Source organism: Schistocerca nitens, chromosome 3 (genome assembly GCF_023898315.1).
Source record: "Schistocerca nitens isolate TAMUIC-IGC-003100 chromosome 3, iqSchNite1.1, whole genome shotgun sequence".
Taxonomy (NCBI): Eukaryota; Metazoa; Arthropoda; class Insecta; order Orthoptera; family Acrididae; genus Schistocerca; species Schistocerca nitens.
Genome location: NC_064616.1, coordinates 98,635,530 through 98,779,708, shown reverse-complemented (window position 1 = coordinate 98,779,708; position 144,179 = coordinate 98,635,530).

The following is a 144,179-nucleotide window of genomic DNA, read 5'->3' as shown; positions in this document are numbered from 1 at the left end:
CCAATGCCTCGTCACCAACATAATCCCATCACCAACTTCAAGAAACCGCTTGCAAAAGTAACGAAGCTTCTCATAAGATACACAGCTAGTGGGGTGTCACTTGAGGCAGACTGGCCAAAGTATCAAAAAAATGTGTATTTGTATGAGCAACTAGCAGGAATCACTATGACACTCATAGGGTAGCCAATGCCTCGTCACCAGCATAATAACATCAGCAACTTCAAGAAACCCCTGGCAAAAGTTACAATGACTCTTAAGATACACAACTAGTGGCGTAGCTATCAGGCAGACTGGAAAGAGTATCCAAAATATGTGTATTTGGGTGAAGAACTGGCAGGAATCTCTATGACACTCTTGAGGTAGCCAATGCCTTGTCACCAGCAGAATCAAATCAGCAACTTCTAGAAACCCCTGGCAAAAGTAACGATGTTTCTCTTAAGATACACAACTAGTGGCGTATCGCTTGAGGCACACTGGAAACAGTATCTAAAAAATGTGTATTTGGGTGAGCAACTGGCACGAAACACTGTGACTCTCTTAGGGTAACCAATATCTCGTCACCAGTATAATCGCATCTTCAAAGGCAAGAAACCGCTGGCAAGAGTAACGATGTTTCTCTTAAGATACACAACTAGTGGCGTATCGCTTCAGGCACACTGGGCACAGTATCTCAAAATGTGTATTTGGGTGAGCAACTTGCAGAAAGCACTATGACTCTCTTAAGGTAGCCAATGCCTCGTCACCAACATAATCACATCACCAACTTCAAGAAACCGCTTGCAAAGGTAACGAAGCTTCTCATAAGATACACAGCTAGTGGGGTGTCACTTGAGGCAGACTGGCCAAAGTATCAAAAAAATGTGTATTTGGGTGAGCAACTAGCAGGAATCACTATGACACTCATAGGGTAGCCAATGCCTCGTCACCAGCATAATCACATCAGCAACTTCAAGAAACCCCTGGCAAAAGTTACAATGACTCTTAAGATACACAACTAGTGGCGTAGCTATCAGGCAGACTGGAAAGAGTATCAAAAAAATGTGTATATGGGTGAAGAACTGGCAGGAATCTCTATGACTCTCTTGAGGTAGCCAATGCCTCGTCACCAGCAGAATCAAATCAGCAACTTCTAGAAACCCCTGGCAAAAGTAACGATGTTTCTCTTAAGATACACAACTAGTGGCGTATCGCTTCAGGCACACTGGAAACAGTATCTAAAAAATGTGTATTTGGGTGAGCAACTGGCACGAAACACTGTGACTCTCTTAGGGTAACCAATATCTCGTCACCAGTATAATCACATCTTCAAATTCAAGAAACCGCTGGCAAGAGTAACGATGTTTCTCTTAAGATATACAACTAGTGGCGTATCGCTTCAGGCACACTGGCCACAGTATCTCAAAATGTGTATTTGGGTGAGCAACTTGCAGAAAGCACTATGACTCTCTTAAGGTAGCCAATGCCTCGTCACCAACATAATCACATCACCAACTTCAAGAAACCGCTTGCAAAGGTAACGAAGCTTATCATAAGATACACAGCTAGTGGGGTGTCACTTGAGGCAGACTGGCCAAAGTATCAAAAAAATGTGTATTTGGGTGAGCAACTAGCAGGAATCACTATGACACTCATAGGGTAGCCAATGCCTCGTCACCAGCATAATCACATCAGCAACTTCAAGAAACCCCTGGCAAAAGTTACAATGACTCTTAAGATACACAACTAGTGGCGTAGCTATCAGGCAGACTGGAAAGAGTATCAAAAAAATGTGTATTTGGGTGAAGAACTGGCAGGAATCTCTATGACTCTCTTGAGGTAGCCAATGCCTCGTCACCAGCAGAATCAAATCAGCAACTTCTAGAAACCCCTGGCAAAAGTAACGATGTTTCTCTTAAGATACACAACTAGTGGCGTATCGCATCAGGCACACTGGAAACAGTATCTAAAAAATGTGTATTTGGGTGAGCAACTGGCACGAAACACTGTGACTCTCTTAGGGTAACCAATATCTCGTCACCAGTATAATCACATCTTCAAATTCAAGAAACCGCTGGCAAGAGTAACGATGTTTCTCTTAAGATATACAACTAGTGGCGTATAGCTTCAGGCACACTGGCCACAGTATCTCAAAATCTGTATTTGGGTGAGCAACTTGCAGAAGGCACAATGACTCTCTAAAGGTAGCCAATGCCTCGTCACCAACATAATCACATCACCAACTTCAAGAAACCGCTTGCAAAGGTAACGAAGCTTCTCATAAGATACACAGCTAGTGGGGTGTCACTTGAGGCAGACTGGCCAAAGTATCAAAAAAATGTGTATTTGGGTGAGCAACTAGCAGGAATCACTATGACACTCATAGGGTAGCCAATGCCTCGTCACCAGCATAATCACATCAGCAACTTCAAGAAACCCCTGGCAAAAGTTACAATGACTCTTAAGATACACAACTAGTGGCGTAGCTATCAGGCAGACTGGAAAGAGTATCTAAAAAATGTGTATTTGGGTGAAGAACTGGCAGGAATCTCTATGACTCTCTTGAGGTAGCCAATGCCTCGTCACCAGCAGAATCAAATCAGCAACTTCTAGAAACCCCTGGCAAAAGTAACGATGTTTCTCTTAACATACACAACTAGTGGCGTATCGCTTCAGGCACACTGGAAACAGTATCTAAAAAATGTGTATTTGGGTGAGCAACTGGCACGAAACACTGTGACTCTCTTAGGGTAACCAATATCTCGTCACCAGTATAGTCACATCTTCAAAGTCAAGAAACCGCTGGCAAGAGTAACGATGTTTCTCTTAAGTTACACAACTAGTGGCGTATCGCTTCAGGCACACTGGCCACAGAATCTCAAAATGTGTATTTGGGTGAGCAACTGGCAGAAAGCACTATGACTCTCTTAAGGTAGCCAATGCCTCGTCACCAACATAATCACATCACCAACTTCAAGAAACCGCTTGCAAAGGTAACGAAGCTTCTCATAAGATACACAGCTAGTGGGGTGTCACATGAGGCAGACTGGCCAAAGTATCAAAAACATGTGTATTTGGGTGAGCAACTAGCAGGAATCACTATGACACTCATAGAGTAGCCAATGCCTCGTCACCAGCATAATCACATCAGCAACTTCAAGAAACCCCTGGCAAAAGTTACAATGACTCTTAAGATACACAACTAGTGGCGTAGCTATCAGGCAGACTGGAAAGAGTATCTAAAAAATGTGTATTAGGATGAGCAACTGGCAGGAAACACTGTGACTCTCTTAGGGTAGCCAATATCTCGTCACCAGTATAATCACATCTTCAAAGTCAAGAAACCGCTGGCAAGAGTAACGATGTTTCTCTTAAGATACACAACTAGTGGCGTATCGCTACAGGCACACTGGAAACATTATCTAAAAAATGTGTATTTGGGTGAGCAACTGGCACGAAACACTGTGACTCTCTTAGGGTAACCAATATCTCGTCACCAGTATAATCACATCTTCAAAGGCAAGAAACCGCTGGCAAGAGTAACGATGTTTCTCTTAAGATACACAACTAGTGGCGTATCGCTTCAGGCAGACTGGCCACAGTATCTCAAAATGTGTATTTGGGTGAGCAACTGGCAGGAAGCACTATGACTCTCTTAAGGTAGCCAATGCCTCGTCACCAACATAATCACATCACCAACTTCAAGAAACCGCTTGCAAAGGTAACGAAGCTTCTCATAAGATACACAGCTAGTGGGGTGTCACTTGAGGCAGACTGGCCAAAGTATCAAAAAAATGTGTCTTTGGGTGAGCAACTAGCAGGAATCACTATGACACTCATAGGGTAGCCAATGCCTCGTCACCAGCATAATCACATCAGCAACTTCAAGAAACCCCTGGCAAAAGTTACAATGACTCTTAAGATACACAACTAGTGGCGTAGCTATCAGGCAGACTGGAAAGAGTATCTAAAAAATGTGTATTTGGGTGAAGAACTGGCAGGAATCTCTATGACTCTCTTGATGTAGCCAATGCCTTGTCACCAGGAGAATCAAATCAGCAACTTCTAGAAACCCCTGGCAAAAGTAACGATGTTTCTCTTAAGATACACAACTAGTGGCGTATCGCTTCAGGCACACTGGAAACAGTATCTAAAAAATGTGTATTTGGGTGAGCAACTGGCACGAAACACTGTGACTCTCTTAGGGTAGCCAATATCTCGTCACCAGTATAATCACAGCTTCAAAGTCAAGAAACCGCTGGCAAGAGTAACGATGTTTCTCTTAAGATACACAACTAGTGGCGTATCGCTTCAGGCAGACTGGCCACAGTATCTCAAAATGTTTATTTGGGTGAGCAACTGGCAGGAAGCACTATGACTCTCTTAAGGTAGCCAATGCCTCGTCACCAACGTAATCCCATCACCAACTTCAAGAAACCGCTTGCAAAGGTAACGAAGCTTCTCATAAGATACACAGCTAGTGGGGTGTCACTTGAGGAAGACTGGCCAAAGTATCAAAAAAATGTGTATTTGGGTGAGCAACTAGCAGGAATCTCTTTGACACTCATAGGGTAGCCAATGCCTCGTCACCAGCATAATCACATCAGCAACTTCAAGAAACCCCTAGCAAAAGTTACAATGACTCTTAAGATACACAACTAGTGGCGTAGCTATCAGGCAGACTGGAAAGAGTTTCTAAAAAATGTGTATTTGGGTGGAGAACTGGCAGGAATCTCTATGACACTCTTGAGGTAGCGAATGCCTCGTCACCAGCAGAATCAAATCAGCAACTTCTAGAAACCCCTGGCAAAAGTAACGATGTTTCTCTTAACATACACAACTAGTGGCGTATCGCTACAGGCACACTGGAAACATTATCTAAAAAATGTGTATTTGGGTGAGCAACTGGCACGAAACACTGTGACTCTCTTAGGGTAGCCAATATCTCGTCACCAGTATAATCACAGCTTCAAAGTCAAGAAACCGCTGGCAAGAGTAACGATGTTTCTCTTAAGATACACAACTAGTGGCGTATCGCTTCAGGCAGACTGGCCACAGTATCTCAAAATGTGTATTTGGGTGAGCTACTTGCAGAAGGCACTATGACTCTCTTAAGGTAGCCAATGCCTCGTCACCAACATAATCACATCACCAACTTCAAGAAACCGCTTGCAAAGGTAACGAAGCTTCTCATAAGATACACAGCTAGTGGGGTGTCACTTGAGGCAGACTGGCCAAAGTATCAAAAAAATGTGTATTTGGGTGAGCAACTAGCAGGAATCACTATGACACTCATAGGGTAGCCAATGCCTCGTCACCAGCATAATCACATCAGCAACTTCAAGAAACCCCTGGCAAAAGTTACAATGACTCTTAAGATACACAACTAGTGGCGTAGCTATCAGGCAGACTGGAAAGAGTATCTAAAAAATGTGTATTTGGGTGAAGAACTGGCAGGAATCTCTATGACTCTCTTGAGGTAGCCAATGCCTCGTCACCAGCAGAATCAAATCAGCAACTTCTAGAAACCCCTGGCAAAAGTAACGATGTTTCTCTTAAGATACACAACTAGTGGCGTATCGCTTCAGGCACACTGGAAACAGTATCTAAAAAATGTGTATTTGGGTGAGCAACTGGCACGAAACACTGTGACTCTCTTAGGGTAACCAATGTCTCGTCACCAGTATAATCACATCTTCAAAGTCAAGAAACCGCTGGCAAGAGTAACGATGTTTCTCTTAAGATACACAACTAGTGGCGTATCGCTTCAGGCACACTGGCCACAGAATCTCAAAATGTGTATTTGGGTGAGCAACTGGCAGAAAGCACTATGACTCTCTTAAGGTAGCCAATGCCTCGTCACCAACATAATCACATCACCAACTTCAAGAAACCGCTTGCAAAGGTAACGAAGCTTCTCATAAGATACACAGCTAGTGGGGTGTCACTTGAGGCAGACTGGCCAAAGTATCAAAAAAATGTGTATTTGGGTGAGCAACTAGCAGGAATCACTATGACGCTCATAGGGTAGCCAATGCCTCGTCACCAGCATAATGACATCAGCAACTTCAAGAAACCCCTGGCAAAAGTTACAATGACTCTTAAGATACACAATTAGTGGCGTCGCTATCAGGCAGACTGGAAAGAGTATCTAAAAAATGTGTATTTGGATGAGCATCTGGCAGGAAACACTGTGACTCTCTTAGGGTAGCCAATATCCCGTCATCAGTATAATCACATCTTCAAAGTCAAGAAACCGCTGGCAAGAGTAACGATGTTTCTCTTAAGATACACAACTAGTGGCGTATCGCTACAGGCACACTGGAAACATTATCTAAAAAATGTGTATTTGGGTGAGCAACTGGCACGAAACACTGTGACTCTCTTAGGGTAGCCAATATCTCGTCACCAGTATAATCACAGCTTCAAAGTCAAGAAACCGCTGGCAAGAGTAACGATGTTTCTCTTAAGATACACAACTAGTGGCGTATCGCTTCAGGCAGACTGGCCACAGTATCTCAAAATGTGTATTTGGGTGAGCAACTTGCAGAAGGCACTATGACTCTCTTAAGGTAGCCAATGCCTCGTCACCAACATAATCACATCACCAACTTCAAGAAACCGCTTGCAAAGGTAACGAAGCTTCTCATAAGATACACAGCTAGTGGGGTGTCACTTGAGGCAGACTGGCCAAAGTATCAAAAAAATGTGTATTTGGGTGAGCAACTAGCAGGAATCACTATGACACTCATAGGGTAGCCAATGCCTCGTCACCAGCATAATCACATCAGCAACTTCAAGAAACCCCTGGCAAAAGTTACAATGACTCTTAAGATACACAACTAGTGGGGTAGCTATCAGGCAGACTGGAAAGAGTATCTAAAAAATGTGTATTTGGGTGAAGAACTGGCAGGAATCTCTATGACTCTCTTGAGGTAGCCAATGCCTCGTCACCAGCAGAATCAAATCAGCAACTTCTAGAAACCCCTGGCAAAAGTAACGATGTTTCTCTTAAGATACACAACTAGTGGCGTATCGCTTCAGGCACACTCGAAACAGTATCTAAAAAATGTGTATTTGGGTGAGCAACTGGCACGAAACACTGTGACTCTCTTAGGGTAACCAATATCTCGTCACCAGTATAGTCACATCTTCAAAGTCAAGAAACCGCTGGCAAGAGTAACGATGTTTCTCTTAAGATACACAACTAGTGGCGTATCGCTTCAGGCACACTGGCCACAGAATCTCAAAATGTGTATTTGGGTGAGCAACTGGCAGAAAGCACTATGACTCTCTTAAGGGAGCCAATGCCTCGTCACCAACATAATCACATCACCAACTTCAAGAAACCGCTTGCAAAGGTAACGAAGCTTCTCATAAGATACACAGCTAGTGGGGTGTCACTTGAGGCAGACTGGCCAAAGTATCAAAAACATGTGTATTTGGGTGAGCAACTAGCAGGAATCACTATGACACTCATAGAGTAGCCAATGCCTCGTCACCAGCATAATCACATCAGCAACTTCAAGAAACCCCTGGCAAAAGTTACAATGACTCTTAAGATACACAACTAGTGGCGTAGCTATCAGGCAGACTGGAAAGAGTATCTAAAAATGTGTATTAGGATGAGCAACTGGCAGGAAACACTGTGACTCTCTTAGGGTAGCCAATATCTCGTCACCAGTATAATCACATCTTCAAAGTCAAGAAACCGCTGGCAAGAGTAACGATGTTTCTCTTAAGATACACAACTAGTGGCGTATCGCTACAGGCACACTGGAAACATTATCTAAAAAATGTGTATTTGGGTGAGCAACTGGCACGAAACACTGTGACTCTCTTAGGGTAACCAATATCTCGTCACCAGTATAATCACATCTTCAAAGGCAAGAAACCGCTGGCAAGAGTAACGATGTTTCTCTTAAGATACACAACTAGTGGCGTATCGCTTCAGGCAGACTGGCCACAGTATCTCAAAATGTGTATTTGGGTGAGCAACTTGCAGAAGGCACTATGACTCTCTTAAGGTAGCCAATGCCTCGTCACCAACATAATCACATCACCAACTTCAAGAAACCGCTTGCAAAGGTAACGAAGCTTCTCATAAGATACACAGCTAGTGGGGTGTCACTTGAGGCAGACTGGCCAAAGTATCAAAAAAATGTGTATTTGGGTGAGCAACTAGCAGGAATCACTATGACACTCATAGGGTAGCCAATGCCTCGTCACCAGCATAATCACATCAGCAACTTCAAGAAACCCCTGGCAAAAGTTACAATGACTCTTAAGATACACAACTAGTGGCGTAGCTATCAGGCAGACTGGAAAGAGTATCTAAAAAATGTGTATTTGGGTGGAGAACTGGCAGGAATCTCTATGACACTCTTGAGGTTGCGAATGCCTCGTCACCAGCAGAATCAAATCAGCAACTTCTAGAAACCCCTGGCAAAAGTAACGATGTTTCTCTTAACATACACAACTAGTGGCGTATCGCTTCAGGCACACTGGAAACAGTATCTAAAAAATGTGTATTTGGGTGAGCAACTGGCACGAAACACTGTGACTCTCTTAGGGTAACCAATATCTCGTCACCAGTATAATCACATCTTCAAAGTCAAGAAACCGCTGGCAAGAGTAACGATGTTTCTCTTAAGATACACAACTAGTGGCGTATCGCTTCAGGCACACTGGCCACAGTATCTCAAAATGTGTATTTGGGTGAGCAACTGGCAGAAAGCACTATGACTCTCTTAAGGTAGCCAATGCCTCGTCACCAACATAATCACATCACCAACTTCAAGAAACCGCTTGCAAAGGTAACGAAGCTTCTCATAAGATACACAGCTAGTGGGGTGTCACTTGAGGCAGACTGGCCAAAGTATCAAAAAAATGTGTATTTGGGTGAGCAACTAGCAGGAATCTCTATGACACTCATAGGGTAGCCAATGCCTCGTCACCAGCATAATCACATCAGCAACTTCAAGAAACCCCTAGCAAAAGTTACAATGACTCTTAAGATACACAACTAGTGGCGTAGCTATCAGGCAGACTGGAAAGAGTATCTAAAAAATGTGTATTTGGGTGGAGAACTGGCAGGAATCTCTGTGACACTCTTGAGGTTTCGAATGCCTCGTCACCAGCAGAATCAAATCAGCAACTTCTAGAAACCCCTGGCAAAAGTAACGATGTTTCTCTTAACATACACAACTAGTGGCGTATCGCTTCAGGCACACTGGAAACAGTATCTAAAAAATGTGTATTTGGGTGAGCAACTGGCACGAAACACTGTGACTCTCTTAGGGTAACCAATATCTCGTCACCAGTATAATCACATCTTCAAAGTCAAGAAACCGCTGGCAAGAGTAACGATGTTTCTCTTAAGATACACAACTAGTGGCGTATCGCTTCAGGCACACTGGCCACAGTATCTCAAAATGTGTATTTGGGTGAGCAACTGGCAGAAAGCACTATGACTCTCTTAAGGTAGCCAATGCCTCGTCACCAACATAATCACATCACCAACTTCAAGAAACCGCTTGCAAAGGTAACGAAGCTTCTCATAAGATACACAGCTAGTGGGGTGTCACTTGAGGCAGACTGGCCAAAGTATCAAAAAAATGTGTATTTGGGCGAGCAACTAGCAGGAATCACTATGACGCTCATAGGGTAGCCAATGCCTCGTCACCAGCATAATGACATCAGCAACTTCAAGAAACCCCTGGCAAAAGTTACAATGACTCTTAAGATACACAATTAGTGGCGTCGCTATCAGGCAGACTGGAAAGAGTATCTAAAAAATGTGTTAGGATGAGCAACTGGCAGGAAACACTGTGACTCTCTTAGGGTAGCCAATATCTCGTCACCAGTATAATCACATCTTCAAAGTCAAGAAACCGCTGGCAAGAGTAACGATGTTTCTCTTAAGATACACAACTAGTGGCGTATCGCTACAGGCACACTGGAAACATTATCTAAAAAATGTGTATTTGGGTGAGCAACTGGCACGAAACACTGTGACTCTCTTAGGGTAACCAATATCTCGTCACCAGTATAATCACATCTTCAAAGGCAAGAAACCGCTGGCAAGAGTAACGATGTTTCTCTTAAGATACACAACTAGTGGCGTATCGCTTCAGGCAGACTGGCCACAGTATCTCAAAATGTGTATTTGGGTGAGCAACTGGCAGGAAGCACTATGACTCTCTTAAGGTAGCCAATGCCTCGTCACCAACATAATCCCATCACCAACTTCAAGAAACCGCTTGCAAAAGTAACGAAGCTTCTCATAAGATACACAGCTAGTGGGGTGTCACTTGAGGCAGACTGGCCAAAGTATCAAAAAAATGTGTATTTGGGTGAGCAACTAGCAGGAATCACTATGACACTCATAGGGTAGCCAATGCCTCGTCACCAGCATAATCACATCAGCAACTTCAAGAAACCCCTGGCAAAAGTTACAATGACTCTTAAGATACACAACTAGTGGCGTAGCTATCAGGCAGACTGGAAAGAGTATCAAAAAAATGTGTATTTGGGTGAAGAACTGGCAGGAATCTCTATGACTCTCTTGAGGTAGCCAATGCCTCGTCACCAGCAGAATCAAATCAGCAACTTCTAGAAACCCCTGGCAAAAGTAACGATGTTTCTCTTAAGATACACAACTAGTGGCGTATCGCTTCAGGCACACTGGAAACAGTATCTAAAAAATGTGTATTTGGGTGAGCAACTGGCACGAAACACTGTGACTCTCTTAGGGTAACCAATATCTCGTCACCAGTATAATCACATCTTCAAAGGCAAGAAACCGCTGGCAAGAGTAACGATGTTTCTCTTAAGATACACAACTAGTGGCGTATCGCTTCAGGCACACTGGGCACAGTATCTCAAAATGTGTATTTGGGTGAGCAACTTGCAGAAAGCACTATGACTCTCTTAAGGTAGCCAATGCCTCGTCACCAACATAATCACATCACCAACTTCAAGAAACCGCTTGCAAAGGTAACGAAGCTTCTCATAAGATACACAGCTAGTGGGGTGTCACTTGAGGCAGACTGGCCAAAGTATCAAAAAAATGTGTATTTGGGCGAGCAACTAGCAGGAATCACTATGACGCTCATAGGGTAGCCAATGCCTCGTCACCAGCATAATGACATCAGCAACTTCAAGAAACCCCTGGCAAAAGTTACAATGACTCTTAAGATACACAATTAGTGGCGTCGCTATCAGGCAGACTGGAAAGAGTATCTAAAAAATGTGTTAGGATGAGCAACTGGCAGGAAACACTGTGACTCTCTTAGGGTAGCCAATATCTCGTCACCAGTATAATCACATCTTCAAAGTCAAGAAACCGCTGGCAAGAGTAACGATGTTTCTCTTAAGATACACAACTAGTGGCGTATCGCTACAGGCACACTGGAAACATTATCTAAAAAATGTGTATTTGGGTGAGCAACTGGCACGAAACACTGTGACTCTCTTAGGGTAACCAATATCTCGTCACCAGTATAATCACATCTTCAAAGGCAAGAAACCGCTGGCAAGAGTAACGATGTTTCTCTTAAGATACACAACTAGTGGCGTATCGCTTCAGGCAGACTGGCCACAGTATCTCAAAATGTGTATTTGGGTGAGCAACTGGCAGGAAGCACTATGACTCTCTTAAGGTAGCCAATGCCTCGTCACCAACATAATCCCATCACCAACTTCAAGAAACCGCTTGCAAAAGTAACGAAGCTTCTCATAAGATACACAGCTAGTGGGGTGTCACTTGAGGCAGACTGGCCAAAGTATCAAAAAAATGTGTCTTTGGGTGAGCAACTAGCAGGAATCACTATGACACTCATAGGGTAGCCAATGCCTCGTCACCAGCATAATCACATCAGCAACTTCAAGAAACCCCTGGCAAAAGTTACAATGACTCTTAAGATACACAACTAGTCGCGTAGCTATCAGGCAGACTGGAAAGAGTATCTAAAAAATGTGTATTTGGGTGAAGAACTGGCAGGAATCTCTATGACTCTCTTGAGGTAGCCAATGCCTTGTCACCAGGAGAATCAAATCAGCAACTTCTAGAAACCCCTGGCAAAAGTAACGATGTTTCTCTTAAGATACACAACTAGTGGCGTATCGCTTCAGGCACACTGGAAACAGTATCTAAAAAATGTGTATTTGGGTGAGCAACTGGCACGAAACACTGTGACTCTCTTAGGGTAGCCAATATCTCGTCACCAGTATAATCACAGCTTCAAAGTCAAGAAACCGCTGGCAAGAGTAACGATGTTTCTCTTAAGATACACAACTAGTGGCGTATCGCTTCAGGCAGACTGGCCACAGTATCTCAAAATGTGTATTTGGGTGAGCAACTGGCAGGAAGCACTATGACTCTCTTAAGGTAGCCAATGCCTCGTCACCAACATAATCCCATCACCAACTTCAAGAAACCGCTTGCAAAGGTAACGAAGCTTCTCATAAGATACACAGCTAGTGGGGTGTCACTTGAGGCAGACTGGCCAAAGTATCAAAAAAATGTGTATTTGGGTGAGCAACTAGCAGGAATCTCTATGACACTCATAGGGTAGCCAATGCCTCGTCACCAGCATAATCACATCAGCAACTTCAAGAAACCCCTAGCAAAAGTTACAATGACTCTTAAGATACACAACTAGTGGCGTAGCTATCAGGCAGACTGGAAAGAGTATCTAAAAAATGTGTATTTGGGTGGAGAACTGGCAGGAATCTCTATGACACTCTTGAGGTTGCGAATGCCTCGTCACCAGCAGAATCAAATCAGCAACTTCTAGAAACCCCTGGCAAAAGTAACGATGTTTCTCTTAACATACACAACTAGTGGCGTATCGCTTCAGGCACACTGGAAACAGTATCTAAAAAATGTGTATTTGGGTGAGCCACTGGCACGAAACACTGTGACTCTCTTAGGGTAACCAATATCTCGTCACCAGTATAATCACATCTTCAAAGTCAAGAAACCGCTGGCAAGAGTAACGATGTTTCTCTTAAGATACACAACTAGTGGCGTATCGCTTCAGGCACACTGGCCACAGTATCTCAAAATGTGTATTTGGGTGAGCAACTGGCAGAAAGCACTATGACTCTCTTAAGGTAGCCAATGCCTCGTAACCAACATAATCACATCACCAACTTCAAGAAACCGCTTGCAAAGGTAACGAAGCTTCTCATAAGATACACAGCTAGTGGGGTGTCACTTGAGGCAGACTGGCCAAAGTATCAAAAAAATGTGTATTTGGGCGAGCAACTAGCAGGAATCACTATGACGCTCATAGGGTAGCCAATGCCTCGTCACCAGCATAATGACATCAGCAACTTCAAGAAACCCCTGGCAAAAGTTACAATGACTCTTAAGATACACAATTAGTGGCGTCGCTATCAGGCAGACTGGAAAGAGTATCTAAAAAATGTGTATTTGGATGAGCATCTGGCAGGAAACACTGTGACTCTCTTAGGGTAGCCAATATCCCGTCATCAGTATAATCACATCTTCAAAGTCAAGAAACCGCTGGCAAGAGTAACGATGTTTCTCTTAAGATACACAACTAGTGGCGTATCGCTACAGGCACACTGGAAACATTATCTAAAAAATGTGTATTTGGGTGAGCAACTGGCACGAAACACTGTGACTCTCTTAGGGTAACCAATATCTCGTCACCAGTATAATCACATCTTCAAAGGCAAGAAACCGCTGGCAATAGTAACGATGTTTCTCTTAAGATACACAACTAGTGGCGTATCGCTTCAGGCAGACTGGCCACAGTATCTCAAAATGTGTATTTGGTTGAGCAACTGGCAGGAAGCACTATGACTCTCTTAAGGTAGCCAATGCCTCGTCACCAACATAATCCCATCACCAACTTCAAGAAACCGCTTGCAAAGGTAACGAAGCTTCTCATAAGATACACAGCTAGTGGGGTGTCACTTGAGGCAGACTGGCCAAAGTATCAAAAAAATGTGTCTTTGGGTGAGCAACTAGCAGGAATCACTATGACACTCATAGAGTAGCTAATGCCTCGTCACCAGCATAATCACATCAGCAACTTCAAGAAACCCCTGGCAAAAGTTACAATGACTCTTAAGATACACAACTAGTGGCGTCGCTATCAGGCAGACTGGAAAGAGTATCTAAAAAATGTGTATTTGGGTGAAGAACTGGCAGGAATCTCTATGACTCTCTTGAGGTAGCCAATGCCTTGTCACCAGGAGAATCAAATCAGCAACTTCTAGAAACCCCTGGCAAAAGTAACGATGTTTCTCTTAAGATACACAACTAGTGGCGTATCGCTTCAGGCAGACTGGCCACAGTATCTCAAAATGTGTATTTGGGTGAGCAACTGGCAGGAAGCACTATGACTCTCTTAAGGTAGCCAATGCCTCGTCACCAACATAATCCCATCACCAACTTCAAGAAACCGCTTGCAAAGGTAACGAAGCTTCTCATAAGATACACAGCTAGTGGGGTGTCACTTGAGGCAGACTGGCCAAAGTATCAAAAAAATGTGTACTTGGGTGAGCAACTAGCAGGAATCTCTATGACACTCATAGGGTAGCCAATGCCTCGTCACCAGCATAATCACATCAGCAACTTCAAGAAACCCCTAGCAAAAGTTACAATGACTCTTAAGATACACAACTAGTGGCGTAGCTATCAGGCAGACTGGAAAGAGTATCTAAAAAATGTGTATTTGGGTGGAGAACTGGCAGGAATCTCTATGACACTCTTGAGGTAGCGAATGCCTCGTCACCAGCAGAATCAAATCAGCAACTTCTAGAAACCCCTGGCAAAAGTAACGATGTTTCTCTTAAGATACACAACTAGTGGCGTATCGCTTCAGGCACACTGGAAACAGTATCTAAAAAATGTGTATTTGGGTGAGCAACTGGCACGAAACACTGTGACTCTCTTAGGGTAACCAATATCTCGTCACCAGTATAATCACATCTTCAAAGTCAAGAAACCGCTGGCAAGAGTAACGATGTTTCTCTTAAGATACACAACTAGTGGCGTATCGCTTCAGGCACACTGGCCACAGTATCTCAAAATGTGTATTTGGGTGAGCAACTGGCAGAAAGCACTATGACTCTCTTAAGGTAGCCAATGCCTCGTCACCAACATAATCACATCACCAACTTCAAGAAACAGCTTGCAAAGGTAACGAAGCTTCTCATAAGATACACAGCTAGTGGGGTGTCACTTGAGGCAGACTGGCCAAAGTATCAAAAAAATGTGTATTTGGGCGAGCAACTAGCAGGAATCACTATGACGCTCATAGGGTAGCCAATGCCTCGTCACCAGCATAATGACATCAGCAACTTCAAGAAACCCCTGGCAAAAGTTACAATGACTCTTAAGATACACAATTAGTGGCGTAGCTATCAGGCAGACTGGAAAGAGTATCTAAAAAAGGTGTATTTGGATGAGCAACTGGCAGGAAACACTGTGACTCTCTTAGGGTAGACAATATCCCGTCATCAGTATAATCACATCTTCAGAGTCAAGAAACCGCTGGCAAGAGTAACGATGTTTCTCTTAAGATACACAACTAGTGGCGTATCGCTTCAGGCACACTGGAAACAGTATCTAAAAAATGTGTATTTGGGTGAGCAACTGGCACGAAACTCTGTGACTCTCTTAGGGTAACCAATATCTCGTCACCAGTATAATCACATCTTCAAAGTCAAGAAACCGCTGACAAGAGTAACGATGTTTTACTTAAGATACACAACTAGTGGCGTATCGCTTCAGGCACACTGGCCACAGTATCTCAAAATGTGTAATTGGGTGAGCAACTGGCAGGAAGCACTGTGACTCTCTTAAGGTAGCCAATGCATCGTCACCAACATAATCCCATCACCAACTTCAAGAAACCGCTTGCAAAGGTAACGAAGCTTCTCATAAGATACACAGCTAGTGGGGTGTCACTTGAGGCAGACTGGCCAAAGTATCAAAAAAATGTGTATTTGGGTGAGCAACTAGCAGGAATCACTATGACACTCATAGGGTAGCCAATGCCTCGTCACCAGCATAATCACATCAGCAACTTCAAGAAACCCCTGGCAAAAGTTACAATGACTCTTAAGATACACAACTAGTGGCGTAGCTATCAGGCAGACTGGAAACAGTATCTAAAAAATGTGTATTTGGTTGAAGAACTGGCAGGAATCTCTATGACTCTCTTGAGGAAGCCAATGCTTCGCCACCAGCAGAATCAAATCAGCAACTTCTAGAAACCCCTTTCAAAAGTAACGATGTTTCTCTTAAGATACATAACTTGTGGCGTATCGCTTCAGGCACACTGGAAACAGTATCTAAAAAATGTGTATTTGGGTGAGCAACTGGCACGAAACACTGTGACTCTTTTAGGGTAGCCAATATCTCGTCACCAGTATAATCACAGCTTCAAAGTCAAGAAACCGCTGGCAAGAGTAACGATGTTTCTCTTAAGATACACAACTAGTGGCGTATCGCTTCAGGCAGACTGGCCACATATCTCAAAATGTGAATTTGGGTGAGCAACTGGCAGGAAGCACTATGACTCTCTTAAGGTAGCCAATGCCTCGTCACCAACATAATCCCATCACCAACTTCAAGAAACCGCTTGCAAAGGTAACGAAGCTTCTCATAAGATACACAGCTAGTGGGGTGTCACTTGAGGCAGACTGGCCAAAGTATCAAAAAAATGTGTATTTGGGCGAGCAACTAGCAGGAATCACTATGACGCTCATAGGGTAGCCAATGCCTCGTCACCAGCATAATGACATCAGCAACTTCAAGAAACCCCTGGCAAAAGTTACAATGACTCTTAAGATACACAACTAGTGGCGTAGCTATCAGGCAGACTGGAAAGAGTATCTAAAAAATGTGTATTTGGGTGGAGAACTGGCAGGAATCTCTATGACTCTCTTGAGGTAGCCAATGCCTCGTCACCAGCAGAATCAAATCAGCAACTTCTAGAAACCCCTGGCAAAAGTAACGATGTTTCTCTTAACATACACAACTAGTGGCGTATCGCTTCAGGCACACTGGAAACAGTATCTAAAAAATGTGTATTTGGGTGAGCAACTGGCACGAAACACTGTGACTCTCTTAGGGTAACCAATATCTCGTCACCAGTATAATCACATCTTCAAAGTCAAGAAACCGCTGGCAAGAGTAACGATGTTTCTCTTAAGATACACAACTAGTGGCGTATCGCTTCAGGCACACTGGCCACAGTATCTCAAAATAAGTATTTGGGTGAGCAACTGGCAGAAAGCACTATGACTCTCTTAAGGTAGCCAATGCCTCGTCACTAACATAATCACATCACCAACTTCAAGAAACCGCTTGCAAAGGTAACGAAGCTTCTCATAAGATACACATCTAGTGGGGTGTCACTTGAGGCAGACTGGCCAAAGTATCAAAAAAATGTGTATTTGGGCGAGCAACTAGCAGGAATCACTATGACGCTCATAGGGTAGCCAATGCCTCGTCACCAGCATAATGACATCAGCAACTTCAAGAAACCCCTGGCAAAAGTTACAATGACTCTTAAGATACACAATTAGTGGCGTCGCTATCATGCAGACTGGAAAGAGTATCTAAAAAATGTGTATTTGGATGAGCAACTGGCAGGAAACACTGTGACTCTCTTAGGGTAGCCAATATCTCGTCACCAGTATAATCACATCTACAAAGTCAAGAAACCGCTGGCAAGAGTAACGATGTTTCTCTTAAGATACACAACTAGTGGCGTATCGCTACAGGCACACTGGAAACAGTATCTAAAAAATGTGTATTTGGGTGAGCAACTGGCACGAAACACTGTGACTCTCTTAGGGTAACCAATATCTCGTCACCAGTATAATCACATCTTCAAAGTCAAGAAACCGCTCTCAAGAGTAACGATGTTTCTCTTAAGATACACAACTAGTGGCGTATCGCTTCAGGCAGACTGGCCACAGTATCTCAAAATGTGTATTTGGGTGAGCAACTGGCAGGAAGCACTATGACTCTCTTAAGGTAGCCAATGCCTCGTCACCAACATAATCCCATCACCAACTTCAGGACACCGCTTGCAAAGGTAACGAAGCTTCTCATAAGATACACAGCTAGTGGGGTGTCACTTGAGGCAGACTGGCCAAAGTATCAAAAAAATGTGTATTTGGGTGAGCAACTAGCAGGAATCACTATGACACTCATAGGGAAGCCAATGCCTCGTCACCAGCATAATCACATCAGCAACTTCAAGAAACCCCTGGCAAAAGTTACAATGACTCTTAAGATACACAACTAGTGGCGTAGCTATTAGGCAGACTGGAAAGAGTATCTAAAAAATGTGTATTTGGGTGAAGAACTGGCAGGAATCTCTATGACTCTCTTGAGGTAGCCAATGATTCGTCACCAGCAGAATCAAATCAGCAACTTCTAGAAACCCCTTTCAAAAGTAACGATGTTTCTCTTAAGATACACAACTAGTGGCGTATCGCCTCAGGCACACTGGAAACAGTATCTAAAAAATGTGTATTTGGGTGAGCAACTAGCAGGAATCACTATGACACTCATAGGGTAGCCAATGCCTCGTCACCAGCATAATCACATCAGCAACTTCAAGAAACCCCTGGCAAAAGTTACAATGACTCTTAAGATACACAACTAGTGGCGTAGCTATCAGGCAGACTGGAAAGAGTATCTAAAAAATGTGTATTTGGGTGAAGAACTGGCAGGAATCTCTATGACTCTCTTGGGGTAGCCAATGCCTTGTCACCAGCAGAATTAAATCAGCAACATCTAGAAACCCCTGGCAAAAGTAACGATGTTTCTATTAAGATACACAACTAGTGGCGTATCGCCTCAGGCACACTGGAAACAGTATCTAAAAAATGTGTATTTGGGTGAGCAACTGGCACGAAACACTGTGACTCTCTTAGGGTAACCAATATCTCGTCACCAGTATAATCACAGCTTCAAAGTCAAGAAACCGCTGGCAAGAGTAACGATGTTTCTCTTAAGATACACAACTAGTGGCGTATCGCTTCAGGCAGACTGGCCACAGTATCTCAAAATGTGTATTTGGGTGAGCAACTGGCAGGAAGCACTATGACTCTCTTAAGGTAGCCGATGCCTCGTCACCAACATAATCCCATCTCCAACTTCTGGAAACCGCTTGCAAAGGTAACGAAGCTTCTCATAAGATACACAGCTAGTGGGGTGTCACTTGAGGCAGACTGGCCAAAGTATCAAAAAAATGTGTATTTGGGTGAGCAACTAGCAGGAATCACTATGACACTCATAGGGTAGCCAATGCCTCGTCACCAGCATAATCACATCAGCAACTTCAAGAAACCCCTGGCAAAAGTTACAATGACTCTTAAGATACACAACTAGTGGCGTAGCTATCAGGCAGACTGGAAAGAGTATCTAAAAAATGTGTATTTGGGTGAAGAACTGGCAGGAATCTCTATGACTCTCTTGAGGTAGCCAATGCCTCGTCACCAGCAGAATCAAATCAGCAACTTCTAGAAACCCCTGGCAAAAGTAACGATGTTTCTCTTAAGATACACAACTAGTGGCGTATCGCTTCAGGCACACTGGAAACAGTATCTAAAAAATGTGTATTTGGGTGAGCAACTGGCACGAAACACTGTGACTCTCTTAGGGTAACCAATATCTCGTCACCAGTATAATCACATCTTCAAATTCAAGAAACCGCTGGCAAGAGTAACGATGTTTCTCTTAAGATACACAACTAGTGGCGTATCGCTTCAGGCACACTGGCCACAGTATCTCAAAATGTGTATTTGGGTGAGCAACTTGCAGAAGGCACTATGACTCTCTTAAGGTAGCCAATGCCTCGTCACCAACATAATCACATCACCAACTTCAAGAAACCGCTTGCAAAGGTAACGAAGCTTCTCATAAGAGACACAGCTAGTGGGGTGTCACTTGAGGCAGACTGGCCAAAGTATCAAAAAAATGTGTATATTGGTGAGCAACTAGCAGCAATCACTATGACACTCATAGGGTAGCCAATGCCTCGTCACCAGCATAATCACATCAGCAACATCAAGAAACCCCTGGCAAAAGTTACAATGACTCTTAAGATACACAACTAGTGGCGTAGCTATCAGGCAGACTGGAAAGACTATCTAAAAATGTGTATTTGGGTGAAGAACTGGCAGGAATCTCTATGACTCTCTTGAGGTAGCCAATGCCTCGTCACCAGCAGAATCAAATCAGCAACTTCTAGAAACCCCTGGCAAAAGTAACGATGTTTCTCTTAAGATACACAACTAGTGGCGTATCGCTTCAGGCACACTGGAAACAGTATCTAAAAAATGTGTATTTGGGTGAGCAACTGGCACGAAACACTGTGACTCTCTTAGGGTAACCAATATCTCGTCACCAGTATAATCACATCTTCAAAGTCAAGAAACCGCTGGCAAGAGTAACGATGTTTCTCTTAAGATACACAACTAGTGGCGTATCGCTTCAGGCACACTGGCCACAGTATCTCAAAATGTGTATTTGGGTGAGCAACTGGCAGAAAGCACTATGACTCTCTTAAGGTAGCCAATGCCTCGTCACCAGCATGATCACATCACCAACTTCAAGAAACCGCTTGCAAAGGTAACGAAGCTTCTCATAAGATACACAGCTAGTGGGGTGTCACTTGAGGCAGACTGGCCAAAGTATCAAAAACACGTGTATTTGGGTGAGCAACTAGCAGGAATCACTATGACACTCATAGGGTAGCCAATGCCTCGTCACCAGCATAATCACATCAGCAACTTCAAGAAACCCCTGCAAAAGTTACAATGACTCTTAAGATACACAACTAGTGGCGTAGCTATCAGGCAGACTGGAAAGAGTATCTAAAAAATGTATATTAGGATGAGCAACTGGCAGGAAACACTGTGAATCTCTTAGGGTAGCCAATATCTCGTCACCAGTATAATCACATCTTCAAAGTCAAGAAACCGCTGGCAAGAGTAACGATGTTTCTCTTAAGATACACAACTAGTGGCGTATCGCTACAGGCACACTGGAAACAGTATCTAAAAAATGTGTATTTGGGTGAGCAACTGGCACGAAACACTGTGACTCTCTTAGGGTAACCAATATCTCGTCACCAGTATAATCACATCTTCAAAGGCAAGAAACCGGTGGCAAGAGTAACGATGTTTCTCTTAAGATACACATCTAGTGGCGTATCGCTTCAGGCAGACTGGCCACAGTATCTCAAAATGTGTATTTGGGTGAGCAACTGGCAGGAAGCACTATGACTCTCTTAAGGTAGCCGATGCCTCGTCACCAACATAATCCCATCTCCAACTTCTGGAAACCGCTTGCAAAGGTAACGAAGCTTCTCATAAGATACACAGCTAGTGGGGTGTCACTTGAGGCAGACTGGCCAAAGTATCAAAAAAATGTGTATTTTGGTGAGCAACTAGCAGCAATCACTATGACACTCATAGGGTAGCCAATGCCTCGTCACCAGCATAATCACATCAGCAACATCAAGAAACCCCTGGCAAAAGTTACAATGACTCTTAAGATACACAACTAGTGGCGTAGCTATCAGGCAGACTGGAAAGACTATCTAAAAAATGTGTATTTGGGTGAAGAACTGGCAGGAATCTCTATGACTCTCTTGAGGTAGCCAATGCCTCGTCACCAGCAGAATCAAATCAGCAACTTCTAGAAACCCCTGGCAAAAGTAACGATGTTTCTCTTAAGATACACAACTAGTGGCGTATCGCTTCAGGCACACTGGAAACAGTATCTAAAAAATGTGTATTTGGGTGAGCAACTGGCACGAAACACTGTGACTCTCTTAGGGTAACCAATATCTCGTCACCAGTATAATCACATCTTCAAAGTCAAGAAACCGCTGGCAAGAGTAACGATGTTTCTCTTAAGATACACAACTAGTGGCGTATCGCTTCAGGCACACTGGCCACAGTATCTCAAAATGTGTATTTGGGTGAGCAACTGGCAGAAAGCACTATGACTCTCTTAAGGTAGCCAATGCCTCGTCACCAACATAATCCCATCACCAACTTCAAGAAACCGCTTGCAAAGGTAACGAAGCTTCTCATAAGATACACAGCTAGTGGGGTGTCACTTGAGGCAGACTGGCCAAAGTATCAAAAACACGTGTATTTGGGTGAGCAACTAGCAGGAATCACTATGACACTCATAGGGTAGCCAATGCCTCGTCACCAGCATAATGACATCAGCAACTTCAAGAAACCCCTGGCAAAAGTTACAATGAATCTTAAGATACACAACTAGTGGCGTAGCTATCAGGCAGACTGGAAAGAGTATCTAAAAAATGTGTATTAGGATGAGCAACTGGCAGGAAACACTGTGACTCTCTTAGGGTAGCCAATATCTCGTCACCAGTATAATCACATCTTCAAAGTCAAGAAACCGCTGGCAAGAGTAACGATGTTTCTCTTAAGATACACAACTAGTGGCGTATCGCTACAGGCACACTGGAAACAGTATCTAAAAAATGTGTATTTGGGTGAGCAACTGGCACGAAACACTGTGACTCTCTTAGGGTAACCAATATCTCGTCACCAGTATAATCACATCTTCAAAGGCAAGAAACCGCTGGCAAGAGTAACGATGTTTCTCTTAAGATACACAACTAGTGGCGTATCGCTTCAGGCAGACTGGCCACAGTATCTCAAAATGTGTATTTGGGTGAGCAACTGGCAGGAAGCACTATGACTCTCTTAAGGTAGCCAATGCCTCGTCACCAACATAATCCCATCACCAACTTAAAGAAACCGCTTGCAAAGGTAACGAAGCTTCTCATAAGATACACAGCTAGTGGGGTGTCACTTGAGGCAGACTGGCCAAAGTATCAAAAAAATGTGTCTTTGGGTGAGCAACTAGCAGGAATCACTATGACACTCATAGGGTAGCCAATGCCTCGTCACCAGCATAATCACATCAGCAACTTCAAGAAACCCCTGGCAAAAGTTACAATGACTCTTAAGATACACAACTAGTGGCGTAGCTATCAGGCAGACTGGAAAGAGTATCTAAAAAATGTGTATTTGGGTGAAGAACTGGCAGGAATCTCTATGACTCTCTTGAGGTAGCCAATGCCTTGTCACCAGCAGAATCAAATCAGCAACTTCTAGAAACCCCTGGCAAAAGTAACGATGTTTCTCTTAAGATACACAACTAGTGGCGTATCGCTTCAGGCACACTGGAAACAGTATCTAAAAAATGTGTATTTGGGTGAGCAACTGGCACGAAACCCTGTGACTCTCTTAGGGTAACCAATATCTCGTCACCAGTATAATCACATCTTCAAAGGCAAGAAACCGCTGGCAAGAGTAACGATGTTTCTCTTAAGATACACAACTAGTGGCGTATCGCTTCAGGCACACTGGCCACAGTATCTCAAAATGTGTATTTGGGTGAGCAACTGGCAGAAAGCACTATGACTCTCTTAAGGTAGCCAATGCCTCGTCACCAACATAATCACATCACCAACTTCAAGAAACCGCTTGCAAAGGTAACGAAGCTTCTCATAAGATACACAGCTAGTGGGGTGTCACTTGAGGCTGACTGGCCAAAGTATCAAAAACACGTGTATTTGGGTGAGCAATTAGCAGGAATCACTATGACACTCATAGGGTAGCCAATGCCTCGTCACCAGCATAATCACATCAGCAACTTCAAGAAACCCCTGGCAAAAGTTACAATGACTCTTAAGATACACAACTAGTGGCGTAGCTATCAGGCAGACTGGAAAGAGTATCTAAAAAATGTGTATTAGGATGAGCAACTGGCAGGAAACACTGTGAATCTCTTAGGGTAGCCAATATCTCGTCACCAGTATAATCACATCTTCAAAGTCAAGAAACCGCTGGCAAGAGTAACGATGTTTCTCTTAAGATACACAACTAGTGGCGTATCGCTACAGGCACACTGGAAACAGTATCTAAAAAATGTGTATTTGGGTGAGCAACTGGCACGAAACACTGTGACTCTCTTAGGGTAACCAATATCTCGTCACCAGTATAATCACATCTTCAAAGGCAAGAAACCGCTGGCAAGAGTAACGATGTTTCTCTTAAGATACACAACTAGTGGCGTATCGCTTCAGGCAGACTGGCCACAGTATCTCAAAATGTGTATTTGGGTGAGCAACTGGCAGGAAGCACTATGACTCTCTTAAGGTAGCCAATGCCTCGTCACCAGCATAATCCCATCACCAACTTCAAGAAACCGCTTGCAAAGGTAACGAAGCTTCTCATAAGATACACAGCTAGTGGGGTGTCACTTGAGGCAGACTGGCCAAAGTATCAAAAAAATGTGTCTTTGGGTGAGCAACTAGCAGGAATCACTATGACACTCATAGGGTAGCCAATGCCTCGTCACCAGCATAATCACATCAGCAACTTCAAGAAACCCCTGGCAAAAGTTACAATGACTCTTAAGATACACAACTAGTGGCGTAGCTATCAGGCAGACTGGAAAGAGTATCTAAAAAATGTGTATTTGGGTGAAGAACTGGCAGGAATCTCTATGACTCTCTTGAGGTAGCCAATGCCTTGTCACCAGCAGAATCAAATCAGCAACTTCTAGAAACCCCTGGCAAAAGTAACGATGTTTCTCTTAAGATACACAACTAGTGGCGTATCGCTTCAGGCACACTGGAAACAGTATCTAAAAAATGTGTATTTGGGTGAGCAACTGGCACGAAACACTGTGACTCTCTTAGGGTAACCAATATCTCGTCACCAGTATAATCACATCTTCAAAGGCAAGAAACCGCTGGCAAGAGTAACGATGTTTCTCTTAAGATACACAACTAGTGGCGTATCGCTTCAGGCACACTGGCCACAGTATCTCAAAATGTGTATTTGGGTGAGCAACTGGCAGAAAGCACTATGACTCTCTTAAGGTAGCCAATGCCTCGTCACCAACATAATCACATCACCAACTTCAAGAAACCGCTTGCAAAGGTAACGAAGCTTCTCATAAGATACACAGCTAGTGGGGTGTCACTTGAGGCTGACTGGCCAAAGTATCAAAAACACGTGTATTTGGGTGAGCAATTAGCAGGAATCACTATGACACTCATAGGGTAGCCAATGCCTCGTCACCAGCATAATCACATCAGCAACTTCAAGAAACCCCTGGCAAAAGTTACAATGACTCTTAAGATACACAACTAGTGGCGTAGCTATCAGGCAGACTGGAAAGAGTATCTAAAAAATGTGTATTAGGATGAGCAACTGGCAGGAAACACTGTGAATCTCTTAGGGTAGCCAATATCTCGTCACCAGTATAATCACATCTTCAAAGTCAAGAAACCGCTGGCAAGAGTAACGATGTTTCTCTTAAGATACACAACTAGTGGCGTATCGCTACAGGCACACTGGAAACAGTATCTAAAAAATGTGTATTTGGGTGAGCAACTGGCACGAAACACTGTGACTCTCTTAGGGTAACCAATATCTCGTCACCAGTATAATCACATCTTCAAAGGCAAGAAACCGCTGGCAAGAGTAACGATGTTTCTCTTAAGATACACAACTAGTGGCGTATCGCTTCAGGCAGACTGGCCACAGTATCTCAAAATGTGTATTTGGGTGAGCAACTGGCAGGAAGCACTATGACTCTCTTAAGGTAGCCGATGCCTCGTCACCAACATAATCCCATCTCCAACTTCTGGAAACCGCTTGCAAAGGTAACGAAGCTTCTCATAAGATACACAGCTAGTGGGGTGTCACTTGAGGCAGACTGGCCAAAGTATCAAAAAAATGTGTATTTGGGTGAGCAACTAGCAGGAATCACTATGACACTCATAGGGTAGCCAACGCCTCGTCACCAGCATAATCACATCAGCAACTTCAAGAAACCCCTGGCAAAAGTTACAATGACTCTTAAGATACACAACTAGTGGCGTAGCTATCAGGCAGACTGGAAAGAGTATCTAAAAAATGTGTATTTGGGTGAAGAACTGGCAGGAATCTCTATGACTCTCTTGAGGTAGCCAATGCCTCGTCACCAGCAGAATCAAATCAGCAACTTCTAGAAACCCCTGGCAAAAGTAACGATGTTTCTCTTAAGATACACAACTAGTGGCGTATCGCTTCAGGCACACTGGAAACAGTATCTAAAAAATGTGTATTTGGGTGAGCAACTGGCACGAAACACTGTGACTCTCTTAGGGTAACCAATATCTCGTCACCAGTATAATCACATCTTCAAATTCAAGAAACCGCTGGCAAGAGTAACGATGTTTCTCTTAAGATACACAACTAGTGGCGTATCGCTTCAGGCACACTGGCCACAGTATCTCAAAATGTGTATTTGGGTGAGCAACTTGCAGAAGGCACTATGACTCTCTTAAGGTAGCCAATGCCTCGTCACCAACATAATCACATCACCAACTTCAAGAAACCGCTTGCAAAGGTAACGAAGCTTCTCATAAGAGACACAGCTAGTGGGGTGTCACTTGAGGCAGACTGGCCAAAGTATCAAAAAAATGTGTATTTTGGTGAGCAACTAGCAGCAATCACTATGACACTCATAGGGTAGCCAATGCCTCGTCACCAGCATAATCACATCAGCAACATCAAGAAACCCCTGGCAAAAGTTACAATGACTCTTAAGATACACAACTAGTGGCGTAGCTATCAGGCAGACTGGAAAGACTATCTAAAAAATGTGTATTTGGGTGAAGAACTGGCAGGAATCTCTATGACTCTCTTGAGGTAGCCAATGCCTCGTCACCAGCAGAATCAAATCAGCAACTTCTAGAAACCCCTGGCAAAAGTAACGATGTTTCTCTTAAGATACACAACTAGTGGCGTATCGCTTCAGGCACACTGGAAACAGTATCTAAAAAATGTGTATTTGGGTGAGCAACTGGCACGAAACACTGTGACTCTCTTAGGGTAACCAATATCTCGTCACCAGTATAATAACATCTTCAAAGTCAAGAAACCGCTGGCAAGAGTAACGATGTTTCTCTTAAGATACACAACTAGTGGCGTATCGCTTCAGGCACACTGGCCACAGTATCTCAAAATGTGTATTTGGGTGAGCAACTGGCAGAAAGCACTATGACTCTCTTAAGGTAGCCAATGCCTCGTCACCAACATAATCACATCACCAACTTCAAGAAACCGCTTGCAAAGGTAACGAAGCTTCTCATAAGATACACAGCTAGTGGGGTGTCACTTGAGGCAGACTGGCCAAAGTATCAAAAACACGTGTATTTGGGTGAGCAACTAGCAGGAATCACTATGACACTCATAGGGTAGCCAATGCCTCGTCACCAGCATAATCACATCAGCAACTTCAAGAAACCCCTGGCAAAAGTTACAATGAATCTTAAGATACACAACTAGTGGCGTAGCTATCAGGCAGACTGGAAAGAGTATCTAAAAAATGTGTATTAGGATGAGCAACTGGCAGGAAACACTGTGACTCTCTTAGGGTAGCCAATATCTCGTCACCAGTATAATCACATCTTCAAAGTCAAGAAACCGCTGGCAAGAGTAACGATGTTTCTCTTAAGATACACAACTAGTGGCGTATCGCTACAGGCACACTGGAAACAGTATCTAAAAAATGTGTATTTGGGTGAGCAACTGGCACGAAACACTGTGACTCTCTTAGGGTAACCAATATCTCGTCACCAGTATAATCACATCTTCAAAGGCAAGAAACCGCTGGCAAGAGTAACGATGTTTCTCTTAAGATACACAACTAGTGGCGTATCGCTTCAGGCAGACTGGCCACAGTATCTCAAAATGTGTATTTGGGTGAGCAACTGGCAGGAAGCACTATGACTCTCTTAAGGTAGCCAATGCCTCGTCACCAACATAATCCCATCACCAACTTAAAGAAACCGCTTGCAAAGGTAACGAAGCTTCTCATAAGATACACAGCTAGTGGGGTGTCACTTGAGGCAGACTGGCCAAAGTATCAAAAAAAATGTGTCTTTGGGTGAGCAACTAGCAGGAATCACTATGACACTCATAGGGTAGCCAATGCCTCGTCACCAGCATAATCACATCAGCAACTTCAAGAAACCCCTGGCAAAAGTTACAATGACTCTTAAGATACACAACTAGTGGCGTAGCTATCAGGCAGACTGGAAAGAGTATCTAAAAAATGTGTATTTGGGTGAAGAACTGGCAGGAATCTCTATGACTCTCTTGAGGTAGCCAATGCCTTGTCACCAGCAGAATCAAATCAGCAACTTCTAGAAACCCCTGGCAAAAGTAACGATGTTTCTCTTAAGATACACAACTAGTGGCGTATCGCTTCAGGCACACTGGAAACAGTATCTAAAAAATGTGTATTTGGGTGAGCAACTGGCACGAAACACTGTGACTCTCTTAGGGTAACCAATATCTCGTCACCAGTATAATCACATCTTCAAAGGCAAGAAACCGCTGGCAAGAGTAACGATGTTTCTCTTAAGATACACAACTAGTGGCGTATCGCTTCAGGCACACTGGCCACAGTATCTCAAAATGTGTATTTGGGTGAGCAACTGGCAGAAAGCACTATGACTCTCTTAAGGTAGCCAATGCCTCGTCACCAACATAATCACATCACCAACTTCAAGAAACCGCTTGCAAAGGTAACGAAGCTTCTCATAAGATACACAGCTAGTGGGGTGTCACTTGAGGCTGACTGGCCAAAGTATCAAAAACACGTGTATTTGGGTGAAAAATTAGCAGGAATCACTATGACACTCATAGGGTAGCCAATGCCTCGTCACCAGCATAATCACATCAGCAACTTCAAGAAACCCCTGGCAAAAGTTACAATGACTCTTAAGATACACAACTAGTGGCGTAGCTATCAGGCAGACTGGAAAGAGTATCTAAAAAATGTGTATTAGGATGAGCAACTGGCAGGAAACACTGTGAATCTCTTAGGGTAGCCAATATCTCGTCACCAGTATAATCACATCTTCAAAGTCAAGAAACCGCTGGCAAGAGTAACGATGTTTCTCTTAAGATACACAACTAGTGGCGTATCGCTACAGGCACACTGGAAACAGTATCTAAAAAATGTGTATTTGGGTGAGCAACTGGCACGAAACACTGTGACTCTCTTAGGGTAACCAATATCTCGTCACCAGTATAATCACATCTTCAAAGGCAAGAAACCGCTGGCAAGAGTAACGATGTTTCTCTTAAGATACACAACTAGTGGCGTATCGCTTCAGGCAGACTGGCCACAGTATCTCAAAATGTGTATTTGGGTGAGCAACTGGCAGGAAGCACTATGACTCTCTTAAGGTAGCCAATGCCTCGTCACCAACATAATCCCATCACCAACTTCAAGAAACCGCTTGCAAAGGTAACGAAGCTTCTCATAAGATACACAGCTAGTGGGGTGTCACTTGAGGCAGACTGGCCAAAGTATCAAAAAAATGTGTCTTTGGGTGAGCAACTAGCAGGAATCACTATGACACTCATAGGGTAGCCAATGCCTCGTCACCAGCATAATCACATCAGCAACTTCAAGAAACCCCTGGCAAAAGTTACAATGACTCTTAAGATACACAACTAGTGGCGTAGCTATCAGGCAGACTGGAAAGAGTATCTAAAAAATGTGTATTTGGGTGAAGAACTGGCAGGAATCTCTATGACTCTCTTGAGGTAGCCAATGCCTTGTCACCAGCAGAATCAAATCAGCAACTTCTAGAAACCCCTGGCAAAAGTAACGATGTTTCTCTTAAGATACACAACTAGTGGCGTATCGCTTCAGGCACACTGGAAACAGTATCTAAAAAATGTGTATTTGGGTGAGCAACTGGCACGAAACACTGTGACTCTCTTAGGGTAACCAATATCTCGTCACCAGTATAATCACATCTTCAAAGGCAAGAAACCGCTGGCAAGAGTAACGATGTTTCTCTTAAGATACACAACTAGTGGCGTATCGCTTCAGGCACACTGGCCACAGTATCTCAAAATGTGTATTTGGGTGAGCAACTGGCAGAAAGCACTATGACTCTCTTAAGGTAGCCAATGCCTCGTCACCAACATAATCACATCACCAACTTCAAGAAGCCGCTTGCAAAGGTAACGAAGCTTCTCATAAGATACACAGCTAGTGGGGTGTCACTTGAGGCTGACTGGCCAAAGTATCAAAAACACGTGTATTTGGGTGAGCAATTAGCAGGAATCACTATGACACTCATAGGGTAGCCAATGCCTCGTCACCAGCATAATCACATCAGCAACTTCAAGAAACCCCTGGCAAAAGTTACAATGACTCTTAAGATACACAACTAGTGGCGTAGCTATCAGGCAGACTGGAAAGAGTATCTAAAAAATGTGTATTAGGATGAGCAACTGGCAGGAAACACTGTGAATCTCTTAGGGTAGCCAATATCTCGTCACCAGTATAATCACATCTTCAAAGTCAAGAAACCGCTGGCAAGAGTAACGATGTTTCTCTTAAGATACACAACTAGTGGCGTATCGCTACAGGCACACTGGAAACAGTATCTAAAAAATGTGTATTTGGGTGAGCAACTGGCACGAAACACTGTGACTCTCTTAGGGTAACCAATATCTCGTCACCAGTATAATCACATCTTCAAAGGCAAGAAACCGCTGGCAAGAGTAACGATGTTTCTCTTAAGATACACAACTAGTGGCGTATCGCTTCAGGCAGACTGGCCACAGTATCTCAAAATGTGTATTTGGGTGAGCAACTGGCAGGAAGCACTATGACTCTCTTAAGGTAGCCAATGTATCGTCACCAACATAATCCCATCACCAACTTCAAGAAACCGCTTGCAAAGGTAACGAAGCTTCTCATAAGATACACAGCTAGTGGGGTGTCACTTGAGGCAGACTGGCCAAAGTATCAAAAAAATGTGTCTTTGGGTGAGCAACTAGCAGGAATCACTATGACACTCATAGGGTAGCCAATGCCTCGTCACCAGCATAATCACATCAGCAACATCAAGAAACCCCTGGCAAAAGTTACAATGACTCTTAAGATACACAACTAGTGGCGTAGCTATCAGGCAGACTGGAAAGAGTATCTAAAAAATGTGTATTTGTGTGAAGAACTGGCAGGAATCTCTATGACTCTCTTGAGGTAGCCAATGCCTTGTCACCAGCAGAATCAAATCAGCAACTTCTAGAAACCCCTGGCAAAAGTAACGATGTTTCTCTTAAGATACACAACTAGTGGCGTATCGCTTCAGGCACACTGGAAACAGTATCTAAAAAATGTGTATTTGGGTGAGCAACTGGCACGAAACACTGTGACTCTCTTAGGGTAACCAATATCTCGTCACCAGTATAATCACATCTTCAAAGGCAAGAAACCGCTGGCAAGAGTAACGATGTTTCTATTAAGATACACAACTAGTGGCGTATCGCTTCAGGCACACTGGCCACAGTATCTCAAAATGTGTATTTGGGTGAGCAACTGGCAGAAAGCACTATGACTCTCTTAAGGTAGCCAATGCCTCGTCACCAACATAATCACATCACCAACTTCAAGAAGCCGCTTGCAAAGGTAACGAAGCTTCTCATAAGATACACAGCTAGTGGGGTGTCACTTGAGGCTGACTGGCCAAAGTATCAAAAACACGTGTATTTGGGTGAGCAATTAGCAGGAATCACTATGACACTCATAGGGTAGCCAATGCCTCGTCACCAGCATAATCACATCAGCAACTTCAAGAAACCCCTGGCAAAAGTTACAATGACTCTTAAGATACACAACTAGTGGCGTAGCTATCAGGCAGACTGGAAAGAGTATCTAAAAAATGTGTATTAGGATGAGCAACTGGCAGGAAACACTGTGAATCTCTTAGGGTAGCCAATATCTCGTCACCAGTATAATCACATCTTCAAAGTCAAGAAACCGCTGGCAAGAGTAACGATGTTTCTCTTAAGATACACAACTAGTGGCGTATCGCTACAGGCACACTGGAAACAGTATCTAAAAAATGTGTATTTGGGTGAGCAACTGGCACGAAACACTGTGACTCTCTTAGGGTAACCAATATCTCGTCACCAGTATAATCACATCTTCAAAGGCAAGAAACCGCTGGCAAGAGTAACGATGTTTCTCTTAAGATACACAACTAGTGGCGTATCGCTTCAGGCAGACTGGCCACAGTATCTCAAAATGTGTATTTGGGTGAGCAACTGGCAGGAAGCACTATGACTCTCTTAAGGTAGCCAATGTATCGTCACCAACATAATCCCATCACCAACTTCAAGAAACCGCTTGCAAAGGTAACGAAGCTTCTCATAAGATACACAGCTAGTGGGGTGTCACTTGAGGCAGACTGGCCAAAGTATCAAAAAAATGTGTCTTTGGGTGAGCAACTAGCAGGAATCACTATGACACTCATAGGGTAGCCAATGCCTCGTCACCAGCATAATCACATCAGCAACATCAAGAAACCCCTGGCAAAAGTTACAATGACTCTTAAGATACACAACTAGTGGCGTAGCTATCAGGCAGACTGGAAAGAGTATCTAAAAAATGTGTATTTGTGTGAAGAACTGGCAGGAATCTCTATGACTCTCTTGAGGTAGCCAATGCCTTGTCACCAGCAGAATCAAATCAGCAACTTCTAGAAACCCCTGGCAAAAGTAACGATGTTTCTCTTAAGATACACAACTAGTGGCGTATCGCTTCAGGCACACTGGAAACAGTATCTAAAAAATGTGTATTTGGGTGAGCAACTGGCACGAAACACTGTGACTCTCTTAGGGTAACCAATATTTCGTCACCAGTATAATCACATCTTCAAAGGCAAGAAACCGCTGGCAAGAGTAACGATGTTTCTCTTAAGATACACAACTAGTGGCGTATCGCTTCAGGCAGACTGGCCACAGTATCTCAAAATGTGTATTTGGGTGAGCAACTGGCAGGAAGCACTATGACTCTCTTAAGGTAGCCAATGCCTCGTCACCAACATAATCCCATCACCAACTTCAAGAAACCGCTTGCAAAGGTAACGAATCTTCTCATAAGATACACAGCTAGTGGGGTGTCACTTGAGGCAGACTGGCCAAAGTATCAAAAAAATGTGTATTTGGGTGAGCAACTAGCAGGAATCACTATGACACTCATAGGGTAGCCAATGCCTCGTCACCAGCATAATCACATCAGCAACTTCAAGAAACCCCTGGCAAAAGTTACAATGACTCTTAAGATACACAACTAGTGGCGTAGCTATCAGGCAGACTGGAAAGAGTATCTAAAAAATGTGTATTTGGTTGAAGAACTGGCAGGAATCTCTATGACTCTCTTGAGGAAGCCAATGCTTCGTCACCAGCAGAATCAAATCAGCAACTTCTAGAAACCCCTTTCAAAAGTAACGATGTTTCTCTTAAGATACATAACTTGTGGCGTATCGCTTCAGGCACACTGGAAACAGTATCTAAAAAATGTGTATTTGGGTGAGCAACTGGCACGAAACACTGTGACTCTCTTAGGGTAGCCAATATCTCGTCACCAGTATAATCACAGCTTCAAAGTCAAGAAACCGCTGGCAAGAGTAACGATGTTTCTCTTAAGATACACAACTAGTGGCGTATCGCTTCAGGCACACTGGAAACAGTATCTAAAAAATGTGTATTTGGGTGAGCAACTGGCACGAAACACTGTGACTCTCTTAGGGTAACCAATATCTCGTCACCAGTATAATCACATCTTCAAAGGCAAGAAACCGCTGGCAAGAGTAACGATGTTTCTCTTAAGATACACAACTAGTGGCGTATCGCTTCAGGCACACTGGCCACAGTATCTCAAAATGTGTATTTGGGTGAGCAACTGGCAGAAAGCACTATGACTCTCTTAAGGTAGCCAATGCCTCGTCACCAACATAATCACATCACCAACTTCAAGAAACCGCTTGCAAAGGTAACGAAGCTTCTCATAAGATACACAGCTAGTGGGGTGTCACTTGAGGCTGACTGGCCAAAGTATCAAAAACACGTGTATTTGGGTGAAAAATTAGCAGGAATCACTATGACACTCATAGGGTAGCCAATGCCTCGTCACCAGCATAATCACATCAGCAACTTCAAGAAACCCCTGGCAAAAGTTACAATGACTCTTAAGATACACAACTAGTGGCGTAGCTATCAGGCAGACTGGAAAGAGTATCTAAAAAATGTGTATTAGGATGAGCAACTGGCAGGAAACACTGTGAATCTCTTAGGGTAGCCAATATCTCGTCACCAGTATAATCACATCTTCAAAGTCAAGAAACCGCTGGCAAGAGTAACGATGTTTCTCTTAAGATACACAACTAGTGGCGTATCGCTACAGGCACACTGGAAACAGTATCTAAAAAATGTGTATTTGGGTGAGCAACTGGCACGAAACACTGTGACTCTCTTAGGGTAACCAATATCTCGTCACCAGTATAATCACATCTTCAAAGGCAAGAAACCGCTGGCAAGAGTAACGATGTTTCTCTTAAGATACACAACTAGTGGCGTATCGCTTCAGGCAGACTGGCCACAGTATCTCAAAATGTGTATTTGGGTGAGCAACTGGCAGGAAGCACTATGACTCTCTTAAGGTAGCCAATGCCTCGTCACCAACATAATCCCATCACCAACTTCAAGAAACCGCTTGCAAAGGTAACGAAGCTTCTCATAAGATACACAGCTAGTGGGGTGTCACTTGAGGCAGACTGGCCAAAGTATCAAAAAAATGTGTCTTTGGGTGAGCAACTAGCAGGAATCACTATGACACTCATAGGGTAGCCAATGCCTCGTCACCAGCATAATCACATCAGCAACTTCAAGAAACCCCTGGCAAAAGTTACAATGACTCTTAAGATACACAACTAGTGGCGTAGCTATCAGGCAGACTGGAAAGAGTATCTAAAAAATGTGTATTTGGGTGAAGAACTGGCAGGAATCTCTATGACTCTCTTGAGGTAGCCAATGCCTTGTCACCAGCAGAATCAAATCAGCAACTTCTAGAAACCCCTGGCAAAAGTAACGATGTTTCTCTTAAGATACACAACTAGTGGCGTATCGCTTCAGGCACACTGGAAACAGTATCTAAAAAATGTGTATTTGGGTGAGCAACTGGCACGAAACACTGTGACTCTCTTAGGGTAACCAATATCTCGTCACCAGTATAATCACATCTTCAAAGGCAAGAAACCGCTGGCAAGAGTAACGATGTTTCTCTTAAGATACACAACTAGTGGCGTATCGCTTCAGGCACACTGGCCACAGTATCTCAAAATGTGTATTTGGGTGAGCAACTGGCAGAAAGCACTATGACTCTCTTAAGGTAGCCAATGCCTCGTCACCAACATAATCACATCACCAACTTCAAGAAGCCGCTTGCAAAGGTAACGAAGCTTCTCATAAGATACACAGCTAGTGGGGTGTCACTTGAGGCTGACTGGCCAAAGTATCAAAAACACGTGTATTTGGGTGAGCAATTAGCAGGAATCACTATGACACTCATAGGGTAGCCAATGCCTCGTCACCAGCATAATCACATCAGCAACTTCAAGAAACCCCTGGCAAAAGTTACAATGACTCTTAAGATACACAACTAGTGGCGTAGCTATCAGGCAGACTGGAAAGAGTATCTAAAAAATGTGTATTAGGATGAGCAACTGGCAGGAAACACTGTGAATCTCTTAGGGTAGCCAATATCTCGTCACCAGTATAATCACATCTTCAAAGTCAAGAAACCGCTGGCAAGAGTAACGATGTTTCTCTTAAGATACACAACTAGTGGCGTATCGCTACAGGCACACTGGAAACAGTATCTAAAAAATGTGTATTTGGGTGAGCAACTGGCACGAAACACTGTGACTCTCTTAGGGTAACCAATATCTCGTCACCAGTATAATCACATCTTCAAAGGCAAGAAACCGCTGGCAAGAGTAACGATGTTTCTCTTAAGATACACAACTAGTGGCGTATCGCTTCAGGCAGACTGGCCACAGTATCTCAAAATGTGTATTTGGGTGAGCAACTGGCAGGAAGCACTATGACTCTCTTAAGGTAGCCAATGTATCGTCACCAACATAATCCCATCACCAACTTCAAGAAACCGCTTGCAAAGGTAACGAAGCTTCTCATAAGATACACAGCTAGTGGGGTGTCACTTGAGGCAGACTGGCCAAAGTATCAAAAAAATGTGTCTTTGGGTGAGCAACTAGCAGGAATCACTATGACACTCATAGGGTAGCCAAGGCCTCGTCACCAGCATAATCACATCAGCAACTTCAAGAAACCCCTGGCAAAAGTTACAATGACTCTTAAGATACACAACTAGTGGCGTAGCTATCAGGCAGACTGGAAAGAGTATCTAAAAAATGTGTATTTGTGTGAAGAACTGGCAGGAATCTCTATGACTCTCTTGAGGTAGCCAATGCCTTGTCACCAGCAGAATCAAATCAGCAACTTCTAGAAACCCCTGGCAAAAGTAACGATGTTTCTCTTAAGATACACAACTAGTGGCGTATCGCTTCAGGCACACTGGAAACAGTATCTAAAAAATGTGTATTTGGGTGAGCAACTGGCACGAAACACTGTGACTCTCTTAGGGTAACCAATATTTCGTCACCAGTATAATCACATCTTCAAAGGCAAGAAACCGCTGGCAAGAGTAACGATGTTTCTCTTAAGATACACAACTAGTGGCGTATCGCTTCAGGCAGACTGGCCACAGTATCTCAAAATGTGTATTTGGGTGAGCAACTGGCAGGAAGCACTATGACTCTCTTAAGGTTGCCAATGCCTCGTCACCAACATAATCCCATCACCAACTTCAAGAAACCGCTTGCAAAGGTAACGAATCTTCTCATAAGATACACAGCTAGTGGGGTGTCACTTGAGGCAGACTGGCCAAAGTATCAAAAAAATGTGTATTTGGGTGAGCAACTAGCAGGAATCACTATGACACTCATAGGGTAGCCAATGCCTCGTCACCAGCATAATCACATCAGCAACTTCAAGAAACCCCTGGCAAAAGTTACAATGACTCTTAAGATACACAACTAGTGGCGTAGCTATCAGGCAGACTGGAAAGAGTATCTAAAAAATGTGTATTTGGTTGAAGAACTGGCAGGAATCTCTATGACTCTCTTGAGGAAGCCAATGCTTCGTCACCAGCAGAATCAAATCAGCAACTTCTAGAAACCCCTTTCAAAAGTAACGATGTTTCTCTTAAGATACATAACTTGTGGCGTATCGCTTCAGGCACACTGGAAACAGTATCTAAAAAATGTGTATTTGGGTGAGCAACTGGCACGAAACACTGTGACTCTCTTAGGGTAGCCAATATCTCGTCACCAGTATAATCACAGCTTCAAAGTCAAGAAACCGCTGGCAAGAGTAACGATGTTTCTCTTAAGATACACAACTAGTGGCGTATCGCTTCAGGCACACTGGCCACAGTATCTCAAAATGTGTATTTGGGTGAGCAACTGGCAGAAAGCACTATGACTCTCTTAAGGTAGCCAATGCCTCGTCACCAACATAATCCCATCACCAACTTCAAGAAACCGCTTGCAAAGGTAACGAAGCTTCTCATAAGATACACAGCTAGTGGGGTGTCACTTGAGGCAGACTGGCCAAAGTATCAAAAAAATGTGTATTTGTGCGAGCAACTAGCAGGAATCACTATGACACTCATAGGGTAGCCAATGCCTCGTCACCAGCATAATGACATCAGCAACTTCAAGAAACCCCTGGCAAAAGTTACAATGACTCTTAAGATACACAACTAGTGGCGTCGCTATCAGGCAGACTGGAAAGAGTATCTAAAAAATGTGTATTTGGATGAGCAACTGGCAGGAAACACTGTGACTCTCTTAGGGTAGCCAATATCTCGTCACCAGTATAATCACATCTACAAAGTCAAGAAACCGCTGGCAAGAGTAACGATGTTTCTCTTAAGATACACAACTAGTGGCGTATCGCTACAGGCACACTGGAAACAGTATCTAAAAAATGTGTATTTGGGTGAGCAACTGGCACGAAACACTGTGACTCTCTTAGGGTAACCAATATCTCGTCACCAGTATAATCACATCTTCAAAGGCAAGAAACCGCTGGCAAGAGTAACGATGTTTCTCTTAAGATACACAACTAGTGGCGTATCGCTTCAGGCAGACTGGCCACAGTATCTCAAAATGTGTAATTGGGTGAGCAACTGGCAGGAAGCACTATTACTCTCTTAAGGTAGCCAATGCCTCGTCACCAACATAATCCCATCACCAACTTCAAGAAACCGCTTGCAAAGGTAACGAAGCTTCTCATAAGATACACAGCTAGTGGGGTGTCACTTGAGGCAGACAGGCCAAAGTATCAAAAAAATGTGTATTTGGGTGAGCAACTAGCAGGAATCACTATAACACTCATAGGGTAGCCAATGCCTCGTCACCAGCATAATCACATCAGCAACTTCAAGAAACCCCTGGCAAAAGTTACAATGACTCTTAAGATACACAACTAGTGGCGTAGCTATCAGGCAGACTGGAAAGAGTATCTAAAAAATGTGTATTTGGGTGAAGAACTGGCAGGAATCTCTATGACTCTCTTGAGGTAGCCAATGCCTCGACACCAGCATAACCACATCAGCAACTTCAAGAAACCCCTGGCAAAAGTTACAATGACTCTTAAGATACACAACTAGTGGCGTAGCTATCAGGCAGACTGGAAAGAGTATCTAAAAAATGTGTATTTGGGTGAAGAACTGGCAGGAATCTCTATGACTCTCTTGAGGTAGCCAATGCCTTGTCACCAGCAGAATCAAATCAGCAACTTCTAGAAACCCCTGGCAAAAGTAACGATGTTTCTCTTAAGATACACAACTAGTGGCGTATCGCTTCAGGCACACTGGAAACAGTATCTAAAAAATATGTATTTGGGTGAGCAACTGGCACGAAACACTGTGACTCTCTTAGGGTAACCAATATCTCGTCACCAGTATAATCACATCTTCAAAGGCAAGAAACCGCTGGCAAGAGTAACGATGTTTCTCTTAAGATACACAACTAGTGGCGTATCGCTTCAGGCACACTGGCCACAGTATCTCAAAATGTGTATTTGGGTGAGCAACTGGCAGAAAGCACTATGACTCTCTTAAGGTAGCCAATGCCTCGTCACCAACATAATCACATCACCAACTTCAAGAAACCGCTTGCAAAGGTAACGAAGCTTCTCATAAGATACACAGCTAGTGGGGTGTCACTTGAGGCAGACTGGCCAAAGTATCAAAAACACGTGTATTTGGGTGAGCAACTAGCAGGAATCACTATGACACTCATAGGGTAGCCAATGCCTCGTCACCAGCATAATCACATCAGCAACTTCAAGAAACCCCTGGCAAAAGTTACAATGAATCTTAAGATACACAACTAGTGGGGTAGCTATCAGGCAGACTGGAAAGAGTATCTAAAAAATGTGTATTAGGATGAGCAACTGGCAGGAAACACTGTGACTCTCTTAGGGTAGCCAATATCTCGTCACCAGTATAATCACATCTTCAAAGTCAAGAAACCGCTGGCAAGAGTAACGATGTTTCTCTTAAGATACACAACTAGTGGCGTATCGCTACAGGCACACTGGAAACAGTATCTAAAAAATGTGTATTTGGGTGAGCAACTGGCACGAAACACTGTGACTCTCTTAGGGTAACCAATATCTCGTCACCAGTATAATCACATCTTCAAAGGCAAGAAACCGCTGGCAAGAGTAACGATGTTTCTCTTAAGATACACAACTAGTGGCGTATCGCTTCAGGCACACTGGCCACAGTATCTCAAAATGTGTATTTGGGTGAGCAACTGGCAGGAAGCACTATGACTCTCTTAAGGTAGCCAATGCCTCGTCACCAACATAATCCCATCACCAACTTCAAGAAACCGCTTGCAAAGGTAACGAAGCTTCTCATAAGATACACAGCTAGTGGGGTGTCACTTGAGGCAGACTGGCCAAAGTATCAAAAAAATGTGTCTTTGGGTGAGCAACTAGCAGGAATCACTATGACACTCATAGGGTAGCCAATGCCTCGTCACCAGCATAATCACATCAGCAACTTCAAGAAACCCCTGGCAAAAGTTACAATGACTCTTAAGATACACAACTAGTGGCGTAGCTATCAGGCAGACTGGAAAGAGTATCTAAAAAATGTGTATTTGTGTGAAGAACTGGCAGGAATCTCTATGACTCTCTTGAGGTAGCCAATGCCTTGTCACCAGCAGAATCAAATCAGCAACTTCTAGAAACCCCTGGCAAAAGTAACGATGTTTCTCTTAAGATACACAACTAGTGGCGTATCGCTTCAGGCACACTGGAAACAGTATCTAAAAAATGTGTATTTGGGTGAGCAACTGGCACGAAACACTGTGACTCTCTTAGGGTAACCAATATCTCGTCACCAGTATAATCACATCTTCAAAGGCAAGAAACCGCTGGCAAGAGTAACGATGTTTCTCTTAAGATACACAACTAGTGGCGTATCGCTTCAGGCAGACTGGCCACAGTATCTCAAAATGTGTATTTGGGTGAGCAACTGGCAGGAAGCACTATGACTCTCTTAAGGTAGCCAATGCCTCGTCACCAACATAATCCCATCACCAACTTCAAGAAACCGCTTGCAAAGGTAACGAATCTTCTCATAAGATACACAGCTAGTGGGGTGTCACTTGAGGCAGACTGGCCAAAGTATCAAAAAAATGTGTATTTGGGTGAGCAACTAGCAGGAATCACTATGACACTCATAGGGTAGCCAATGCCTCGTCACCAGCATAATCACATCAGCAACTTCAAAAAACCCCTGGCAAAAGTTACAATGACTCTTAAGATACACAACTAGTGGCGTAGCTATCAGGCAGACTGGAAAGAGTATCTAAAAAATGTGTATTTGGTTGAAGAACTGGCAGGAATCTCTATGACTCTCTTGAGGAAGCCAATGCTTCGTCACCAGCAGAATCAAATCAGCAACTTCTAGAAACCCCTTTCAAAAGTAACGATGTTTCTCTTAAGATACATAACTTGTGGCGTATCGCTTCAGGCACACTGGAAACAGTATCTAAAAAATGTGTATTTGGGTGAGGAACTGGCACGAAACACTGTGACTCTCTTAGTGTAGCCAATATCTCGTCACCAGTATAATCACAGCTTCAAAGTCAAGAAACCGCTGGCAAGAGTAACGATGTTTCTCTTAAGATACACAACTAGTGGCGTATCGCTTCAGGCACACTGGCCACAGTATCTCAAAATGTGTATTTGGGTGAGCAACTGGCAGAAAGCACTATGACTCTCTTAAGGTAGCCAATGCCTCGTCACCAACATAATCCCATCACCAACTTCAAGAAACCGCTTGCAAAGGTAACGAAGCTTCTCATAAGATACACAGCTAGTGGGGTGTCACTTGAGGCAGACTGGCCAAAGTATCAAAAAAATGTGTATTTGTGCGAGCAACTAGCAGGAATCACTATGACACTCATAGGGTAGCCAATGCCTCGTCACCAGCATAATGACATCAGCAACTTCAAGAAACCCCTGGCAAAAGTTACAATGACTCTTAAGATACACAACTAGTGGCGTCGCTATCAGGCAGACTGGAAAGAGTATCTAAAAAATGTGTATTTGGATGAGCAACTGGCAGGAAACACTGTGACTCTCTTAGGGTAGCCAATATCTCGTCACCAGTATAATCACATCTACAAAGTCAAGAAACCGCTGGCAAGAGTAACGATGTTTCTCTTAAGATACACAACTAGTGGCGTATCGCTACAGGCACACTGGAAACAGTATCTAAAAAATGTGTATTTGGGTGAGCAACTGGCACGAAACACTGTGACTCTCTTAGGGTAACCAATATCTCGTCACCAGTATAATCACATCTTCAAAGGCAAGAAACCGCTGGCAAGAGTAACGATGTTTCTCTTAAGATACACAACTAGTGGCGTATCGCTTCAGGCAGACTGGCCACAGTATCTCAAAATGTGTAATTGGGTGAGCAACTGGCAGGAAGCACTATTACTCTCTTAAGGTAGCCAATGCCTCGTCACCAACATAATCCCATCACCAACTTCAAGAAACCGCTTGCAAAGGTAACGAAGCTTCTCATAAGATACACAGCTAGTGGGGTGTCACTTGAGGCAGACAGGCCAAAGTATCAAAAAAATGTGTATTTGGGTGAGCAACTAGCAGGAATCACTATAACACTCATAGGGTAGCCAATGCCTCGTCACCAGCATAATCACATCAGCAACTTCAAGAAACCCCTGGCAAAAGTTACAATGACTCTTAAGATACACAACTAGTGGCGTAGCTATCAGGCAGACTGGAAAGAGTATCTAAAAAATGTGTATTTGGGTGAAGAACTGGCAGGAATCTCTATGACTCTCTTGAGGTAGCCAATGCCTCGACACCAGCATAACCACATCAGCAACTTCAAGAAACCCCTGGCAAAAGTTACAATGACTCTTAAGATACACAACTAGTGGCGTAGCTATCAGGCAGACTGGAAAGAGTATCTAAAAAATGTGTATTTGGGTGAAGAACTGGCAGGAATCTCTATGACTCTCTTGAGGTAGCCAATGCCTTGTCACCAGCAGAATCAAATCAGCAACTTCTAGAAACCCCTGGCAAAAGTAACGATGTTTCTCTTAAGATACACAACTAGTGGCGTATCGCTTCAGGCACACTGGAAACAGTATCTAAAAAATATGTATTTGGGTGAGCAACTGGCACGAAACACTGTGACTCTCTTAGGGTAACCAATATCTCGTCACCAGTATAATCACATCTTCAAAGGCAAGAAACCGCTGGCAAGAGTAACGATGTTTCTCTTAAGATACACAACTAGTGGCGTATCGCTTCAGGCACACTGGCCACAGTATCTCAAAATGTGTATTTGGGTGAGCAACTGGCAGAAAGCACTATGACTCTCTTAAGGTAGCCAATGCCTCGTCACCAACATAATCACATCACCAACTTCAAGAAACCGCTTGCAAAGGTAACGAAGCTTCTCATAAGATACACAGCTAGTGGGGTGTCACTTGAGGCAGACTGGCCAAAGTATCAAAAACACGTGTATTTGGGTGAGCAACTAGCAGGAATCACTATGACACTCATAGGGTAGCCAATGCCTCGTCACCAGCATAATCACATCAGCAACTTCAAGAAACCCCTGGCAAAAGTTACAATGAATCTTAAGATACACAACTAGTGGGGTAGCTATCAGGCAGACTGGAAAGAGTATCTAAAAAATGTGTATTAGGATGAGCAACTGGCAGGAAACACTGTGACTCTCTTAGGGTAGCCAATATCTCGTCACCAGTATAATCACATCTTCAAAGTCAAGAAACCGCTGGCAAGAGTAACGATGTTTCTCTTAAGATACACAACTAGTGGCGTATCGCTACAGGCACACTGGAAACAGTATCTAAAAAATGTGTATTTGGGTGAGCAACTGGCACGAAACACTGTGACTCTCTTAGGGTAACCAATATCTCGTCACCAGTATAATCACATCTTCAAAGGCAAGAAACCGCTGGCAAGAGTAACGATGTTTCTCTTAAGATACACAACTAGTGGCGTATCGCTTCAGGCACACTGGCCACAGTATCTCAAAATGTGTATTTGGGTGAGCAACTGGCAGGAAGCACTATGACTCTCTTAAGGTAGCCAATGCCTCGTCACCAACATAATCCCATCACCAACTTCAAGAAACCGCTTGCAAAGGTAACGAAGCTTCTCATAAGATACACAGCTAGTGGGGTGTCACTTGAGGCAGACTGGCCAAAGTATCAAAAAAATGTGTCTTTGGGTGAGCAACTAGCAGGAATCACTATGACACTCATAGGGTAGCCAATGCCTCGTCACCAGCATAATCACATCAGCAACTTCAAGAAACCCCTGGCAAAAGTTACAATGACTCTTAAGATACACAACTAGTGGCGTAGCTATCAGGCAGACTGGAAAGAGTATCTAAAAAATGTGTATTTGTGTGAAGAACTGGCAGGAATCTCTATGACTCTCTTGAGGTAGCCAATGCCTTGTCACCAGCAGAATCAAATCAGCAACTTCTAGAAACCCCTGGCAAAAGTAACGATGTTTCTCTTAAGATACACAACTAGTGGCGTATCGCTTCAGGCACACTGGAAACAGTATCTAAAAAATGTGTATTTGGGTGAGCAACTGGCACGAAACACTGTGACTCTCTTAGGGTAACCAATATCTCGTCACCAGTATAATCACATCTTCAAAGGCAAGAAACCGCTGGCAAGAGTAACGATGTTTCTCTTAAGATACACAACTAGTGGCGTATCGCTTCAGGCAGACTGGCCACAGTATCTCAAAATGTGTATTTGGGTGAGCAACTGGCAGGAAGCACTATGACTCTCTTAAGGTAGCCAATGCCTCGTCACCAACATAATCCCATCACCAACTTCAAGAAACCGCTTGCAAAGGTAACGAATCTTCTCATAAGATACACAGCTAGTGGGGTGTCACTTGAGGCAGACTGGCCAAAGTATCAAAAAAATGTGTATTTGGGTGAGCAACTAGCAGGAATCACTATGACACTCATAGGGTAGCCAATGCCTCGTCACCAGCATAATCACATCAGCAACTTCAAGAAACCCCTGGCAAAAGTTACAATGACTCTTAAGATACACAACTAGTGGCGTAGCTATCAGGCAGACTGGAAAGAGTATCTAAAAAATGTGTATTTGGTTGAAGAACTGGCAGGAATCTCTATGACTCTCTTGAGGAAGCCAATGCTTCGTCACCAGCAGAATCAAATCAGCAACTTCTAGAAACCCCTTTCAAAAGTAACGATGTTTCTCTTAAGATACATAACTTGTGGCGTATCGCTTCAGGCACACTGGAAACAGTATCTAAAAAATGTGTATTTGGGTGAGGAACTGGCACGAAACACTGTGACTCTCTTAGTGTAGCCAATATCTCGTCACCAGTATAATCACAGCTTCAAAGTCAAGAAACCGCTGGCAAGAGTAACGATGTTTCTCTTAAGATACACAACTAGTGGCGTATCGCTTCAGGCACACTGGCCACAGTATCTCAAAATGTGTATTTGGGTGAGCAACTGGCAGAAAGCACTATGACTCTCTTAAGGTAGCCAATGCCTCGTCACCAACATAATCACATCACCAACTTCAAGAAACCGCTTGCAAAGGTAACGAAGCTTCTCATAAGATACACAGCTAGTGGGGTGTCACTTGAGGCAGACTGGCCAAAGTATCAAAAAAATGTGTATTTGTGCGAGCAACTAGCAGGAATCACTATGACACTCATAGGGTAGCCAATGCCTCGTCACCAGCATAATGACATCAGCAACTTCAAGAAACCCCTGGCAAAAGTTACAATGACTCTTAAGATACACAACTAGTGGCGTCGCTATCAGGCAGACTGGAAAGAGTATCTAAAAAATGTGTATTTGGATGAGCAACTGGCAGGAAACACTGTGACTCTCTTAGGGTAGCCAATATCTCGTCACCAGTATAATCACATCTACAAAGTCAAGAAACCGCTGGCAAGAGTAACGATGTTTCTCTTAAGATACACAACTAGTGGCGTATCGCTACAGGCACACTGGAAACAGTATCTAAAAAATGTGTATTTGGGTGAGCAACTGGCACGAAACACTGTGACTCTCTTAGGGTAACCAATATCTCGTCACCAGTATAATCACATCTTCAAAGGCAAGAAACCGCTGGCAAGAGTAACGATGTTTCTCTTAAGATACACAACTAGTGGCGTATCGCTTCAGGCAGACTGGAAAGAGTATCTAAAAAATGTGTATTTGGGTGAAGAACTGGCAGGAATCTCTATGACTCTCTTGAGGTAGCCAATGCCTCGACACCAGCATAACCACATCAGCAACTTCAAGAAACCCCTGGCAAAAGTTACAATGACTCTTAAGATACACAACTAGTGGCGTAGCTATCAGGCAGACTGGAAAGAGTATCTAAAAAATGTGTATTTGGTTGAAGAACTGGCAGGAATCTCTATGACTCTCTTGAGGAAGCCAATGCTTCGTCACCAGCAGAGTCAAATCAGCAACTTCTAGAAACCCCTTTCAAAAGTAACGATGTTTCTCTTAAGATACATAACTTGTGGCGTATCGCTTCAGGCACACTGGAAACAGTATCTAAAAAATGTGTATTTGGGTGAGCAACTGGCACGAAACACTGTGACTCTCTTAGGGTAGCCAATATCTCGTCACCAGTATAATCACAGCTTCAAAGTCAAGAAACCGCTGGCAAGAGTAACGATGTTTCTCTTAAGATACACAACTAGTGGCGTATCGCTTCAGGCAGACTGGCCACAGTATCTCAAAATGTGTATTTGGGTGAGCAACTGGCAGGAAGCACTATGACTCTCTTAAGGTAGCCAATGCCTCGTCACCAACATAATCCCATCACCAACTTCAAGAAACCGCTTGCAAAGGTAACGAAGCTTCTCATAAGATACACAGCTAGTGGGGTGTCACTTGAGGCAGACTGGCCAAAGTATCAAAAAAATGTGTATTTGGGTGAGCAACTAGCAGGAATCTCTATGACACTCATAGGGTAGCCAATGCCTCGTCACCAGCATTATCACATCAGCAACTTCAAGAAACCCCTGGCAAAAGTTACAATGACTCTTAAGATACACAACTAGTGGCGTAGCTATCAGGCAGACTGGAAAGAGTATCTAAAAATGTGTATTTGGGTGGAGAACTGGCAGGGATCTCTATGACTCTCTTGAGGTAGCCAATGCCTCGTCACCAGCAGAATCAAATCAGCAACTTCTAGAAACCCCTGGCAAAAGTAACGATGTTTCTCTTAAGATACACAACTAGTGGCGTATCGCTTCAGGCACACTGGAAACAGTATCTAAAAAATGTGTATTTGGGTGAGCAACTGGCACGAAACACTGTGACTCTCTTAGGGTAACCAATATCTCGTCACCAGTATAATCACATCTTCAAAGTCAAGAAACTGCTGGCAAGAGTAACGATGTTTCTCTTAAGATACACAACTAGTGGCGTATCGCCTCAGGCAGACTGGCCACAGTATCTCAAAATGTGTATTTGGGTGAGCAACTGGCAGGAAGCACTATGACTCTCTTAAGGTAGCCAATGCCTCGTCACCAACATAATCACATCACCAACTTCAAGAAACCGCTTGCAAAGGTAACGAAGCTTCTCATAAGATACACAGCTAGTGGGGTGTCACTTGAGGCAGACTGGCCAAAGTATCAAAAAAATGTGTATTTGGGTGAGCAACTAGCAGGAATCTCTATGACACTCATAGGGTAGCCAATGCCTCGTCACCAGCATAATCACATCAGCAACTTCAAGAAACCCCTGGCAAAAGTTACAATGACTCTTAAGATACACAACTAGTGGCGTAGCTATCAGGCAGACTGGAAAGAGTATCTAAAAATGTGTATTTGGGTGGAGAACTGGCAGGGATCTCTATGACTCTCTTGAGGTAGCCAATGCCTCGTCACCAGCAGAATCAAATCAGCAACTTCTAGAAACCCCTGGCAAAAGTAACGATGTTTCTCTTAAGATACACAACTAGTGGCGTATCGCTTCAGGCACACTGGAAACAGTATCTAAAAAATGTGTATTTGGGTGAGCAACTGGCACGAAACACTGTGACTCTCTTAGGGTAACCAATATCTCGTCACCAGTATAATCACATCTTCAAAGTCAAGAAACTGCTGGCAAGAGTAACGATGTTTCTCTTAAGATACACAACTAGTGGCGTATCGCCTCAGGCAGACTGGCCACAGTATCTCAAAATGTGTATTTGGGTGAGCAACTGGCAGGAAGCACTATGACTCTCTTAAGGTAGCCAATGCCTCGTCACCAACATAATCACATCACCAACTTCAAGAAACCGCTTGCAAAGGTAACGAAGCTTCTCATAAGATACACAGCTAGTGGGGTGTCACTTGAGGCAGACTGGCCAAAGTATCAAAAAAATGTGTCTTTGGGTGAGCAACTAGCAGGAATCACTATGACACTCATAGGGTAGCCAATGCCTCGTCACCAGTATGATCACATCAGCAACTTCAAGAAACCCCTGGCAAAAGTTACAATGACTCTTAAGATACACAACTAGTGGCGTAGCTATCAGGCAGACTGGAAAGAGTATCTAAAAAATGTGTATTTGGGTGAAGAACTGGCAGGAATCTCTATGACTCTCTTGAGGTAGCCAATGCCTTGTCACCAGCAGAATCAAATCAGCAACTTCTAGAAACCCCTGGCAAAAGTAACGATGTTTCTCTTAAGATACACAACTAGTGGCGTATCGCTTCAGGCACACTGGAAACAGTATCTAAAAAATGTGTATTTGGGTGAGCAACTGCCACGAAACACTGTGACTCTCTTAGTGTAGCCAATATCTCGTCACCAGTATAATCACAGCTTCAAAGTCAAGAAACCGCTGGCAAGAGTAACGATGTTTCTCTTAAGATACACAACTAGTGGCGTATCGCTTCAGGCACACTGGCCACAGTATCTCAAAATGTGTATTTGGGTGAGCAACTGGCAGAAAGCACTATGACTCTCTTAAGGTAGCCAATGCCTCGTCACCAACATAATCACATCACCAACTTCAAGAAACCGCTTGCAAAGGTAACGAAGCTTCTCATAAGATACACAGCTAGTGGGGTGTCACTTGAGGCAGACTGGCCAAAGTATCAAAAAAATGTGTATTTGTGCGAGCAACTAGCAGGAATCACTATGACACTCATAGGGTAGCCAATGCCTCGTCACCAGCATAATGACATCAGCAACTTCAAGAAACCCCTGGCAAAAGTTACAATGACTCTTAAGATACACAACTAGTGGCGTCGCTATCAGGCAGACTGGAAAGAGTATCTAAAAAATGTGTATTTGGATGAGCAACTGGCAGGAAACACTGTGACTCTCTTAGGGTAGCCAATATCTCGTCACCAGTATAATCACATCTACAAAGTCAAGAAACCGCTGGCAAGAGTAACGATGTTTCTCTTAAGATACACAACTAGTGGCGTATCGCTACAGGCACACTGGAAACAGTATCTAAAAAATGTGTATTTGGGTGAGCAACTGGCACGAAACACTGTGACTCTCTTAGGGTAACCAATATCTCGTCACCAGTATAATCACATCTTCAAAGGCAAGAAACCGCTGGCAAGAGTAACGATGTTTCTCTTAAGATACACAACTAGTGGCGTATCGCTTCAGGCAGACTGGAAAGAGTATCTAAAAAATGTGTATTTGGGTGAAGAACTGGCAGGAATCTCTATGACTCTCTTGAGGTAGCCAATGCCTCGACACCAGCATAACCACATCAGCAACTTCAAGAAACCCCTGGCAAAAGTTACAATGACTCTTAAGATACACAACTAGTGGCGTAGCTATCAGGCAGACTGGAAAGAGTATCTAAAAAATGTGTATTTGGTTGAAGAACTGGCAGGAATCTCTATGACTCTCTTGAGGAAGCCAATGCTTCGTCACCAGCAGAATCAAATCAGCAACTTCTAGAAACCCCTTTCAAAAGTAACGATGTTTCTCTTAAGATACATAACTTGTGGCGTATCGCTTCAGGCACACTGGAAACAGTATCTAAAAAATGTGTATTTGGGTGAGCAACTGGCACGAAACACTGTGACTCTCTTAGGGTAGCCAATATCTCGTCACCAGTATAATCACAGCTTCAAAGTCAAGAAACCGCTGGCAAGAGTAACGATGTTTCTCTTAAGATACACAACTAGTGGCGTATCGCTTCAGGCAGACTGGCCACAGTATCTCAAAATGTGTATTTGGGTGAGCAACTGGCAGGAAGCACTATGACTCTCTTAAGGTAGCCAATGCCTCGTCACCAACATAATCCCATCACCAACTTCAAGAAACCGCTTGCAAAGGTAACGAAGCTTCTCATAAGATACACAGCTAGTGGGGTGTCACTTGAGGCAGACTGGCCAAAGTATCAAAAAAATGTGTATTTGGGTGAGCAACTAGCAGGAATCTCTATGACACTCATAGGGTAGCCAATGCCTCGTCACCAGCATTATCACATCAGCAACTTCAAGAAACCCCTGGCAAAAGTTACAATGACTCTTAAGATACACAACTAGTGGCGTAGCTATCAGGCAGACTGGAAAGAGTATCTAAAAATGTGTATTTGGGTGGAGAACTGGCAGGGATCTCTATGACTCTCTTGAGGTAGCCAATGCCTCGTCACCAGCAGAATCAAATCAGCAACTTCTAGAAACCCCTGGCAAAAGTAACGATGTTTCTCTTAAGATACACAACTAGTGGCGTATCGCTTCAGGCACACTGGAAACAGTATCTAAAAAATGTGTATTTGGGTGAGCAACTGGCACGAAACACTGTGACTCTCTTAGGGTAACCAATATCTCGTCACCAGTATAATCACATCTTCAAAGTCAAGAAACTGCTGGCAAGAGTAACGATGTTTCTCTTAAGATACACAACTAGTGGCGTATCGCCTCAGGCAGACTGGCCACAGTATCTCAAAATGTGTATTTGGGTGAGCAACTGGCAGGAAGCACTATGACTCTCTTAAGGTAGCCAATGCCTCGTCACCAACATAATCACATCACCAACTTCAAGAAACCGCTTGCAAAGGTAACGAAGCTTCTCATAAGATACACAGCTAGTGGGGTGTCACTTGAGGCAGACTGGCCAAAGTATCAAAAAAATGTGTATTTGGGTGAGCAACTAGCAGGAATCTCTATGACACTCATAGGGTAGCCAATGCCTCGTCACCAGCATAATCACATCAGCAACTTCAAGAAACCCCTGGCAAAAGTTACAATGACTATTAAGATACACAACTAGTGGCGTAGCTATCAGGCAGACTGGAAAGAGTATCTAAAAATGTGTATTTGGGTGGAGAACTGGCAGGGATCTCTATGACTCTCTTGAGGTAGCCAATGCCTCGTCACCAGCAGAATCAAATCAGCAACTTCTAGAAACCCCTGGCAAAAGTAACGATGTTTCTCTTAAGATACACAACTAGTGGCGTATCGCTTCAGGCACACTGGAAACAGTATCTAAAAAATGTGTATTTGGGTGAGCAACTGGCACGAAACACTGTGACTCTCTTAGGGTAACCAATATCTCGTCACCAGTATAATCACATCTTCAAAGTCAAGAAACTGCTGGCAAGAGTAACGATGTTTCTCTTAAGATACACAACTAGTGGCGTATCGCCTCAGGCAGACTGGCCACAGTATCTCAAAATGTGTATTTGGGTGAGCAACTGGCAGGAAGCACTATGACTCTCTTAAGGTAGCCAATGCCTCGTCACCAACATAATCACATCACCAACTTCAAGAAACCGCTTGCAAAGGTAACGAAGCTTCTCATAAGATACACAGCTAGTGGGGTGTCACTTGAGGCAGACTGGCCAAAGTATCAAAAAAATGTGTCTTTGGGTGAGCAACTAGCAGGAATCACTATGACACTCATAGGGTAGCCAATGCCTCGTCACCAGTATAATCACATCAGCAACTTCAAGAAACCCCTGGCAAAAGTTACAATGACTCTTAAGATACACAACTAGTGGCGTAGCTATCAGGCAGACTGGAAAGAGTATCTAAAAAATGTGTATTTGGGTGAAGAACTGGCAGGAATCTCTATGACTCTCTTGAGGTAGCCAATGCCTTGTCACCAGCAGAATCAAATCAGCAACTTCTAGAAACCCCTGGCAAAAGTAACGATGTTTCTCTTAAGATACACAACTAGTGGCGTATCGCTTCAGGCACACTGGAAACAGTATCTAAAAAATGTGTATTTGGGTGAGCAACTGCCACGAAACACTGTGACTCTCTTAGTGTAGCCAATATCTCGTCACCAGTATAATCACAGCTTCAAAGTCAAGAAACCGCTGGCAAGAGTAACGATGTTTCTCTTAAGATACACAACTAGTGGCGTATCGCTTCAGGCACACTGGCCACAGTATCTCAAAATGTGTATTTGGGTGAGCAACTGGCAGAAAGCACTATGACTCTCTTAAGGTAGCCAATGCCTCGTCACCAACATAATCACATCACCAACTTCAAGAAACCGCTTGCAAAGGTAACGAAGCTTCTCATAAGATACACAGCTAGTGGGGTGTCACTTGAGGCAGACTGGCCAAAGTATCAAAAAAATGTGTATTTGTGCGAGCAACTAGCAGGAATCACTATGACACTCATAGGGTAGCCAATGCCTCGTCACCAGCATAATGACATCAGTAACTTCAAGAAACCCCTGGCAAAAGTTACAATGACTCTTAAGATACACAACTAGTGGCGTCGCTATCAGGCAGACTGGAAAGAGTATCTAAAAAATGTGTATTTGGATGAGCAACTGGCAGGAAACACTGTGACTCTCTTAGGGTAGCCAATATCTCGTCACCAGTATAATCACATCTACAAAGTCAAGAAACCGCTGGCAAGAGTAACGATGTTTCTCTTAAGATACACAACTAGTGGCGTATCGCTACAGGCACACTGGAAACAGTATCTAAAAAATGTGTATTTGGGTGAGCAACTGGCACGAAACACTGTGACTCTCTTAGGGTAACCAATATCTCGTCACCAGTATAATCACATCTTCAAAGGCAAGAAACCGCTGGCAAGAGTAACGATGTTTCTCTTAAGATACACAACTAGTGGCGTATCGCTTCAGGCAGACTGGAAAGAGTATCTAAAAAATGTGTATTTGGGTGAAGAACTGGCAGGAATCTCTATGACTCTCTTGAGGTAGCCAATGCCTCGACACCAGCATAACCACATCAGCAACTTCAAGAAACCCCTGGCAAAAGTTACAATGACTCTTAAGATACACAACTAGTGGCGTAGCTATCAGGCAGACTGGAAAGAGTATCTAAAAAATGTGTATTTGGTTGAAGAACTGGCAGGAATCTCTATGACTCTCTTGAGGAAGCCAATGCTTCGTCACCAGCAGAATCAAATCAGCAACTTCTAGAAACCCCTTTCAAAAGTAACGATGTTTCTCTTAAGATACATAACTTGTGGCGTATCGCTTCAGGCACACTGGAAACAGTATCTAAAAAATGTGTATTTGGGTGAGCAACTGGCACGAAACACTGTGACTCTCTTAGGGTAGCCAATATCTCGTCACCAGTATAATCACAGCTTCAAAGTCAAGAAACCGCTGGCAAGAGTAACGATGTTTCTCTTAAGATACACAACTAGTGGCGTATCGCTTCAGGCAGACTGGCCACAGTATCTCAAAATGTGTATTTGGGTGAGCAACTGGCAGGAAGCACTATGACTCTCTTAAGGTAGCCAATGCCTCGTCACCAACATAATCCCATCACCAACTTCAAGAAACCGCTTGCAAAGGTAACGAAGCTTCTCATAAGATACACAGCTAGTGGGGTGTCACTTGAGGCAGACTGGCCAAAGTATCAAAAAAATGTGTATTTGGGTGAGCAACTAGCAGGAATCTCTATGACACTCATAGGGTAGCCAATGCCTCGTCACCAGCATTATCACATCAGCAACTTCAAGAAACCCCTGGCAAAAGTTACAATGACTCTTAAGATACACAACTAGTGGCGTAGCTATCAGGCAGACTGGAAAGAGTATCTAAAAATGTGTATTTGGGTGGAGAACTGGCAGGGATCTCTATGACTCTCTTGAGGTAGCCAATGCCTCGTCACCAGCAGAATCAAATCAGCAACTTCTAGAAACCCCTGGCAAAAGTAACGATGTTTCTCTTAAGATACACAACTAGTGGCGTATCGCTTCAGGCACACTGGAAACAGTATCTAAAAAATGTGTATTTGGGTGAGCAACTGGCACGAAACACTGTGACTCTCTTAGGGTAACCAATATCTCGTCACCAGTATAATCACATCTTCAAAGTCAAGAAACTGCTGGCAAGAGTAACGATGTTTCTCTTAAGATACACAACTAGTGGCGTATCGCCTCAGGCAGACTGGCCACAGTATCTCAAAATGTGTATTTGGGTGAGCAACTGGCAGGAAGCACTATGACTCTCTTAAGGTAGCCAATGCCTCGTCACCAACATAATCACATCACCAACTTCAAGAAACCGCTTGCAAAGGTAACGAAGCTTCTCATAAGATACACAGCTAGTGGGGTGTCACTTGAGGCAGACTGGCCAAAGTATCAAAAAAATGTGTATTTGGGTGAGCAACTAGCAGGAATCTCTATGACACTCATAGGGTAGCCAATGCCTCGTCACCAGCATAATCACATCAGCAACTTCAAGAAACCCCTGGCAAAAGTTACAATGACTCTTAAGATACACAACTAGTGGTGTAGCTATCAGGCAGACTGGAAAGAGTATCTAAAAATGTGTATTTGGGTGGAGAACTGGCAGGGATCTCTATGACTCTCTTGAGGTAGCCAATGCCTCGTCACCAGCAGAATCAAATCAGCAACTTCTAGAAACCCCTGGCAAAAGTAACGATGTTTCTCTTAAGATACACAACTAGTGGCGTATCGCTTCAGGCACACTGGAAACAGTATCTAAAAAATGTGTATTTGGTGAGCAACTGGCACGAAACACTGTGACTCTCTTAGGGTAACCAATATCTCGTCACCAGTATAATCACATCTTCAAAGTCAAGAAACTGCTGGCAAGAGTAACGATGTTTCTCTTAAGATACACAACTAGTGGCGTATCGCCTCAGGCAGACTGGCCACAGTATCTCAAAATGTGTATTTGGGTGAGCAACTGGCAGGAAGCACTATGACTCTCTTAAGGTAGCCAATGCCTCGTCACCAACATAATCACATCACCAACTTCAAGAAACCGCTTGCAAAGGTAACGAAGCTTCTCATAAGATACACAGCTAGTGGGGTGTCACTTGAGGCAGACTGGCCAAAGTATCAAAAAAATGTGTCTTTGGGTGAGCAACTAGCAGGAATCACTATGACACTCATAGGGTAGCCAATGCCTCGTCACCAGTATAATCACATCAGCAACTTCAAGAAACCCCTGGCAAAAGTTACAATGACTCTTAAGATACACAACTAGTGGCGTAGCTATCAGGCAGACTGGAAAGAGTATCTAAAAAATGTGTATTTGGGTGAAGAACTGGCAGGAATCTCTATGACTCTCTTGAGGTAGCCAATGCCTTGTCACCAGCAGAATCAAATCAGCAACTTCTAGAAACCCCTGGCAAAAGTAACGATGTTTCTCTTAAGATACACAACTAGTGGCGTATCGCTTCAGGCACACTGGAAACAGTATCTAAAAAATGTGTATTTGGGTGAGCAACTGCCACGAAACACTGTGACTCTCTTAGGGTAACCAATATCTCGTCACCAGTATAATCACATCTTCAAAGGCAAGAAACCGCTGGCAAGAGTAACGATGTTTCTCTTAAGATACACAACTAGTGGCGTATCGCTTCAGGCAGACTGGCCACAGTATCTCAAAATGTGTATTTGGGTGAGCAACTGGCAGGAAGCACTATGACTCTCTTAAGGTAGCCAATGCCTCGTCACCAACATAATCCCATCACCAACTTCAAGAAACCGCTTGCAAAGGTAACGAATCTTCTCATAAGATACACAGCTAGTGGGGTGTCACTTGAGGCAGACTGGCCAAAGTATCAAAAAAATGTGTATTTGGGTGAGCAACTAGCAGGAATCACTATGACACTCATAGGGTAGCCAATGCCTCGTCACCAGCATAATCACATCAGCAACTTCAAGAAACCCCTGGCAAAAGTTACAATGACTCTTAAGATACACAACTAGTGGCGTAGCTATCAGGCAGACTGGAAAGAGTATCTAAAAAATGTGTATTTGGTTGAAGAACTGGCAGGAATCTCTATGACTCTCTTGAGGAAGCCAATGCTTCGTCACCAGCAGAATCAAATCAGCAACTTCTAGAAACCCCTTTCAAAAGTAACGATGTTTCTCTTAAGATACATAACTTGTGGCGTATCGCTTCAGGCACACTGGAAACAGTATCTAAAAAATGTGTATTTGGGTGAGCAACTGGCACGAAACACTGTGACTCTCTTAGGGTAGCCAATATCTCGTCACCAGTATAATCACAGCTTCAAAGTCAAGAAACCGCTGGCAAGAGTAACGATGTTTCTCTTAAGATACAAAACTAGTGGCGTATCGCTTCAGGCACACTGGCCACAGTATCTCAAAATGTGTATTTGGGTGAGCAACTGGCAGAAAGCACTATGACTCTCTTAAGGTAGCCAATGCCTCGTCACCAACATAATCACATCACCAACTTCAAGAAACCGCTTGCAAAGGTAACGAAGCTTCTCATAAGATACACAGCTAGTGGGGTGTCACTTGAGGCAGACTGGCCAAAGTATCAAAAAAATGTGTATTTGGGCGAGCAACTAGCAGGAATCACTATGACACTCATAGGGTAGCCAATGCCTCGTCACCAGCATAATGACATCAGCAACTTCAAGAAACCCCTGGCAAAAGTTACAATGACTCTTAAGATACACAACTAGTGGCGTCGCTATCAGGCAGACTGGAAAGAGTATCTAAAAAATGTGTATTTGGATGAGCAACTGGCAGGAAACACTGTGACTCTCTTAGGGTAACCAATATCTCGTCACCAGTATAATCACATCTTCAAAGGAAAGAAACCGCTGGCAAGAGTAACGATGTTTCTCTTAAGATACACAACTAGTGGCGTATCGCTACAGGCACACTGGAAACAGTATCTAAAAAATGTGTATTTGGGTGAGCAACTGGCACGAAACACTGTGACTCTCTTAGGGTAACCAATATCTCGTCACCAGTATAATCACATCTTCAAAGGAAAGAAACCGCTGGCAAGAGTAACGATGTTTCTCTTAAGATACACAACTAGTGGCGTATCGCTTCAGGCAGACTGGCCACAGTATCTCAAAATGTGTAATTGGGTGAGCAACTGGCAGGAAGCACTATGACTCTCTTAAGGTAGCCAATGCCTCGTCACCAACATAATCCCATCACCAACTTCAAGAAACCGCTTGCAAAGGTAACGAAGCTTCTCATAAGATACACAGCTAGTGGGGTGTCACTTGAGGCAGACAGGCCAAAGTATCAAAAAAATGTGTATTTGGGTGAGCAACTAGCAGGAATCACTATGACACTCATAGGGTAGCCAATGCCTCGTCACCAGCATAATCACATCAGCAACTTCAAGAAACCCCTGGCAAAAGTTACAATGACTCTTAAGATACACAACTAGTGGCGTAGCTATCAGGCAGACTGGAAAGAGTATCTAAAAAATGTGTATTTGGGTGAAGAACTGGCAGGAATCTCTATGACTCTCTTGAGGAAGCCAATGCTTCGTCACCAGCAGAATCAAATCAGCAACTTCTAGAAACCCCTTTCAAAAGTAACGATGTTTCTCTTAAGATACATAACTTGTGGCGTATCGCTTCAGGCACACTGGAAACAGTATCTAAAAAATGTGTATTTGGGTGAGCAACTGGCACGAAACACTGTGACTCTCTTAGGGTAGCCAATATCTCGTCACCAGTATAATCACAGCTTCAAAGTCAAGAAACCGCTGGCAAGAGTAACGATGTTTCTCTTAAGATACACAACTAGTGGCGTATCGCTTCAGGCACACTGGCCACAGTATCTCAAAATGTGTATTTGGGTGAGCAACTGGCAGAAAGCACTATGACTCTCTTAAGGTAGCCAATGCCTCGTCACCAACATAATCACATCACCAACTTCAAGAAACCGCTTGCAAAGGTAACGAAGCTTCTCATAAGATACACAGCTAGTGGGGTGTCACTTGAGACAGACTGGCCAAAGTATCAAAAAAATGTGTATTTGGGCGAGCAACTAGCAGGAATCACTATGACACTCATAGGGTAGCCAATGCCTCGTCACCAGCATAATGACATCAGCAACTTCAAGAAACCCCTGGCAAAAGTTACAATGACTCTTAAGATACACAACTAGTGGCGTCGCTATCAGGCAGACTGGAAAGAGTATCTAAAAAATGTGTATTTGGATGAGCAACTGGCAGGAAACACTGTGACTCTCTTAGGGTAGCCAATATCTCGTCACTAGTATAATCACATCTACAAAGTCAAGAAACCGCTGGCAAGAGTAACGATGTTTCTCTTAAGATACACAACTAGTGGCGTATCGCTACAGGCACACTGGAAACAGTATCTAAAAAATGTGTATTTGGGTGAGCAACTGGCACGAAACACTGTGACTCTCTTAGGGTAACCAATATCTCGTCACCAGTATAATCACATCTTCAAAGGAAAGAAACCGCTGGCAAGAGTAACGATGTTTCTCTTAAGATACACAACTAGTGGCGTATCGCTTCAGGCAGACTGGCCACAGTATCTCAAAATGTGTAATTGGGTGAGCAACTGGCAGGAAGCACTATGACTCTCTTAAGGTACCCAATGCCTCGTCACCAACATAATCCCATCACCAACTTCAAGAAACCGCTTGCAAAGGTAACGAAGCTTCTCATAAGATACACAGCTAGTGGGGTGTCACTTGAGGCACAGGCCAAAGTATCAAAAAAATGTGTATTTGGGTGAGCAACTAGCAGGAATCACTATGACACTCATAGGGTAGCCAATGCCTCGTCACCAGCATAATCACATCAGCAACTTCAAGAAACCCCTGGCAAAAGTTACAATGACTCTTAAGATACACAACTAGTGGCGTAGCTATCAGGCAGACTGGAAAGAGTATCTAAAAAATGTGTATTTGGGTGAAGAACTGGCAGGAATCTCTATGACTCTCTTGAGGTAGCCAATGCCTCGACACCAGCATAATCACACCAGCAACTTCAAGAAACCCCTGGCAAAAGTTACAATGACTCTTAAGATACACAACTAGTGGCGTAGCTATCAGGCAGACTGGATAAGGTATCTAAAAAATGTGTATTTGGTTGAAGAACTGGCAGGAATCTCTATGACTCTCTTGAGGAAGCCAATGCTTCGTCACCAGCAGAATCAAATCAGCAACTTCTAGAAACCCCTTTCAAAAGTAACGATGTTTCTCTTAAGATACATAACTTGTGGCGTATCGCTTCAGGCACACTGGAAACAGTATCTAAAAAATGTGTATTTGGGTGAGCAACTGGCACGAAACACTGTGACTCTCTTAGGGTAGCCAATATCTCGTCACCAGTATAATCACAGCTTCAAAGTCAAGAAACCGCTGGCAAGAGTAACGATGTTTCTCTTAAGATACACAACTAGTGGCGTATCGCTACAGGCACACTGGAAACAGTATCTAAAAAATGTGTATTTGGGTGAGCAACTGGCACGAAACACTGTGACTCTCTTAGGGTAACCAATATCTCGTCACCAGTATAATCACATCTTCAAAGGCAAGAAACCGCTGGCAAGAGTAACGATGTTTCTCTTAAGATACACAACTAGTGGCGTATCGCTTCAGGCACACTGGCCACAGTATCTCAAAATGTGTATTTGGGTGAGCAACTGGCAGAAAGCACTATGACTCTCTTAAGGTAGCCAATGCCTCGTCACCAACATAATCACATCACCAACTTCAAGAAACCGCTTGCAAAGGTAACGAAGCTTCTCATAAGATACACAGCTAGTGGGGTGTCACTTGAGGCAGACTGGCCAAAGTATCAAAAAAATGTGTATTTGGGCGAGCAACTAGCAGGAATCACTATGACACTCATAGGGTAGCCAATGCCTCGTCACCAGCATAATGACATCAGCAACTTCAAGAAACCCCTGGCAAAAGTTACAATGACTCTTAAGATACACAACTAGTGGCGTAGCTATCAGGCAGACTGGAAAGAGTATCTAAAAAATGTGTATTTGGATGAGCAACTGGCAGGAAACACTGTGACTCTCTTAGGGTAGCCAATATCTCGTCACCAGTATAATCACATCTTCAAAGTCAAGAAACCGCTGGCAAGAGTAACGATGTTTCTCTTAAGATACACAACTAGTGGCGTATCGCTTCAGGCACACTGGAAACAGTATCTAAAAAATGTGTATTTGGGTGAGCAACTGGCACGAAACACTGTGACTCTCTTAGTGTAACCAATATCTCGTCACCAGTATAATCACATCTTCAAAGTCAAGAAACCGCTGACAAGAGTAACGATGTTTTACTTAAGATACACAACTAGTGGCGTATCGCTTCAGGCAGACTGGCCACAGTATCTCAATATGTGTATTTGGGTGAGCAACTGGCAGAAAGCACTATGACTCTCTTAAGGTAGCCAATGCCTCGTCACCAACATAGTCACATCACCAACTTCAAGAAACCGCTTGCAAAGGTATGAAGTTTCTCATAAGATACACAGCTAGTGGGGTGTCACTTGAGGCAGACTGGCCAAAGTATCAAAAACATGTGTATTTGGGTGAGCAACTAGCAGGAATCACTATGACACTCATAGGGTAGCCAATGCCTCGTCACCAGCATAATCACATCAGCAACTTCAAGAAACCCCTGGCAAAAGTTACAATGACTCTTAAGATACACAACTAGTGGCGTAGCTATCAGGCAGACTGGAAAGAGTATCTAAAAAATGTGTATTTGGATGAGCAACTGGCAGGAAACACTGTGACTCTCTTAGGGTAGCCAATATCTCGTCACCAGTATAATCACATCTACAAAGTCAAGAAACCGCTGGCAAGAGTAACGATGTTTCTCTTAAGATACACAACTATTGGCGTATCGCTACAGGCACACTGGAAACAGTATCTAAAAATTGTGTATTTGGGTGAGCAACTGGCACGAAACACTGTGACTCTCTTAGGGTAACCAATATCTCGTCACCAGTATAATCACATCTTCAAAGTCAAGAAACCGCTGGCAAGAGTAACGATGTTTCTCTGAAGATACACAACTAGTTGCGTATCGCTTCAGGCAGACTGGCCACAGTATCTCAAAATGTGTATTTGGGTGAGCAACTGGCAGGAAGCACTATGACTCTCTTAAGGTAGCCAATGCCTCGTCACCAACATAATCCCATCACCAACTTCAGTAAACCGCTTGCAAAGGTAACGAAGCTTCTCATAAGATACACAGCTAGTGGGGTGTCACTTGAGGCAGACTGGCCAAAGTATCAAAAACATGTGTATTTGGGTGAGCAACTAGCAGGAATCACTATGACACTCATAGGGTAGCCAATGCCTCGTCACCAGCATAATCACATCAGCAACTTCAAGAAACCCCTGGCAAAAGTTACAATGACTCTTAAGATACACAACTAGTGGCGTAGCTATCAGGCAGACTGGAAAGAGTATCTAAAAAATGTGTATTTGGATGAGCAACTGGCAGGAAACACTGTGACTCTCTTAGGGTAGCCAATATCTCGTCACCAGTATAATCACATCTACAAAGTCAAGAAACCGCTGGCAAGAGTAACGATGTTTCTCTTAAGATACACAACTAGTGGCGTATCGCTACAGGCACACTGGAAACAGTATCTAAAAAATGTGTATTTGGGTGAGCAACTGGCACGAAACACTGTGACTCTCTTAGGGTAACCAATATCTCGTCACCAGTATAATCACAGCTTCAAAGTCAAGAAACCGCTGGCAAGAGTAACGATGTTTCTCTTAAGATACACAACTAGTGGCGTATCGCTTCAGGCAGACTGGCCACAGTATCTCAAAATGTGTATTTGGGTGAGCAACTGGCAGGAAGCACTATGACTCTCTTAAGGTAGCCAATGCCTCGTCACCAACATAATCCCATCACCAACTTCAGGAAACCGCTTGCAAAGGTAACGAAGCTTCTCATAAGATACACAGCTAGTGGGGTGTCACTTGAGGCAGACTGGCCAAAGTATCAAAAAAATGTGTATTTGGGTGAGCAACTAGCAGGAATCGCTATGACACTCATAGGGTAGCCAATGCCTCGTCACCAGCATAATCACATCAGCAACTTCAAGAAACCCCTGGCTAAAGTTACAATGACTCTTAAGATACACAACTAAAGGCGTAGCTATCAGGCAGACTGGAAAGGGTATCTAAAAAATGTGTATTTGGGTGAAGAACTGGCAGGAATCTCTATGACTCTCTTGAGGAAGCCAATGCTTCGTCACCAGCAGAATCAAATCAGCAACTTCTAGAAACCCCTTTCAAATGTAACGATGTTTCTCTTAAGATACACAACTAGTGGCGTATCGCTTCAGGCACACTGGAAACAGTATCTAAAAAATGTGTATTTGGGTGAGCAACTGGCACGAAACACTGTGACTCTCTTAGGGTAACCAATATCTCGTCACCAGTATAATCACATCTTCAAAGTCAAGAAACCGCTGGCAAGAGTAACGACGTTTCTCTTAAGATACACAACTAGTGGCGTATCGCTTCAGGCAGACTGGCACAGTATCTCAAAATGTGTATTTGGGTGAGCAACTGGCAGGAAGCACTATGACTCTCTTAAGGTAGCCAATGCCTCGTCACCAACATAATCCCATCACCAACTTCAGGAAACCGCTTGCAAAGGTAACGAAGCTTCTCATAAGATACACAGCTAGTGGGTTGTCACTTGAGGCAGAGTGGCCAAAGTATCAAAAAAATGTGTATTTGGGTGAGCAACTAGCAGGAATCACTATGACACTCATAGGGTAGCCAATGCCTCGTCACCAGCATAATCACATCAGCAACTTCAAGAAACCCCTGGCAAAAGTTACAATGACTCTTAAGATACACAACTAGTGGCGTAGCTATCAGGCAGACTGGAAAGAGTATCTAAAAAATGTGTATTTGGGTGAAGAACTGGCAGGAATCTCTATGACTCTCTTGAGGTAGCCAATGCTTCGTCACCAGCAGAATCAAATCAGCAACTTCTAGAAACCCCTTTCAAAAGTAACGATGTTTCTCTTAAGATACACAACTAGTGGCGTATCGCCTCAGGCACACTGGAAACAGTATCTAAAAAATGTGTATTTGGGTGAGCAACTAGCAGGAATCACTATGACACTCATAGGGTAGCCAATGCCTCGTCACCAGCATAATCACACCAGCAAGTTCAAGAAACCCCTGGCAAAAGTTACAATGACTCTTAAGATACACAACTAGTGGCGTAGCTATCAGGCAGACTGGAAAGAGTATCTAAAAAATGTGTATTTGGGTGAAGAACTGGCAGGAATCTCTATGACTCTCTTGGGGTAGCCAATGCCTTGTCACCAGCAGAATCAAATCAGCAACTTCTAGAAACCCCTGGCAAAAGTAACGATGTTTCTCTTAAGATACACAACTAGTGGCGTATCGCCTCAGGCACACTGGAAACAGTATCTAAAAAATGTGTATTTGGGTGAGCAACTGGCACGAAACACTGTGACTCTCTTAGGGTAACCAATATCTCGTCACCAGTATAATCACAGCTTCAAAGTCAAGAAACCGCTGGCAAGAGTAACGATGTTTCTCTTAAGATACACAACTAGTGGCGTATCGCTTCAGGCAGACTGGCCACAGTATCTCAAAATGTGTATTTGGGTGAGCAACTGGCAGGAAGCACTATGACTCTCTTAAGGTAGCCAATGCCTCGTCACCAACATAATCCCATCACCAACTTCAGGAAACCGCTTGCAAAGGTAACGAAGCTTCTCATAAGATACACAGCTAGTGGGGTGTCACTTGAGGCAGACTGGCCAAAGTATCAAAAAAATGTGTATTTGGGTGAGCAACTAGCAGGAATCGCTATGACTCTCATAGGGTAGCCAATGCCTCGTCACCAGCATAATCACATCAGCAACTTCAAGAAACCCCTGGCAAAAGTTACAATGACTCTTAAGATACACAACTAGTGGCGTAGCTATCAGGCAGACTGGAAAGTGTATCTAAAAAATGTGTATTTGGGTGAAGAACTGGCAGGAATCTCTATTTCTCTCTTGAGGTAGCCAATGCTTCGTCACCAGCAGAATCAAATGAGCAACTTCTAGAAGCCCCTGGCAAAAGTAACGATGTTTCTCTTAAGATAAACAACTAGTGGCGTATCGCTTCAGGCACACTGGAAATAGTATCTAAAAATTGTGTATTTGGGTGAGCAAATGGCACGAAACACTGTGACTCTCTTAGGGTAACCAATATCTCGTCACCAGTATAATCACATCTTCAAAGTCAAGAAACCGCTGGCAAGAGTAACGATGTTTCTCTTAAGATACACAACTAGTGGCGTATCGCTTCAGGCACGCTGGCCACAGTATCTCAAAATGTGTATTTGGGTGAGCAACTGGCAGGAAGCACTATGGCTCTCTTAAGGTAGCCAATGCCTCGTCACCAACATAATCCCATCACCAACTTCAGGAAACCGCTTGCAAAGGTAACGATGCTTCTCATAAGATACACAGCTAGTGGGGTGTCACTTGAGGCAGACTGGCCAAAGTATCAAAAAAATGTGTATTTGGGTGAGCAACTAGCAGGAATCACTATGACACTCATAGGGTAGCCAATGCCTCGTCACCAGCATAATCACATCAGCAACTTCAAGAAACCCCTGGCAAAAGTTACAATGACTCTTAAGATACACAACTAGTGGCGTAGCTATCAGGCAGACTGGAAAGAGTATCTAAAAAATGTGTATTTGGGTGAAGAACTGGCAGGAATCTCTATGACTCTCTTGAGGAAGCCAATGCTTCGTCACCAGCAGAATCAAATCAGCAACTTCTAGAAACCCCTTTCAAAAGTAACGATGTTTCTCTTAAGATACACAACTAGTGGCGTATCGCTTCAGGCACACTGGAAACAGTATCTAAAAAATTTGTATTTGGGTGAGCAACTGGCACGAAACACTGTGACTCTCTTAGGGTAGCCAATATCTCGTCACCAGTATAATCACATCTTCAAAGTCAAGAAACCGCTGGCCAGAGTAACGATGTTTCTCTTAAGATACACAACTAGTGGCGTATCGCTTCAGGCACACTGGAAACAGTATCTAAAAAATGTGTATTTGGGTGAGCAACTGGCACGAAACACTGTGACTCTCTTAGGGTAACCAATATCTCGTCACCAGTATAATCACATCTTCAAACTCAAGAAACCGCTGGCAAGAGTAACGATGTTTCTCTTAAGATACACAACTAGTGGCGTATCGGCTCAGGCAGACTGGCCACAGTATCTCAAAATGTGTATTTGGGTGAGCAACTGGCAGGAAGCACTATGACTATCTTAAGGTAGCCAATGCCTCGTCACCAACATAATCCCATCACCAACCTCAGGAAACCGCTTGCAAAGGTAACGAAGCTTCTCATAAGATACACAGCTAGTGGGGTGTCACTTGAGGCAGACTGGCAAAAGTATCAAAAATATGTGTATTTGGGTGAGCAACTAGCAGGAATCACTATGACACTCATAGGGTAGCCAATGCCTCGTCACCAGCATAATCACATCAGCAACTTCAAGAAACCCCTGGCAAAAGTTACAATGACTCTTAAGATACACAACTAGTGGCGTAGCTATCAGGCAGACTGGAAAGAGTATCTAAAAAATGTGTATTTGTGTGAAGAACTGGCAGGAATCTCTATGACTCTCTTGATGTAGCCTATGATTCGTCACCAGCAGAATCAAATCAGCAACTTCTAGAAACCCCTGGCAAAAGTAACGATGTTTCTCTTAAGATACACAACTAGAGGCGTATCGCTTCAGGCACACTGGAAACAGTATTAAAAAATGTGTATTTGGGTGAGCAATTGGCACGAAACACTGTGACTCTCTTAGGGTAACCAATATCTCGTCACCAGTATAATCACATCTTCAAAGTCAAGAAACCGCTGGCAAGAGTAACGATGTTTCTCTTAAGATACACAACTAGTGGCGTATCGCTTCAGGCACACACGCCACAGTATCTCATAATGTGTATTTGGGTGAGCAACTGGCAGAAAGCACTATGACTCTCTTAAGGTTGCCAATGCCTCGTCACCAACATAATCACATCACCAACTTCAAGAAACCGCTTGCAAAGGTAACGAAGCTTCTCATAAGATACACAGCTAGTGGGGTGTCACTTGAGGCAGAGTGGCCAAAGTATCAAAAAAATGTGTATTTGGGTGAGCAACTAGCAGGAATCACTATGACAATCATAGGGTAGCCAATGACTCGTCACCAGCATAATCACATCAGCAACTTCAAGAAACCCCTGGCAAAAGTTACAATGACTCTTAAGATACACAACTAGTGGCGTAGCTATCAGGCAGACTGGAAAGTGTATCTAAAAAATGTGTATTTGGGTGAAGAACTGGCAGGAATCTCTATGACTCTCTTGAGGTAGCCAATGCTTCGTCACCAGCAGAATCAAATCAGCAACTTCTAGAAACCCCTTTCAAAAGTACCGATGTTTCTCTTAAGATACACAACTAGTGGCGTATCGCCTCAGGCACACTGGAAACAGTATCTAAAAAATGTGTATTTGGGTGAGCAACTAGCAGGAATCACTATGACACTCATAGGGTAGCCAATGCCTCGTCACCAGCATAATCACACCAGCAAGTTCAAGAAACCCCTGGCAAAAGTTACAATGACTCTTAAGATACACAACTAGTGGCGTAGCTATCAGGCAGACTGGAAAGAGTATCTAAAAAATGTGTATTTGGGTGAAGAACTGGCAGGAATCTCTATGACTCTCTTGGGGTAGCCAATGCCTTGTCACCAGCAGAATCAAATCAGCAACTTCTAGAAACCCCTGGCAAAAGTAACGATGTTTCTCTTAAGATACACAACTAGTGGCGTATCGCCTCAGGCACACTGGAAACAGTATCTAAAAAATGTGTATTTGGGTGAGCAACTGGCACGAAACACTGTGACTCTCTTAGGGTAACCAATATCTCGTCACCAGTATAATCACAGCTTCAAAGTCAAGAAACCGCTGGCAAGAGTAACGATGTTTCTCTTAAGATACACAACTAGTGGCGTATCGCTTCAGGCAGACTGGCCACAGTATCTCAAAATGTGTATTTGGGTGAGCAACTGGCAGGAAGCACTATGACTCTCTTAAGGTAGCCAATGCCTCGTCACCAACATAATCCCATCACCAACTTCAGGAAACCGCTTGCAAAGGTAACGAAGCTTCTCATAAGATACACAGCTAGTGGGGTGTCACTTGAGGCAGACTGGCCAAAGTATCAAAAAAATGTGTATTTGGGTGAGCAACTAGCAGGAATCGCTATGACTCTCATAGGGTAGCCAATGCCTCGTCACCAGCATAATCACATCAGCAACTTCAAGAAACCCCTGGCAAAAGTTACAATGACTCTTAAGATACACAACTAGTGGCGTAGCTATCAGGCAGACTGGAAAGTGTATCTAAAAAATGTGTATTTTGGTGAAGAACTGGCAGGAATCTCTATTACTCTCTTGAGGTAGCCAATGCTTCGTCACCAGCAGAATCAAATCAGCAACTTCTAGAAGCCCCTGGCAAAAGTAACGATGTTTCTCTTAAGATAAACAACTAGTGGCGTATCGCTTCAGGCACACTGGAAATAGTATCTAAAAATTGTGTATTTGGGTGAGCAAATGGCACGAAACACTGTGACTCTCTTAGGGTAACCAATATCTCGTCACCAGTATAATCACATCTTCAAAGTCAAGAAACCGCTGGCAAGAGTAACGATGTTTCTCTTAAGATACACAACTAGTGGCGTATCGCTTCAGGCACGCTGGCCACAGTATCTCAAAATGTGTATTTGGGTGAGCAACTGGCAGGAAGCACTATGGCTCTCTTAAGGTAGCCAATGCCTCGTCACCAACATAATCCCATCACCAACTTCAGGAAACCGCTTGCAAAGGTAACGATGCTTCTCATAAGATACACAGCTAGTGGGGTGTCACTTGAGGCAGACTGGCCAAAGTATCAAAAAAATGTGTATTTGGGTGAGCAACTAGCAGGAATCACTATGACACTCATAGGGTAGCCAATGCCTCGTCACCAGCATAATCACATCAGCAACTTCAAGAAACCCCTGGCAAAAGTTACAATGACTCTTAAGATACACAACTAGTGGCGTAGCTATCAGGCAGACTGGAAAGAGTATCTAAAAAATGTGTATTTGGGTGAAGAACTGGCAGGAATCTCTATGACTCTCTTGAGGTAGCCAATGCTTCGTCACCAGCAGAATCAAATCAGCAACTTCTAGAAACCCCTTTCAAAAGTAACGATGTTTCTCTTAAGATCCACAACTAGTGGCGTATCGCTTCAGGCACACTGGAAACAGTATCTAAAAAATTTGTATTTGGGTGAGCAACTGGCACGAAACACTGTGACTCTCTTAGGGTAGCCAATATCTCGTCACCAGTATAATCACATCTTCAAAGTCAAGAAACCGCTGGCAAGAGTAACGATGTTTCTCTTAAGATACACAACTAGTGGCGTATCGCTTCAGGCACACTGGAAACAGTATCTAAAAAATGTGTATTTGGGTGAGCAACTGGCACGAAACACTGTGACTCTCTTAGGGTAACCAATATCTCGTCACCAGTATAATCACATCTTCAAACTCAAGAAACCGCTGGCAAGAGTAACGATGTTTCTCTTAAGATACACAACTAGTGGCGTATCGCTTCAGGCAGACTGGCCACAGTATCTCAAAATGTGTATTTGGGTGAGCAACTGGCAGGAAGCACTATGACTATCTTAAGGTAGCCAATGCCTCGTCACCAACATAATCCCATCACCAACCTCAGGAAACCGCTTGCAAAGGTAACGAAGCTTCTCATAAGATACACAGCTAGTGGGGTGTCACTTGAGGCAGACTGGCCAAAGTATCAAAAATATGTGTATTTGGGTGAGCAACTAGCAGGAATCACTATGACACTCATAGGGTAGCCAATGCCTCGTCACCAGCATAATCACATCAGCAACTTCAAGAAACCCCTGGCAAAAGTTACAATGACTCTTAAGATACACAACTAGTGGCGTAGCTATCAGGCAGACTGGAAAGAGTATCTAAAAAATGTGTATTTGTGTGAAGAACTGGCAGGAATCTCTATGACTCTCTTGAGGTAGCCTATGATTCGTCACCAGCAGAATCAAATCAGCAACTTCTAGAAACCCCTGGCAAAAGTAACGATGTTTCTCTTAAGATACACAACTAGTGGCGTATCGCTTCAGGCACACTGGAAACAGTATTAAAAAATGTGTATTTGGGTGAGCAATTGGCACGAAACACTGTGACTCTCTTAGGGTAACCAATATCTCGTCACCAGTATAATCACATCTTCAAAGTCAAGAAACCGCTGGCAAGAGTAACGATGTTTCTCTTAAGATACACAACTAGTGGCGTATCGCTTCAGGCACACACGCCACAGTATCTCATAATGTGTATTTGGGTGAGCAACTGGCAGAAAGCACTATGACTCTCTTAAGGTTGCCAATGCCTCGTCACCAACATAATCACATCACCAACTTCAAGAAACCGCTTGCAAAGGTAACGAAGCTTCTCATAAGATACACAGCTAGTGGGGTGTCACTTGAGGCAGAGTGGCCAAAGTATCAAAAAAATGTGTATTTGGGTGAGCAACTAGCAGGAATCACTATGACACTCATAGGGTAGCCAATGCCTCGTCACCAGCATAATCACATCAGCAACTTCAAGAAACCCCTGGCAAAAGTTACAATGACTCTTAAGATACACAACTAGTGGCGTAGGTATCAGGCAGACTGGAAAGAGTATCTAAAAAATGTGTATTTGGGTGAAGAACTGGCAGGAATCTCTATGACTCTCTTGAGGTAGCCAATGCTTCGTCACCAGCACAATCAAATCAGCAACTTCTAGAAACCCCTTTCAAAAGTAACGATGTTTCTCTTAAGATACACAACTAGTGGCGTATCGCCTCAGGCACACTGGAAACAGTATCTAAAAAATGTGTATTTGGGTGAGCAACTAGCAGGAATCACTATGACACTCATAGGGTAGCCAATGCCTCGTCACCAGCATAATCACATCAGCAACTTCAAGAAACCCCTGGCAAAAGTTACACTGACTCTTACGATACACAACTAGTGGCGTAGCTATCAGGCAGACTGGAAAGAGTATCTAAAAAATGTGTATTTGGGTGAAGAACTGGCAGGAATCTCTATGACTCTCTTGGGGTAGCCAATGCCTTGTCACCAGCAGAATCAAATCAGCAACTTCTAGAAACCCCTGGCAAAAGTAACGATGTTTCTCTTAAGATACACAACTAGTGGCGTATCGCCTCAGGCACACTGGAAACAGTATCTAAAAAATGTGTATTTGGGTGAGCAACTGGCACGAAACACTGTGACTCTCTTAGGGAAACCAATATCTCGTCACCAGTATAATCACAGCTTCAAAGTCAAGAAACCGCTGGCAAGAGTAACGATGTTTCTCTTAAGATACACAACTAGTGGCGCATCGCTTCAGGCAGACTGGCCACAGTATCTCAAAATGTGTATTTGGGTGAGCAACTGGCAGGAAGCACTATGACTCTCTTAAGGTAGCCAATGCCTCGTCACCAACATAATCCCATCACCAACTTCAGGAAACCGCTTGCAAAGGTAACGAAGCTTCTCATAAGATACACAGCTAGTGGGGTGTCACTTGAGGCAGACTGGCCAAAGTATCAAAAAAATGTGTATTTGGGTGAGCAACTAGCAGGAATCGCTATGACTCTCATAGGGTAGCCAATGCCTCGTCACCAGCATAATCACATCAGCAACTTCAAGAAACCCCTGGCAAAAGTTACAATGACTCTTAAGATACACAACTAGTGGCGTAGCTATCAGGCAGACTGGAAAGTGTATCTAAAAAATGTGTATTTGGGTGAAGAACTGGCAGGAATCTCTATTACTCTCTTGAGGTAGCCAATGCTTCGTCACCAGCAGAATCAAATCAGCAACTTCTAGAAGCCCCTGGCAAAAGTAACGATGTTTCTCTTAAGATACACAACTAGTGGCGTATCGCTTCAGGCACACTGGAAATAGTATCTAAAAATTGTGTATTTGGGTGAGCAAATGGCACGAAACACTGTGACTCTCTTAGGGTAACCAATATCTCGTCACCAGTATAATCACATCTTCAAAGTCAAGAAACCGCTGGCAAGAGTAACGATGTTTCTCTTAAGATACACAACTAGTGGCGTATCGCTTCAGGCACGCTGGCCACAGTATCTCAAAATGTGTATTTGGGTGAGCAACTGGCAGGAAGCACTATGACTCTCTTAAGGTAGCCAATGCCTCGTCACCAACATAATCCCATCACCAACTTCAGGAAACCGCTTGCAAAGGTAACGATGCTTCTCATAAGATACACAGCTAGTGGGGTGTCACTTGAGGCAGACTGGCCAAAGTATCAAAAAAATGTGTATTTGGGTGAGCAACTAGCAGGAATCACTATGACACTCATAGGGTAGCCAATGCCTCGTCACCAGCATAATCACATCAACAACTTCAAGAAACCCCTGGCAAAAGTTACAATGACTCTTAAGATACACAACTAGTGGCGTAGCTATCAGGCAGACTGGAAAGAGTATCTAAAAAATGTGTATTTGGGTGAAGAACTGGCAGGAATCTCTATGACTCTCTTGAGGAAGCCAATGCTTCGTCTCCAGCAGAATCAAATCAGCAACTTCTAGAAACCCCTTTCAAAAGTAACGATGTTTCTCTTAAGATACACAACTAGTGGCGTATCGCTTCAGGCACACTGGAAACAGTATCTAAAAAATTTGTATTTGGGTGAGCAACTGGCACGAAACACTGTGACTCTCTTAGGGTAGCCAATATCTCGTCACCAGTATAATCACATCTTCAAAGTCAAGAAACCGCTGGCAAGAGTAACGATGTTTCTCTTAAGATACACAACTAGTGGCGTATCGCTTCAGGCACACTGGAAACAGTATCTAAAAAATCTGTATTTGGGTGAGCAACTGGCACGAAACACTGTGACTCTCTTAGGGTAACCAATATCTCGTCACCAGTATAATCACATCTTCAAACTCAAGAAACCGCTGGCAAGAGTAACGATGCTTCTCATAAGATACACAGCTAGTGGGGTGTCACTTGAGGCAGAGTGGCCAAAGTATCAAAAAAATGTGTATTTGGGTGAGCAACTAGCAGGAATCACTATGACACTCATAGGGTAGCCAATGCCTCGTCACCAGCATAATCACATCAGCAACTTCAAGAAACCCCTGGCAAAAGTTACAATGACTCTTAAGATACACAACTAGTGGCGTAGCTATCAGGCAGACTGGAAAGAGTATCTAAAAAATGTGTATTTGGGTGAAGAACTGGCAGGAATCTCTATGACTCTCTTGAGGTAGCCAATTCCTCGTCACCAGCAGAATCAAATCAGCAACTTCTAGAAACCCCTGGCAAAAGTAACGATGTTTCTCTTAAGATACACAACTAGTGGCGTATCGCTTCAGGCACACTGCAAACAGTATCTCATAATGTGTATTTGGGTGAGCAACTGGCAGAAAGCACTATGACTCTCTTAAGGTTGCCAATGCCTCGTCACCAACATAATCACATCACCAACTTCAAGAAACCGCTTGCAAAGGTAACGAAGCTTCTCATAAGATACACAGCTAGTGGGGTGTCACTTGAGGCAGAGTGGCCAAAGTATCAAAAAAATGTGTATTTGGGTGAGCAACTAGCAGGAATCACTATGACACTCATAGGGTAGCCAATGCCTCGTCACCAGCATAATCACATCAGCAACTTCAAGAAACCCCTGGCAAAAGTTACAATGACTCTTAAGATACACAACTAGTGGCGTAGCTATCAGGCAGACTGGAAAGAGTATCTAAAAAATGTGTATTTGGGTGAAGAACTGGCAGGAATCTCTATGACTCTCTTGAGGTAGCCAATGCTTCGTCACCAGCACAATCAAATCAGCAACTTCTAGAAACCCCTTTCAAAAGTAACGATGTTTCTCTTAAGATACACAACTAGTGGCGTATCGCCTCAGGCACACTGGAAACAGTATCTAAAAAATGTGTATTTGGGTGAGCAACTAGCAGGAATCACTATGACACTCATAGGGTAGCCAATGCCTCGTCACCAGCATAATCACATCAGCAACTTCAAGAAACCCCTGGCAAAAGTTACACTGACTCTTTAGATACACAACTAGTGGCGTAGCTATCAGGCAGACTGGAAAGAGTATCTAAAAAATGTGTATTTGGGTGAAGAACTGGCAGGAATCTCTATGACTCTCTTGGGGTAGCCAATGCCTTGTCACCAGCAGAATCAAATCAGCAACTTCTAGAAACCCCTGGCAAAAGTAACGATGTTTCTCTTAAGATACACAACTAGTGGCGTATCGCCTCAGGCACACTGGAAACAGTATCTAAAAATTGTGTATTTGGGTGAGCAAATGGCACGAAACACTGTGACTCTCTTAGGGTAACCAATATCTCGTCACCAGTATAATCACAGCTTCAAAGTCAAGAAACCGCTGGCAAGAGTAACGATGTTTCTCTTAAGATACACAACTAGTGGCGTATCGCTTCAGGCACGCTGGCCACAGTATCTCAAAATGTGTATTTGGGTGAGCAACTGGCAGGAAGCACTATGACTCTCTTAAGGTAGCCAATGCCTCGTCACCAACATAATCCCATCACCAACTTCAGGAAACCGCTTGCAAAGGTAACGATGCTTCTCATAAGATACACAGCTAGTGGGGTGTCACTTGAGGCAGACTGGCCAAAGTATCAAAAAAATGTGTATTTGGGTGAGCAACTAGCAGGAATCACTATGACACTCATAGGGTAGCCAATGCCTCGTCACCAGCATAATGACATCAGCAACTTCAAGAAACCCCTGGCAAAAGTTACAATGACTCTTAAGATACACAACTAGTGGCGTAGCTATCAGGCAGACTGGAAAGAGTATCTAAAAAATGTGTATTTGGGTGAAGAACTGGCAGGAATCTCTATGACTCTCTTGAGGAAGCCAATGCTTCGTCTCCAGCAGAATCAAATTAGCAACTTCTAGAAACCCCTTTCAAAAGTAACGATGTTTCTCTTAAGATACACAACTAGTGGCGTATCGCTTCAGGCACACTGGAAACAGTATCTAAAAAATTTGTATTTGGGTGAGCAACTGGCACGAAACACTGTGACTCTCTTAGGGTAGCCAATATCTCGTCACCAGTATAATCACATCTTCAAAGTCAAGAAACCGCTGGCAAGAGTAACGATGTTTCTCTTAAGATACACAACTAGTGGCGTATCGCTTCAGGCACACTGGAAACAGTATCTAAAAAATCTGTATTTGGGTGAGCAACTGGCACGAAACACTGTGACTCTCTTAGGGTAGCCAATATCTCATAACAAGTATAATCACATCTTCAAAGTCAAGAAACCGCTGGCAAGAGTAACGATGTTTCTCTTAAGATACACAACTAGTGGCGTATCGCTTCAGGCACACTGGAAACAGTATCTAAAAAATGTGTATTTGGGTGAGCAACTGGCACGAAACACTGTGACTCTCTTAGGGTAACCAATATCTCGTCACCAGTATAATCACAGCTTCAAAGTCAAGAAACCGCTGGCAAGAGTAACGAAGTTTCTCTTAAGATACACAACTAGTGGCGTATTGCTTCAGGCAGACTGGCCACAGTATCTCAAAATGTGTATTTGGGTGAGCAACTGGCAGGAAGCACTATGACTCTCTTAAGGTAGCCAATGCCTCGTCACCAACATAATCCCATCACCAACTTCAGGAAACCGCTTGCAAAGGTAACGAAGCTTCTCATAAGATACACAGCTAGTGGGGTGTCACTTGAGGCAGACTGGCCAAAGTATCAAAAAAATGTGTATTTGGGTGAGCAACTAGCAGGAATCACTATGACACTCATAGGGTAGCCAATGCCTCGTCACCAGCATAATCACATCAGCAACTTCAAGAAACCCCTGGCAAAAGTTACAATGACTCTTAAGATACACAACTAGTGGCGTAGCTATCAGGCAGACTGGAAAGAGTATCTAAAAAATGTGTATTTGGGTGAAGAACTGGCAGGAATCTCTATGACTCTCTTGAGGTAGCCAATGATTCGTCACCAGCAGAATCAATTCAGCAACTTCTAGAAACCCCTTTCAAAAGTAACGATGTTTCTCTTAAGATACACAACTAGTGGCGTATCGCTTCAGGCACACTGGAAACAGTATCTAAAAAATGTGTATTTGGGTGAGCAACTGGCACGAAACACTGTGACTCTTTTAGGGTAGCCAATATCTCGTCACCAGTATAATCACAGCTTCAAAGTCAAGAAACCGCTGGCAAGAGTAACGATGTTTCTCTTAAGATACACAACTAGTGGCGTATCGCTTCAGGCAGACTGGCCACAGTATCTCAAAATGTGTATTTGGGTGAGCAACTGGCTGGAAGCATTATGACTCTCTTAAGGTAGCCAATGCCTCGCACCAACATAATCCCATCACCAACTTCAGGAAACCGCTTGCAAAGGTAACGAAGCTTCTCATAAGATACACAGCTAGTGGGGTGTCACTTGAGGCAGAATGGCCAAAGTATCAAAAAAATGTGTATTTGGGTGAGCAACTAGCAGGAATCACTATGACACTCATAGGGTAGCCAATGCCTCGTCACCAGCATAATCACATCAGCAACTTCAAGAAACCCCTGGCAAAAGTTACAATGACTCTTAAGATACACAACTAGTGGCGTAGCTATCAGGCAGACTGGAAAGAGTATCTAAAAAATGTGTATTTGGGTGAAGAACTGGCAGGAATCTCTATGACTCTCTTGAGGTAGCCAATTCCTCGTCACCAGCAGAATCAAATCAGCAACTTCTAGAAACCCCTGGCAAAAGTAACGATGTTTCTCTTAAGATACACAACTAGTGGCGTATCGCTTCAGGCACACTGCAAACAGTATCTAAAAATGTGTATTTGGGTGAGCAACTGGCACGAAACTCTGTGACTCTCTTAGGGTAGCCAATATCTCGTCACCAGTATAATCACATCTTCAAAGTCAAGAAACCGCTGGCAAGAGTAACGATGTTTCTCTTAATATACACAACTAGTGGCGTATCGCTTCAAGCAGACTGGCCACAGTATCTCAAAATGTGTATTTGGGTGAGCAACTGGCAGGAAGCACTATGACTCTCTTAAGGTAGCCAATGCCTCGTCACCAACATAATCGCATCACAAACTTCAGGAAACCGCTTGCAAAGGTAACGAAGCTTCTCATAAGATACACAGCTAGTGGGGTGTCACTTGAGGCAGACTGGCCAAAGTATCAAAAAAATGTGTGTTTGGGTGAGCAACTAGCAGGAATCACTATGACACTCATAGGGTAGCCAATGCCTCGTCACCAGCATAATCACATCAGCAACTTCAAGAAACCCCTGGCAAAAGTTACACTGACTCTTAAGATACACAACTAGTGGCGTAGCTATCAGGCAGACTGGAAAGAGTATCTAAAAAATGTGTATTTGGGTGAAGAACTGGCAGGAATCTCTATGACTCTCTTGGGGTAGCCAATGCCTTGTCACCAGCAGAATCAAATCAGCAACTTCTAGAAACCCCTGGCAAAAGTAACGATGTTTCTCTTAAGATACACAACTAGTGGCGTATCGCCTCAGGCACACTGGAAACAGTATCTAAAAAATGTGTATTTGGGTGAGCAACTGGCACGAAACACTGTGACTCTCTTAGGGAAACCAATATCTCGTCACCAGTATAATCACAGCTTCAAAGTCAAGAAACCGCTGGCAAGAGTAACGATGTTTCTCTTAAGATACACAACTAGTGGCGCATCGCTTCAGGCAGACTGGCCACAGTATCTCAAAATGTGTATTTGGGTGAGCAACTGGCAGGAAGCACTATGACTCTCTTAAGGTAGCCAATGCCTCGTCACCAACATAATCCCATCACCAACTTCAGGAAACCGCTTGCAAAGGTAACGAAGCTTCTCATAAGATACACAGCTAGTGGGGTGTCACTTGAGGCAGACTGGCCAAAGTATCAAAAAAATGTGTATTTGGGTGAGCAACTAGCAGGAATCGCTATGACTCTCATAGGGTAGCCAATGCCTCGTCACCAGCATAATCACATCAGCAACTTCAAGAAACCCCTGGCAAAAGTTACAATGACTCTTAAGATACACAACTAGTGGCGTAGCTATCAGGCAGACTGGAAAGTGTATCTAAAAAATGTGTATTTGGGTGAAGAACTGGCAGGAATCTCTATTACTCTCTTGAGGTAGCCAATGCTTCGTCACCAGCAGAATCAAATCAGCAACTTCTAGAAGCCCCTGGCAAAAGTAACGATGTTTCTCTTAAGATACACAACTAGTGGCGTATCGCTTCAGGCACACTGGAAATAGTATCTAAAAATTGTGTATTTGGGTGAGCAAATGGCACGAAACACTGTGACTCTCTTAGGGTAACCAATATCTCGTCACCAGTATAATCACATCTTCAAAGTCAAGAAACCGCTGGCAAGAGTAACGATGTTTCTCTTAAGATACACAACTAGTGGCGTATCGCTTCAGGCACGCTGGCCACAGTATCTCAAAATGTGTATTTGGGTGAGCAACTGGCAGGAAGCACTATGACTCTCTTAAGGTAGCCAATGCCTCGTCACCAACATAATCCCATCACCAACTTCAGGAAACCGCTTGCAAAGGTAACGATGCTTCTCATAAGATACACAGCTAGTGGGGTGTCACTTGAGGCAGACTGGCCAAAGTATCAAAAAAATGTGTATTTGGGTGAGCAACTAGCAGGAATCACTATGACACTCATAGGGTAGCCAATGCCTCGTCACCAGCATAATCACATCAGCAACTTCAAGAAACCCCTGGCAAAAGTTACAATGACTCTTAAGATACACAACTAGTGGCGTAGCTATCAGGCAGACTGGAAAGAGTATCTAAAAAATGTGTATTTGGGTGAAGAACTGGCAGGAATCTCTATGACTCTCTTGAGGAAGCCAATGCTTCGTCTCCAGCAGAATCAAATCAGCAACTTCTAGAAACCCCTTTCAAAAGTAACGATGTTTCTCTTAAGATACACAACTAGTGGCGTATCGCTTCAGGCACACTGGAAACAGTATCTAAAAAATTTGTATTTGGGTGAGCAACTGGCACGAAACACTGTGACTCTCTTAGGGTAGCCAATATCTCGTCACCAGTATAATCACATCTTCAAAGTCAAGAAACCGCTGGCAAGAGTAACGATGTTTCTCTTAAGATACACAACTAGTGGCGTATCGCTTCAGGCACACTGGAAACAGTATCTAAAAAATCTGTATTTGGGTGAGCAACTGGCACGAAACACTGTGACTCTCTTAGGGTAACCAATATCTCGTCACCAGTATAATCACATCTTCAAACTCAAGAAACCGCTGGCAAGAGTAACGATGTTTCTCTTAAGATACACAACTAGTGGCGTATCGCTTCAGGCAGACTGGCCACAGTATCTCAAAATGTGTATTTGGGTGAGCAACTGGCAGGAAGCACTATGACTATCTTAAGGTAGCCAATGCCTCGTCACCAACATAATCCCATCACCAACCTCAGGAAACCGCTTGCAAAGGTAACGAAGCTTCTCATAAGATACACAGCTAGTGGGGTGTCACTTGAGGCAGACTGGCCAAAGTATCAAAAATATGTGTATTTGGGTGAGAAACTAGCAGGAATCACTATGACACTCATAGGGTAGCCAATGCCTCGTCACCAGCATAATCACATCAGCAACTTCAAGAAACCCCTGGCAAAAGTTACAATGACTCTTAAGATACACAACTAGTGGCGTAGCTATCAGGCAGACTGGAAAGAGTATCTAAAAAATGTGTATTTGGGTGAAGAACTGGCAGGAATCTCTATGACTCTCTTGAGGTAGCCAATGCCTCGTCACCAGCAGAATCAAATCAGCAACTTCTAGAAACCCCTGGCAAAAGTAACGATGTTTCTCTTAAGATACACAACTAGTGGCGTATCGCTTCAGGCACACTGGAAACAGTATTAAAAAATGTGTATTTGGGTGAGCAATTGGCACGAAACACTGTGACTCTCTTAGGGTAACCAATATCTCGTCACCAGTATAATCACATCTTCAAAGTCAAGAAACCGCTGGCAAGAGTAACGATGTTTCTCTTAAGATACACAACTAGTGGCGTATCGCTTCAGGCACACACGCCACAGTATCTCATAATGTGTAATTGGGTGAGCAACTGGCAGAAAGCACTATGACTCTCTTAAGGTTGCCAATGCCTCGTCACCAACATAATCACATCACCAACTTCAAGAAACCGCTTGCAAAGGTAACGAAGCTTCTCATAAGATACACAGCTAGTGGGGTGTCACTTGAGGCAGACTGGCCAAAGTATCAAAAAAATGTGTATTTGGGTGAGCAACTAGCAGGAATCACTATGACACTCATAGGGTAGCCAATGCCTCGTCACCAGCATAATCACATCAGCAACTTCAAGAAACCCCTGGCAAAAGTTACAATGACTCTTAAGATACACAACTAGTGGCGTAGCTATCAGGCAGACTGGAAAGAGTATCTAAAAAATGTGTATTTGGGTGAAGAACTGGCAGGAATCTCTATGACTCTCTTGAGGTAGCCAATTCCTCGTCACCAGCAGAATCAAATCAGCAACTTCTAGAAACCCCTGGCAAAAGTAACGATGTTTCTCTTAAGATACACAACTAGTGGCGTATCGCTTCAGGCACACTGCAAACAGTATCTAAAATTGTGTATTTGGGTGAGCAACTGGCACGAAACTCTGTGACTCTCTTAGGGTAGCCAATATCTCGTCACCAGTATAATCACATCTTCAAAGTCAAGAAACCGCTGGCAAGAGTAACGATGTTTCTCTTAATATACACAACTAGTGGCGTATCGCTTCAAGCAGACTGGCCACAGTATCTCAAAATGTGTATTTGGGTGAGCAACTGGCAGGAAGCACTATGACTCTCTTAAGGTAGCCAATGCCTCGTCACCAACATAATCGCATCACCAACTTCAGGAAACCGCTTGCAAAGGTAACGAAGCTTCTCATAAGATACACAGCTAGTGGGGTGTCACTTGAGGCAGACTGGCCAAAGTATCAAAAAAATGTGTGTTTGGGTGAGCAACTAGCAGGAATCACTATGACACTCATAGGGTAGCCAATGCCTCGTCACCAGCATAATCACATCAGCAACTTCAAGAAACCCCTGGCAAAAGTTACACTGACTCTTAAGATACACAACTAGTGGCGTAGCTATCAGGCAGACTGGAAAGAGTATCTAAAAAATGTGTATTTGGGTGAAGAACTGGCAGGAATCTCTATGACTCTCTTGGGGTAGCCAATGCCTTGTCACCAGCAGAATCAAATCAGCAACTTCTAGAAACCCCTGGCAAAAGTAACGATGTTTCTCTTAAGATACACAACTAGTGGCGTATCGCCTCAGGCACACTGGAAACAGTATCTAAAAAATGTGTATTTGGGTGAGCAACTGGCACGAAACACTGTGACTCTCTTAGGGAAACCAATATCTCGTCACCAGTATAATCACAGCTTCAAAGTCAAGAAACCGCTGGCAAGAGTAACGATGTTTCTCTTAAGATACACAACTAGTGGCGCATCGCTTCAGGCAGACTGGCCACAGTATCTCAAAATGTGTATTTGGGTGAGCAACTGGCAGGAAGTACTATGACTCTCTTAAGGTAGCCAATGCCTCGTCACCAACATAATCGCATCACCAACTTCAGGAAACCGCTTGCAAAGGTAACGAAGCTTCTCATAAGATACACAGCTAGTGGGGTGTCACTTGAGGCAGACTGGCCAAAGTATCAAAAAAATGTGTGTTTGGGTGAGCAACTAGCAGGAATCACTATGACACTCATAGGGCAGCCAATGCCTCGTCACCAGCATAATCACATCAGCAACTTCAAGAAACCCCTGGCAAAAGTTACACTGACTCTTAAGATACACAACTAGTGGCGTAGCTATCAGGCAGACTGGAAAGAGTATCTAAAAAATGTGTATTTGGGTGAAGAACTGGCAGGAATCTCTATGACTCTCTTGGGGTAGCCAATGCCTTGTCACCAGCAGAATCAAATCAGCAACTTCTAGAAACCCCTGGCAAAAGTAACGATGTTTCTCTTAAGATACACAACTAGTGGCGTATCGCCTCAGGCACACTGGAAACAGTATCTAAAAAATGTGTATTTGGGTGAGCAACTGGCACGAAACACTGTGACTCTCTTAGGGAAACCAATATCTCGTCACCAGTATAATCACAGCTTCAAAGTCAAGAAACCGCTGGCAAGAGTAACGATGTTTCTCTTAAGATACACAACTAGTGGCGCATCGCTTCAGGCAGACTGGCCACAGTATCTCAAAATGTGTATTTGGGTGAGCAACTGGCAGGAAGTACTATGACTCTCTTAAGGTAGCCAATGCCTCGTCACCAACATAATCCCATCACCAACTTCAGGAAACCGCTTGCAAAGGTAACGAAGCTTCTCATAAGATACACAGCTAGTGGGGTGTCACTTGAGGCAGACTGGCCAAAGTATCAAAAAAATGTGTATTTGATTGAGCAACTAGCAGGAATCGCTATGACTCTCATAGGGTAGCCAATGCCTCGTCACCAGCATAATCACATCAGCAACTTCAAGAAACCCCTGGCAAAAGTTACAATGACTCTTAAGATACACAACTAGTGGCGTAGCTATCAGGCAGACTGGAAAGTGTATCTAAAAAATGTGTATTTGGGTGAAGAACTGGCAGGAATCTCTATTACTCTCTTGAGGTAGCCAATGCTTCGTCACCAGCAGAATCAAATCAGCAACTTCTAGAAGCCCCTGGCAAAAGTAACGATGTTTCTCTTAAGATACACAACTAGTGGCGTATCGCTTCAGGCACACTGGAAATAGTATCTAAAAATTGTGTATTTGGGTGAGCAAATGGCACGAAACACTGTGACTCTCTTAGGGTAACCAATATCTCGTCACCAGTATAATCACATCTTCAAAGTCAAGAAACCGCTGGCAAGAGTAACGATGTTTCTCTTAAGATACACAACTAGTGGCGTATCGCTTCAGGCACGCTGGCCACAGTATCTCAAAATGTGTATTTGGGTGAGCAACTGGCAGGAAGCACTATGACTCTCTTAAGGTAGCCAATGCCTCGTCACCAACATAATCCCATCACCAACTTCAGGAAACCGCTTGCAAAGGTAACGATGCTTCTCATAAGATACACAGCTAGGGGGGTGTCACTTGAGGCAGACTGGCCAAAGTATCAAAAAAATGTGTATTTGGGTGAGCAACTAGCAGGAATCACTATGACACTCATAGGGTAGCCAATGCCTCGTCACCAGCATAATCACATCAGCAACTTCAAGAAACCCCTGGCAAAAGTTACAATGACTCTTAAGATACACAACTAGTGGCGTAGCTATCAGGCAGACTGGAAAGAGTATCTAAAAAATGTGTATTTGGGTGAAGAACTGGCAGGAATCTCTATGACTCTCTTGAGGAAGCCAATGCTTCGTCTCCAGCAGAATCAAATCAGCAACTTCTAGAAACCCCTTTCAAAAGTAACGATGTTTCTCTTAAGATACACAACTAGTGGCGTATCGCTTCAGGCACACTGGAAACAGTATCTAAAAAATTTGTATTTGGGTGAGCAACTGGCACGAAACACTGTGACTCTCTTAGGGTAGCCAATATCTCGTCACCAGTATAATCACATCTTCAAAGTCAAGAAACCGCTGGCAAGAGTAACGATGTTTCTCTTAAGATACACAACTAGTGGCGTATCGCTTCAGGCACACTGGAAACAGTATCTAAAAAATCTGTATTTGGGTGAGCAACTGGCACGAAACACTGTGACTCTCTTAGGGTAACCAATATCTCGTCACCAGTATAATCACATCTTCAAACTCAAGAAACCGCTGGCAAGAGTAACGATGTTTCTCTTAAGATACACAACTAGTGGCGTATCGCTTCAGGCAGACTGGCCACAGTATCTCAAAATGTGTATTTGGGTGAGCAACTGGCAGGAAGCACTATGACTATCTTAAGGTAGCCAATGCCTCGTCACCAACATAATCCCATCACCAACCTCAGGAAACCGCTTGCAAAGGTAACGAAGCTTCTCATAAGATACACAGCTAGTGGGGTGTCACTTGAGGCAGACTGGCCAAAGTATCAAAAATATGTGTATTTGGGTGAGCAACTAGCAGGAATCACTATGACACTCATAGGGTAGCCAATGCCTCGTCACCAGCATAATCACATCAGCAACTTCAAGAAACCCCTGGCAAAAGTTACAATGACTCTTAAGATACACAACTAGTGGCGTAGCTATCAGGCAGACTGGAAAGAGTATCTAAAAAATGTGTATTTGGGTGAAGAACTGGCAGGAATCTCTATGACTCTCTTGAGGTAGCCAATGCCTCGTCACCAGCAGAATCAAATCAGCAACTTCTAGAAACCCCTGGCAAAAGTAACGATGTTTCTCTTAAGATACACAACTAGTGGCGTATCGCTTCAGGCACACTGGAAACAGTATTAAAAAATGTGTATTTGGGTGAGCAATTGGCACGAAACACTGTGACTCTCTTAGGGTAACCAATATCTCGTCACCAGTATAATCACATCTTCAAAGTCAAGAAACCGCTGGCAAGAGTAACGATGTTTCTCTTAAGATACACAACTAGTGGCGTATCGCTTCAGGCACACACGCCACAGTATCTCATAATGTGTATTTGGGTGAGCAACTGGCAGAAAGCACTATGACTCTCTTAAGGTTGCCAATGCCTCGTCACCAACATAATCACATCACCAACTTCAAGAAACCGCTTGCAAAGGTAACGAAGCTTCTCATAAGATACACAGCTAGTGGGGTGTCACTTGAGGCAGACTGGCCAAAGTATCAAAAAAATGTGTATTTGGGTGGGCAACTAGCAGGAATCACTATGACACTCATAGGGTAGCCAATGCCTCGTCACCAGCATAATCACATCAGCAACTTCAAGAAACCCCTGGCAAAAGTTACAATGACTCTTAAGATACACAACTAGTGGCGTAGCTATCAGGCAGACTGGAAAGAGTATCTAAAAAATGTGTATTTGGATGAGCAACTGGCAGGAAACACTGTGACTCTCTTAGGGTAGCCAATATCTCATAACAAGTATAATCACATCTTCAAAGTCAAGAAACCGCTGGCAAGAGTAACGATGTTTCTCTTAAGATACACAACTAGTGGCGTATCGCTTCAGGCACACTGGAAACAGTATCTAAAAAATCTGTATTTGGGTGAGCAACTGGCACGAAACACTGTGACTCTCTTAGGGTAACCAATATCTCGTCACCAGTATAATCACATCTTCAAACTCAAGAAACCGCTGGCAAGAGTAACGATGTTTCTCTTAAGATACACAACTAGTGGCGTATCGCTTCAGGCAGACTGGCCACAGTATCTCAAAATGTGTATTTGGGTGAGCAACTGGCAGGAAGCACTATGACTATCTTAAGGTAGCCAATGCCTCGTCACCAACATAATCCCATCACCAACCTCAGGAAACCGCTTGCAAAGGTAACGAAGCTTCTCATAAGATACACAGCTAGTGGGGTGTCACTTGAGGCAGACTGGCCAAAGTATCAAAAATATGTGTATTTGGGTGAGCAACTAGCAGGAATCACTATGACACTCATAGGGTAGCCAATGCCTCGTCACCAGCATAATCACATCAGCAACTTCAAGAAACCCCTGGCAAAAGTTACAATGACTCTTAAGATACACAACTAGTGGCGTAGCTATCAGGCAGACTGGAAAGAGTATCTAAAAAATGTGTATTTGGGTGAAGAACTGGCAGGAATCTCTATGACTCTCTTGAGGTAGCCAATGCCTCGTCACCAGCAGAATCAAATCAGCAACTTCTAGAAACCCCTGGCAAAAGTAACGATGTTTCTCTTAAGATACACAACTAGTGGCGTATCGCTTCAGGCACACTGGAAACAGTATTAAAAAATGTGTATTTGGGTGAGCAATTGGCACGAAACACTGTGACTCTCTTAGGGTAACCAATATCTCGTCACCAGTATAATCACATCTTCAAAGTCAAGAAACCGCTGGCAAGAGTAACGATGTTTCTCTTAAGATACACAACTAGTGGCGTATCGCTTCAGGCACACACGCCACAGTATCTCATAATGTGTATTTGGGTGAGCAACTGGCAGAAAGCACTATGACTCTCTTAAGGTTGCCAATGCCTCGTCACCAACATAATCACATCACCAACTTCAAGAAACCGCTTGCAAAGGTAACGAAGCTTCTCATAAGATACACAGCTAGTGGGGTGTCACTTGAGGCAGACTGGCCAAAGTATCAAAAAAATGTGTATTTGGGTGGGCAACTAGCAGGAATCACTATGACACTCATAGGGTAGCCAATGCCTCGTCACCAGCATAATCACATCAGCAACTTCAAGAAACCCCTGGCAAAAGTTACAATGACTCTTAAGATACACAACTAGTGGCGTAGCTATCAGGCAGACTGGAAAGAGTATCTAAAAAATGTGTATTTGGATGAGCAACTGGCAGGAAACACTGTGACTCTCTTAGGGTAGCCAATATCTCATAACAAGTATAATCACATCTTCAAAGTCAAGAAACCGCTGGCAAGAGTAACGATGTTTCTCTTAAGATACACAACTAGTGGCGTATCGCTTCAGGCACACTGGAAACAGTATCTAAAAAATGTGTATTTGGGTGAGCAACTGGCACGAAACACTGTGACTCTCTTAGGGTAACCAATATCTCGTCACCAGTATAATCACAGCTTCAAAGTCAAGAAACCGCTGGCAAGAGTAACGATGTTTCTCTTAAGATACACAACTAGTGGCGTATCGCTTCAGGCAGACTGGCCACAGTATCTCAAAATGTGTATTTGGGTGAGCAACTGGCAGGAAGCACTATGACTCTCTTAAGGTAGCCAATGCCTCGTCACCAACATAATCCCATCACCAACTTCAGGAAACCGCTTGCAAAGGTAACGAAGCTTCTCATAAGATACACAGCTAGTGGGGTGTCACTTGAGGCAGACTGGCCAAAGTATCAAAAAAATGTGTATTTGGGTGAGCAACTAGCAGGAATCACTATGACACTCATAGGGTAGCCAATGCCTCGTCACCAGCATAATCACATCAGCAACTTCAAGAAACCCCTGGCAAAAGTTACAATGACTCTTAAGATACACAACTAGTGGCGTAGCTATCAGGCAGACTGGAAAGAGTATCTAAAAAATGTGTATTTGGGTGAAGAACTGGCAGGAATCTCTATGACTCTCTTGAGGTAGCCAATGATTCGTCACCAGCAGAATCAATTCAGCAACTTCTAGAAACCCCTTTCAAAAGTAACGATGTTTCTCTTAAGATACACAACTAGTGGCGTATCGCTTCAGGCACACTGGAAACAGTATCTAAAAAATGTGTATTTGGGTGAGCAACTGGCACGAAACACTGTGACTCTTTTAGGGTAGCCAATATCTCGTCACCAGTATAATCACAGCTTCAAAGTCAAGAAACCGCTGGCAAGAGTATCGATGTTTCTCTTAAGATACACAACTAGTGGCGTATCGCTTCAGGCAGACTGGCCACAGTATCTCAAAATGTGTATTTGGGTGAGCAACTGGCAGGAAGCATTATGACTCTCTTAAGGTAGCCAATGCCTCGCACCAACATAATCCCATCACCAACTTCAGGAAACCGCTTGCAAAGGTAACGAAGCTTCTCATAAGATACACAGCTAGTGGGGTGTCACTTGAGGCAGACTGGCCAAAGTATCAAAAAAATGTGTATTTGGGTGAGCAACTAGCAGGAATCACTATGACACTCATAGGGTAGCCAATGCCTCGTCACCAGCATAATCACATCAGCAACTTCAAGAAACCCCTGGCAAAAGTTACAATGACTCTTAAGATACACAACTAGTGGCGTAGCTATCAGGCAGACTGGAAAGAGTATCTAAAAAATGTGTATTTGGGTGAAGAACTGGCAGGAATCTCTATGACTCTCTTGAGGTAGCCAATTCCTCGTCACCAGCAGAATCAAATCAGCAACTTCTAGAAACCCCTGGCAAAAGTAACGATGTTTCTCTTAAGATACACAACTAGTGGCGTATCGCTTCAGGCACACTGCAAACAGTATCTAAAAATGTGTATTTGGGTGAGCAACTGGCACGAAACTCTGTGACTCTCTTAGGGTAGCCAATATCTCGTCACCAGTATAATCACATCTTCAAAGTCAAGAAACCGCTGGCAAGAGTAACGATGTTTCTCTTAATATACACAACTAGTGGCGTATCGCTTCAAGCAGACTGGCCACAGTATCTCAAAATGTGTATTTGGGTGAGCAACTGGCAGGAAGCACTATGACTCTCTTAAGGTAGCCAATGCCTCGTCACCAACATAATCGCATCACCAACTTCAGGAAACCGCTTGCAAAGGTAACGAAGCTTCTCATAAGATACACAGCTAGTGGGGTGTCACTTGAGGCAGACTGGCCAAAGTATCAAAAAAATGTGTGTTTGGGTGAGCAACTAGCAGGAATCACTATGACACTCATAGGGTAGCCAATGCCTCGTCACCAGCATAATCACATCAGCAACCTCAAGAAACCCCTGGCAAAAGTTACAATGACTCTTAAGATACACAACTAGTGGCGTAGCTATCAGGCAGACTGGAAAGAGTATCTAAAAAATGTGTATTTGGGTGAAGAACTGGCAGGAATCTCTATGACTCTCTTGAGGTAGCCAATGATTCGTCATCAACAGAATCAAATCCGCAACTTCTAGAAACCCCTTTCAAAAGTAACGATGTTTCTCTTAAGATACACAACTACTGGCGTATCGCTTCAGGCAGACTGGCCACAGTATCTCAAAATGTGTATTTGGGTGAGCAACTGGCAGGAAGCACTATGACTCTCTTAAGGTAGCCAATGCCTCGTCACCAGCATAATCACATCAGCAACTTCAAGAAACCCCTGGCAAAAGTTACAATGACTCTTAAGATACACAACTAGTGGCGTAGCTATCAGGCAGACTGGAAAGAGTATCTAAAAAATGTGTATTTGGGTGAAGAACTGGCAGGAATCTCTATGACTCTCTTGAGGTAGCCAATGCCTCGTCACCAGCAGAATCAAATCAGCAACTTCTAGAAACCCCTGGCAAAAGTTACAATGACTCTTAAGATACACAACTAGTGGCGTATCGCTTCAGGCACACTGGAAACAGTATCTAAAAAATGTGTATTTGGGTGAGCAACTGGCACGAAACACTGTGACTCTCTTAGGGTAACCAATATCTCGTCACCAGTATAATCACATCTTCAAAGTCCAGAAACCGCTGGCAAGAGTAACGATGTTTCTCTTAAGATACACAACTAGTGGCGTATCGCTTCAGGCAGACTGGCCACAGTATCTCAAAATGAGTATTTGGGTGAGCAACTGGCAGGAAGCACTATGACTCTCTTAAGGTAGCCAATGCCTCGTCACCAACATAATCCTATCACCAACTACAGGAAACCGCTTGCAAAGGTAACGAAGCTTCTCATTAGATACACAGCTAGTGGGGTGTCACTTGAGGCAGACTGGCCAAAGTATCAAAAAAATGTGTATTTGGGTGAGCAACTAGCAGGAATCACTATGACACTCATAGGGTAGCCAATGCCTCGTCACCAGCATAATCACATCAGCAACTTCAAGAAACCCCTGGCAAAAGTTACAATGACTCTTAAGATACACAACTAGTGGCGTAGCTATCAGGCTGACTGGAAAGAGTATCTAAAAAATGTGTATTTGGGTGAAGAACTGGCAGGAATCTCTATGACTCTCTTGAGGTAGCCAATGATTCGTCACCACCAGAATGAAATCAGCAACTTCTAGAAACCCCTTTCAAAAGTAACGATGTTTCTCTTAAGATACACAACTAGTGGCGTATCGATTCAGGCACACTGGAAACAGTATCTAAAATATGTGTATTTGGGTGAGCAACTGGCACGAAACACTGTGACTCTTTTGGGGTAGCCAATATCTCGTCACCAGTATAATCACAGCTTCAATGTCAAGAAACCGCTGGCAAGAGTAACGATGTTTCTCTTAAGATACACAACTAGTGGCGCATCGCTTCAGGCAGACTGGCCACAGTATCTCAAAATGTGTATTTGGGTGAGCAACTGGCAGGAAGCATTATGACTCTCTTAAGGTAGCCAATGCCTCCTCACCAACATAATCCCATCACCAACTTCAGGAAACCGCTTGCAAAGGTAACGAAGCTTCTCATAAGATACACAGCTAGTGGGGTGTCACTTGAGGCAGACTGGCCAAAGTATCAAAAAAATGTGTATTTGGGTGAGAAACTAGCAGGAATCACTATGACACTCATAGGGTAGCCAATGCCTCGTCACCAGCATAATCACATCAGCAACTTCAAGAAACCCCTGGCAAAAGTTACAATGACTCTTAAGATACACAACTAGTGGCGTAGCTATCAGGCAGACTGGAAAGAGTATCTAAAAAATGTGTATTTGGATGAGCTACTGGCAGGAAACACTGTGACTCTCTTAGGGTAGCCAATATCTCATCACAAGTATAATCACATCTTCAAAGTCAAGAAACCGCTGGCAAGAGTAACGATGTTTCTCTTAAGATACACAACTAGTGGCGTATCGCTTCAGGCAGACTGGCCACAGTATCTCAAAATGTGTATTTGGGTGAGCAACTGGCAGGAAGCACTATGACTCTCTTAAGGTAGCCAATGCCTCGTCACCAACATAATCCCATCACCAACTTCAGGAAACCGCTTGCAAAGGTAACGAAGCTTCTCATAAGATACACAGCTAGTGGGGTGTCACTTGAGGCAGACTGGCCAAAGTATCAAAAAAATGTGTATTTGGGTGAGCAACTAGCAGGAATCACTATGACACTCATAGGGTAGCCAATGCCTCGTCACCAGCATAATCACATCAGCAACTTCAAGAAACCCCTGGCAAAAGTTACAATGACTCTTAAGATACACAACTAGTGGCGTAGCTATCAGGCAGACTGGAAAGAGTATCTAAAAAATGTGTATTTGGGTGAAGAACTGGCAGGAATCTCTATGACTCTCTTGAGGTAGCCAATGATTCGTCACCAGCAGAATCAATTCAGCAACTTCTAGAAACCCCTTTCAAAAGTAACGATGTTTCTCTTAAGATACACAACTAGTGGCGTATCGCTTCAGGCACACTGGAAACAGTATCTAAAAAATGTGTATTTGGGTGAGCAACTGGCACGAAACACTGTGACTCTTTTAGGGTAGCCAATATCTCGTCACCAGTATAATCACAGCTTCAAAGTCAAGAAACCGCTGGCAAGAGTAACGATGTTTCTCTTAAGATACACAACTAGTGGCGTATCGCTTCAGGCAGACTGGCCACAGTATCTCAAAATGTGTATTTGGGTGAGCAACTGGCAGGAAGCATTATGACTCTCTTAAGGTAGCCAATGCCTCGCACCAACATAATCCCATCACCAACTTCAGGAAACCGCTTGCAAAGGTAACGAAGCTTCTCATAAGATACACAGCTAGTGGGGTGTCACTTGAGGCAGACTGGCCAAAGTATCAAAAAAATGTGTATTTGGGTGAGCAACTAGCAGGAATCACTATGACACTCATAGGGTAGCCAATGCCTCGTCACCAGCATAATCACATCAGCAACTTCAAGAAACCCCTGGCAAAAGTTACAATGACTCTTAAGATACACAACTAGTGGCGTAGCTATCAGGCAGACTGGAAAGAGTATCTAAAAAATGTGTATTTGGGTGAAGAACTGGCAGGAATCTCTATGACTCTCTTGAGGTAGCCAATGATTCGTCACCAGCAGAATCAAATCAGCAACTTCTAGAAACCCCTTTCAAAAGTAACGATGTTTCTCTTAAGATACACAACTAGTGGCGTATCGCTTCAGGCACACTGGAAACAGTATCTAAAAAATGTGTATTTGGGTGAGCAACTGGCACGAAACACTGTGACTCTCTTAGGGTAACCAATATCTCGTCACCAGTATAATCACATCTTCAAAGTCAAGAAACCGCTGGCAAGAGTAAGGATGTTTCTCTTAAGATACACAACTAGTGGCGTATCGCTTCAGGCAGACTGGCCACAGTATCTCAAAATGTGTATTTGGGTGAGCAACTGGCAGGAAGCACTATGACTCTCTTAAGGTAGCCAATGCCTCGTCACCAACATAATCCTATCACCAACTACAGGAAACCGCTTGCAAAGGTAACGAAGCTTCTCATTAGATACACAGCTAGTGGGGTGTCACTTGAGGCAGTCTGGCCAAAGTATCAAAAAAATGTGTATTTGGGTGAGCAACTAGCAGGAATCACTATGACACTCATAGGGTAGCCAATGCCTCGTCACCAGCATAATCACATCAGCAACTTCAAGAAACCCCTGGCAAAAGTTACAATGACTCTTAAGATACACAACTAGTGGCGTAGCTATCAGGCTGACTGGAAAGAGTATCTAAAAAATGTGTATTTGGGTGAAGAACTGGCAGGAATCTCTATGACTCTCTTGAGGTAGCCAATGATTCGTCACCAGCAGAATCAAATCAGCAACTTCTAGAAACCCCTTTCAAAAGTAACGATGTTTCTCTTAAGATACACAACTAGTGGCGTATCGATTCAGGCACACTGGAAACAGTATCTAAAATATGTGTATTTGGGTGAGCAACTGGCACGAAACACTGTGACTCTTTTGGGGTAGCCAATATCTCGTCACCAGTATAATCACAGCTTCAAAGTCAAGAAACCGCTGGCAAGAGTAACGATGTTTCTCTTAAGATACACAACTAGTGGCGCATCGCTTCAGGCAGACTGGCCACAGTATCTCAAAATGTATATTTGGGTGAGCAACTGGCAGGAAGCATTATGACTCTCTTAAGGTAGCCAATGCCTCCTCACCAACATAATCCCATCACCAACTTCAGGAAACCGCTTGCAAAGGTAACGAAGCTTCTCATAAGATACACAGCTAGTGGGGTGTCACTTGAGGCAGACTGGCCAAAGTATCAAAAAAATGTGTATTTGGGTGAGAAACTAGCAGGAATCACTATGACACTCATAGGGTAGCCAATGCCTCGTCACCAGCATAATCACATCAGCAACTTCAAGAAACCCCTGGCAAAAGTTACAATGACTCTTAAGATACACAACTAGTGGCGTAGCTATCAGGCAGACTGGAAAGAGTATCTAAAAAATGTGTATTTGGATGAGCAACTGGCAGGAAACACTGTGACTCTCTTAGGGTAGCCAATATCTCATCACAAGTATAATCACATCTTCAAAGTCAAGAAACCGCTGGCAAGAGTAACGATGTTTCTCTTAAGATACACAACTAGTGGCGTATCGCTTCAGGCACACTGGAAACAGTATCTAAAAAATGTGTATTTGGGTGAGCAACTGGCACGAAACACTGTGACTCTCTTAGGGTAACCAATATCTCGTCACCAGTATAATCACAGCTTCAAAGTCAAGAAACCGCTGGCAAGAGTAACGATGTTTCTCTTAAGATACCCAACTAGTGGCGTATCGCTTCAGGCAGACTGGCCACAGTATCTCAAAATGTGTATTTGGGTGAGCAACTGGCAGGAAGCACTATGACTCTCTTAAGGTAGCCAATGCCTCGTCACCAACATAATCCCATCACCAACTTCAGGAAACCGCTTGCAAAGGTAACGAAGCTTCTCATAAGATACACAGCTAGTGGGGTGTCACTTGAGGCAGACTGGCCAAAGTATCAAAAAAATGTGTATTTGGGTGAGCAACTAGCAGGAATCACTATGACACTCATAGGGTAGCCAATGCCTCGTCACCAGCATAATCACATCAGCAACTTCAAGAAACCCCTGGCAAAAGTTACAATGACTCTTAAGATACATAACTAGTGGCGTAGCTTTCAGGCAGACTGGAAAGAGTATCTAAAAAATGTGTATTTGGGTGAAGAACTGGCAGGAATCTCTATGACTCTCTTGAGGTAGCCAATGATTCGTCACCAGCAGAATCAATTCAGCAACTTCTAGAAACCCCTTTCAAAAGTAACGATGTTTCTCTTAAGATACACAACTAGTGGCGTATCGCTTCAGGCACACTGGAAACAGTATCTAAAAAATGTGTATTTGGGTGAGCAACTGGCACGAAACTCTGTGACTCTCTTAGGGTAGCCAATATCTCGTCACCAGTATAATCACATCTTCAAAGTCAAGAAACCGCTGGCAAGAGTAACGATGTTTCTCTTAAGATACACAACTAGTGGCGTATCGCTTCAGGCAGACTGGCCACAGTATCTCAAAATGTGTATTTGGGTGAGCAACTAACAGGAAGCACTATGACTCTCTTAAGGTTGACAATGCCTCGTCACCAACATAATCCCATCACCAACTTCAAGAAACCCCTTGCAAAGGTAACGAAGCTTCTCATAAGATACACAGCTAGTGGGGTGTCACTTGAGGCAGACTGGCCAAAGTATCAAAAAAATGTGTATTTGGGTGAGCAACTAGCAGGAATCACTATGACACTCATAGGGTAGCCAATGCCTCGTCACCAGCATAATCACATCAGCAACTTCAAGAAACCCCTGGCAAAAGTTACAATGACTCTTAAGATACACAACTAGTGGCGTAGCTATCAGGCAGACTGGAAACAGTATCTAAAACATGTGTATTTGGGTGAAGAACTGGCAGGAATCTCTATGACTCTCTTGAGGTAGCCAATGATTCGTCACCAGCAGAATCAAATCAGCAACTTCTAGAAACCCCTTTCAAAAGTAACGATGTTTCTCTGAAGATTAACAACTAGTGGCGTATCGCATCAGGCACACTGGAAACAGTATCTAAAAAATGTGTATTTGGGTGAGCAACTGGCACGAAACACTGTGACTCTCTTAGGGTAGCCAATATCTCGTCACCAGTATAATCACAGCTTCAAAGTCAAGAAACCGCTGGCAAGAGTAACGATGTTTCTCTTAAGATACACAACTAGTGGCGTATCGCTTCAGGCAGACTGGCCACAGTATCTCAAAATGTGTATTTGGGTGAGCAACTAACAGGAAGCACTATGACTCTCTTAAGGTTGACAATGCCTCGTCACCAACATAATCCCATCACCAACTTCAAGAAACCCCTTGCAAAGGTAACGAAGCTTCTCATAAGATACACAGCTAGTGGGGTGTCACTTGAGGCAGACTGGCCAAAGTATCAAAAAAATGTGTATTTGGGTGAGCAACTAGCAGGAATCACTATGACACTCATAGGGTAGCCAATGCCTCGTCACCAGCATAATCACATCAGCAACTTCAAGAAACCCCTGGCAAAAGTTACAATGACTCTTAAGATACACAACTAGTGGCGTAGCTATCAGGCAGACTGGAAACAGTATCTAAAACATGTGTATTTGGGTGAAGAACTGGCAGGAATCTCTATGACTCTCTTGAGGTAGCCAATGCCTCGTCACCAGCAGAATCAAATCAGCAACTTCTAGAAACCCCTGGCAAAAGTTACAATGACTCTTAAGATACACAACTAGTGGCGTATCGCTTCAGGCACACTGGAAACAGTATCTAAAAAATGTGTATTTGGGTGAGCAACTGGCACGAAACACTGTGACTCTCTTAGGGTAACCAATATCTCGTCACCAGTATAATCACATCTTCAAAGTCAAGAAACCGCTGGCAAGAGTAACGATGTTTCTCTTAAGATACACAACTAGTGGCGTATCGCTTCAGGCAGACTGGCCACAGTATCTCAAAATGTGTATTTGGGTGAGCAACTGGCAGGAAGCACTATGACTATCTTAAGGTAGCCAATGCCTCGTCACCAACACAATCCTATCACCAACTACAGGAAACCGCTTGCAAAGGTAACGAAGCTTCTCATTAGATACACAGCTAGTGGGGTGTCACTTGAGGCAGACTGGCCAAAGTATCAAAAAAATGTGTATTTGGGTGAGCAACTAGCAGGAATCACTATGACACTCATAGGGTAGCCAATGCCTCGTCACCAGCATAATCACATCAGCAACTTCAAGAAACCCCTGGCAAAAGTTACAATGACTCTTAAGATACACAACTAGTGGCGTAGCTATCAGGCTGACTGGAAAGAGTATCTAAAAAATGTGTATTTGGGTGAAGAACTGGCAGGAATCTCTATGACTCTCTTGAGGTAGCCAATGATTCGTCACCAGCAGAATCAAATCAGCAACTTCTAGAAACCCCTTTCAAAAGTAACGATGTTTCTCTTAAGATACACAACTAGTGGCGTATCGATTCAGGCACACTGGAAACAGTATCTAAAATATGTGTATTTGGGTGAGCAACTGGCACGAAACACTGTGACTCTTTTGGGGTAGCCAATATCTCGTCACCAGTATAATCACAGCTTCAAAGTCAAGAAACCGCTGGCAAGAGTAACGATGTTTCTCTTAAGATACACAACTAGTGGCGCATCGCTTCAGGCAGACTGGCCACAGTATCTCAAAATGTGTATTTGGGTGAGCAACTGGCAGGAAGCATTATGACTCTCTTAAGGTAGCCTATGCCTCCTCACCAACATAATCCCATCACCAACTTCAGGAAACCGCTTGCAAAGGTAACGAAGCTTCTCATAAGATACACAGCTAGTGGGGTGTCACTTGAGGCAGACTGGCCAAAGTATCAAAAAAATGTGTATTTGGGTGAGAAACTAGCAGGAATCACTATGACACTCATAGGGCAGCCAATGCCTCGTCACCAGCATAAACACATCAGCAACTTCAAGAAACCCCTGGCAAAAGTTACAATGATTCTTAAGATACACAACTAGTGGCGTAGCTATCAGGCTGACTGGAAAGAGTATCTAAAAAATGTGTATTTGGGTGAAGAACTGGCAGGAATCTCTATGACTCTCTTGAGGTAGCCAATGATTCGTCACCAGCAGAATCAAATCAGCAACTTCTAGAAACCCCTTTCAAAAGTAACGATGTTTCTCTTAAGATACACAACTAGTGGCGTATCGATTCAGGCACACTGGAAACAGTATCTAAAATATGTGTATTTGGGTGAGCAACTGGCACGAAACACTGTGACTCTTTTGGGGTAGCCAATATCTCGTCACCAGTATAATCACAGCTTCAAAGTCAAGAAACCGCTGGCAAGAGTAACGATGTTTCTCTTAAGATACACAACTAGTGGCGCATCGCTTCAGGCAGACTGGCCACAGTATCTCAAAATGTGTATTTGGGTGAGCAACTGGCAGGAAGCATTATGACTCTCTTAAGGTAGCCTATGCCTCCTCACCAACATAATCCCATCACCAACTTCAGGAAACCGCTTGCAAAGGTAACGAAGCTTCTCATAAGATACACAGCTAGTGGGGTGTCACTTGAGGCAGACTGGCCAAAGTATCAAAAAAATGTGTATTTGGGTGAGAAACTAGCAGGAATCACTATGACACTCATAGGGTAGCCAATGCCTCGTCACCAGCATAATCACATCAGCAACTTCAAGAAACCCCTGGCAAAAGTTACAATGACTCTTAAGATACACAACTAGTGGCGTAGCTATCAGGCAGACTGGAAAGAGTATCTAAAAAATGTGTATTTGGATGAGCAACTGGCAGGAAACACTGTGACTCTCTTAGGGTAGCCAATATCTCATCACAAGTATAATCACATCTTCAAAGTCAAGAAACCGCTGGCAAGAGTAACGATGTTTCTCTTAAGATACACAACTAGTGGCGTATCGCTTCAGGCACACTGAAAACAGTATCTAAAAAATGTGTATTTGGGTGAGCAACTGGCACGAAACACTGTGACTCTCTTAGGGTTACCAATATCTCGTCACCAGTATAATCACAGCTTCAAAGTCAAGAAACCGCTGGCAAGAGTAACGATGTTTCTCTTAAGATACACAACTAGTGGCGTATCGCTTCAGGCAGACTGGCCACAGTATCTCAAAATGTGTATTTGGGTGAGCAACTGGCAGGAAGCACTATGACTCTCTTAAGGTAGCCAATGCCTCGTCACCAACATAATCCCATCACCAACTTCAGGAAACCGCTTGCAAAGGTAACGAAGCTTCTCATAAGATACACAGCTAGTGGGGTGTCACTTGAGGCAGACTGGCCAAAGTATCAAAAAAATGTGTATTTGGGTGAGCAACTAGCAGGAATCACTATGACACTCATAGGGTAGCCAATGCCTCGTCACCAGCATAATCACATCAGCAACTTCAAGAAACCCCTGGCAAAAGTTACAATGACTCTTAAGATACACAACTAGTGGCGTAGCTATCAGGCAGACTGGAAAGAGTATCTAAAAAATGTGTATTTGGGTGAAGAACTGGCAGGAATCTCTATGACTCTCTTGAGGTAGCCAATGATTCGTCACCAGCAGAATCAATTCAGCAACTTCTAGAAACCCCTTTCAAAAGTAACGATGTTTCTCTTAAGATACACAACTAGTGGCGTATCGCTTCAGGCACACTGGAAACAGTATCTAAAAAATGTGTATTTGGGTGAGCAACTGGCACGAAACACTGTGACTCTTTTAGGGTAGCCAATATCTCGTCACCAGTATAATCACAGCTTCAAATTCAAGAAACCGCTGGCAAGAGTAACGATGTTTCTCTTAAGATACACAACTAGTGGCGTATCGCTTCAGGCAGACTGGCCACAGTATCTCAAAATGTGTATTTGGGTGAGCAACTGGCAGGAAGCATTATGACTCTCTTAAGGTAGCCAATGCCTCGCACCAACATAATCCCATCACCAACTTCAGGAAACCGCTTGCAAAGGTAACGAAGCTTCTCATAAGATACACAGCTAGTGGGGTGTCACTTGAGGCAGACTGGCCAAAGTATCAAAAAAATGTGTATTTGGGTGAGCAACTAGCAGGAATCACTATGACACTCATAGGGTAGCCAATGCCTCGTCACCAGCATAATCACATCAGCAACTTCAAGAAACCCCTGGCAAAAGTTACAATGACTCTTAAGATACACAACTAGTGGCGTAGCTATCAGGCAGACTGGAAAGAGTATCTAAAAAATGTGTATTTGGGTGAAGAACTGGCAGGAATCTCTATGACTCTCTTGAGGTAGCCAATTCCTCGTCACCAGCAGAATCAAATCAGCAACTTCTAGAAACCCCTGGCAAAAGTAACGATGTTTCTCTTAAGATACACAACTAGTGGCGTATCGCTTCAGGCACACTGCAAACAGTATCCAAAAATGTGTATTTGGGTGAGCAACTGGCACGAAACTCTGTGACTCTCTTAGGGTAGCCAATATCTCGTCACCAGTATAATCACATCTTCAAAGTCAAGAAACCGCTGGCAAGAGTAACGATGTTTCTCTTAATATACACAACTAGTGGCGTATCGCTTCAAGCAGACTGGCCACAGTATCTCAAAATGTGTATTTGGGTGAGCAACTAACAGGAAGCACTATGACTCTCTTAAGGTTGACAATGCCTCGTCACCAACATAATCCCATCACCAACTTCAAGAAACCCCTTGCAAAGGTAACGAAGCTTCTCATAAGATACACAGCTAGTGGGGTGTCACTTGAGGCAGACTGGCCAAAGTATCAAAAAAATGTGTATTTGGGTGAGCAACTAGCAGGAATCACTATGACACTCATAGGGTAGCCAATGCCTCGTCACCAGCATAATCACATCAGCAACTTCAAGAAACCCCTGGCAAAAGTTACAATGACTCTTAAGATACACAACTAGTGGCGTAGCTATCAGGCAGACTGGAAACAGTATCTAAAACATGTGTATTTGGGTGAAGAACTGGCAGGAATCTCTATGACTCTCTTGAGGTAGCCAATGATTCGTCACCAGCAGAATCAAATCAGCAACTTCTAGAAACCCCTTTCAAAAGTAACGATGTTTCTCTGAAGATTAACAACTAGTGGCGTATCGCATCAGGCACACTGGAAACAGTATCTAAAAAATGTGTATTTGGGTGAGCAACTGGCACGAAACACTGTGACTCTCTTAGGGTAGCCAATATCTCGTCACCAGTATAATCACAGCTTCAAAGTCAAGATACCGCTGGCAAGAGTAACGATGTTTCTCTTAAGATACACAACTAGTGGCGTATCGCTTCAGGCAGACTGGCCACAGTATCTCAAAATGTGTATTTGGGTGAGCAACTGGCAGGAAGCACTATGACTCTCTTAAGGTAGCCAATGCCTCGTCACCAACATAATCCCATCACCAACTTCAAGAAACCGCTTGCAAAGGTAACGAAGCTTCTCATAAGATACACAGCTAGTGGGGTGTCACTTGAGGCAGACTGGCCAAAGTATCAAAAAAATGTGTATTTGGGTGAGCAACTAGCAGGAATCACTATGACACTCATAGGGTAGCCAATGCCTCGTCACCAGCATAATCACATCAGCAACTTCAAGAAACCCCTGGTAAAAGTTACAATGACTCTTAAGATACACAACTAGTGGCGTAGCTATCAGGCAGACTGGAAAGAGTATCTAAAAATGTGTATTTGGGTGAAGAACTGGCAGGAATCTCTATGACTCTCTTGAGGTAGCCAATGCCTCGTCACCAGCAGAATCAAATCAGCAACTTCTAGAAACCCCTGGCAAAAGTTACAATGACTCTTAAGATACACAACTAGTGGCGTATCGCTTCAGGCACACTGGAAACAGTATCTAAAAAATGTGTATTTGGGTGAGCAACTGGCACGAAACACTGTGACTCTCTTAGGGTAACCAATATCTCGTCACCAGTATAATCACATCTTCAAAGTCAAGAAACCGCTGGCAAGAGTAACGATGTTTCTCTTAAGATACACAACTAGTGGCGTATCGCTTCAGGCAGACTGGCCACAGTATCTCAAAATGTGTATTTGGGTGAGCAACTGGCAGGAAGCACTATGACTATCTTAAGGTAGCCAATGCCTCGTCACCAACACAATCCTATCACCAACTACAGGAAACCGCTTGCAAAGGTAACGAAGCTTCTCATTAGATACACAGCTAGTGGGGTGTCACTTGAGGCAGACTGGCCAAAGTATCAAAAAAATGTGTATTTGGGTGAGCAACTAGCAGGAATCACTATGACACTCATAGGGTAGCCAATGCCTCGTCACCAGCATAATCACATCAGCAACTTCAAGAAACCCCTGGCAAAAGTTACAATGACTCTTAAGATACACAACTAGTGGCGTAGCTATCAGGCTGACTGGAAAGAGTATCTAAAAAATGTGTATTTGGGTGAAGAACTGGCAGGAATCTCTATGACTCTCTTGAGGTAGCCAATGATTCGTCACCAGCAGAATCAAATCAGCAACTTCTAGAAACCCCTTTCAAAAGTAACGATGTTTCTCTTAAGATACACAACTAGTGGCGTATCGATTCAGGCACACTGGAAACAGTATCTAAAATATGTGTATTTGGGTGAGCAACTGGCACGAAACACTGTGACTCTTTTGGGGTAGCCAATATCTCGTCACCAGTATAATCACAGCTTCAAAGTCAAGAAACCGCTGGCAAGAGTAACGATGTTTCTCTTAAGATACACAACTAGTGGCGCATCGCTTCAGGCAGACTGGCCACAGTATCTCAAAATGTGTATTTGGGTGAGCAACTGGCAGGAAGCATTATGACTCTCTTAAGGTAGCCTATGCCTCCTCACCAACATAATCCCATCACCAACTTCAGGAAACCGCTTGCAAAGGTAACGAAGCTTCTCATAAGATACACAGCTAGTGGGGTGTCACTTGAGGCAGACTGGCCAAAGTATCAAAAAAATGTGTATTTGGGTGAGAAACTAGCAGGAATCACTATGACACTCATAGGGCAGCCAATGCCTCGTCACCAGCATAATCACATCAGCAACTTCAAGAAACCCCTGGCAAAAGTTACAATGATTCTTAAGATACACAACTAGTGGCGTAGCTATCAGGCTGACTGGAAAGAGTATCTAAAAAATGTGTATTTGGGTGAAGAACTGGCAGGAATCTCTATGACTCTCTTGAGGTAGCCAATGATTCGTCACCAGCAGAATCAAATCAGCAACTTCTAGAAACCCCTTTCAAAAGTAACGATGTTTCTCTTAAGATACACAACTAGTGGCGTATCGATTCAGGCACACTGGAAACAGTATCTAAAATATGTGTATTTGGGTGAGCAACTGGCACGAAACACTGTGACTCTTTTGGGGTAGCCAATATCTCGTCACCAGTATAATCACAGCTTCAAAGTCAAGAAACCGCTGGCAAGAGTAACGATGTTTCTCTTAAGATACACAACTAGTGGCGCATCGCTTCAGGCAGACTGGCCACAGTATCTCAAAATGTGTATTTGGGTGAGCAACTGGCAGGAAGCATTATGACTCTCTTAAGGTAGCCTATGCCTCCTCACCAACATAATCCCATCACCAACTTCAGGAAACCGCTTGCAAAGGTAACGAAGCTTCTCATAAGATACACAGCTAGTGGGGTGTCACTTGAGGCAGACTGGCCAAAGTATCAAAAAAATGTGTATTTGGGTGAGAAACTAGCAGGAATCACTATGACACTCATAGGGTAGCCAATGCCTCGTCACCAGCATAATCACATCAGCAACTTCAAGAAACCCCTGGCAAAAGTTACAATGACTCTTAAGATACACAACTAGTGGCGTAGCTATCAGGCAGACTGGAAAGAGTATCTAAAAAATGTGTATTTGGATGAGCAACTGGCAGGAAACACTGTGACTCTCTTAGGGTAGCCAATATCTCATCACAAGTATAATCACATCTTCAAAGTCAAGAAACCGCTGGCAAGAGTAACGATGTTTCTCTTAAGATACACAACTAGTGGCGTATCGCTTCAGGCACACTGAAAACAGTATCTAAAAAATGTGTATTTGGGTGAGCAACTGGCACGAAACACTGTGACTCTCTTAGGGTTACCAATATCTCGTCACCAGTATAATCACAGCTTCAAAGTCAAGAAACCGCTGGCAAGAGTAACGATGTTTCTCTTAAGATACACAACTAGTGGCGTATCGCTTCAGGCAGACTGGCCACAGTATCTCAAAATGTGTATTTGGGTGAGCAACTGGCAGGAAGCACTATGACTCTCTTAAGGTAGCCAATGCCTCGTCACCAACATAATCCCATCACCAACTTCAGGAAACCGCTTGCAAAGGTAACGAAGCTTCTCATAAGATACACAGCTAGTGGGGTGTCACTTGAGGCAGACTGGCCAAAGTATCAAAAAAATGTGTATTTGGGTGAGCAACTAGCAGGAATCACTATGACACTCATAGGGTAGCCAATGCCTCGTCACCAGCATAATCACATCAGCAACTTCAAGAAACCCCTGGCAAAAGTTACAATGACTCTTAAGATACACAACTAGTGGCGTAGCTATCAGGCAGACTGGAAAGAGTATCTAAAAAATGTGTATTTGGGTGAAGAACTGGCAGGAATCTCTATGACTCTCTTGAGGTAGCCAATGATTCGTCACCAGCAGAATCAATTCAGCAACTTCTAGAAACCCCTTTCAAAAGTAACGATGTTTCTCTTAAGATACACAACTAGTGGCGTATCGCTTCAGGCACACTGGAAACAGTATCTAAAAAATGTGTATTTGGGTGAGCAACTGGCACGAAACACTGTGACTCTTTTAGGGTAGCCAATATCTCGTCACCAGTATAATCACAGCTTCAAATTCAAGATACCGCTGGCAAGAGTAACGATGTTTCTCTTAAGATACACAACTAGTGGCGTATCGCTTCAGGCAGACTGGCCACAGTATCTCAAAATGTGTATTTGGGTGAGCAACTGGCAGGAAGCATTATGACTCTCTTAAGGTAGCCAATGCCTCGCACCAACATAATCCCATCACCAACTTCAGGAAACCGCTTGCAAAGGTAACGAAGCTTCTCATAAGATACACAGCTAGTGGGGTGTCACTTGAGGCAGACTGGCCAAAGTATCAAAAAAATGTGTATTTGGGTGAGCAACTAGCAGGAATCACTATGACACTCATAGGGTAGCCAATGCCTCGTCACCAGCATAATCACATCAGCAACTTCAAGAAACCCCTGGCAAAAGTTACAATGACTCTTAAGATACACAACTAGTGGCGTAGCTATCAGGCAGACTGGAAAGAGTATCTAAAAAATGTGTATTTGGGTGAAGAACTGGCAGGAATCTCTATGACTCTCTTGAGGTAGCCAATTCCTCGTCACCAGCAGAATCAAATCAGCAACTTCTAGAAACCCCTGGCAAAAGTAACGATGTTTCTCTTAAGATACACAACTAGTGGCGTATCGCTTCAGGCACACTGCAAACAGTATCCAAAAATGTGTATTTGGGTGAGCAACTGGCACGAAACTCTGTGACTCTCTTAGGGTAGCCAATATCTCGTCACCAGTATAATCACATCTTCAAAGTCAAGAAACCGCTGGCAAGAGTAACGATGTTTCTCTTAATATACACAACTAGTGGCGTATCGCTTCAAGCAGACTGGCCACAGTATCTCAAAATGTGTATTTGGGTGAGCAACTGGCAGGAAGCACTATGACTCTCTTAAGGTAGCCAATGCCTCGTCACCAACATAATCGCATCACCAACTTCAGGAAACCGCTTGCAAAGGTAACGAAGTTTCTCATAAGATACACAGCTAGTGGGGTGTCACTTGAGGCAGACTGGCCAAAGTATCAAAAAAATGTGTATTTGGGTGAGCAACTAGCAGGAATCACTATGACACTCATAGGGTAGCCAATGCCTCGTCACCAGCATAATCACATCAGCAACTTCAAGAAACCCCTGGCAAAAGTTACAATGACTCTTAAGATACACAACTAGTGGCGTAGCTATCAGGCAGACTGGAAAGAGTATCTAAAAAATGTGTATTTGGGTGAAGAACTGGCAGGAATCTCTATGACTCTCTTGAGGTAGCCAATGATTCGTCACCAGCAGAATCAAATCAGCAACTTCTAGAAACCTCTTTCAAAAGTAACGATGTTTCTCTTAAGATTAACAACTAGTGGCGTATCGCATCAGGCACACTGGAAACAGTATCTAAAAAATGTGTATTTGGGTGAGCAACTGGCACGAAACACTGTGACTCTCTTAGGGTAGCCAATATCTCGTCACCAGTATAATCACAGCTTCAAAGTCAAGATACCGCTGGCAAGAGTAACGATGTTTCTCTTAAGATACACAACTAGTGGCGTATCGCTTCAGGCAGACTGGCCACAGTATCTCAAAATGTGTATTTGGGTGAGCAACTGGCAGGAAGCACTATGACTCTCTTAAGGTAGCCAATGCCTCGTCACCAACATAATCCCATCACCAACTTCAAGAAACCGCTTGCAAAGGTAACGAAGCTTCTCATAAGATACACAGCTAGTGGGGTGTCACTTGAGGCAGACTGGCCAAAGTATCAAAAAATGTGTATTTGGGTGAGCAACTAGCAGGAATCACTATGACACTCATAGGGTAGCCAATGCCTCGTCACCAGCATAATCACATCAGCAACTTCAAGAAACCCCTGGTAAAAGTTACAATGACTCTTCAGATACACAACTAGTGGCGTAGCTATCAGGCAGACTGGAAAGAGTATCTAAAAAATGTGTATTTGGGTGAAGAACTGGCAGGAATCTCTATGACTCTCTTGAGGTAGCCAATGCCTCGTCACCAGCAGAATCAAATCAGCAACTTCTAGAAACCCCTGGCAAAAGTTACAATGACTCTTAAGATACACAACTAGTGGCGTATCGCTTCAGGCACACTGGAAACAGTATCTAAAAAATGTGTATTTGGGTGAGCAACTGGCACGAAACACTGTGACTCTCTTAGGGTAACCAATATCTCGTCACCAGTATAATCACATCTTCAAAGTCAAGAAACCGCTGGCAAGAGTAACGATGTTTCTCTTAAGATACACAACTAGTGGCGTATCGCTTCAGGCAGACTGGCCACAGTATCTCAAAATGTGTATTTGGGTGAGCAACTGGCAGGAAGCATTATGACTCTCTTAAGGTAGCCAATGCCTCCTCACCAACATAATCCCATCACCAACTTCAGGAAACCGCTTGCAAAGGTAACGAAGCTTCTCATAAGATACACAGCTAGTGGGGTGTCACTTGAGGCAGACTGGCCAAAGTATCAAAAAAATGTGTATTTGGGTGAGAAACTAGCAGGAATCACTATGACACTCATAGGGTAGCCAATGCCTCGTCACCAGCATAATCACATCAGCAACTTCAAGAAACCCCTGGCAAAAGTTACAATGACTCTTAAGATACACAACTAGTGGCGTAGCTATCAGGCAGACTGGAAACAGTATCTAAAAAATGTGTATTTGGGTGAAGAACTGGCAGGAATCTCTATGACTCTCTTGAGGTAGCCAATGATTCGTCACCAGCAGAATCAAATCAGCAACTTCTAGAAACCCCTTTCAAAAGTAACGATGTTTCTCTTAAGATACACAACTAGTTTCGTATGGCTTCAGGCACACTGGAAACAGTATCTAAAAATGTGTATTTGGGTGAGCAACTGGCACGAAACACTGTGACTCTCTTAGGGTAGCCAATATCTCGTCACCAGTATAATCACAGCTTCAAAGTCAAGATACCGCTGGCAAGAGTAACGATGTTTCTCTTAAGATACACAACTAGTGGCGTATCGCTTCAGGCAGACTGGCCACAGTATCTCAAAATGTGTATTTGGGTGAGCAACTGTCAGGAAGCACTATGACTCTCTTAAGGTAGCCAATGCCTCGTCACCAACATAATCCTATCACCAACTACAGGAAACCGCTTGCAAAGGTAACGAAGCTTCTCATAAGATACACAGCTAGTGGGGTGTCACTTGAGGCAGACTGGCCAAAGTATCAAAAAAATGTGTATTTGGGTGAGCAACTAGCAGGAATCACTATGACACTCATAGGGTAGCCAATGCCTCGTCACCAGCATAATCACATCAGCAACTTCAAGAAACCCCTGGCAAAAGTTACAATGACTCTTAAGATACACAACTAGTGGCGTAGCTATCAGGCTGACTGGAAAGTGTATCTAAAAAATGTGTATTTGGGTGAAGAACTGGCAGGAATCTCTATGACTCTCTTGAGGTAGCCAATGATTCGTCACCAGCAGAATCAAATCAGCAACTTCTAGAAACCCCTTTCAAAAGTAACGATGTTTCTCTTAAGATACACAACTAGTAGCGTATCGATTCAGGCACACTGGAAACAGTATCTAAAAAATGTGTATTTGGGTGAGCAACTGGCACGAAACACTGTGACTCTTTTGGGGTAGCCAATATCTCGTCACCAGTAAAATCACAGCTTCAAAGTCAAGAAACCGCTGGCAAGAGTAACGATGTTTCTCTTAAGATACACAACTAGTGGCGTATCGCTTCAGGCAGACTGGCCACAGTATCTCAAAATGTGTATTTGGTTGAGCAACTGGCAGGAAGCATTATGACTCTCTTAAGGTAGCCAATGCCTCCTCACCAACATAATCCCATCACCAACTTCAGGAAACCGCTTGCAAAGGTAACGAAGCTTCTCATAAGATACACAGCTAGTGGGGTGTCACTTGAGGCAGACTGGCAAAAGTATCAAAAAAATGTGTATTTGGGTGAGATACTAGCAGGAATCACTATGACACTCATAGGGTAGCCAATGCCTCGTCTTCAGCATAATCACATCAGCAACTTCAAGAAACCCCTGGCAAAAGTTACAATGACTCTTAAGATACACAACTAGTGGCGTAGCTATCAGGCAGACTGGAAAGAGTATCTAAAAAATGTGTATTTGGGTGAAGAACTGGCAGGAATCTGTATGACTCTCTTGAGGTAGCCAATGATTCGTCACCAGCAGAATCAAATCAGCAACTTCTAGAAACCCCTTTCAAAAGTAACGATGTTTCTCTTAAGATACACAACTAGTGGCGTATGGCTTCAGGCACACTAGAAACAGTATCTAAAAAATGTGTATTTGGGTGAGCAACTGGCACGAAACACTGTGACTCTCTTAGGGTAGCCAATATCTCGTCACCAGTATAATCACAGCTTCAAAGTCAAGAAACCGCTGGCAAGAGTAACGATGTTTCTCTTAAGATACACAACTAGTGACGTATCGCTTCAGGCAGACTGGCCACAGTATCTCAAAATGTGTATTTGGGTGAGCAACTGGCAGGAAGCACTATGACTCTCTTAAGGTAGCCAATGCCTCGTCACCAACATAATCCTATCACCAACTACAGGAAACCGCTTGCAAAGGTAACGAAGCTTCTCATAAGATACACAGCTAGTGGGGTGTCACTTGAGGCAGACTGGCCAAAGTATCAAAAAAATGTGTATTTGGGTGAGCAACTAGCAGGAATCACTATGACACTCATAGGGTAGCCAATGCCTCGTCACCAGCATAATCACATCAGCAACTTCAAGAAACCCCTGGTAAAAGCTACAATGACTCTTAAGATACACAACTAGTGGCGTAGCTATCAGGCACACTGGAAAGAGTATCTAAAAAATGTGTATTTGGGTGAAGAACTGGCAGGAATCTCTATGACTCTCTTGAGGTAGCCAATGATTCGTCACCAGCAGAATCAAATCAGCAACTTCTAGAAACCCCTTTCAAAAGTAACGATGTTTCTCTTAAGATACACAACTAGTGGCGTATGGCTTCAGGCACACTGGAAACAGTATCTAAAAAATGTGTATTTGGGTGAGCAACTGGCACGAAACACTGTGACTCTCTTAGGGTAGCCAATATCTCGTCACCAGTATAATCACAGCTTCAAAGTCAAGATACCGCTGGCAAGAGTAACGATGTTTCTCTTAAGATACACAACTAGTGGCGTATCGCTTCAGGCAGACTGGCCACAGTATCTCAAAATGTGTATTTGGGTGAGCAACTGGCAGGAAGCACTATGACTCTCTTAAGGTAGCCAATGCCTCGTCACCAACATAATCCCATCACCAACTTCAAGAAACCGCTTGCAAAGGTAACGAAGCTTCTCATAAGATACACAGCTAGTGGGGTGTCACTTGAGGCAGACTGGCCAAAGTATCAAAAAAATGTGTATTTGGGTGAGCAACTAGCAGGAATCACTATGACACTCATAGGGTAGCCAATGCCTCGTCACCAGCATAATCACATCAGCAACTTCAAGAAACCCCTGGTAAAAGCTACAATGACTCTTAAGATACACAACTAGTGGCGTAGCTATCAGGCAGACTGGAAAGAGTATCTAAAAAATGTGTATTTGGGTGAAGAACTGGCAGGAATCTCTATGGCTCTCTTGAGGTAGCCAATGATTCGTCACCAGCTGAATCAAATCAGCAACATCTGGAAACCCCTTTCAAAAGTAACGATGTTTCTCTTAAGATACACAACTAGTGGCGTATCGCTCCAGGCACACTGCAAACAGTATCTAAAAATGTGTATTTGGGTGAGCAACTGGCACGAAACTCTGTGACTCTCTTAGGGTAATCAATATCTCGTCACCAGTATAATCACATCTTCAAAGTCGAGAAACCGCTGGCAAGAGTAACGATGTTTCTCTTAATATACACAACTAGTGGCGTATCGCTTCAGGCAGACTGGCCACAGTATCTCAAAATGTGTATTTGGGTGAGCAACTGGCAGGAAGCACTATGATTCTCTTAAGGTAGCCAATGCCTCGTCACCAACATAATCGCATCACCAACTTCAGGAAACCGCTTGCAAAGGTAACGAAGCTTCTCATAAGATACACAGCTAGTGGGGTGTCACTTGAGGCAGACTGGCCAAAGTATCAAAAAAATGTGTATTTGGGTGAGCAACTAGCAGGAATCACTATGACACTCATAGGGTAGCCAATGCCTCGTCACCAGCATAATCACATCAGCAACTTCAAGAAACCCCTGGCAAAAGTTACAATGACTCTTAAGATACACAACTAGTGGCGTAGCTATCAGGCAGACTGGAAAGAGTATCTAAAAAATGTGTATTTGGTTGAAGAACTGGCAGGAATCTCTATGACTCTCTTGAGGTAGCCAATGATTCGTCATCAACAGAATCAAATCCGCAACTTCTAGAAACCCCTTTCAAAAGTAACGATGTTTCTCTTAAGATACACAACTAGTGGCGTATCGCTTCAGGCACACTGGAAACAGTATCAAAAAAATGTGTATTTGGGTGAGCAACTGGCACGAAACACTGTGACTCTCTTAGGGTAGCCAATATCTCGTCACCAGTATAATCACAGCTTCAAAGTCAAGAAACCGCTGGCAAGAGTAACGATGTTTCTCTTAAGATACACAACTAGTGGCGTATCGCTTCAGGCAGACTGGCTACAGTATCTCAAAATGTGTATTTGGGTGAGCAACTAACAGGAAGCACTATGACTCTCTTAAGTTAGCCAATGCCTCGTCACCAACATAATCCCATCACCAACTTCAAGAAACCGCTTGCAAAGGTAACGAAGCTTCTCATAAGATACACAGCTAGTGGGGTGTCACTTGAGGCAGACTGGCCTAAGTATCAAAAAGATGTGTATTTGGGTGAGCAACTAGCAGGAATCACTATGACACTCATAGGGTAGCCAATGCCTCGTCACCAGCATAATCACATCAGCAACTTCAAGAAACCCCTGGCAAAAGTTACAATGACTCTTAAGATACACAACTAGTGGCGTAGCTATCAGGCAGACTGGAAACAGTATCTAAAAAATGTGTATTTGGGTGAAGAACTGGCAGGAATCTCTATGACTCTCTTGAGGTAGCCAATGATTCGTCACCAGCAGAATCAAATCAGCAACTTCTAGAAACCCCTTTCAAAAGTAACGATGTTTCTCTTAAGATTAACAACTAGTGGCGTATCGCATCAGGCACACTGGAAACAGTATCTTAAAAATGTGTATTTGGGTGAGCAACTGGCACGAAACACTGTGACTCTCTTAGGGTAGCCAATATCTCGTCACCAGTATAATCACAGCTTCAAAGTCAAGAAACCGCTGGCAAGAGTAACGATGTTTCTCTTAAGATACACAACTAGTGGCGTATCGCTTCAGGTAGACTGGCCACAGTATCTCAAAATGTGTATTTGGGTGAGCAACTGGCAGGAAGCACTATGACTCTCTTAAGGTAGCCAATGCCTCGTCACCAACATAATCCCATCCCCAACTTCAGGAAACCGCTTGCAAAGGTAACGAAGCTTCTCTTAAGATACACAGCTAGTGGGGTGTCACTTGAGGCAGACTGGCCAAAGTATCAAAAAAATGTGTATTTGGGTGAGCAACTAGCAGGAATCACTATGACACTCATAGGGTAGCCAATGCCTCGTCACCAGCATAATCACATCAGCAACTTCAAGAAACCCCTGGCAAAAGTTACAATGACTCTTAAGATACACAACTAGTGGCGTAGCTATCAGGCAGACTGGAAAGAGTATCTAAAAAATGTGTATTTGGTTGAAGAACTGGCAGGAATCTCTATGACTCTCTTGAGGTAGCCAATGATTCGTCACCAGCTGAATCAAATCAGCAACTTCTGGAAACCCCTTTCAAAAGTAACGATGTTTCTCTTAAGATACACAACTAGTGGCGTATCGCTTCAGGCACACTGGAAACAGTATCTAAAAAATGTGTATTTGGGTGAGCGACTGGCACGAAACACTGTGACTCTCTTTGGGTAGCCAATATCTCGTCACCAGTATAATCACAGCTTCAAAGTCAAGATACCGCTGGCAAGAGTAACGATGTTTCTCTTAAGATACACAACTAGTGGCGTATCGCTTCAGGCAGACTGGCCACAGTATATCAAAATGTGTATTTGGGTGAGCAACTGGCAGGAAGCACTATGACTCTCTTAAGGTAGCCAATGCCTCGTCACCAACATAATCCCATCACCAACTTCAAGAAACCGCTTGCAAAGGTAACGAAGCTTCTCATAAGATACACAGCTAGTGGGGTGTCACTTGAGGCAGACTGGCCAAAGTATCAAAAAAATGTGTATTTGGGTGAGCAACTAGCAGGAATCACTATGACACTCATAGGGTAGCCAATGCCTCGTCACCAGCATAATCACATCAGCAACTTCAAGAAACCCCTGGTAAAAGTTACAATGACTCTTAAGATACACAACTAGTGGCGTAGCTATCAGGCAGACTGGAAAGAGTATCTAAAAAATGTGTATTTGGGTGAAGAACTGGCAGGAATCTCTATGACTCTCTTGAGGTAGCTAATGCCTCGTCACCAGCAGAATCATATCAGCAACTTCTAGAAACCCCTGGCAAAAGTTACAATGACTCTTAAGATACACAACTACTGGCGTATCGCTTCAGGCACACTGGAAACAGTATCTAAAAAATGTGTATTTGGGTGAGCAACTGGCAGGAAGCACTATGACTCTCTTAAGGTAGCCAATGCCTCGTCACCAACATAATCCCATCCCCAACTTCAGGAAACCGCTTACAAAGGTAACGAAGCTTCTCTTAAGATACACAGCTAGTGGGGTGTCACTTGAGGCAGACTGGCCAAAGTATCAAAAAAATGTGTATTTGGGTGAGCAACTAGCAGGAATCACTATGACACTCATAGGGTAGCCAATGCCTCGTCACCAGCATAATCACATCAGCAACTTCAAGAAACCCCTGGCAAAAGTTACAATGACTCTTAAGATACACAACTAGTGGCGTAGCTATCAGGCAGACTGGAAAGAGTATCTAAAAAATGTGTATTTGGGTGAAGAACTGGCAGGAATCTCTATGACTCTCTTGAGGTAGCCAATGCCTCGTCACCAGCATAATCACATCAGCAACTTCAAGAAACCCCTGGCAAAAGTTACAATGACTCTTAAGATACACAACTAGTGGCGTAGCTATCAGGCAGACTGGAAAGAGTATCTAAAAAATGTGTATTTGGGTGAAGAACTGGCAGGAATCTCTATGACTCTCTTGAGGTAGCCAATGATTCGTCATCAACAGAATCAAATCCGCAACTTCTAGAAACCCCTTTCAAAAGTAACAATGTTTCTCTTAAGATACACAACTAGTGGCGTATCGCTTCAGGCACACTGGAAACAGTATCAAAAAAATGTGTATTTGGGTGAGCAACTGGCACGAAACACTGTGACTCTCTTAGGGTAGCCAATATCTCGTCACCAGTATAATCACAGCTTCAAAGTCAAGAAACCGCTGGCAAGAGTAACGATGTTTCTCTTAAGATACACAACTAGTGGCGTATCGCTTCAGGCAGACTGGCCACAGTATCTCAAAATGTGTATTTGGGTGAGCAACTGGCAGGAAGCACTATGACTCTCTTAAGGTAGCCAATGCCTCGTCACCAACATAATCCCATCCCCAACTTCAGGAAACCGCTTGCAAAGGTAACGAAGCTTCTCTTAAGATACACAGCTAGTGGGGTGTCACTTGAGGCAGACTGGCCAATGTATCAAAAAAATGTGTATTTGGGTGAGCAACTAGCAGGAATCACTATGACACTCATAGGGTAGCCAATGCCTCGTCACCAGCATAATCACATCAGCAACTTCAAGAAACCCCTGGCAAAAGTTACAATGACTCTTAAGATACACAACTAGTGGCGTAGCTATCAGGCAGACTGGAAAGAGTATCTAAAAAATGTGTATTTGGTTGAAGAACTGGCAGGAATCTCTATGACTCTCTTGAGGTAGCCAATGATTCGTCACCAGCTGAATCAAATCAGCAACTTCTGGAAACCCCTTTCAAAAGTAACGATGTTTCTCTTAAGATACACAACTAGTGGCGTATCGCTTCAGGCACACTGGAAACAGTATCTAAAAAATGTGTATTTGGGTGAGCAACTGGCACGAAACACTGTGACTCTCTTTGGGTAGCCAATATCTCGTCACCAGTATAATCACAGCTTCAAAGTCAAGATACCGCTGGCAAGAGTAACGATGTTTCTCTTAAGATACACTACTAGTGGCGTATCGCTTCAGGCAGACTGGCCACAGTATCTCAAAATGTGTTTTTGGGTGAGCAACTGGCAGGAAGCACTATGACTCTCTTAAGGTAGCCAATGCCTCGTCACCAACATAATCCCATCACCAACTTCAAGAAACCGCTTGCAAAGGTAACGAAGCTTCTCATAAGATACACAGCTAGTGGGGTGTCACTTGAGGCAAACTGGCCAAAGTATCAAAAAAATGTGTATTTGGGTGAGCAACTAGCAGGAATCACTATGACACTCATAGGGTAGCCAATGCCTCGTCACCAGCATAATCACATCAGCAACTTCAAGAAACCCCTGGCAAAAGTTACAATGACTCTTAAGATACACAACTAGTGGCGTAGCTATCAGGCAGACTGGAAAGAGTATCTAAAAAATGTGTATTTGGGTGAAGAACTGGCAGGAATCTCTATGACTCTCTTGAGGTAGCCAATGCCTCGTCACCAGCAGAATCAAATCAGCAAATTCTAGAAACCCCTGGCAAAAGTTACAATGACTCTTAAGATACACAACTACTGGCGTATCGCTTCAGGCACACTGGAAACAGTATCTAAAAAATGTGTATTTGGGTGAGCAACTGGCACGAAACACTGTGACTCTCTTAGGGTAACCAATATCTCGTCACCAGTATAATCACATCTTCAAAGTCAAGAAACCGCTGGCAACAGTAACGATGTTTCTCTTAAGATACACAACAAGTGGCGTATTGGCTCAGGCAGACTGGCCACAGTATCTCAAAATGTGTATTTGGGTGAGCAACTGGCAGGAAGCACTATGACTCTCTTAAGGTAGCCAATGCCTCGTCACCAACATAATCCTATCACCAACTACAGGAAACCGCTTGCAAAGGTAACGAAGCTTCTCATAAGATACACAGCTAGTGGGGTGTCACTTGAGGCAGACTGGCCAAAGTATCAAAAAATGTGTATTTGGGTGAGCAACTAGCAGGAATCACTATGACACTCATAGGGTAGCCAATGCCTCGTCACCAGCATAATCACATCAGCAACTTCAAGAAACCCCTGGCAAAAGTTACAATGACTCTTAAGATACACAACTAGTGGCGTAGCTATCAGGCTGACTGGAAAGAGTATCTAAAAATGTGTATTTGGGTGAGGAACTGGCAGGAATCTCTATGACTCTCTAGAGGTAGCCAATGATTCGTCACCAGCAGAATCAAATCAGCAACTTCTAGAAACCCCTTTCAAAAGTAACGATGTTTCTCTTAAGATACACAACTAGTGGCGTATCGATTCAGGCACACTGGAAACAGTATCTAAAAAATGTGTATTTGGGTGAGCAACTGGCACGAAACACTGTGACTCTTTTTGGGTAGCCAATATCTCGTCACCACTAAAATCACAGCTTCAAAGTCAAGAAACCGCTGGCAAGAGTAACGATGTTTCTCTTAAGATACACAACTAGTGGCGTATCGCTTCAGGCAGACTGGCCACAGTATATCAAAATGTGTATTTGGGTGAGCAACTGGCAGGAAGCATTATGACTCTCTTAAGGTAGCCAACGCCTCGTCACCAACATAATCCCATCACCAACTTCAGGAAACCGCTTGCAAAGGTAACGAAGCTTCTCATAAGATACACAGCTAGTGGGGTGTCACTTGAGGCAGACTGGCCAAAGTATCAAAAAAATGTGTATTTGGGTGAGCAACTAGCAGGAATCACTATGACACTCATAGGGTAGCCAATGCCTCGTCACCAGCATAATCACATCAGCAACTTCAAGAAACCCCTGGCAAAAGTTACAATGACTCTTAAGATACACAACTAGTGGCGTAGCTATCAGGCAGACTGGAAAGAGTATCTAAAAAATGTGTATTTGGGTGAAGAACTGGCAGGAATCTCTATGACTCTCTTGAGGTAGCCAATGATTCGTCACCAGCAGAATCAAATCAGCAACTTCTGGAAACCCCTTTCAAAAGTAACGATGTTTCTCTTAGGATACACAACTAGTGGCGTATCGCTTCAGGCACACTGGAAACAGTATCTAAAAAATGTGTATTTGGGTGAGCAACTGGCACGAAACACTGTGACTCTCTTAGGGTAACCAATATCTCGTCACCAGTATAATCACATCTTCAAAGTCAAGAAACCGCTGGCAAGAGTAACGATGTTTCTCTTAAGATACACAACTAGTGGCGTATTGGCTCAGGCAGACTGGCCACAGTATCTCAAAATGTGTATTTGGGTGAGCAACTGGCAGGAAGCACTATGACTCTCTTAAGGTAGCCAATGCCTCGTCACCAACATAATCGCATCACCAACTTCAGGAAACCGCTTGCAAAGGTAACGAAGCTTCTCATAAGATACACAGCTAGTGGGGTGTCACTTGAGGCAGACTGGCCAAAGTATCAAAAAAATGTGTATTTGGGTGAGCAACTAGCAGGAATCACTATGACACTCATAGGGTAGCCAATGCCTCGTCACCAGCATAATCACATCAGCAACTTCAAGAAACCCCTGGCAAAAGTTACAATGACTCTTAAGATACACAACTAGTGGCGTAGCTATCAGGCAGACTGGAAAGAGTATCTAAAAAATGTGTATTTGGGTGAAGAACTGGCAGGAATCTCTATGACTCTCTTGAGGTAGCCAATGCCTCGTCACCAGCAGAATCAAATCAGCAACTTCTAGAAACCCCTGGCAAAAGTTACAATGACTCTTAAGATACACAACTACTGGCGTATCGCTTCAGGCACACTGGAAACAGTATCTAAAAAATGTGTATTTGGGTGAGCAACTGGCACGAAACACTGTGACTCTCTTAGGGTAACCAATATCTCGTCACCAGTATAATCACATCTTCAAAGTCAAGAAACCGCTGGCAACAGTAACGATGTTTCTCTTAAGATACACAACTAGTGGCGTATTGGCTCAGGCAGACTGGCCACAGTATCTCAAAATGTGTATTTGGGTGAGCAACTGGCAGGAAGCACTATGACTCTCTTAAGGTAGCCAATGCCTCGTCACCAACATAATCCTATCACCAACTACAGGAAACCGCTTGCAAAGGTAACGAAGCTTCTCATAAGATACACAGCTAGTGGGGTGTCACTTGAGGCAGACTGGCCAAAGTATCAAAAAATGTGTATTTGGGTGAGCAACTAGCAGGAATCACTATGACACTCATAGGGTAGCCAATGCCTCGTCACCAGCATAATCACATCAGCAACTTCAAGAAACCCCTGGCAAAAGTTACAATGACTCTTAAGATACACAACTAGTGGCGTAGCTATCAGGCTGACTGGAAAGAGTATCTAAAAAATGTGTATTTGGGTGAAGAACTGGCAGGAATCTCTATGACTCTCTAGAGGTAGCCAATGATTCGTCACCAGCAGAATCAAATCAGCAACTTCTAGAAACCCCTTTCAAAAGTAACGATGTTTCTCTTAAGATACACAACTAGTGGCGTATCGATTCAGGCACACTGGAAACAGTATCTAAAAAATGTGTATTTGGGTGAGCAACTGGCACGAAACACTGTGACTCTTTTTGGGTAGCCAATATCTCGTCACCAGTAAAATCACAGCTTCAAAGTCAAGAAACCGCTGGCAAGAGTAACGATGTTTCTCTTAAGATACACAACTAGTGGCGTATCGCTTCAGGCAGACTGGCCACAGTATATCAAAATGTGTATTTGGGTGAGCAACTGGCAGGAAGCATTATGACTCTCTTAAGGTAGCCAACGCCTCGTCACCAACATAATCCCATCACCAACTTCAGGAAACCGCTTGCAAAGGTAACGAAGCTTCTCATAAGATACACAGCTAGTGGGGTGTCACTTGAGGCAGACTGGCCAAAGTATCAAAAAAATGTGTATTTGGGTGAGCAACTAGCAGGAATCACTATGACACTCATAGGGTAGCCAATGCCTCGTCACCAGCATAATCACATCAGCAACTTCAAGAAACCCCTGGCAAAAGTTACAATGACTCTTAAGATACACAACTAGTGGCGTAGCTATCAGGCAGACTGGAAAGAGTATCTAAAAAATGTGTATTTGGGTGAAGAACTGGCAGGAATCTCTATGACTCTCTTGAGGTAGCCAATGATTCGTCACCAGCAGAATCAAATCAGCAACTTCTGGAAACCCCTTTCAAAAGTAACGATGTTTCTCTTAGGATACACAACTAGTGGCGTATCGCTTCAGGCACACTGGAAACAGTATCTAAAAAATGTGTATTTGGGTGAGCAACTGGCACGAAACACTGTGACTCTCTTAGGGTAACCAATATCTCGTCACCAGTATAATCACATCTTCAAAGTCAAGAAACCGCTGGCAAGAGTAACGATGTTTCTCTTAAGATACACAACTAGTGGCGTATTGGCTCAGGCAGACTGGCCACAGTATCTCAAAATGTGTATTTGGGTGAGCAACTGGCAGGAAGCACTATGACTCTCTTAAGGTAGCCAATGCCTCGTCACCAACATAATCGCATCACCAACTTCAGGAAACCGCTTGCAAAGGTAACGAAGCTTCTCATAAGATACACAGCTAGTGGGGTGTCACTTGAGGCAGACTGGCCAAAGTATCAAAAAAATGTGTATTTGGGTGAGCAACTAGCAGGAATCACTATGACACTCATAGGGTAGCCAATGCCTCGTCACCAGCATAATCACATCAGCAACTTCAAGAAACCCCTGGCAAAAGTTACAATGACTCTTAAGATACACAACTAGTGGCGTAGCTATCAGGCAGACTGGAAAGAGTATCTAAAAAATGTGTATTTGGGTGAAGAACTGGCAGGAATCTCTATGACTCTCTTGAGGTAGCCAATGATTCGTCATCAACAGAATCAAATCCGCAACTTCTAGAAACCCCTTTCAAAAGTAACAATGTTTCTCTTAAGATACACAACTAGTGGCGTATCGCTTCAGGCACACTGGAAACAGTATCAAAAAAATGTGTATTTGGGTGAGCAACTGGCACGAAACACTGTGACTCTCTTAGGGTAGCCAATATCTCGTCACCAGTATAATCACAGCTTCAAAGTCAAGAAACCGCTGGCAAGAGTAACGATGTTTCTCTTAAGATACACAACTAGTGGCGTATCGCTTCAGGCAGACTGGCCACAGTATCTCAAAATGTGTATTTGGGTGAGCAACTGGCAGGAAGCACTATGACTCTCTTAAGGTAGCCAATGCCTCGTCACCAACATAATTCCATCCCCAACTTCAGGAAACCGCTTGCAAAGGTAACGAAGCTTCTCTTAAGATACACAGCTAGTGGGGTGTCACTTGAAGCAGACTGGCCAAAGTATCAAAAAAATGTGTATTTGGGTGAGCAACTAGCAGGAATCACTATGACACTCATAGGGTAGCCAATGCCTCGTCACCAGCATAATCACATCAGCAACTTCAAGAAACCCCTGGCAAAAGTTACAATGACTCTTAAGATACACAACTAGTGGCGTAGCTATCAGGCAGACTGGAAAGAGTATCTAAAAAATGTGTATTTGGTTGAAGAACTGGCAGGAATCTCTATGACTCTCTTGAGGTAGCCAATGATTCGTCACCAGCTGAATCAAATCAGCAACTTCTGGAAATTCCTTTCAAAAGTAACGATGTTTCTCTTAAGATACACAACTAGTGGCGTATCGCTTCAGGCACACTGGAAACAGTATCTAAAAAATGTGTAATTGGGTGAGCAACTGGCACGAAACACTGTGACTCTCTTTGGGTAGCCAATATCTCGTCACCAGTATAATCACAGCTTCAAAGTCAAGATACCGCTGGCAAGAGTAACGATGTTTCTCTTAAGATACACAACTAGTGGAGTATCGCTTCAGGCAGACTGGCCACAGTATCTCAAAATGTGTATTTGGGTGAGCAACTGGCAGGAAGCACTATGACTCTCTTAAGGTAGCCAATGCCTCGTCACCAACATAATCCCATCACCAACTTCAAGAAACCGCTTGCAAAGGTAACGAAGCTTCTCATAAGATACACAGCTAGTGGGGTGTCACTTGAGGCAAACTGGCCAAAGTATCAAAAAAATGTGTATTTGGGTGAGCAACTAGCAGGAATCACTATGACACTCATAGGGTAGCCAATGCCTCGTCACCAGCATAATCACATCAGCAACTTCAAGAAACCCCTGGCAAAAGTTACAATGACTCTTAAGATACACAACTAGTGGCGTAGCTATCAGGCTGACTGGAAAGAGTATCTAAAAAATGTGTATTTGGGTGAAGAACTGGCAGGAATCTCTATGACTCTCTAGAGGTAGCCAATGATTCGTCACCAGCAGAATCAAATCAGCAACTTCTAGAAACCCCTTTCAAAAGTAACGATGTTTCTCTTAAGATACACAACTAGTGGCGTATCGATTCAGGCACACTGGAAACAGTATCTAAAAAATGTGTATTTGGGTGAGCAACTGGCACGAAACACTGTGACTCTTTTTGGGTAGCCAATATCTCGTCACCAGTAAAATCACAGCTTCAAAGTCAAGAAACCGCTGGCAAGAGTAACGATGTTTCTCTTAAGATACACAACTAGTGGCGTATCGCTTCAGGCAGACTGGCCACAGTATATCAAAATGTGTATTTGGGTGAGCAACTGTCAGGAAGCATTATGACTCTCTTAAGGTAGCCAACGCCTCGTCACCAACATAATCCCATCACCAACTTCAGGAAACCGCTTGCAAAGGTAACGAAGCTTCTCATAAGATACACAGCTAGTGGGGTGTCACTTGAGGCAGACTGGCCAAAGTATCAAAAAAATGTGTATTTGGGTGAGCAACTAGCAGGAATCACTATGACACTCATAGGGTAGCCAATGCCTCGTCACCAGCATAATCACATCAGCAACTTCAAGAAACCCCTGGCAAAAGTTACAATGACTCTTAAGATACACAACTAGTGGCGTAGCTATCAGGCAGACTGGAAAGAGTATCTAAAAAATGTGTATTTGGGTGAAGAACTGGCAGGAATCTCTATGACTCTCTTGAGGTAGCCAATGATTCGTCACCAGCAGAATCAAATCAGCAACTTCTGGAAACCCCTTTCAAAAGTAACGATGTTTCTCTTAGGATACACAACTAGAGGCGTATCGCTTCAGGCACACTGGAAACAGTATCTAAAAAATGTGTATTTGGGTGAGCAACTGGCACGAAACACTGTGACTCTTTTTGGGTAGCCAATATCTCGTCACCAGTAAAATCACAGCTTCAAAGTCAAGAAACCGCTGGCAAGAGTAACGATGTTTCTCTTAAGATACACAACTAGTGGCGTATCGCTTCAGGCAGACTGGCCACAGTATATCAAAATGTGTATTTGGGTGAGCAACTGTCAGGAAGCATTATGACTCTCTTAAGGTAGCCAACGCTTCGTCACCAACATAATCCCATCACCAACTTCAGGAAACCGCTTGCAAAGGTAACGAAGCTTCTCATAAGATACACAGCTAGTGGGGTGTCACTTGAGGCAGACTGGCCAAAGTATCAAAAAAATGTGTATTTGGGTGAGCAACTAGCAGGAATCACTATGACACTCATAGGGTAGCCAATGCCTCGTCACCAGCATAATCACATCAGCAACTTCAAGAAACCCCTGGCAAAAGTTACAATGACTCTTAAGATACACAACTAGTGGCGTAGCTATCAGGCAGACTGGAAAGAGTATCTAAAAAATGTGTATTTGGGTGAAGAACTGGCAGGAATCTCTATGACTCTCTTGAGGTAGCCAATGATTCGTCACCAGCAGAATCAAATCAGCAACTTCTGGAAACCCCTTTCAAAAGTAACGATGTTTCTCTTAGGATACACAACTAGTGGCGTATCGCTTCAGGCACACTGGAAACAGTATCAAAAAAATGTGTATTTGGGTGAGCAACTGGCACGAAACACTGTGACTCTCTTAGGGTAGCCAATATCTCGTCACCAGTATAATCACAGCTTCAAAGTCAAGAAACCGCTGGCAAGAGTAACGATGTTTCTCTTAAGATACACAACTAGTGGCGTATCGCTTCAGGCAGACTGGCCACAGTATCTCAAAATGTGTATTTGGGTGAGCAACTGGCAGGAAGCACTATGACTCTCTTAAGGTAGCCAATGCCTCGTCACCAACATAATCCCATCCCCAACTTCAGGAAACCGCTTGCAAAGGTAACGAAGCTTCTCTTAAGATACACAGCTAGTGGGGTGTCACTTGAGGCAGACTGGCCAAAGTATCAAAAAAATGTGTATTTGGGTGAGCAACTAGCAGGAATCACTATGACACTCATAGGGTAGCCAATGCCTCGTCACCAGCATAATCACATCAGCAACTTCAAGAAACCCCTGGCAAAAGTTACAATGACTCTTAAGATACACAACTAGTGGCGTAGCTATCAGGCAGACTGGAAAGAGTATCTAAAAAATGTGTATTTGGTTGAAGAACTGGCAGGAATCTCAATGACTCTCTTGAGGTAGCCAATGATTCGTCACCAGCTGAATCAAATCAGCAACTTCTGGAAATTCCTTTCAAAAGTAACGATGTTTCTCTTAAGATACACAACTAGTGGCGTATCGCTTCAGGCACACTGGAAACAGTATCTAAAAAATGTGTATTTGGGTGAGCAACTGGCACGAAACACTGTGACTCTCTTTGGGTAGCCAATATCTCGTCACCAGTATAATCACAGCTTCAAAGTCAAGATACCGCTGGCAAGAGTAACGATGTTTCTCTTAAGATACACAACTAGTGGCGTATCGCTTCAGGCAGACTGGCCACAGTATATCAAAATGTGTATTTGGGTGAGCAACTGGCAGGAAGCATTATGACTCTCTTAAGGTAGCCAACGCCTCGTCACCAACATAATCCCATCACCAACTTCAGGAAACCGCTTGCAAAGGTAACGAAGCTTCTCATAAGATACACAGCTAGTGGGGTGTCACTTGAGGCAGACTGGCAAAAGTATCAAAAAAATGTGTATTTGGGTGAGCAACTAGCAGGAATCACTATGACACTCATAGGGTAGCCAATGCCTCGTCACCAGCATAATCACATCAGCAACTTCAAGAAACCCCTGGCAAAAGTTACAATGACTCTTAAGATACACAACTAGTGGCGTAGCTATCAGGCAGACTGGAAAGAGTATCTAAAAAATGTGTATTTGGGTGAAGAACTGGCAGGAATCTCTATGACTCTCTTGAGGTAGCCAATGATTCGTCACCAGCAGAATCAAATCAGCAACTTCTGGAAACCCCTTTCAAAAGTAACGATGTTTCTCTTAGGATACACAACTAGTGGCGTATCGCTTCAGGCACACTGGAAACAGTATCTAAAAAATGTGTATTTGGGTGAGCAACTGGCACGAAACACTGTGACTCTTTTTGGGTAGCCAATATCTCGTCACCAGTAAAATCACAGCTTCAAAGTCAAGAAGCCGCTGGCAAGAGTAACGATGTTTCTCTTAAGATACACAACTAGTGGCGTATCGCTTCAGGCAGACTGGCCACAGTATATCAAAATGTGTATTTGGGTGAGCAACTGGCAGGAAGCATTATGACTCTCTTAAGGTAGCCAACGCCTCGTCACCAACATAATCCCATCACCAACTTCAGGAAACCGCTTGCAAAGGTAACGAAGCTTCTCATAAGATACACAGCTAGTGGGGTGTCACTTGAGGCAGACTGGCCAAAGTATCAAAAAAATGTGTATTTGGGTGAGCAACTAGCAGGAATCACTATGACACTCATAGGGTAGCCAATGCCTCGTCACCAGCATAATCACATCAGCAACTTCAAGAAACCCCTGGCAAAAGTTACAATGACTCTTAAGATACACAACTAGTGGCGTAGCTATCAGGCAGACTGGAAAGAGTATCTAAAAAATGTGTATTTGGGTGAAGAACTGGCAGGAATCTCTATGACTCTCTTGAGGTAGCAAATGATTCGTCACCAGCAGAATCAAATCAGCAACTTCTGGAAACCCCTTTCAAAAGTAACGATGTTTCTCTTAGGATACACAACTAGTGGCGTATCGCTTCAGGCACACTGGAAACAGTATCTAAAAAATGTGTATTTGGGTGAGCAACTGGCACGAAACACTGTGACTCTTTTTGGGTAGCCAATATCTCGTCACCAGTAAAATCACAGCTTCAAAGTCAAGAAACCGCTGGCAAGAGTAACGATGTTTCTCTTAAGATACACAACTAGTGGCGTATCGCTTCAGGCAGACTGGCCACAGTATATCAAAATGTGTATTTGGGTGAGCAACTGGCAGGAAGCATTATGACTCTCTTAAGGTAGCCAACGCCTCGTCACCAACATAATCCCATCACCAACTTCAGGAAACCGCTTGCAAAGGTAACGAAGCTTCTCATAAGATACACAGCTAGTGGGGTGTCACTTGAGGCAGACTGGCCAAAGTATCAAAAAAATGTGTATTTGGGTGAGCAACTAGCAGGAATCACTATGACACTCATAGGGTAGCCAATGCCTCGTCACCAGCATAATCACATCAGCAACTTCAAGAAACCCCTGGCAAAAGTTACAATGACTCTTAAGATACACAACTAGTGGCGTAGCTATCAGGCAGACTGGAAAGAGTATCTAAAAAATGTGTATTTGGGTGAAGAACTGGCAGGAATCTCTATGACTCTCTTGAGGTAGCCAATGATTCGTCACCAACAGAATCAAATCCGCAACTTCTGGAAACCCCTTTCAAAAGTAACGATGTTTCTCTTAGGATACACAACTAGTGGCGTATCGCTTCAGGCACACTGGAAACAGTATCTAAAAAATGTGTATTTGGGTGAGCAACTGGCACGAAACACTGTGACTCTCTTAGGGTAGCCAATATCTCGTCACCAGTATAATCACAGCTTCAAAGTCAAGAAACCGCTGGCAAGAGTAACGATGTTTCTCTTAAGATACACAACTAGTGGCGTATCGCTTCAGGCAGACTGGCCACAGTATCTCAAAATGTGTATTTGGGTGAGCAACTGGCAGGAAGCACTATGACTCTCTTAAGGCAGCCAATGCCTCGTCACCAACATAATCCCATCCCCAACTTCAGGAAACCGCTTGCAAAGGTAACGAAGCTTCTCTTAAGATACACAGCTAGTGGGGTGTCACTTGAGGCAGACTGGCCAAAGTATCAAAAAAATGTGTATTTGGGTGAGCAACTAGCAGGAATCACTATGACACTCATAGGGTAGCCAATGCCTCGTCACCAGCATAATCACATCAGCAACTTCAAGAAACCCCTGGCAAAAGTTACAATGACTCTTAAGATACACAACTAGTGGCGTATCGCTTCAGGCACACTGGAAACAGTATCTAAAAAATGTGTATTTGGGTGAAGAACTGGCAGGAATCTCTATGACTCTCTTGAGGTAGCCAATGCCTCGTCACCAGCAGAATCAAATCAGCAACTTCTAGAAACCCCTGGCAAAAGTTACAATGACTCTTAAGATACACAACTAGTGGCGTATCGCTTCAGGCACACTGGAAACAGTATCTAAAAAATGTGTATTTGGGTGAAGAACTGGCAGGAATCTCTATGACTCTCTTGAGGTAGCCAATGATTCGTCACCAGCAGAATCAAATCAGCAACTTCTAGAAACCCCTTTCAAAAGTAACGATGTTTCTCTTAAGATACACAACTAGTGGCGTATGGCTTCAGGCACACTGGAAACAGTATCTAAAAAATGTGTATTTGGGTGAGCAACTGGCACGAAACACTGTGACTCTCTTAGGGTAACCTATATCTTGTCACCAGTATAATCACATCTTCAAAGTCAAGAAACCGCTGGCAAGAGTAACGATGTTTCTCTTAAGATACACAACTAGTGGCGTATCGCTTCAGGCAGACTGGCCACAGTATCTCAAAATGTGTATTTGGGTGAGCAACTGGCAGGAAGCACTATGACTCTCTTAAGGTAGCCAATGCCTCGACACCAACATTATCCTATCACCAAATTCAGGAAACCGCTTGCAAAGGTAACGAAGCTTCTCATAAGATACACAGCTAGTGGGGTGTCACTTGAGGCAGACTGGCCAAAGTATCAAAAAAATGTGTATTTGGGTGAGCAACTAGCAGGAATCACTATGACGCTCATTGGGTAGCCAATGCCTCGTCACCAGCATAATCACATCAGCAACTTCAAGAAACCCCTGGCAAAAGTTACAATGACTCTTAAGATACACAACTAGTGGCGTAGCTATCAGGCAGACTGGAAAGAGTATCTAAAAAATGTGTATTTGGGTGAAGAACTGGCAGGAATCTCTATGACTCTCTTGAGGTAGCCAATGATTCGTCACCAGCAGAATCAAATCAGCAACTTCTGGAAACCCCTTTCAAAAGTAACGATGTTTCTCTTAGGATACACAACTAGTGGCGTATCGCTTCAGGCACACTGGAAACAGTATCTAAAAAATGTGTATTTGGGTGAGCAACTGGCACGAAACACTGTGACTCTTTTAGGGTAGCCAATATCTCGTCAACAGTATAATCACAGCTTCAAAGTCAAGAAACCGCTGGCAAGAGTAACGATGTTTCTCTTAAGATACACAACTAGTGGCGTATCGCTTCAGGCAGACTGGCCACAGTATATCAAAATGTGTATTTGGGTGAGCAACTGGCAGGAAGCATTATGACCCTCTTAAGGTAGCCAATGCCTCGTCACCAACATAATCCCATCACCAACTTCAGGAAACCGCTTGCAAAGGTAACGAAGCTTCTCATAAGATACACAGCTAGTGGGGTGTCACTTGAGGCAGACTGGCCAAAGTATCAAAAAAATGTGTATTTGGGTGAGCAACTAGCAGGAATCACTATGACACTCATAGGGAAGCCAATGCCTCGTCACCAGCATAATCACATCAGCAACTTCAAGAAACCCCCGGCAAAAGTTACAATGACTCTTAAGATACACAACTAGAGGCGTAGCTATGAGGCAGACTGGAAAGAGTATCTAAAAAATGTGAATTTGGATGAGCAACTGGCAGGAAACACTGTGACTCTCTTGAGGTAGCCAATGATTCGTCACCAGCAGAATCAAATCAGGAACTTCTGGAAACCCCTTTCAAAAGTAACGATGTTTCTCTTAGGATACACAACTAGTGGCGTATCGCTTCAGGCACACTGGAAACAGTATCTAAAAAATGTGTATTTGGGTGAGCAACTGGCACGAAACACTGTGACTCTCTTAGGGTAGCCAATATCTCGTCACCAGTATAATCAAACTTCAAAGTCAAGAAACCGCTGGCAAGAGTAACGATGTTTCTCTTAAGATACACAACTAGTGGCGTATCGCTTCAGGCAGACTGGCCACAGTATCTCAAAATGTGTATTTGGGTGAGCAACTGGCAGGAAGCACTGTGACTCTCTTAAGGTAGCCAATGCCTCGTCACCAACATAATCCCATCACCAACTTCAAGAAACCGCTTGCAAAGGTAACGAAGCTTCTCATAAGATACACAGCTAGTGGGGTGTCACTTGAGGCAGACTGGCCAAAGTATCAAAAAAATGTGTATTTGGGTGAGCAACTAGCAGGAATCACTATGACACTCATAGGGTAGCCAATGCCTCGTCACCAGCATAATCACATCAGCAACTTCAAGAAACCCCTGGCAAAAGTTACAATGACTCTTAAGATACACAACTAGTGGCGTATCGCTTCAGGCACACTGGAAACAGTATCTAAAAAATGTGTATTTGGGTGAAGAACTGGCAGGAATCTCTATGACTCTCTTGAGGTAGCCAATGCCTCGTCACCAGCAGAATCAAATCAGCAACTTCTAGAAACCCCTGGCAAAAGTTACAATGACTCTTAAGATACACAACTAGTGGCGTATCGCTTCAGGCACACTGGAAACAGTATCTAAAAAATGTGTATTTGGGTGAAGAACTGGCAGGAATCTCTATGACTCTCTTGAGGTAGCCAATGATTCGTCACCAGCAGAATCAAATCAGCAACTTCTAGAAACCCCTTTCAAAAGTAACGATGTTTCTCTTAAGATACACAACTAGTGGCGTATGGCTTCAGGCACACTGGAAACAGTATCTAAAAAATGTGTATTTGGGTGAGCAACTGGCACGAAACACTGTGACTCTCTTAGGGTAACCAATATCTTGTCACCAGTATAATCACATCTTCAAAGTCAAGAAACCGCTGGCAAGAGTAACGATGTTTCTCTTAAGATACACAACTAGTGGCGTATCGCTTCAGGCAGACTGGCCACAGTATCTCAAAATGTGTATTTGGGTGAGCAACTGGCAGGAAGCACTATGACTCTCTTAAGGTAGCCAATGCCTCGTCACCAACATTATCCTATCACCAAATTCAGGAAACCGCTTGCAAAGGTAACGAAGCTTCTCATAAGATACACAGCTAGTGGGGTGTCACTTGAGGCAGACTGGCCAAAGTATCAAAAAAATGTGTATTTGGGTGAGCAACTAGCAGGAATCACTATGACGCTCATAGGGTAGCCAATGCCTCGTCACCAGCATAATCACATCAGCAACTTCAAGAAACCCCTGGCAAAAGTTACAATGACTCTTAAGATACACAACTAGTGGCGTAGCTATCAGGCAGACTGGAAAGAGTATCTAAAAAATGTGTATTTGGGTGAAGAACTGGCAGGAATCTCTATGACTCTCTTGAGGTAGCCAATGATTCGTCACCAGCAGAATCAAATCAGCAACTTCTGGAAACCCCTTTCAAAAGTAACGATGTTTCTCTTAGGATACACAACTAGTGGCGTATCGCTTCAGGCACACTGGAAACAGTATCTAAAAAATGTGTATTTGGGTGAGCAACTGGCACGAAACACTGTGACTCTTTTAGGGTAGCCAATATCTCGTCAACAGTATAATCACAGCTTCAAAGTCAAGAAACCGCTGGCAAGAGTAACGATGTTTCTCTTAAGATACACAACTAGTGGCGTATCGCTTCAGGCAGACTGGCCACAGTATATCAAAATGTGTATTTGGGTGAGCAACTGGCAGGAAGCATTATGACCCTCTTAAGGTAGCCAATGCCTCGTCACCAACATAATCCCATCACCAACTTCAGGAAACCGCTTGCAAAGGTAACGAAGCTTCTCATAAGATACACAGCTAGTGGGGTGTCACTTGAGGCAGACTGGCCAAAGTATCAAAAAAATGTGTATTTGGGTGAGCAACTAGCAGGAATCACTATGACACTCATAGGGAAGCCAATGCCTCGTCACCAGCATAATCACATCAGCAACTTCAAGAAACCCCTGGCAAAAGTTACAATGACTCTTAAGATACACAACTAGTGGCGTAGCTATCAGGCAGACTGGAAAGAGTATCTAAAAAATGTGAATTTGGATGAGCAACTGGCAGGAAACACTGTGACTCTCTTGAGGTAGCCAATGATTCGTCACCGGCAGAATCAAATCAGCAACTTCTGGAAACCCCTTTCAAAAGTAACGATGTTTCTCTTAGGATACACAACTAGTGGCGTATCGCTTCAGGCACACTGGAAACAGTATCTAAAAAATGTGTATTTGGGTGAGCAACTGGCACGAAACACTGTGACTCTCTTAGGGTAGCCAATATCTCGTCACCAGTATAATCAAACTTCAAAGTCAAGAAACCGCTGGCAAGAGTAACGATGTTTCTCTTAAGATACACAACTAGTGGCGTATCGCTTCAGGCAGACTGGCCACAGTATCTCAAAATGTGTATTTGGGTGAGCAACTGGCAGGAAGCACTGTGACTCTCTTAAGGTAGCCAATGCCTCGTCACCAACATAATCCCATCACCAACTTCAAGAAACCGCTTGCAAAGGTAACGAAGCTTCTCATAAGATACACAGCTAGTGGGGTGTCACTTGAGGCAGACTGGCCAAAGTATCAAAAAAATGTGTATTTGGGTGAGCAACTAGCAGGAATCACTATGACACTCATAGGGTAGCCAATGCCTCGTCACCAGCATAATCACATCAGCAACTTCAAGAAACCCCTGGCAAAAGTTACAATGACTCTTAAGATACACAACTAGTGGCGTAGCTATCAGGCAGACTGGAAAGAGTATCTAAAAAATGTGTATTTGGGTGAAGAACTGGCAGGAATCTCTATGACTCTCTTGAGGTAGCCAATGATTCGTCATCAACAGAATCAAATCCGCAACTTCTAGAAACCCCTTTCAAAAGTAACGATGTTTCTCTTAAGATACACAACTAGTGGCGTATCGCTTCAGGCACACTGGAAACAGTATCAAAAAAATGTGTATTTGGGTGAGCAACTGGCACGAAACACTGTGACTCTCTTAGGGTAGCCAATATCTCGTCACCAGTATAATCACAGCTTCAAAGTCAAGAAACCGCTGGCAAGAGTAACGATGTTTCTCTTAAGATACACAACTAGTGGCGTATCGCTTCAGGCAGACTGGCCACAGTATCTCAAAATGTGTATTTGGGTGAGCAACTGGCAGGAAGCACTATGACTCTCTTAAGGTAGCCAATGCCTCGTCACCAACATTATCCTATCACCAAATTCAGGAAACCGCTTGCAAAGGTAACGAAGCTTCTCATAAGATACACAGCTAGTGGGGTGTCACTTGAGGCAGACTGGCCAAAGTATCAAAAAAATGTGTATTTGTGTGAGCAACTAGCAGGAATCACTATGACGCTCATAGGGTAGCCAATGCCTCGTCACCAGCATAATCACATCAGCAACTTCAAGAAACCCCTGGCAAAAGTTACAATGACTCTTAAGATACACAACTAGTGTCGTAGCTATCAGGCAGACTGGAAAGAGTATCTAAAAAATGTGTATTTGGGTGAAGAACTGCCAGGAATCTCTATGACTCTCTTGAGGTAGCCAATGATTCGTCACCAGCAGAATCAAATCAGCAACTTCTAGAAACCCCTTTCAAAAGTAACGATGTTTCTCTTAAGATACACAACTAGTGGCGTATCGCTTCAGGCACACTGGAAACAGTATCTAAAAAATGTGTATTTGGGTGAGCAACTGGCACGAAACACTGTGACTCTTTTAGGGTAGCCAATATCTCGTCACCAGTATAATCACAGCTTCAAAGTCAAGAAACCGCTGGCAAGAGTAACGATGTTTCTCTTAAGATACACAACTAGTGCCGTATCGCTTCAGGCAGACTGGCCACAGTTTCTCAAAATGTGTATTTGGGTGAGCAACTGGCAGGAAGCATTATGACTCTCTTAAGGTAGCCAATGCCTCCTCACCAACATAATCACATCACCAACTTCAGGAAACCGCTTGCAAAGGTAACGAAGCTTCTCATAAGATACACAGCTAGTGGGGTGTCACTTGAGGCAGACTGGCCAAAGTATCAAAAAAATGTGTATTTGGGTGAGCAACTAGCAGGAATCACTATGACACTCATAGGGTAGCCAATGCCTCGTCACCAGCATAATCACATCAGCAACTTCAAGAAACCCCTGGCAAAAGTTACAATGACTCTTAAGATACACAACTAGTGGCGTAGCTATCAGGCAGACTGGAAAGAGTATCTAAAAAATGTGTATTTGGGTGAAGAACTGGCAGGAATCTCTATGACTCTCTTGAGGTAGCCAATGATTCGTCACCAGTAGAATCAAATCAGCAACTTCTGGAAACCCCTTTCAAAAGTAACGATGTTTCTCTTAGGATACACAACTAGTGGCGTATCGCTTCAGGCACACTGGAAACAGTATCTAAAAAATGTGTATTTGGGTGAGCAACTGGCACGAAACACTGTGACTCTTTTAGGGTAGCCAATATCTCGTCACCAGTATAATCACAGCTTCAAAGTCAAGAAACCGCTGGCAAGAGTAACGATGTTTCTCTTAAGATACACAACTAGTGGCGTATCGCTTCAGGCAGACTGGCCACAGTATATCAAAATGTGTATTTGGGTGAGCAACTGGCAGGAAGCATTATGACCCTCTTAAGGTAGCCAATGCCTCGTCACCAACATAATCCCATCACCAACTTCAGGAAACCGCTTGCAAAGGTAACGAAGCTTCTCATAAGATACACAGCTAGTGGGGTGTCACTTGAGCCAGACTGGCCAAAGTATCAAAAAAATTTGTATTTGGGTGAGCAACTAGCAGGAATCACTATGACACTCATAGGGAAGCCAATGCCTCGTCACCAGCATAATCACATCAGCAACTTCAAGAAACCCCTGGCAAAAGTTACAATGACTCTTAAGATACACAACTAGTGGCGTAGCTATCAGGCAGACTGGAAAGAGTATCTAAAAAATGTGGATTTGGATGAGCAACTGGCAGGAAACACTGTGACTCTCTTGAGGTAGCCAATGATTCGTCATCAACAGAATCAAATCCGCAACTTCTAGAAACCCCTTTCAAAAGTAACGATGTTTCTCTTAAGATACACAACTAGTGGCGTATCGCTTCAGGCACACTGGAAACAGTATCAAAAAAATGTGTATTTGGGTGAGCAACTGGCACGAAACACTGTGACTCTCTTAGGGTAGCCAATATCTCGTCACCAGTATAATCACAGCTTCAAAGTCAAGAAACCGCTGGCAAGAGTAACGATGTTTCTCTTAAGATACACAACTAGTGGCGTATCGCTTCAGGCAGACTGGCCACAGTATCTCAAAATGTGTATTTGGGTGAGCAACTGGCAGGAAGCACTATGACTCTCTTAAGGTAGCCAATGCCTCGTCACCAACATAATCCCATCACCAACTTCAAGAAACCGCTTGCAAAGGTAACGAAGCTTCTCATAAGATACACAGCTAGTGGGGTGTCACTTGAGGCAGACTGGCCAAAGTATCAAAAAAATGTGTATTTGGGTGAGCAACTAGCAGGAATCACTATGACACTCATAGGGTAGCCAATGCCTCGTCACCAGCATAATCACATCAGCAACTTCAAGAAACCCCTGGCAAAAGTTACAATGACTCTTAAGATACACAACTAGTGGCGTAGCTATCAGGCAGACTGGAAAGAGTATCTAAAAAATGTGTATTTGGGTGAAGAACTGGCAGGAATCTCTATGACTCTCTTGAGGTAGCCAATGATTCGTCACCAGCAGAATCAAATCAGCAACTTCTAGAAACCCCTTTCAAAAGTAACGATGTTTCTCTTAAGATTAACAACTAGTGGCGTATCGCATCAGGCACACTGGAAACAGTATCTAAAAAATGTGTATTTGGGTGAGCAACTGGCACGAAACACTGTGACTCTCTTTGGGTAGCCAATATCTCGTCACCAGTATAATCACAGCTTCAAAGTCAAGATACCGCTGGCAAGAGTAACGATGTTTCTCTTAAGATACACAACTAGTGGCGTATCGCTTCAGGCAGACTGGCCACAGTATCTCAAAATGTGTATTTGGGTGAGCAACTGGCAGGAAGCACTATGACTCTCTTAAGGTAGCCAATGCCTCGTCACCAACATAATCCCATCACCAACTTCAAGAAACCGCTTGCAAAGGTAACGAAGCTTCTCATAAGATACACAGCTAGTGGGGTGTCACTTGAGGCAGACTGGCCAAAGTATCAAAAAAATGTGTATTTGGGTGAGCAACTAGTAGGAATCACTATGACACTCATAGGGTAGCCAATGCCTCGTCACCAGCATAATCACATCAGCAACTTCAAGAAACCCCTGGTAAAAGTTACAATGACTCTTAAGATACACAACTAGTGGCGTAGCTATCAGGCAGACTGGAAAGAGTATCTAAAAAATGTGTATTTGGGTGAAGAACTGGCAGGAATCTCTATGACTCTCTTGAGGTAGCCAATGATTCGTCACCAGCAGAATCAAATCAGCAACTTCTGGAAAACCCTTTCAATAGTAACGATGTTTCTCTTAGGATACACAACTAGTGGCGTATCGCTTCAGGCACACTGGAAACAGTATCTAAAAAATGTGTATTTGGGTGAGCAACTGGCACGAAACACTGTGACTCTTTTAGGGTAGCCAATATCTCGTCACCAGTATAATCACAGCTTCAAAGTCAAGAAACCGCTGGCAAGAGTAACGATGTTTCTCTTAAGATACACAACTAGTGGCGTATCGGCTCAGGCAGACTGGCCACAGTATCTCAAAATGTGTATTTGGGTGAGCAACTGGCAGGAAGCACTGTGACTCTCTTAAGGTAGCCAATGCCTCGTCACCAACATAATCCCATCACCAACTTCAAGAAACCGCTTGCAAAGGTAACGAAGCTTCTCATAAGATACACAGCTAGTGGGGTGTCACTTGAGGCAGACTGGCCAAAGTATCAAAAAAATGTGTATTTGGGTGAGCAACTAGCAGGAATCACTATGACACTCATAGGGTAGCCAATGCCTCGTCACCAGCATTATCACATCAGCAACTTCAAGAAACCCCTGGCAAAAGTTACAATGACTCTTAAGATACACAACTAATGGCGTAGCTATCAGGCAGACTGGAAAGAGTATCTAAAAAATGTGTATTTGGGTGAAGAACTGGCAGGAATCTCTATGACTCTCTTGAGGTAGCCAATGATTCGTCATCAACAGAATCAAATCCGCAACTTCTAGAAACCCCTTTCAAAAGTAACGATGTTTCTCTTAAGATACACAACTAGTGGCGTATCGCTTCAGGCACACTGGAAACAGTATCAAAAAAATGTGTATTTGGGTGAGCAACTGGCACGAAACACTGTGACTCTCTTAGGGTAGCCAATATCTCGTCACCAGTATAATCACAGCTTCAAAGTCAAGAAACCGCTGGCAAGAGTAACGATGTTTCTCTTAAGATACACAACTAGTGGCGTATCGCTTCAGGCAGACTGGCCACAGTATCTCAAAATGTGTATTTGGGTGAGCAACTAACAGGAAGCACTATGACTCTCTTAAGGTAGCCAATGCCTCGTCACCAACATAATCCCATCACCAACTTCAAGAAACCGCTTGCAAAGGTAACGAAGCTTCTCATAAGATACACAGCTAGTGGGGTGTCACTTGAGGCAGACTGGCCAAAGTATCAAAAAAATGTGTATTTGGGTGAGCAACTAGCAGGAATCACTATGACACTCATAGGGTAGCCAATGCCTCGTCACCAGCATAATCACATCAGCAACTTCAAGAAACCCCTGGCAAAAGTTACAATGACTCTTAAGATACACAACTAGTGGCGTAGCTATCAGGCAGACTGGAAAGAGTATCTAAAAAATGTGTATTTGGGTGAAGAACTGGCAGGAATCTCTATGACTCTCTTGAGGTAGCCAATGATTCGTCACCAGCAGAATCAAATCAGCAACTTCTAGAAACCCCTTTCAAAAGTAACGATGTTTCTCTTAAGATTAACAACTAGTGGCGTATCGCATCAGGCACACTGGAAACAGTATCTAAAAAATGTGTATTTGGGTGAGCAACTGGCACGAAACACTGTGACACTCTTTGGGTAGCCAATATCTCGTCACCAGTATAATCACAGCTTCAAAGTCAAGATACCGCTGGCAAGAGTAACGATGTTTCTCTTAAGATACACAACTAGTGGCGTATCGGCTCAGGCAGACTGGCCACAGTATCTCAAAATGTGTATTTGGGTGAGCAACTGGCAGGAAGCACTATGACTCTCTTAAGGTAGCCAATGCCTCGTCACCAACATAATCCCATCACCAACTTCAAGAAACCGCTTGCAAAGGTAACGAAGCTTCTCATAAGATACACAGCTAGTGGGGTGTCACTTGAGGCAGACTGGCCAAAGTATCAAAAAAATGTGTATTTGGGTGAGCAACTAGCAGGAATCACTATGACACTCATAGGGTAGCCAATGCCTCGTCACCAGCATAATCACATCAGCAACTTCAAGAAACCCCTGGCAAAAGTTACAATGACTCTTAAGATACACAACTAGTGGCGTAGCTATCAGGCAGACTGGAAAGAGTATCTAAAAAATGTGTATTTGGGTGAAGAACTGGCAGGAATCTCTATGACTCTCTTGAGGTAGCCAATGATTCGTCACCAGCAGAATCAAATCAGCAACTTCTAGAAACCCCTTTCAAAAGTAACGATGTTTCTCTTAAGATACACAACTAGTGGCGTATGGCTTCAGGCACACTGGAAACAGTATCTAAAAAATGTGTATTTGGGTGAGCAACTGGCACGAAACACTGTGACTCTCTTAGGGTAGCCAATATCTCGTCACCAGTATAATCACAGCTTCAAAGTCAAGAAACCGCTGGCAAGAGTAACGATGTTTCTCTTAAGATACACAACTAGTGGCGTATCGCTTCAGGCAGACTGGCCACAGTATCTCAAAATGTGTATTTGGGTGAGCAACTGGCAGGAAGCACTATGACTCTCTTAAGGTAGCCAATGCCTCGTCACCAACATAATCCCATCCCCAACTTCAGGAAACCGCTTACAAAGGTAACGAAGCTTCTCTTAAGATACACAGCTAGTGGGGTGTCACTTGAGGCAGACTGGCCAAAGTATCAAAAAAATGTGTATTTGGGGGAGCAACTAGCAGGAATCACTATGACACTCATAGGGTAGCCAATGCCTCGTCACCAGCATAATCACATCAGCAACTTCAAGAAACCCCTGGCAAAAGTTACAATGACTCTTAAGATACACAACTAGTGGCGTAGCTATCAGGCAGACTGGAAAGAGTATCTAAAAAAATGTGTATTTGGGTGAAGAACTGGCAGGAATCTCTATGACTCTCTTGAGGTAGCCAATGATTCGTCACCAGCAGAATCAAATCAGCAACTTCTAGAAACCCCTTTCAAAAGTAACGATGTTTCTCTTAAGATACACAACTAGTGGCGTATCGCTTCAGGCACACTGGAAACAGTATCTAAAAAATGTGTATTTGGGTGAGCAACTGGCACAAAACACTGTGACTCTTTTAGGGTAGCCAATATCTCGTCACCAGTATAATCACAGCTTCAAAGTCAAGAAACCGCTGGCAAGAGTAACGATGTTTCTCTTAAGATACACAACTAGTGGCGTATCGCTTCAGGCAGACTGGCCACAGTATATCAAAATGTGTATTTGGGTGAGCAACTGGCAGGAAGCATTATGACTCTCTTAAGGTAGCCAACGCCTCGTCACCAACATAATCCCATCACCAACTTCATGAAACCGCTTGCAAAGGTAACGAAGCTTCTCATAAGATACACAGCTAGTGGGGTGTCACTTGAGGCAGACTGGCCAAAGTATCAAAAAAATGTGTATTTGGGTGAGCAACTAGCAGGAATCACTATGACACTCATAGGGTAGCCAATGCCTCGTCACCAGCATAATCACATCAGCAACTTCAAGAAACCCCTGGCAAAAGTTACAATGACTCTTAAGATACACAACTAGTGGCGTAGCTATCAGGCAGACTGGAAAGAGTATCTAAAAATTGTGTATTTGGGTGAAGAACTGGCAGGAATCTCTATGACTCTCTTGAGGTAGCCAATGCCTCGTCACCAGCAGAATCAAATCAGCAACTTCTAGAAACCCCTGGCAAAAGTTACAATGACTCTTAAGATACACAACTAGTGGCGTATCGCTTCAGGCACACTGGAAACAGTATCTAAAAAATGTGTAATTGGGTGAGCAACTGGCACGAAACACTGTGACTCTCTTAGGGTAACCTATATCTTGTCACCAGTATAATCACATCTTCAAAGTCAAGAAACCGCTGGCAAGAGTAACGATGTTTCTCTTAAGATACACAACTAGTGGCGTATCGCTTCAGGCAGACTGGCCACAGTATCTCAAAATGTGTATTTGGGTGAGCAACTGGCAGGAAGCACTATGACTCTCTTAAGGTAGCCAATGCCTCGTCACCAACATTATCCTATCACCAAATTCAGGAAACCGCTTGCAAAGGTAACGAAGCTTCTCATAAGATACACAGCTAGTGGGGTGTCACTTGAGGCAGACTGGCCAAAGTATCAAAAAAATGTGTATTTGGGTGAGCAACTAGCAGGAATCACTATGACGCTCATAGGGTAGCCAATGCCTCGTCACCAGCATAATCACATCAGCAACTTCAAGAAACCCCTGGCAAAAGTTACAATGACTCTTAAGATACACAACTAGTGGCGTAGCTATCAGGCAGTCTGGAAAGAGTATCTAAAAAATGTGTATTTGGGTGAAGAACTGGCAGGAATCTCTATGACTCTCTTGAGGTAGCCAATGTTTCGTCACCAGCTGAATCAAATCAGCAACTTCTGGAAACCCCTTTCAAAAGTAACGATGTTTCTCTTAAGATACACAACTAGTGGCGTATCGCTTCAGGCACACTGGAAACAGTATCAAAAAAATGTGTATTTGGGTGAGCAACTGGCACGAAACACTGTGACTCTCTTAGGGTAGCCAATATCTCGTCACCAGTATAATCACAGCTTCAAAGTCAAGAAACCGCTGGCAAGAGTAACGATGTTTCTCTTAAGATACACAACTAGTGGCGTATCGCTTCAGGCAGACTGGCCACAGTATATCAAAATGTGTATTTGGGTGAGCAACTGGCAGGAAGCATTATGACTCTCTTAAGGTAGCCAACGCCTCGTCACCAACATAATCCCATCACCAACTTCATGAAACCGCTTGCAAAGGTAACGAAGCTTCTCATAAGATACACAGCTAGTGGGGTGTCACTTGAGGCAGACTGGCCAAAGTATCAAAAAAATGTGTATTTGGGTGAGCAACTAGCAGGAATCACTATGACACTCATAGGGTAGCCAATGCCTCGTCACCAGCATAATCACATCAGCAACTTCAAGAAACCCCTGGCAAAAGTTACAATGACTCTTAAGATACACAACTAGTGGCGTAGCTATCAGGCAGACTGGAAAGAGTATCTAAAAATTGTGTATTTGGGTGAAGAACTGGCAGGAATCTCTATGACTCTCTTGAGGTAGCCAATGCCTCGTCACCAGCAGAATCAAATCAGCAACTTCTAGAAACCCCTGGCAAAAGTTACAATGACTCTTAAGATACACAACTAGTGGCGTATCGCTTCAGGCACACTGGAAACAGTATCTAAAAAATGTGTAATTGGGTGAGCAACTGGCACGAAACACTGTGACTCTCTTAGGGTAACCTATATCTTGTCACCAGTATAATCACATCTTCAAAGTCAAGAAACCGCTGGCAAGAGTAACGATGTTTCTCTTAAGATACACAACTAGTGGCGTATCGCTTCAGGCAGACTGGCCACAGTATCTCAAAATGTGTATTTGGGTGAGCAACTGGCAGGAAGCACTATGACTCTCTTAAGGTAGCCAATGCCTCGTCACCAACATTATCCTATCACCAAATTCAGGAAACCGCTTGCAAAGGTAACGAAGCTTCTCATAAGATACACAGCTAGTGGGGTGTCACTTGAGGCAGACTGGCCAAAGTATCAAAAAAATGTGTATTTGGGTGAGCAACTAGCAGGAATCACTATGACGCTCATAGGGTAGCCAATGCCTCGTCACCAGCATAATCACATCAGCAACTTCAAGAAACCCCTGGCAAAAGTTACAATGACTCTTAAGATACACAACTAGTGGCGTAGCTATCAGGCAGTCTGGAAAGAGTATCTAAAAAATGTGTATTTGGGTGAAGAACTGGCAGGAATCTCTATGACTCTCTTGAGGTAGCCAATGTTTCGTCACCAGCTGAATCAAATCAGCAACTTCTGGAAACCCCTTTCAAAAGTAACGATGTTTCTCTTAAGATACACAACTAGTGGCGTATCGCTTCAGGCACACTGGAAACAGTATCAAAAAAATGTGTATTTGGGTGAGCAACTGGCACGAAACACTGTGACTCTCTTAGGGTAGCCAATATCTCGTCACCAGTATAATCACAGCTTCAAAGTCAAGAAACCGCTGGCAAGAGTAACGATGTTTCTCTTAAGATACACAACTAGTGGCGTATCGCTTCAGGCAGACTGGCCACAGTATCTCAAAATGTGTATTTGGGTGAGCAACTAACAGGAAGCACTATGACTCTCTTAAGGTAGCCAATGCCTCGTCACCAACATAATCCCATCACCAACTTCAAGAAACCGCTTGCAAAGGTAACGAAGCTTCTCATAAGATACACAGCTAGTGGGGTGTCACTTGAGGCAGACTGGCCAAAGTATCAAAAAAATGTGTATTTGGGTGAGCAACTAGCAGGAATCACTATGACACTCATAGGGTAGCCAATGCCTCGTCACCAGCATAATCACATCAGCAACTTCAAGAAACCCCTGGCAAAAGTTACAATGACTCTTAAGATACACAACTAGTGGCGTAGCTATCAGGCAGACTGGAAAGAGTATCTAAAAAATGTGTATTTGGGTGAAGAACTGGCAGGAATCTCTATGACTCTCTTGAGGTAGCCAATGATTCGTCACCAGCAGAATCAAATCAGCAACTTCTAGAAACCCCTTTCAAAAGTAACGATGTTTCTCTTAAGATTAACAACTAGTGGCGTATCGCATCAGGCACACTGGAAACAGTATCTAAAAAATGTGTATTTGGGTGAGCAACTGGCACGAAACACTGTGACTCTCTTTGGGTAGCCAATATCTCGTCACCAGTATAATCACAGCTTCAAAGTCAAGATACCGCTGGCAAGAGTAACGATGTTTCTCTTAAGATACACAACTAGTGGCGTATCGCTTCAGGCAGACTGGCCACAGTATCTCAAAATGTGTATTTGGGTGAGCAACTGGCAGGAAGCACTATGACTCTCTTAAGGTAGCCAATGCCTCGTCACCAACATAATCCCATCACCAACTTCAAGAAACCGCTTGCAAAGGTAACGAAGCTTCTCATAAGATACACAGCTAGTGGGGTGTCACTTGAGGCAGACTGGCCAAAGTATCAAAAAAATGTGTATTTGGGTGAGCAACTAGCAGGAATCACTATGACACTCATAGGGTAGCCAATGCCTCGTCACCAGCATAATCACATCAGCAACTTCAAGAAACCCCTGGCAAAAGTTACAATGACTCTTAAGATACACAACTAGTGGCGTAGCTATCAGGCAGACTGGAAAGAGTATCTAAAAAATGTGTATTTGGGTGAAGAACTGGCAGGAATCTCTATGACTCTCTTGAGGTAGCCAATGATTCGTCACCAGCAGAATCAAATCAGCAACTTCTAGAAACCCCTTTCAAAAGTAACGATGTTTCTCTTAAGATACACAACTAGTGGCGTATGGCTTCAGGCACACTGGAAACAGTATCTAAAAAATGTGTATTTGGGTGAGCAACTGGCACGAAACACTGTGACTCTCTTAGGGTAGCCAATATCTCGTCACCAGTATAATCACAGCTTCAAAGTCAAGAAACCGCTGGCAAGAGTAACGATGTTTCTCTTAAGATACACAACTAGTGGCGTATCGCTTCAGGCAGACTGGCCACAGTATCTCAAAATGTGTATTTGGGTGAGCAACTGGCAGGAAGCACTATGACTGTCTTAAGGTAGCCAATGCCTCGTCACCAACATAATCCCATCCCCAACTTCAGGAAACCGCTTACAAAGGTAACGAAGCTTCTCTTAAGATACACAGCTAGTGGGGTGTCACTTGAGGCAGACTGGCCAAAGTATCAAAAAAATGTGTATTTGGGGGAGCAACTAGCAGGAATCACTATGACACTCATAGGGTAGCCAATGCCTCGTCACCAGCATAATCACATCAGCAACTTCAAGAAACCCCTGGCAAAAGTTACAATGACTCTTAAGATACACAACTAGTGGCGTAGCTATCAGGCAGACTGGAAAGAGTATCTAAAAAAATGTGTATTTGGGTGAAGAACTGGCAGGAATCTCTATGACTCTCTTGAGGTAGCCAATGATTCGTCACCAGCAGAATCAAATCAGCAACTTCTAGAAACCCCTTTCAAAAGTAACGATGTTTCTCTTAAGATACACAACTAGTGGCGTATCGCTTCAGGCACACTGGAAACAGTATCTAAAAAATGTGTATTTGGGTGAGCAACTGGCACAAAACACTGTGACTCTTTTAGGGTAGCCAATATCTCGTCACCAGTATAATCACAGCTTCAAAGTCAAGAAACCGCTGGCAAGAGTAACGATGTTTCTCTTAAGATACACAACTAGTGGCGTATCGCTTCAGGCAGACTGGCCACAGTATATCAAAATGTGTATTTGGGTGAGCAACTGGCAGGAAGCATTATGACTCTCTTAAGGTAGCCAACGCCTTGTCACCAACATAATCCCATCACCAACTTCATGAAACCGCTTGCAAAGGTAACGAAGCTTCTCATAAGATACACAGCTAGTGGGGTGTCACTTGAGGCAGACTGGGCAAAGTATCAAAAAAATGTGTATTTGGGTGAGCAACTAGCAGGAATCACTATGACACTCATAGGGTAGCCAATGCCTCGTCACCAGCATAATCACATCAGCAACTTCAAGAAACCCCTGGCAAAAGTTACAATGACTCTTAAGATACACAACTAGTGGCGTAGCTATCAGGCAGACTGGAAAGAGTATCTAAAAATTGTGTATTTGGGTGAAGAACTGGCAGGAATCTCTATGACTCTCTTGAGGTAGCCAATGCCTCGTCACCAGCAGAATCAAATCAGCAACTTCTAGAAACCCCTGGCAAAAGTTACAATGACTCTTAAGATACACAACTAGTGGCGTATCGCTTCAGGCACACTGGAAACAGTATCTAAAAAATGTGTATTTGGGTGAGCAACTGGCACGAAACACTGTGACTCTCTTAGGGTAACCTATATCTTGTCACCAGTATAATCACATCTTCAAAGTCAAGAAACCGCTGGCAAGAGTAACGATGTTTCTCTTAAGATACACAACTAGTGGCGTATCGCTTCAGGCAGACTGGCCACAGTATCTCAAAATGTGTATTTGGGTGAGCAACTGGCAGGAAGCACTATGACTCTCTTAAGGTAGCCAATGCCTCGTCACCAACATTATCCTATCACCAAATTCAGGAAACCGCTTGCAAAGGTAACGAAGCTTCTCATAAGATACACAGCTAGTGGGGTGTCACTTGAGGCAGACTGGCCAAAGTATCAAAAAAATGTGTATTTGGGTGAGCAACTAGCAGGAATCACTATGACGCTCATAGGGTAGCCAATGCCTCGTCACCAGCATAATCACATCAGCAACTTCAAGAAACCCCTGGCAAAAGTTACAATGACTCTTAAGATACACAACTAGTGGCGTAGCTATCAGGCAGTCTGGAAAGAGTATCTAAAAAATGTGTATTTGGGTGAAGAACTGGCAGGAATGTCTATGACTCTCTTGAGGTAGCCAATGTTTCGTCACCAGCTGAATCAAATCAGCAACTTCTGGAAACCCCTTTCAAAAGTAACGATGTTTCTCTTAAGATACACAACTAGTGGCGTATCGCTTCAGGCACACTGGAAACAGTTTCAAAAAAATGTGTATTTGGGTGAGCAACTGGCACGAAACACTGTGACTCTCTTAGGGTAGCCAATATCTCGTCACCAGTATAATCACAGCTTCAAAGTCAAGAAACCGCTGGCAAGAGTAACGATGTTTCTCTTAAGATACACAACTAGTGGCGTATCGCTTCAGGCAGACTGGCCACAGTATCTCAAAATGTGTATTTGGGTGAGCAACTAACAGGAAGCACTATGACTCTCTTAAGGTAGCCAATGCCTCGTCACCAACATAATCCCATCACCAACTTCAAGAAACCGCTTGCAAAGGTAACGAAGCTTCTCATAAGATACACAGCCAGTGGGGTGTCACTTGAGGCAGACTGGCCAAAGTATCAAAAAAATGTGTATTTGGGTGAGCAACTAGCAGGAATCACTATGACACTCATAGGGTAGCCAATGCCTCGTCACCAGCATAATCACATCAGCAACTTCAAGAAACCCCTGGCAAAAGTTACAATGACTCTTAAGATACACAACTAGTGGCGTAGCTATCAGGCAGACTGGAAAGAGTATCTAAAAAATGTGTATTTGGGTGAAGAACTGGCAGGAATCTCTATGACTCTCTTGAGGTAGCCAATGATTCGTCACCAGCAGAATCAAATCAGCAACTTCTAGAAACCCCTTTCAAAAGTAACGATGTTTCTCTTAAGATTAACAACTAGTGGCGTATCGCATCAGGCACACTGGAAACAGTATCTAAAAAATGTGTATTTGGGTGAGCAACTGGCACGAAACACTGTGACTCTCTTTGGGTAGCCAATATCTCGTCACCAGTATAATCACAGCTTCAAAGTCAAGATACCGCTGGCAAGAGTAACGATGTTTCTCTTAAGATACACAACTAGTGGCGTATCGCTTCAGGCAGACTGGCCACAGTATCTCAAAATGTGTATTTGGGTGAGCAACTGGCAGGAAGCACTATGACTCTCTTAAGGTAGCCAATGCCTCGTCACCAACATAATCCCATCACCAACTTCAAGAAACCGCTTGCAAAGGTAACGAAGCTTCTCATAAGATACACAGCTAGTGGGGTGTCACTTGAGGCAGACTGGCCAAAGTATCAAAAAAATGTGTATTTGGGTGAGCAACTAGCAGGAATCACTATGACACTCATAGGGTAGCCAATGCCTCGTCACCAGCATAATCACATCAGCAACTTCAAGAAACCCCTGGCAAAAGTTACAATGACTCTTAAGATACACAACTAGTGGCGTAGCTATCAGGCAGACTGGAAAGAGTATCTAAAAAATGTGTATTTGGGTGAAGAACTGGCAGGAATCTCTATGACTCTCTTGAGGTAGCCAATGATTCGTCACCAGCAGAATCAAATCAGCAACTTCTAGAAACCCCTTTCAAAAGTAACGATGTTTCTCTTAAGATACACAACTAGTGGCGTATGGCTTCAGGCACACTGGAAACAGTATCTAAAAAATGTGTATTTGGGTGAGCAACTGGCACGAAACACTGTGACTCTCTTAGGGTAGCCAATATCTCGTCACCAGTATAATCACAGCTTCAAAGTCAAGAAACCGCTGGCAAGAGTAACGATGTTTCTCTTAAGATACACAACTAGTGGCGTATCGCTTCAGGCAGACTGGCCACAGTATCTCAAAATGTGTATTTGGGTGAGCAACTGGCAGGAAGCACTATGACTCTCTTAAGGTAGCCAATGCCTCGTCACCAACATAATCCCATCCCCAACTTCAGGAAACCGCTTACAAAGGTAACGAAGCTTCTCTTAAGATACACAGCTAGTGGGGTGTCACTTGAGGCAGACTGGCCAAAGTATCAAAAAAATGTGTATTTGGGGGAGCAACTAGCAGGAATCACTATGACACTCATAGGGTAGCCAATGCCTCGTCACCAACATAATCACATCAGCAACTTCAAGAAACCCCTGGCAAAAGTTACAATGACTCTTAAGATACACAACTAGTGGCGTAGCTATCAGG